The sequence below is a fragment of the Spea bombifrons genome, chromosome 1, assembly GCF_027358695.1.
Source record: "Spea bombifrons isolate aSpeBom1 chromosome 1, aSpeBom1.2.pri, whole genome shotgun sequence".
Lineage (NCBI taxonomy): Eukaryota > Metazoa > Chordata > Amphibia > Anura > Pelobatidae > Spea > Spea bombifrons.
The window spans coordinates 126,417,332-126,561,510 of record NC_071087.1 but is presented as its reverse complement, the minus strand read 5'-3'; the positions used below and the strand labels follow the sequence as shown (position 1 = coordinate 126,561,510).

General features: G+C 40.3%; 4 protein-coding genes across 12 annotated transcripts in view; 2 read left to right on the top strand and 2 right to left on the bottom strand.

Annotated features, from left to right (window-relative positions):
• The window catches only part of CUX2 (cut like homeobox 2), a 158,157-nt gene extending 154,063 nt beyond the window's left edge, over positions 1–4,094 (top strand). For both annotated transcript variants that reach the window (XM_053473143.1, XM_053473151.1), the window contains 4 exons: positions 195–467; positions 882–1,070; positions 1,533–1,806; positions 2,264–4,094. In XM_053473143.1, the coding sequence (XP_053329118.1) occupies positions 195–467; positions 882–1,070; positions 1,533–1,806; positions 2,264–3,098 (1,571 nt within the window). In that variant the 3' untranslated portion in view covers positions 3,099–4,094. The remainder of the gene's footprint in view (positions 1–194; positions 468–881; positions 1,071–1,532; positions 1,807–2,263) is intronic.
• A 6,318-nt stretch (positions 4,095–10,412) lies between these two features.
• On the bottom strand, positions 10,413–15,416 carry PHETA1 (PH domain containing endocytic trafficking adaptor 1). Of its 2 annotated transcripts, XM_053457515.1 has the most exons (3): positions 15,267–15,416; positions 14,837–14,981; positions 10,413–11,684 (listed from the first exon to the last, which is right to left on the bottom strand). In XM_053457515.1, the coding sequence occupies exon 3, from the start codon at positions 11,622–11,624 to the stop codon at positions 10,800–10,802; it is 825 nt and encodes a 274-aa protein (XP_053313490.1). In that variant the 5' UTR covers positions 11,625–11,684; positions 14,837–14,981; positions 15,267–15,416; the 3' UTR covers positions 10,413–10,799. The 2 variants fall into 2 exon arrangements, with proteins under 2 accessions (XP_053313490.1, XP_053313498.1); XM_053457523.1 differs by lacking the exon at positions 15,267–15,416 and having other exon boundaries at positions 14,837–15,254.
• A 13,763-nt stretch (positions 15,417–29,179) lies between these two features.
• On the top strand, positions 29,180–89,195 carry SH2B3 (SH2B adaptor protein 3). The gene is made up of 8 exons (XM_053473132.1): positions 29,180–29,841; positions 45,504–46,319; positions 77,311–77,412; positions 81,071–81,159; positions 85,583–85,677; positions 87,294–87,508; positions 87,990–88,161; positions 88,529–89,195. Exons 1-8 carry the CDS (start codon positions 29,782–29,784, stop codon positions 88,834–88,836), a joined length of 1,857 nt encoding a protein of 618 aa, XP_053329107.1. The 5' UTR covers positions 29,180–29,781; the 3' UTR covers positions 88,837–89,195.
• An 8,888-nt stretch (positions 89,196–98,083) lies between these two features.
• On the bottom strand, positions 98,084–135,888 carry ATXN2 (ataxin 2). Of its 7 annotated transcripts, none has more exons than XM_053473072.1 (25): positions 135,359–135,870; positions 125,847–125,880; positions 124,423–124,482; positions 120,753–120,824; positions 119,014–119,161; positions 118,500–118,645; positions 118,014–118,105; positions 116,037–116,231; positions 115,769–115,953; positions 115,215–115,424; positions 111,761–111,940; positions 110,836–111,033; positions 110,290–110,394; positions 109,680–109,747; positions 108,848–109,158; positions 108,252–108,315; positions 107,681–107,833; positions 106,940–107,006; positions 106,089–106,273; positions 105,714–105,846; positions 103,538–103,591; positions 100,579–100,724; positions 99,816–100,040; positions 98,925–99,078; positions 98,084–98,703 (listed from the first exon to the last, which is right to left on the bottom strand). In XM_053473072.1, exons 1-25 carry the CDS (start codon positions 135,439–135,441, stop codon positions 98,675–98,677), a joined length of 3,297 nt encoding a protein of 1,098 aa, XP_053329047.1. In that variant the 5' UTR covers positions 135,442–135,870; the 3' UTR covers positions 98,084–98,674. The 7 variants fall into 7 exon arrangements, with proteins under 7 accessions (XP_053329047.1, XP_053329039.1, XP_053329054.1 ...); XM_053473064.1 differs by having other exon boundaries at positions 109,680–109,750; positions 135,359–135,869; XM_053473079.1 differs by having other exon boundaries at positions 106,946–107,006; positions 109,680–109,750; positions 135,359–135,869.
• Positions 135,889–144,179: the final 8,291 nt, after the last annotated feature.

The window sequence follows — 144,179 nt, the reverse complement described above, 5'->3', positions numbered from 1 at the left end:
TGTACCTGAGCTATGTGTTAAAGTGTTAGCTGACTTAAAAACTCATTGATAATAGCACAGACTAATTAAAACTTTGTATTGTATTTAATCCTGGAGAAGTTTACTATATTTGATAGGCATGGAGTATGCAGCAATTTAACTGATTGAACCGTATGTTGGATTGAGCTGTTATTCCTCATCATTTTGTTTTTTAGGTACTGCAAGTCCATCCGAGACTCATTCATCTCCATCTCCACCTCCGAGCCCGTCTGAACAGGATAAAAGCCTACCAGAGCCACACATGCTAAACTCAGAGAGTAGCAAAGAAAATCAGCAGCCAGAGAGTAGACCAGCCTCCTCCCTCAGCGGAAGAAGCTTTTCGAATCAGCAAGCAGCGGGAATCCAAGAAATAGTGGCTATGTCTCCAGAATTAGATACCTACTCCATCACCAAGAGGGTCAAAGAAGTTCTGACGGACAATAACTTAGGTAATGGGCAAAATCTTGTTTTTCGATTACAATTTAGTAAAATGAACAGATTTAGAGTTTTAATGAAGGATTAAGCAATATAGAGCATCAGTAATTTCTCCATGTATAAAATGTTACATCACAAGCAGTGCAGCTAGATATTCAAATTATGGGACTAGCTTTTCAAATCAGCAAGAATTCCTTGATTGTAGACAAATCCAGCAATGAGAGTTGCAAAGCAACAGATAAGGGGGTTTTTAACGTTTCAATGCAGCATTTTCCTCTTCCTTATTTAACAGAAGCGAGAGCAAGAATCCACAGTGGGTGATGGAGCTTCTTCCAGACCTGTTTCTGAGATGGCATAGAAAAGAAATGTCTAGAAACATACTTAATCTTACCGATTATTGTTATAAATTAAAATTCTTTGTTTTAAAGGTCAGCGGTTGTTTGGAGAAAGTATCTTGGGACTTACTCAAGGTTCTGTGTCAGACCTCCTATCCAGGCCAAAACCATGGCACAAGCTCAGCTTAAAGGGCAGAGAGCCTTTTGTGCGAATGCAGCTCTGGCTTAGTGATCCACATAACATCGAGAAACTCAGAGATATGAAGAAGATGGAAAAGAAAGGTACAATTCCACACTATATTGTGCGATATTTGTAGTGTGTTTTCTATGTGCCATAATATTAACATAAATTACAAATCAAATGCTGGAGCTAATGAAGGAGAACTACCGGTTAATGTGCCTGTCCCTATGTTTAAACTGTATATTATTAATCGTTATGTCAGTAAAATGATTCATCGTTAGATATTTGTTTTGACTAAATATCTCCATGACCAAAGTTAAGACAAAATCACAGCTTCTATCTAGTTTAAATAGGTTTACCTCTTTAGCGACCTTGCCCTTCTAAACATAAGTTTTTATACCCCTTTCCATTATCAGTAACATGCTAGCATTCCAAAGAAGACCCTGGACGGTTACATCACGTAATCATAAACACATGTTCCTAGCGTTCAGGGCTAATGTCAATATATGTGTAGGGAACAATAGAAATGTGGATTTCTTAGATTCATATTCTTTATTTTGCAGCTTATCTTAAACGCCGTTACGGACTTATAAGTGGTGGCTCAGACAGCGAGTCTTCCAACGCAAGAACAGAGTGCCCAAGTCCCAGCCTCCATTCACAGGAATACAACCTTCTGCAGATGAAAAAGCCCAGGGTGGTCCTTGCATTGGAAGAGAAAGAAGCACTGAAAAAAGCTTATCAGTTGGAACCTTACCCATCACAGCAAACTATTGAGCTACTGTCATTCCAACTGAACCTGAAAACAAACACAGTCATAAACTGGTTCCATAATTACAGGTGAGACCAACAAATTGAGCCTCTTCTTATGAAAATGTAAAGTTTGAAAACTGCATTGTGCATGTTATTGTTTGAACCCACATACTGTCCCAAAATCTTGATATACCTATGCAAGCAGGACATTTATGTAATTGGGGCATGCTGCGGAATAGAAATTGGGATATATTGTGAAAAATGTAAAAAAAATATATATATATTACCACAGAGTGTGGCGGAAAAATCTCTGCATAAAAAGTTTCCAAAAAGCCATACCATAGGCTCAGGACACAACATATAACATTTTTAGAAAAATCAGGACAAAAACTTGTAGTTTTTTTGTCAATTTGCCCTACCTGTGTAAAATTTATAATGGGTAAAACTGTAAAAAAAAAAAAAAAAGTTTCCCATTTTTTAGCTTTTTTTCCTACTAAAATGAGTTGATATATGGGATGTTTCATATGTTTTTGTTTGATCACAGATCTCGCATGAGAAGGGATCTTCTAATGGAAGGTCAGCAGGACAATGACACAGACCATGAGCCAAACAGCTGTGATAGCTTCACATCAGCATCTGCCTCACACAGAGATCCTGCTTCACACAGCCCGAACCTTGAAGGAGAAGCCCGGAAGCCAGTAGTCAATCACATGAAACACATGTTACAGAATAACTACTACACTGGAGAAAGAAAAACAGCAATGATAATTAAAAAAGAGAAGACAGAGGATGATGATGATGATGATTATTCCAACCGATGTGAGTCTTGTCATTCTGAAGCAGCATCAGAAACATGTTGTGAGCCTGATCCACCCAAAGCTCTTAGAGAAGGCCAGATTATTCCCACACACTGTGATGGATCTCCAAGACCATGTTACCTACAAAAAAGCAACTCTTTGTATGATAACCCTCGCCAAGCTGGAGCACATGACTGCACCTCACTGCTTTCTCGTAAAGAGAACTCTGGCACAGAGAGACAACGAGCTGACCCTATCAGCTTTAAATCTACTGTGGAGTCTTCGCGATGCAGCCTTGAAGTGTCTCTTAATTCACCATCAGCCGCCTCATCACCTGGGCTTATGATGTCTGTCTCTCCTATACCATCTTGTTCCGCTCCCATTTCTCCATCTTTGCCTAGCACTGCGTCAGTCAAGCTTCATACTTCCAGTCCCACCAGTGACACTGGCCCTCTTCATCCTTCAACAAAGCATAGTCCGAACAACCAGAGGCGTAATGAAAAGATGGCCAACCTAAATAACATTATTCACAGGCTTGAAAGAGCAGCCAATAAGGAAGAGACTCTGGAATGGGAATTTTGAGAAACAAAAACATTACCGTTTGTACCAAACTCTATGAAACCTCATAAAGTAGCAAAGAGGTTATAGAGAACTCCTATGTGCTGTTTTCTATTTTTGTTTTTCTGGGAATCAGAACTTTATAAAAACAGGAGTAAAAATGAAATGTTTCAAAAAATCTCTTGGATCGAAACAATAGGGTTTTTCATTTTAAAACACTTTTAGAAAAAAAAATATTTATAAACATTTTAGATATTTTATTAAATAATATTTGAAATTTATTATCAGCCTGTGCTGCTTTGTTGACAAAGATTCATATAAAAAAACACAGAGCAGATCATGTATAATGAAGTCCCGTAGCTTGCCACTGGATGAGATTAAAAAACGAATGTTAAAAGCCATCAAGAAGCTACTAGGAAGCAGCCACAGCTAATTGTAATTCCGAGAGCTGCTCAGTTTCCATAGCTGTCTATGAGATAGCACAGTTATTAACTACCCTCCAAGAGATAAATGAATAGTCTCAAAGACTCTAAATTTAAAGTGTAATCATATGAAATGGGTTTTGATCCTATGGTCCATTCTGCTCCATTTTAAAACACAGTTCTGGGTAGTAGGAAAAAAAGTTACAAAATTGAAGAAATAGATTCGCAAAGAAACTGTTCCTCCAAGATCAAGATTATCTCAGGCATGAGCTGGCTGTAACTTTCAATCATCCTAGGTAGAAAAAATACATCATGTGGGCTGCTTATTGTATGCAATCCTGTGTAAGATGTAAACAATGGCATTTTTTTCAAACTACAATTCAGACATAAGAACCTACAATCATGAAGTGTTAAAGGTGCTGTTCCACTTATAAAAAAAAAACTAATTGCACTTGCCAGTATGCTGAGAAAATAAACATGAAGTTTTAATCACATTAAAACATAGAAACAGTCTTATCTGGAAACAACGTTTCAGTGCCTGCTTTTGCGTCATGTGACAATAACACGATCCTAGCCAGAAAATATGAATGAGGCAAAATCTTACATAATTAAAGAATTATGGTAACGGTTTGGCCAATCAACCTGGGGACATGTGCGCTGATGCATACATATTCATACACACAAAACAAATCATGTTATGATATGGTTCTTAGACAGTGGTACGTACCTGAAGCCACAGAGTGCTTCCCTCTCAGCCCCAGTACCCAGCCCAGCTACTGCTTTGCAGCCAATGGTGCTGCGGATTACCCATTAAAGCACCAAGGGTGCCAAAGAGCTTGGAGATCCCTAGGTATATGTCTAATATATAATTCAGCACTGCATCAAACAGTACAAAGAATTATGTTTCTAAGTTGCAAAAGAATTCAATCCAGCAGAATACATGGAACAGCAGCTTTAAAATCGAAGCATGAAACCTTAGTATGCCTGAGCTCTGGGTAGCTCGTTGCAAGGCTTTGCAAATGGTTCAGTTACACATTGCAATGGGATTGTTTGCAAGCTTGGGGCAGAGTTAAGGCTGTTTCAGCTGAGTTTTTCTGTGAGTGTATCTTTTCTATCTACCTCCAACAGGGATTATTATTTATGTATTCAGTAGGGTTTGATTAAAAAAAATATATATATATGAGTTATGACATCACGTCCAGCTGCCGACGTGCAATTGTTATCTATAGCCCATCAACCTTAAGTAACAGAGCCATATTCTGCATTAAATGCATGTATGGCTTTTTTGCTATGGTATGAGTCAAATAAACACAGAGGCGCACATAAGTGTTCCACTGAGATGCCTGAAATAAGCCTGAAAAGTTACTTAGTAAAATTAAACACTAGGGAGGAATAAATACTGTAATGGGGCAACCTCACCACTGCCAGCAAATAGAACTGTAGTCATTGCCGGGCGCATCAGATTTTCTTCAGCGTGAGATTCCATGTCCCGTCTTGTTATCCATGCTTTTGATTGACATTAGAACTCTTTCCATATAATATATATAAGCTAACAGATGGCATGTAATGCTAAAACTGTGCGCACAGGCATGGTTCTGCCCCTATGATGCTCAGAGTTTAATAATATGAAGTCACTTGAAATTCCGCAAAAAGCCACAGGGGGCAACCGTGTATTTAGGAAGAATGTCTAACCAGGACTAAAATTATTTGAGGGTTAGGTGATCCATGCTGCTTTTAAGATGGTTTGATTTTGTTTTCTTTATAAATAAACTATTTCTTTGTACTTTTATGAAATATTCCTGTTTTAAATTAACTTATTACATAAGTGAGAGTAAAGACCCTCATTATCTTCTGCTGTTTAGTGTATAAGGTGGGATATCCATGTATGATTGAATTAAGCACTTAGGATAGTCTGATTACAGGGATCCTGTTGTACTGAAACTACTAGACATGTAATTATTGTAGGCTCATGTACTGTATTCAGTTTGTATAATAAACATGAAAAAATCTTTCTTTAAAAGAAAAAAATGTAAAAAAAGACGCTAAATATAGAAATTGATACATTTTGTGTGGTCTAGTGTATTCATTTCTCAATAGTTTAAAAACTTTTTATACCATTAAGGTTGTGTAGTTTGTATAAAGCAAAACATGGAAAGGCATCTTCTGATAAACACCTGATCAGTCTGCTACACACCAAAGTTAGTTGCCCACAATAAGCCTTCTGTTGCAAAAGCTGTGAGCCACCACCTTCACGCACATCAAAATCTTCAACAAGACACTAGAAAGTAGGCCCCTTCATACCTAACTTGGTCAGCCAACGCAAGGGCACCCCTTGCGTCTAATGTCTATGTACATTCATAATGTCCAACTCAAGCAATTTAAACTTTCAGCGATTAAACATAAATGTTTTCACAGTTGAGTGATCACTAAAAATAAAATGTTAATTTTCTTTGTTTTTTTTTATACCATTACAATCCAACCTCTTTTGACATTATTCATTCCCTTGAAAAAAATATAATCATTCTGTCTTTTCCAAGCCTTCCTGTTCCTATGGAAATGATTTATTTATGGTGAACATCGGGAATTTTCTCGCAGAGGAAATTCCATTCACTCATCTCTTAACTCTTCTGCTGTAAACCATTAATATCTTTACTTCCACATTTGTTTCCACTTTAACATAAACATAATTTGACAGTATATATGGTGGATTTAAAGATATACCAGCCTTTATGAAAAAAAAACAGATAACCAATCTCTTGTACATCCTTGTAATATTCATTTAAAATGAGGTGTGTGTCTCTACTACATACTAATGATAAGGAAAATATATTCCAATGTTGCCCGTTGCCCAACAACATGTATTTGTCATTAATGCCCTAGGGTAATCCTCACCAATTATGGTTCTCCAGCAGATGTGAAAGGTAACAAGAATGATATAGGTCAATATAAATGTAGCAAACAAATTAATTGCACACGTGTAGTACCTACATTAAAAGCATGCAGCTTCCAGCATCCATGTAGTAAAATCCAGACAAAGAATAGGCATGCCAGGAGGAAGCCCCATAAGGCGAAACGCGTTGCCGACATTTACTGAGCTGTTTATATATTTGGGATTTTGTTTCTTAAAATTTATTTTGATTATATTGACTGCCTTATTTATTCTTTGTTTCAGGCACAAATGCAAGGAAGAACAGGCTATGATTGTTAAAAATAATTATAAAATAATTTTCCTTCTGTTTATTCAGGAATAATAAGGGTAAAAATCAATGTTTTAACTTATCAGAAACAAAAAAAAATGCACTTGCAGGGCAATGATCATCTTTTCATTCTATGACGTCTGTTTATGAAACCTGTGTGAATGTTTCAGCCTGTCGCCATGAGACAGCTTCCGGAACATAAACAGGAAAAATATGTTTATAGAGAACTTTTACTGCTCTTTTGCCATACTGACGGTTTTTAAAAAGTATGAAAAGAGAGAAAAAACCCTAGACTTGGTATAAAACAAACATTGCAATATTTTCCGAAGTGGTTACATGGAGTTTGAACTTTTCATCAATTCAAATTGTTTGCAGCGCCATTTCCTATTTTAAAATGAGTTGAGTCATTAAGATTGTTCAACTATTTTCTTAAGAAGGACCCTAGATAGTATAGAATATAGATGTCGTTTTTTTATCCCACCCATGCAGTTGTTTTGAAGTAATGGAGCATTTTATCTCACCAAAGACCTGTGATAAAAGGGTTTGATTGAAATTAATTCAAATACTGAACATACATTACAGCTTAACCATGTATACAAAATGATGGCATTAGTGTATTCTCTATAGCAAAAACACTACACCTGAACAAAAAGTTAAGTAAAGTGCAAAAAACCAACAGAAATCACATCATACAGTAGAAAAACATTTCCAACAGTTCCAGAGGTGTAGATATAATGGTCTTACTGCTGGATTTACACTTGAAGAAGGAGGGTGTGAGTGAGGACTGGGGATCGAGCCGACATGAGACTCGATGAGAAAGGTCCTCGGACACCCCATTTTCCTGTTAAATGAGGAGTGTCCCACAATGTCATCAGGGCCGCCCACCAACACCAGCGGAAGTGCCCACCGTCAGCAGGAGCCCCCACTGACATCAGGGAGTAGTTCTGGCCAAGGGTATGCTCCAGGTAGCCGGAGCCCAAAAGTTCCCAGGTATTTATATATAAGCACATTAGTCATACAGATGTTACGATTGCACAAACTGAGTAAGAGGTTCCTGCTCCACATGGCTTACACTCTAAAAAGTGGTAAGGAGTGAGCTGATACAACTAAGAAGAGGTAAATGTGGTTAACAAGAGATTATGCTGGGTCAAGGTTTGTAAGTTATTGTTAGGCTACACTAAATCGTTATGAAGAGATGAATCTTGGCAAATGTCCAATGATACGGAGCAATAGAAAGAATGCCTATAGATGCGATGGACCAGTGGTGGAACAGAAAGAAGCCAGCTGTGGATGGCTCATAGAGGGTGTATAGGTATATGGCGCAATATCAGAGACTAAACATCTATAAGCACTGAAGAGCCTTGGTCATAAGGAGGAGGATTTTGAAGATGTGCTATTTCGTAGGAAGCCAAGGCATCAGTTTTATTGGGGGGGGGGTAGTGTTCTGGAGAAGTAAAGAATATTCTGGGGGGCTGACTTGAGAGCAGATTATAGCGGAGAAATACACAAAGCAGGGGGATGAATACGCAAGGAATTACAGTAGTCTGGATGAGAAATGCAAGTATTTGACAGGATATCAGACACAAAATATAGAATTACAAATAAGTGACTTTAGGTGAAGCGCTAAACAATCACTGGGGGAAAACTCCACAGTTACCCCAAAAATAATGTGAAATAACAAAGGTAATTAAAAAGACACAAAAAAACAAAGCAAGTCTAATCAAAGATATACTTCCCAAAACTTTTGTTTCACAGATGGTGTAAGTTCTCAAGAACCCTAGATACTTAAATGGTATGGTGTAGTATGCACAATAACAAGTGGTATGTGAGAGTATAGGAGAAACTCTTTGCAAGTCAATGCCTGGCCTCTTTGTATTTCATTTCTTTATAATGGAACTTTCAGGTGTTCCTGACGGCAAGCCCGAAACCAGTTTTCTCCAAAAAAAATAATAATAATAAAAAAAAAAAAAAAAAAAAATAAATAAATAAATAAAAATAAAAAAAAAATCGGAAGGCGGATACCAGGAGGTTAAAAACTATAAATATATCTTTTCGCTGGAATAAAATCTGGTAGCATTAAAAAGTGGTATAAAACGTCCCGTAACTTCCACTTGGTGTTGTGGTAGCTTTGCTACACTCCTATTGCGTATAGTTCGTATGGACTTCTGAGTGTGCAGCTCTTCCCCTTCTTTTTTCTTCAATACGCACAACACGTTTCGCTCCAATAGCTTCTTCTGGTACGTGACTCTTGTATCCGCCTTACATTATTTAGATCCTTTCACTCAACTGGTGGAGAGACAATTGGACTCACTTGATTTTCTTTTTGTACCCTGCGGGACCGAGGCTGTTTTAACACTTTTGCGGTGCTTGTGTTCAGCTGTAATTTTCTCCTCACCCATTAAGTGTCTTATATCGTCTTATTTACCTGTATGCCGATCTCGGCGTTACCTAATGCCTCGACATCGAGGCATTACAGCAATGCCGTTTAAGCGAAGAAAGCGATCGCTGATCACTTTCTAAGCTTATTTAATTTAATGACAGTTCAGGACCGTCAAAGATGACAGCCCTGAACCGTCAAAGGTTGCTAAGGGGTTAAGAGTAAAACTATTTATAAAATGAAGTATAACAAAACGACAAGAAACAATAGTTTGAAAAACTTTATTTGCCCAAGAACAGATTAAAAAAATGGAATGTACAGTAAACAGTGTCACACAAGTATTTCTGTAACACAGACACGAAAGATATACATGTAACAGAAGATAATTCCATAAACAGCATTAAAAGAGTAAAAGTATTCAGGACTGTGGATAGAAAGTATATAATGTCAAATACTTCAGGATGTGCAGACATAACAATGTTTGCATTTGTTAAAAATGTATATAAAATGATTTAAAAAAAAAAAATAGAAACAGTGACTAAAGCCTTATTACCCCAAGTGCAACTTAATTCATAGACCCTTTGATTTGTGCAAGTATACAATTGTATATAAAAAAACATTATATGTGTGCATTTTAGACCATTAAAATGCAGTGGGGTAAAAACAACGGTTACGCCATTTTGTTAGTCTGGCTTCTGTTGGTGCTGTATTCATTTATACCAAGGGTACTCTAAAAGGTAGTATTCTAAATGGTGTTAAACTGAGTAGACGAGTTTTAGTTCTGTTATGGCATAACTATTACTTCTAGGGCAACAGTCTACAGCCTTAACGCTTAGCCAAACAAGAACCTTCTGGTCAAGTCGAAACTGCTAATTATAGCAATAAACTTAAGACGCTGCCAACTAAAGTTTGCACATGTGGTTTATATAGTAAGAAATGTACCGTTCACTGACAAGTCTACCCATCTTGCTTATGGTACACTTACATTAAAATATATATATAAAAAAAAGTTGCACCTGGAAGCATGACACGTTTTACGTAGATGGTATCCTTGAGGTTTTATGAGAACACAGCTAGAAAGCTGAGCTCTTCCTTAGTGTTTCTTGGTCCAGGAATTTCAGAAATACAATATATGGGATGTTGCACCAACAAAAATAAAATTGTATTACTAGACTAAATAGGGATCAAAAGGGTCAGTAATTTCTTTACATGGATTCAAGAAGTAAACAGTAGTGATATAACACTAAAGTCCTGCTTAGAGATGCATTTTGAATGCATAATTACCCCACCCCAAAGCTTGCGCAAACATACAAAACCCCTTAGAACGAGGGTAAAACTTCCCTTTTTCCATTAACCCATTCATCATAAAACATCTGTACAGAACTTTAACACTGTGTACTGCAGAGTGTCAGACCATAGACTACTGAAACCAGTAAGTATTAGCACGTAAACTTCTTGCTGCCAATCACATGTATGCTAACAAGACATCAGTGTTCATATAGCATACATGTGATGGGCTGCTGCTACTCCAATTGGTTTCAATGAAAAAATATAGAAAACGAACCGCTCCCAGCAATATTTTCAGACTGCTCCTAGGAACAAGGACTGGCACGCTGATGGATTTTAGAGGTCATTCTGCTCCTGTGGCAGGGAAACTCATCGCTGCTACATGCCAAGAGGCAAGGAAAATTGGAATAAGTACCCTGCCTGAAGCAGTTTCTCTGGTTTATCATGTCAGCACAGTGTCTCCATGGACCAAAGTAGTTTTTTGAAGGTTTTCTTCCCACTTGGCTCTTAGTTCCACAATTTCTTTGCCAAACAAGGCATGGAGCTTTGAGAAACTAATAGTCTTTTTAAAGTCCCTTAGCTCAGAAGAAGCGCATTCCTCATCTGTGTTATCTTCAGCCTCCATAGAATGGACCATTGGTTGGTGAAGAACATTGTCTCCCAAAACATCATCTGGAGTTTCTGTTGTGCTGGGACCTTTTGGTCCATTAACCTGTGGAAACCCATTGCATAAGTCACTTTTAACTATGTTCCATGTAGCACAGCCATTGTCCTTCATTGCTGGCCGATCCAGAAGGCAATTATCTGCAGACCTGGGATTTAACAGTTTTCTGTCTGTGCCATCCATAGCTTTACGGGGCGGCTTAGGGCTTTTCTGGGCCTCTTCTAGCTGTTTCTGGAGCTCTTTTACAACAAGCCGTAAATATTCAAAGTTTGCCCTAGTGAGCGCTTTCACCCAGGATTCCATAGTACCCTGGTTTTCAGCAGCAAGGATGTAGGCCCGGGATTTAGCATGCTCAAATTTTATTGCAAAAGCATATTCCACGGATGAATCACACAACTCCACTCGACATCCTTCTAGTATTATTACTCCAACAGGTTCTTTGCTTTCATCACTTTCATAGTAGAAAAGCATGTTACCCTTTAGCACAAACCAGCGTTTATGATAGGCTGTATTGCGCTCACCCTTTTTCAATAGGTGGCCACTTTTGTCCACTGGAGAGCTGCAGGTTGCATAATATAACAGGTTCCGCTCATTTAGTTTCATGTCTTGGTTATTTATGGCCTTTAAGCACACAGGAATCAGATGTCAATCTTCGCCGATGCACTAAATAAAAAAAAAATAAAAAAACTAAGCAACCGACATTAAAAAATGCATCATAAAATCCCAAAACCCAGCTTCCTAATCATAAATAGTAGCAAGCCTCCTGGACAATAGCTTACATTAATTTAGCTGTTATTGTCTAAGTAAAGACTCGGGACACACAGGTCGGCCTCTGAATATACTTTTAGACATGTTTTGACTGGTCAAAAATCTCTGCAATTCAAAGTTATCTAGAAACGCATAATAATCACCAAAGAAAGACAAGGTTTTAGGGTTAGTGTCTCAACACATAGTTTAATGTGGAGTTTGACAGCCCTGTACAAGTCTAAAAACAATTCTAAGAAGCCTATATAATGCAAGTCGGAGAAGCTAGACTATTCATCTGTAAACCTGTAGGCATTAACAAAAGTTTTAAAACAAAGAGGCATTTGCTTCACAAAATAAGATTCTAGCTGGCATTTTACATACAATGTGTTTGATATGTAGGCTTGGAGCTGTTAGCTACCAATTGTACTGAGTAATCATTTAATTATACAGGGAGAGCAGCTCGAGCTGTTCGAGATAAAACACAGCTATGGTCCACACCAGCAGGAAGCTGCCTCATCGGCAAATAGAATGTTAATGCAAGACGACATCATTACTTTTTAAATAGTCTACAAGGCAAGGAAAACTGGAATGGAGTTAAGAAATAAATAAAAAAAAAATGGTAATTTAGTTTTCATTTATATAAATGTGAGCAAAAGCACATAAAATATTTCTACTTGAAGAACATCCAGTAAGTCAGCCCAGAATAGATGCCCTTCCTCATTATCTGTTCTATTTGTGGTATTTCTTGCCACAGCGGCCAATCCTGACATGAAATGTGTTGTTATAACGCTGTATCTAAGAGCCTCAACCTAAACACCCAAATATATATAACGTTTGTTCGCTACAAGTCTACAATGTCGTACAAGCAATAACGTTACTCATCATAGTTCCAAATAAAACAGTTAGTTGGCATCACTCAACCAGCACACAGGGAACAACTCACCTGTGTTCAAGTAGATAAAGGTTAAAGTTCATGTGTCTCTTTTTGACACCTTCCCCTAATGAATATGGCACATGTCACTAAAGCTGTCTTTTTACATTGATGCCTTTAACACAGCTCACTCCGACTAGCCTAGGCTGGGGGCACTCGAGGGAAACTCATGAAAAGTTTTTCCTGGCCTCAAGCCAGCATAACTGGAAAATACTTAGTTTGGGGATATCGTCCAGCTGGAAAAAGGTCAGACAGGAAAAGGTTCCTGCTAACTGTTTGATAGGAAGATCCCTCTGCTCAAATAAAATACAGACAAAAAGAAATTAACAAGGCAGCGAACAATACCAGAACAATACCAGAATCAGAGTTTTTCTGCAGTTTAGCCCAGTTGTGGCTGCTCCAGTGCGGCAGAAGTCCGGGAGGTATAGACCTCTACACCGGTACAGCTCAATGAAGGTCTATGCATCCAATGGTGCAGACATCTTCACTAATTCTCTTTCATGGCCTGCGCACACTGTGTGCCCCAGGATATGATGTCACCAGTTAGAAGATCTGTGCTGGCAGCAGCACCTAGCTCTATCGCACCCTGCAGACATCCACCTCAAGACCCTGGTGGCTGTTGAGACTTAAAGATGGCCCCAACGAGAGGTCAGGAATAAGTGAAGCAAGGAAACCTGTACTACTGGCATACCTTTTTTCTGTATCCTATAAGTAAGCATGAACCTTGTGCTTGGTTACAAAAAGGACCTCTGTAGCGTCCCCACCTGCAGACAGCCCTTGGATTTAAATATGGGTAGGGAATGAAGAGCTCCCTTTTGGATCCAGTTAAAAACAACCTGATTGATGCATTATCAACCCTGACTTCCATGGGTTTCCATTTAAACTTGTGAGATGTTAGTTCATAACTCTTCAGAGTGGTTTATCCAGATGACATGCTTACGTACTCCATATTAAGCACACATGTTCAAGCTGGTCCATATAGCTCAACTGGAGGAGCGATAAGAGATCTCTTTTCATTACAAACGTGTGCACTTATAGACAGTATATTTTTACCTGGCACATTACATTTTTAAAAAATAGATTAAATGCAAATACTTCATTTTGGTAAATAACACATGGTATATAACCACCAGGGTAACTTTACCTTTACAGCATCAGTCCCCAGTCTGTCATATTATATATATATATAATGGCTATACTTTATTATTGGATGCATTCCACCTGTGTGGGATCCTGTAATAGGTGAAGAGAACTATTTGGGATTTATTACTGAAGACCGTTATTAGCTTTATGTGTTAACCTGTTTTGGACCCTTACACTTTCATCATTTTAGTAAACTGCTTGTTGCAGTGTAGACTCACACACGGTATATGGCTTGCAGACCAAGCACTGGGTGTTATATATTTATATATAAAAAATACCGCTCACAAGCCATTCAGCGACCCATCTGGGTATTTGTATACAGTTACATCACTCGTACTTTGCATACTCTGGGGCAGGGTTTATAAATCTAAGTTGATATACATGTTTTAAGACAGCAGAATTTTCTCACTGTATCCGACATGCCCCAGCCTTTAGAAAATAACGTCAACTCTGACAGCTTTCTAGTCTATAAGCCTTAACTCCTATGATTCAAAGTCCTCCTTTAGCATCATTGGACTGGTTGTTCAGAAACACCTGGGGAGCTTGGACTGCTAGCGTAACCTACAAATTGTGTATAACAAAAATTACAACCCACCCCAGCAAATCCTGTGACATTTCCGATATAATACACTCTAACGTACGATGTGCACCTTCATTAGGATTTATTTTGTACCCGTTTACACAAGGCTGCTCTAAGAACCTTAAAGTTACGCAAACAAAATGTAATGTATGGAAAAACTGTATTATGTGCAAGATTATGCTGTAATTACCAGGGTTTGGTTTCATGCGTGGCCTCCCTGTGATAGCAAAAGAAGATAAACCGTGGAATAATGATGCTAAGAATAGACCTCCTGAACACAAAGTCCAAGGGCTGTAAATACAGTTACGTACGTCTAGAAACGGCTGGCCTACTCTCACTTTTTTCTCCTTTTAACCGTCTCGCTCCTAAACCACCGTATCCTCCCATTGGCAAAACTCCCATAACACTTCTTACCTGTGATGCAATGTCTCTTTTCACCAAAGTGATTGTAAGCTCTTCAGGACAGCTTGTGCATCTCTCAGCGGTTTTATTCAGGTTCAGTATTCCCATTTTGTATTCTTCAGCGTTCCTTAAGGGTCTTTCGCTCTCTGTAAATAGACTGATAACCAAAGTTTAAAGGTCAGACTAAAAGAAATCTCACGCTTTAAGTGACCATCCAGACACACTGTACATGAACCCACAGATCACATGACCTGATCCTTTCTGATAAGGAGTACGTTGTTATTCCCTCTACTAAGATAAAGCTTAGGAGTCACACTGAGCAGACATCCAGCCGCACGATGTCTGCTCCCCCCCTACACTGATACCGACTGCTCCGGCCCTTCTATCAGCAGCAGCTGCCTGTCCTTCCCTGCGCAGACCTCTCTATTGTCCGGACACTCACTTGTCTTTCTTTCCACATTTCCATTATCCTCTCCGCCACCCTGCACAGGAAATGGCTCGTCCTCCTCACCCCGCCCCTCACAGCTGGTGACCCTCCCCCGGGCTGGTGTGTTACGGCGTGTCTGATTTCATTTAGTCCACGGAAACGTCACCCGGGCAGTGGGATTGTGGGAAGCGACCCCCCCCCCGAAGACGCTCTACCCTGACACCCCGGAAATTGATGTCCCCCCTGAGGTTGTTGTGGCCGCGGCTGCTTGGAATCGCCCCGGAGGTTGGAATCCTGGAGGATCCGCGGTCTAATTCTAAATATTTCCTTGGGCTATCCTTACTACACATTAACCGTTTGATTGCTGCAGGGGATGAGCTGCACATTGGCACCAAAAGGGGTTATTAGCATTATACTTTTTTTTTAGGGTATTACGTAGTAGGCTACACATACATGTTTAACATATTGCCCATTAGCCCATGTAATGTATATCCCTGCACTATGTGTAATGTATAACTTAGTCATTCCCTTCTCACGTACCGCAGGGCAGCACCTTAAATGTCCCCAATGTGTGTCATTATTATCTTTTATTTATATGGCGCCAACAATTTCCGCAGTGCGTCTTACTGTCCATACATTGAGAGGCTACGACAAAACTGGAACTGACAGACTAAGACAAACTGATACATTAGGTAAAAAGGGCCGCACGTCCTCCTGATGTCACCCTGTTACGCAGTTTACTGTATACATGTCGCATTCAGCATACATTAAAGAGGAACTTCACAGCTTTTTGCATAACTTACTGCGTTTAATAAATTATGACATCGGGGAAGCTGTGATGTATGGAAAATCTGGCATATCGGTGTCCTGTTCTGAAACATTCACCACTACATACCTCCCAACAGTACCGGTTTCCAGGGGACAGTCCTCATTTTCAGGTGCTGTCCCACTGTCTTGCTTTTCTGTGCAATGGGTTGGGGTGAGATCACTGACCAGCCCATGGAAGTGAATACGTACTGCATTACGGGGATGTAGCTTGCACAAAGCTTGCTTCAAGCAGCTAGTCACTGGCAAGAATTAAAGGACCACTGATTATGAGGGCATCTTATACCTTAGGTAAGTACTTTTTTGGAGAAGCATGTTAAAGTGTTCACCAGAGGAGGGCCGGCAGCCTAAGGCCTGGCGGGCAAGTCTTGTCAAATGGCCCGTTACACCACCGCATGAGCCCACCATCCATGTCCATCTTTTCCTGATTTTCTAACATATGTTGATGTAATATGATGGGATTGGGAGTTCATAAGTACACTAAAAAAAAAGTAATCATACACAGGACGAAATAAGCCACAATTTAGTGCCACTAATTCTTTTTAATAAAATATGCAGATTGAAACAGAGTAAATAATAGAAAACCTTTACTTTTCCTCTCACTGATTTGTGGGACTAGAAAGTTTTGTCCTCTGAAGAGAGTGCAGTTCAATGTATCCCTTCAGAAAGTAAACTACCAGGAAACAGATGGCCAAACATACACACCAGGACAGGCTCTGCCACACCGACACCCAAACACACACACCAGGACAGGCTCTGACACCCAAACACACCAGAACGGGCTGTGCCACACCAACATCCAAACACATGCCAGGACAGGCTCTGCCACGCCAACACCCAAACACACACACCAAGACAAGTTCTGCCACACCGACACCCAAACACACACACCGACACACAAAGCCACACACACCAGAACAGGCTCTGCCATACCGACACCCTAACGCACACCAGGACAGGCTCTGCCACACCAAAATACACACATACCAGGACAGGCTTTTCCACACCGACACCCAAACACACACACCAGGACAGGCACTGCCACACAAACCCACACACACCAGGACAGGCTCTGCCACACCGACACCCAAACACACACCAGGACGGGCTCTGCCACACAAACCCACACACACCAGGACAGGCTCTGCCACACCGACACGCAAACACACACACCAGGACAGGCTCTGACACCCTAACACACACACACCAGAACAGGCTCTGCCATACCGACACCCTAACATGCACACCAGGACAGGCTCTGCCACACCAAACACACATACCAGGACAGGCTCTGCCACACCAACACCCAAACACACACACCAGGACAGGCTCTGCCACACCGACACACAAACACACACACCAGGACAGGCTCTGCCACACCGACACCCGCATCAGTACGGGGTTAATCTACACAAAGCATGAAAAATGCTTTCCACACTGCTTTGTGTGTTTCCCCCCTTGTATATTGATGCCCCAGCCAGGCCCCCACTTTAGTTTTAATGTATTCCCCCACATCCCTGTGTATTGGCCCATGTGTATTTGTGCCCCCAGTCGGCCCCCTTTGACTGCTCTCCTCAGACGTGTTCTTCCAGCTGTGACGTGGAGCTGTTCTGTGTGATTCCACCCCCTTGAGCGGCACGTCGCGTCTTCAAAGGGGTGGGATGAAGAGCCTCACTGAGGCACAGGGTGGCATGGTGCAACCACGCCGGCCGCTTCACTCTTACGGCGACTTTAAAACTCACCGGCCGAGGTACTCTTACGGCGACTTTAAAACTCGCAGCCGCATTGGCTGCAATGGGACCTCAGTGTGCCGGCCCATGGACTGGCCGGTCCACCGCTGGTGCTGCAGGCTTTTGCCCCGCATTAAAGACGGCCCCGGTGGTCATGTGGCCGTTTAGTTTAGATTCAGGGCGGCAATTGCCCCCCCCGGCTCAGCCCACCCCTGGTATTCACAGAGTACTTTGATGCGCTTTCTTTCTTTTGCTGTCTTGGACATTAAACTGTCCGTTTCAAAGCACATGGAGAGTAAATCTGACTGATCACTACCAGAAGCCATATGCTGTCCGTCATAAAAAAAAAATTTCGTATAAGAAAGTTGCCCAAATGGTCATTTTCAGAGCAGACAGACGCGGGTCCCCAAAAATGTTCTTGCGGTACCTATAATAATATCTGATATTTGATCAGCAGTCTAGGGCTGCAACTAACGATTATTTTAATAATCGATTAATTGGCCGATTATTTTTTCGATTAATCAATTAATCGGATAAAAAAATACATTATTTTAAATTGAAGAAAAATTGCAATAAAAAACGTACAATTTACACTTTCATCTCTTTATTGCAATGGCCTCTCTCTATTCACCTTCTTATTTTACTGACATAATAATAAAAGCTACAAGAACCCAAACACAGTGTTTCTCAAACTAGGTTTTAATACAAAGTTATTAGTAAATATTAATTCATATGTTAACTATTTTTCATATTTAATAAAAACTGAGAAAAAAGCCTTGTTTAAATTTTTTTATTTACCAAACTGCCCCCAGTTATGCACATCTGACCCCCAGCTTGCCACTCTGCCCCCATATATGCCTTATACCTCTTATATGCCAGATTCCACTGTGCCCCCTGATATGCCACTGTGCCCCTGATATGCCTTATACTCCTTATATGCCAGTGATATGCAACTGAGCCCCCTGATATACCTTTTACCCCCTGATATGACTAATATCGATATGCCTTATACCCCCTATATGCCCTGAAATTCATAATACCCCCATACACCACTATAACTCACCCATACACCACTCTGGTTCCTCCCCCTCCCATACACCACTCTGGCTCCTCCCCCTCCCATACACCACTCTGCCTCCTCCCATACACCACTCTGGCTCCTCCTCCTCCCATACACCACTCTGGCTCCTCCCCCCTCTCATACTCCACTCTGCCTCCTCCCCCCTCCCATACACCACTCTGCCTCCTCCTCCTCCCATACATCACTTTGGCTCCTCCCCTCCCATACATCACTTTGGCTCCTCCCCTCCCATACATCACTTTGCCTCCTCCCCCTCCCATATACCACTCTGCCTCCCCCCCCCATACTCCACTCTGCCTCCTCCCCCCTCCCATACTCCACTCTGCCTCCTCCCCCCTCCCATACTCCACTCTGCCTCCTGTGAACCTCCGTTGCTGACAAGACACCAGGGAGCTGGGTAGAGAGGCAGAGTGGCGTATGGGAGGGGGAGGAGCCAGAGTGGTGTATGGGGAGGGTTGGCTCCCATACACCCCTCTGACTCCTCCCCCCCTCCCATACATAACTCTGCCTCTCTACCCGGCTCCGTTACTGACAGGCACTTTCACTGCAGCTTCATAGAAGCCTCAGTGTAAGTGAAGGGCAGTAACGGAGTCTGTCTGTGCGATGCAGACCCCCACCGGCTGACAGAGAGGATGATTCTCTGTCAGCCGGTGGGGGTCTGCATCACACAGACAGACTCCGTTACTCACCTTCACTTACACTGAGGCTTCTATGAAGCTGCAGTGAAAGTGCCGGTCAGTAATGGAGCCGGGTAGAGAGGCAGAGCGGTGTATGGGAGGAGGGAGGAGGCAGATGGGAGGGGGGAGAGAGACGGAAGTGAGAGACCGGCCGACAGTGAGGGGAATCCAGATAAAAATCTATTCGATTAATCGATAATGAAAATCGTTGACAACGATTTTCATTATCGATTATTATCGATTTTATCGATTAGTTGTTTCAGCCCTACAGCAGTCCCTAACTCTCTGAATCGGCTGGTACAAACACCACTAACCCATTAAGAATTCCTCCTACAGCCTAAATGTAAAACTAATGCGCTTGAGTGATGACGTTGAGCTTGAATTGCCTTTTTTCAGACAGTTATCCATATTCTGGGCAAGAAATCCACATTACAATATCTGAATGAAAGGCACACAGTTTTGGAAGAGGTTGGTGGTAAAATGGCTACCAGGGTCACGCTGGTGCAAAGGGGCCGGGTAATAGATTGTAAGCTCACTTTGAGCAGGGCCCTCCTCACCTGTTTCTGTAAGTCAAATTGTTATGTTATACACTACTTGTTATGTCCTGTTTACCCATTGTCATGCCCTCCAACTGTCCCGATTTAGATGGGACAGACCTGCCTATCCCTATCTCTGTCCCGCTTTGTGGAGGAAGGGTAAGGCAAGAGCGGTACTCACCTCGGCACAGCTGCGAGGGGGCGCACAGCCGCCTGATATGCAGCCTACAGGACTAGTTGGGAGATCACAATCTCCCTCTAGTCGGCTCAATTTTAGGGAAAAAATGGTAGGCATGTTGGGGGTGATTTAAGGGAATGGCTAGGACTGATGGAGGCAATACAGAGCCATGGGGACATTACTTATGATGGGAGGTTGTTCCATGTATCTAACACCCTAAAGTACCCTGACCCTCTAGTTTTAGATTATGGCTTCTTGTTCTAATTTTATTTTCCTCTTTTGGAAACTCCCCTCTTATATAGACTTTTATGTAATTTGATTGTGTGGGCTGCTGAACTGCCCAGTAAAGCCATTTCTTAAAAGGAAAGTACCTTGTAAGTATTTTCATATGCATTTATTTAACAAAAAATAACTTTTAAGGCATGTTGCATTTTTGGTCCTTCCAAAAACATAAGAAAGCCATGTGTGTGGGGCATCATGGTTCTCAAGATGTTGTGAAACGCAAACTTTGTTTTGTACATATCGTGTGTGAGAAATCCAGTGGCACAAGTGTGTGAGAAAAAAAAAGGGTAAAGTAATATCCTCAAAAAAGCTGGAATCTGTATCTCATAGCAGCTGGGTCAGTGTTATCTGATCAATTTCCCCAATACAATTTAATCTGTGAATTACATGGGCTCTTACAGTTTATAGAACTACGAAATGGAAGATTTAGGAAAAGTGCAAAGAAAGAACTTTTCATTATTTTATCATCCCCTACCACTAATCTAATTCAAAACATAAACTGAATGAAATATATATACACTCACTGGCCACTTTATTAGGTACACCTGTTCAATTGCTTGTTAACACAAATAGCTAATCAGACAATCACATGGCAACAACTCAATGCATTTAGGCATGTAGACGTGGTCAAGACAACTTGCTGAAGTTCAAAATGATTATCAGAATGGGAAAGAAAGGGGATTCAGGTGCCTTTGATGGTTGTTGGTGCCCAGTGGCATCGCTACAGGGGGGCAAGGGGGGGTGCAATTGCCCCCCCCCTAGGTTAATCCTTGCCCCCCTGCCGAATTTGGAATAAAGTCGCAATTCGACTTTAAATCCCGTCTTTTAGGAGAGAGAGGGTGCGGCCCGCGTAAGATCGGCAGCCAGGGCAGAGTGGGTGTGGGTGTGGCAGAGCCTGTCCTGATGTGTGTGGGTGTCTGTGTGGCAGAGCCTGTCCTGGTCTGTCTCGTAAAGGCCGCATAGGCCCAGTCAGTCCGGTCCTGACTGGGCCTATTTTAAGGTAGGGGCCTGGAGCTGCAGTTCCATCAGCCCCTAAGTCAATCCGGCCCTGCCGCGGGCCCGGTCGCAGTTGCTGCTTGCTCCGGCAACAAGGTAAGTAGAGTGAGGGAGGGGGGTGCAGTGAGAAGGGGCAGAGGGGGGTTAGATAGTGAGAAATGGGGAGAGGGGATAGATAGTGAGAGGGGGTACATAGTGAGAAGGGGCAGATAAGATGGGGAGAGGTGGTAGTGTGAATGCGTATGAGAATTAGTAAATGTGTGGATGAATTGTGTGAATGCGTATGACAATTAATGAATTCATGTGTGGATGAATTGCTTGAATGATTTGTGAGACTGCATTAATTAATGTGTTAATGATTTGTGTGAATGAGTGAGTAAATGCAAAGATGGTACATGAAGGGTGGGCTTTAACAATAAATAAATAAATAAAAATGGGCTACTCAGGCTTAAATGCCCGGGCCTATTTTTTGTCCCAGTCCGGGCATGTACAGTAGGAATTATTTAATTTATATTTATCCAGAGATAAAATGCCCTCCTGAAGTTGTAGTGACTTCAGGAGACAAAACGTTCAAGGCCCTGAAATCATTTAGTGGAAAAGTTATTTATTGTGTTATAATACCGTATTTATCGGCGTATAACACGCACTGGTGTATAACACGCACCCCCATTTTAACAAGGAAATTTGAGTAAGAAAAAATAATTTTAACTTGGAAGCTATGAACTTAATGTTGGAATAATATTTATTACATTATAACATTTATTATAACATTTATACCACTTATAAGGCAAATATGAAAGAAAAAGCACCTCTTTGAACAAAAAAACTGAACAAAAAAAACTTCATCAGAATCACTGCTATCTGGGAAACCACACACACACACACACACACACACACACACACACACACACACACACACACACACACACACACACTAAGACACACACACACACACTAAGACACACACACACTCAGACACACACACAGTAAGACACACTCACACTCAGACACACACACTCAGACACACACAGTAAGACACACACAGTAAGACACACACACAATAAGACACACTCAGACACACACACAGTAAGACACACACACACAGTAAGACACTCTCAGACACACACGCTAAGACACACACAGTAAGACACACACACAGTAAGACACACACACACACTCAGACACACACACACTCAGACACACACAGTAAGACACACACACACTCAGACACACACAGTAAGACACACACACAAACTCAGACACACACACAGTAAGACACACTCACTCAGACACACACACTAAGACATACACAGTAAGACACACACACAGTAAGACACACACACTCAGACACTAAGACACACACACTCAGACACACACACACTAAGACATACACACACACTAAGACACACACTTAGACACAGACACAAACAGACTCAGAGACACACACAAACACACTCAGACACACTCAGACACACACTCCCTAACCCCCCTTCTCAGGATATCCCCTCTCCCTCCCTAACCTCCCTTCTCAGGATCTCCTCTCATTCCCTAACCCCCCTTCTCAGGATCTCCCCTCTCCCTCCCTAACCCCCCTTCTCAGGATCTCCCCTCTCCCTCCCTAACCCCCCCCCGGTCACTTACCTTCAACTCCTGTGTTGGAAGCGTGAGGCGTTTGTCTCGGGTGCCGGCGCTTCACTGCTGAGCGCCGGCGTCTGACGTCATATGTGCGGCTTATATCCAGCCTTTGGCCACACGTCATTAGGTAGAGGCTGGCCTTCAAGTGCCAGGGCTGCCTATTATGCCTAGCTTGGCCCTGCCATTGTGCTTTGGATAAAGCTTATTTGTAAATAAATATTACTATTAAAAACACTTCCATTCGTCGCCCTCTCCCATGTTGCCCCTCGGTGGGAACCCGGACTTCGCACCAGGGCATGCCCGGGGGAGATTGGCTTTCTTGGGGGTCCCTCCGCCTGTCCGCTTGCACACGCTTCTGGGTGATCGGGGTGTGCTGCCCTTTGCAGCTTTCCACGCACACGGACCACCGTCCTTGCTGGATCGCTTCACTTACCTCCAAATAACGCACTACGTCTCCTCCCTTCCTAATCAGCAGAGCCTCACGGTATTCGAGACCTTATGCACTCAGAAGCGCCCGCCGGCGGGGGCCATCTCCATGCTCTACTCATTGCTGCTGTCTGGGTTGACGGACTCGCCCCCTTCATTTTGCCTGACTTGGGAATCTGTATGTGACGTACGACTCTCCGATGCTGACTGGACCAAGATATTCTCCCTCACCCATCAGAGTTCTAGAGCCACCAAGATACAGGAGACTAATTATAAAATCCTGTCTCTCTGGTACCGCACACCCGAAAAGTTACATGCCATGTTCCCGACTGCCTCCGTATGCTGTTGGCGGTGCGGTCGCGATGTAGGTACCATGCTTCACATCTGGTGGGCCTGTCCCGTGCTACAGGTATTTTGGAAGGAGGTATACCGGGTTATTGCAGAGCTTACTGACTCACCCCCGCCTTACCAGACGCTGTCCATGCTTTTACACCACACGTCGCTCCCTGTTTCGCGATATAAGAAATCAGTCATTCGTCACTTGACGCAGCGAGATGCCTTATCCCACTCAACTGGAAGTCGGTTCATCCTCCGACGCTCCATGCCTGGATGTCCAAAGTAGAGGACATTAGGGTGATTGAGGACCTCTCCGCCACTTCTCTTAAACAGAGGGAGGCTTACACCGCTACCTGGTTCCACTGGCTCTCCTTCTTGGGTAGATGCACTCCATGATTTCCTCACTCGTTAGGGGTGTATGTTTCTCTTTGCCTATTTGCCTTGTCTGCGCTCAGATGGGCGCCTTGTCATGTTTTTTTCGGGCTGTTTTAGCCTGTAACCTTTGTGTTTTACTCTATCAGGAATGCTCATTTTATACACTGTGTCTTGTTGACATGTTTTATTGACAATGCTGTACTACTTCCTCTCCTTTTGTTCCTTGCCCCCTTTCCCCCTTCCCTTTTTTTGCCTTCTGTACCCTTCCCTCATCCTGAATTTTTTTTTTAAAAAAACCCAATAAACTTTGGATTTTGAAAAAAACCAAAAAACACTTCCATTGGTTTCCCATGTCTAGTGTTATCTGTGTCTGAGAGTACTTGTCCATCATGTATTGGTCAAAAGAAGACATTGAGGAAAAGAGGGCAGTGTATCTTTAAGAATCTGAAGGGTATGCAGGTAGTAATATGATAAACATTTAAGTAATATGATAAAATATCACTGATATATTAACTCATGTTAAATATTAGAAATGTATTTTATGCTGTGTGTGCATCATTAATGTGTAGGTCACCTTTATGACCACTAGGTGGTACTCACAGTACACATATTGTGTTTCATGCTTTGAATTATAATATATTACATTTTTTATATATTACATTTATAGAATACCAGCACAATCTGTAGCACTATTACAATAGGGAGTATGAAGATTAACAATAACATTAAATACACACATTGACAGTAACTAACATGTTACGATATATAGTGGTACAGAAGGAGAGGACAGCCCTTTACATGCAAAGGAATGAGACAGAACTTGAGTAATTGCTTAGGGGAGATTTTTGATTGTATGCTTTGTGCATTTACTAGTGATGTGCCTATGTGCAATTATGGCAGGATAGCGAGATGAAATTGAGAGGTATGCTAGAATGATATTTGTACAGACCCAGAGCCTTTGCTCTCATGCAAAGAAGCTTGGGTGTATTTAGGCCTGAGGTGGGAACCCATCTACACTCTGTCACCAGGAGATTTGTGTCTCTTCCATTCGGATTTCTGTGGACTGCTCGCTCACAAGGTATAGTATAACGGAGAGCAAGTCAAAAAAAGTACTGTATAGGCGCAGATCTCCCACCACAATTGCAGTAGAGATACCTGTGGACACACCAAGTCCCTCGTCATTATGTTTACATATAACCGCATGGATCCCTTGACTTTTCAGTTACCAAGAAGTCACAACTAGAAGGTCTGATCATTTGCTGAATCCATAATGACACAATCACCAGCTGAGTAACCATGCAGTGTTTGGCACTAAAACATGATGACGAAGTGTAAGGTCAGTAAAGCTAACATTATTTACACATTGGCATAAAAGAGGGCACTCCAGCCTCTGCATTGTGGAGGGGCCATGTTCATTGGAGACCCCTAACACCACCTATTCCAACCTGTCTCTAGGCTGGGCATACCAGGCGTAGTCCTGCAAAAATTTTGAATCTGAGTCGCTCAGACATAACCAGCATGTGAGGACTGCAAGGGAGCTGGAGCGCTAGCACAGGCCTACCCCCTCCTGAGCCAACAAAGGTATTTGTTGAGTAAGTAGGATGGTAATTTGTGTATGCGTGTTACTGTATGTATGTGTGTGTTAGTACTGTGACAAGAAAGTTAGTGAACCTTTTGGAATTACCTGCTTTTCTGCATTAAATGTGATCTGATCTACATCTGAGTCAGAAGTAGAGACAAACACAATGTGCTTAAGCTAATAACACACAAACAGTGATAATCGTTCATGTCTTTGTTGAAGACGCCATTTAGTAACTGGTGGAACCTTCTTTTGGCAGCAATAACCTCAAACAAGCGCTTCCGGTAGCTGCGGATCAGACCTGCACAACATTCAAGAGGAATTTTAGGCCATTCTTCCTTACAGAACTGCTTAAGCTCAGCTATATTCTTACAATGTCTGGCGTGAACAGCTCGTTTGTGGGGGCCAAACTTGTTCAGCTTGCTTCACTACACAGAAGCGTGACAACTTCCATAACCTTAAAAAACTATTATGCTATTGAGATGGATTTTCTTTTTACATTTTATCCATGTTTAGGAAACACATAGCAAAATATGTAACTATTAAGGGTTAACATGTTACTGTGTACAGAAATATGGAATTGTTTAGACAAGAAAATCCCAGAGGATTCATAACATGCAGAACTGAAGCTGGAAGACTTTCTGTGGGCGCATTAATGCAGGATGAGATATGATATGCTCCATCATACATCCAGGCTTATCTTCTTCTGTCAGGACTCATTGTTATGTGTGGTTGGTGTTTTAAGCAGGATGTTAGTACGCCGTGGGCTATTGAGACACTCCAAAGCAACTCTCTCGCTTTGATGGGGATTCTACATTTGGACGCTCAGCGGAGTTAATAAAGGAAATCCATAACCAAAAATATATTGTCTTCATAAAGCAAACAAGTGTAGCATGATGCTGCGTCTGTTATTATTGTTTTTTTAAAGGTCCATTTAGAGAGGAATATGAGGGAGTAGAAATATTATTTTACCACATTACTCACAACCACTGCCACTGATAGAGGATCACCATGCTCTCCAACCCATTCACCAAGGAAGACTTACAAAATGTTTTCGCGTCCCACTTACCCTTACTGCCGCTCCAGTGGCTGATCAGGTTCTTGGGTAGCCACTGGCTGGATATGGCTGCATGCTACCAGTATATGGACCGCATGTCACTGAGCGGCCAATGGCCTTAAAGCGCAGGGGCTGGTCCAGTCCAGTCCTAATGTTGACCTTCAAGATGTAAAGGCTGGGAGAATCTGCAGAAAGTGTTTCAAAAAGTTTCGAGACTGAGAAAATGGAAGCCGTTTATACCATCCATCTGACACGTTATCGAAACGATGTGTAAAGCTGTGGGTTCGATTACGGGGCATCGAGAGTACCTGCCAATCAATGTTGAAGGCATTTACAAAACTCAGACTCACAGGCAAACAATTCAATGGAAACCCTTGCAGTTCTTGAATCTGGTCACAATCTGGTCAATATTCGGTGGTTTATCCTATATTACATGCCACACCTGAAGAGCCTTAATGTCATTCTCGACTACTAAAAAGCATGCTATTTCAGAATCAGCCTCCCAGGACACCTTGTATGGCACATAATCTCTATTATAGCAAACATGCTTTCTCTGATTTACCTCTTAACTGTTCGAATTATGTTTTAACGAAAAAGAAAAGTGTCCCGCGCTATATAAGTGAAATAATGATTGAATAAATAATTTATAGATTAATGACTCTGATATGCATTCAAATGAATATAAGTAACATATAAGTGATACAAATATCTAAATCAATACATATATAGATAAGTGAATAAATATGTAAATAGACGAATAATAAATCAATACTTTTTATTGCTTTATTTATTTACATAGTTATTAACTTATCTATATATATAGTTGTTGATTTAGTTATTTTTATCACTTATATGTTGCTTATTATTAATTTTAATCATTATTTATTCAATCTTTATTTCCCTTATGTTTAGCGCAGGACACATCTTTTATTCTTGGCACAGACAGTGTGGCTTACAGCATGTTTATAGGATGCATTGTATGTTTTGTGTGTGTTAGAGGGTTATATAGTTTGTTTTCTATAAAGTTGTATTCCTCATTGAACATGCTGGTGTTACACTGAGCCCTGAGTCAGTGCTTGCACAAACATTTACACCTTTTTTGTAACAAAAAGGGCAGGTTAAAGAGAAAGGGGCAGCGCACAGGAATGCTGGATAAACAATAGCACTCTGAGAGAATGACGGGAACAAAGGCAAGAGGGAAAACATGTGAGACGGGTTGTATTTGATGTGGTTTAGGGAAAGAGGTACCATAAAAATGGAAAAAAGGGAAATATTATAATACCACATTTTAGTGCTGCTTATACCAACCCGGTCTTAGTGCCAGGTGGATCAGGCAGCTGTCTGGGGTGCCTAGATCAGGGCCCGATCTGCCACTCTGTGAGCATAAAAACATAACGCGCGGCCTGCCATATCCAGGCATGCTTGTATCACAAGGCAGCCACCGGCCTTAAAGTGCCAGGGGCTGCCTTGTTATCCCCAATAAGCCGTTGACTGGTACTATACAAAATGCCCCCAATGTGTACAAGTTGGTTTGGTATCTGATGCAACAGAAGCCTCACAGTCTGTGTGTGTGTCGGGGGGGGGGGGCTGCATCGCCATTCCAAATGAATAAAGTGGGGTGTTTATGTGGGGCAATAAATGTGCTTCTTGCCTGGGGCGCTATTCAGTTGAGGATCAGCCCTGTGCTGTTGGACGGATACAGAGACACGCAGACAGATGACAGATCCATCTTCAATGTACTAAGGTTTGCAGCTGCATTACCCCAAACTATAAACCCCACCCCTAAAACTACACATTCGATGAATCAAACTGCAGACACATTGAGAGGTTAATGGAATTGAAATAACACAAGCCTAAACTTTATTAACCCCTTTTTAAGTAGCGCCTCGCCGGCCCCCGTAGCAGGAATTAAAGGGAGCGAGTCGGGGGGCTCGCGGGGACAGGATGTGCGAATCCTAGAGAGAGCCGCCAACCCAAGGGGTGTGCGGGGGGAGGATATTAATGGCTGCGCTCCTCCCTTCGCTGGGCAGAGGGGCATGAAGCTCACTTTCGGTTTGGGAGCCTCTATGCAACTTGGTGTGAATTCTTCCATTAAAATCTTTAATAGTCCCACGCGCGAGTGCTGGGATTTAAGCCACGCATCAGCCGTGTCACCCGCTTCTCGGTACAGATCTTTTCGGTAACCTATAACTGTGCGTTTGTGGGGGGTGCAATCGCTTGGATTATGTCCTGCAACGGGAGATCTACCGGATCTGATACTTGTGGAATGCGATCCATCTCAGCGTACGGCGATCTGTGAGGATACACTGAGCTGGAAGTCCCACTGCCTTTCTGAATGAATGCAGACCCGCCTTTGTGACTATGTACCGGAGATCCAAGATCCGTTGCTGGGTAGATCCGGTGGGTTTCTAAATTCAACAACTGTCCCCACATTCGGAGCAGCTTTCCCCCCTGGCAGGCAGCGCTGTCACTCGTGGCCGTGCACATCTAGCTGTCACGCTGCCTTCTCGGATCCACGCACAGAGGACACTGCAGGACAGATAGTGGATCCCACCTCCTCCTCCTCGCTTTACATAACATCTGACCATGGGAAGCGCATGCCGTGGACCCACCAGCGAGGATCTAACACGGAGAACCCGTTGATCCCCCCCCGGGATCTCCCCACTGGCACCCGATTACCGAGCCCGGGCTTCCATTCAACTGTCAGATTCGTTTATATTCACAGAAGCTGTTCTATTTTTTTGTTCTCTCCTGGCGGAAATGATGAGAGTTTAAGAGTATTTATTCAGGGGGATCGGCTTCCTCCCTTGAAGACCTATGCAAAGTTATGGCTTGAGACACCATGGGGACACGGAAGACAAGAGACATCTCCTGCAGGTAAATGCCGCTTACTTAACCCTTTCCGTGCCTTGCAAACTTACTATTTTTTTCTTTTTTTTAAACCAAACTCGCATGATCCGTCCCTGTTACCCTTTCCAGTAATTTAAGGTCCAGTCTGCATTGCTACCCCCATAATCACCCCAGCATTTAGATCGTGGGGCCCTAGCTGTTTGTTAACTCCATGTGTCACCTCAACAACCCCTATGCAGCGTGCAGTGACCCCCTCCCCCTCCCTGCAGCCCTCGCCTGCCCCACTATCTGATACTAGCAGGTGATAATGGAGCTGTCAGGCTGGCCCGCGACACGAGGGACCGGGAAAGCTCTCTAGTAACACAGCCCGCGGCTTCACCACGTTCCCTCTGTTTACTCTCTCACCGGAGATCTAGACCCGGAGCGGCCCAAATATAACACACAGGCAGCAGTGAGAATTCTTTAGTAGATCCCACTGGAATTGACACGTGACGCGTGCGAAGACACGCAGAGATCGTGTTTTTCACCTGTCAGAAGGGGTTACATACCCGCAATGCACGGAGTCACTTGTTGATCCTGCGATCCGTTTTTAAGGATCGTATAGGTTTCTAGCTGCAAACACGCGGATCGTGTCCAGGTCTCCCCACCGAGAAATAATGTATTATTGCACAAACACGTGTCACTATTATTAGTGGGTGCACTAGTTGAGGTGCCATGTTGTTTTATTGCTGCAAGCAAATGGAATCTATGTTCCTGTCTTTTATTATTAAGCCTGTTCCAAGACCTATATAATAAGTACATATTTCAGTGGGGTTTATTCACTAAAGAGAGAGTTGTGGTTTCTCACTCCACTAATCATGAAGAGCCAGCATTCGAAAGTTTCTCCAGAGCTGGCCAGGTATCGAGTATAATTCAATGTGTAAGGAGAACCTTCACTGGTTTAACTATACATTTTACAGGGCCAGCCAAGCTTTTTCTGCAGCAGAAGCTCACTGGGGTTTGGACCTTCATAATGTATAATGAAGTCAAGGAGCGGAAACGCAGCTCTCCTGCCTACTCTCCCTTCAGTGAATAGACCTCCTTTTCTCCTATTTGTTCCTCAATGGGAGTGAATGGGTTAACGCTGGTTGCAAAGTATTTTAATTCAGGACCCGAACAATCTGTATTATTTGTAGTAAATACATATTAATATATCCAGGTTACAGCATCCTATAATAATTTTGTTCCTAGTGCCAAAAAAAGGCCTTATAACAAAAGCATATTAAAAATGTACGAAATAAAGTGAATTATTATAATTATTCTCCACCCTAAGTGATAAGTTACCAAATCTCAATTTTATACACGTGGACCACGTTCAAATAAGTATAGTTACTTATTTATTAAGAATCACAAAAATGTCCATAAATGCCAAATTAAGCAGAGTGTGATAATTGAATGCCTATTAGAGCTTATATGCAGAAAATAAACATATGGGTCAGTCTCGAAGTCTATGAAGTCTGGCTTCGGCCTCTCGGTCTGCCCCGCCATTGTTAACAAAAATCCCCATATATTATATAAAGTATTTTAACTGGGCCTGTGTATCGCTACCTCAGAAATGCTTGTTAACTGTAAGAAAAAAGTGAGGAAAAGGCTAAACCGCTAAAATTGTTTCTGCAGAAAAGTTAATTCTTATCTTATGATATAAACTAAATATTTGTTTGGTATAGTTGACTAAGCATACATTACCTGTGTCTGTTACAATGTATGTATTAAATAGGCCAGTAATTAATAAGTGAGACCCTGAAGCAACATCGCCAGAACTCCATGAAACGCTATGCAGACAAGTATAAGAAGCCGATTGTGTCTTTCTGAGGAAGTCCGTTGCACCAGTATATTGCTTAAAACCAACGGAACCGAGCATGAGGCGTTCTTTCTATTATCGAAGCCCCCAGGGCAGTCACCTAGGCCGTGGAAAAACACTGTACTGCTCCACAGAGTATGTTGGTGGTATTTAAAAATAAATAAATACATATGCTGTTCTTATTTGGAGTATGTTTCCCTGGAGTGGGAAATGTAATAATGATGAGAGGACTTCCTGTGTGCCCACCGAGTGTTGGTGTGTGGCCAGGTTCCGGTGTTTTCCTGTGATATGAGGCGGGTGAAGTGCTTGGGTCGCTGTTTCGGTGGGTAAATGACCACTGAGAGGAGGTGAGGGCTGGGCTGTGACACCGCTCTGTTTGTCATGATATGCCGAGCCTAGGACATTGTGTCCTTTTAACCTTGTTGCTTCTAGAATGTTTGGCACAGTTGGCTCTGAAAGTTTACCTTAGGTTATACGAAAACCAGTGCTGGGCAGGTTAACAAGGCCGGTGTTAGTGTGGTAATGTATGTGTGTGTGTTTGTTGTTGGAAACACAGTGTCTTATAAGTTAAAGCGCAGGCTGTCAGGGGATGGAACCAGTAAACCTACTGTAGGAGGTTATTATGTTTGGAACTGGTTAATGCTGGTCCTGGCTGCAGGTACCCTGTAATTAATGGCTATAGGCACCTCTCCTTTTCTCATTTTGGAGGAGTATGGATTTCAGGAGTATGGAGTATGCTGGCCTTTGCTATGCCTGGAATGTAAATAGCTTGTTAGAGAGTAAAGGCAGCATTATAATTACCCCGCATATCACCCGAGCAGCTCTGTTAGGCCACGGCAGGGCATGACAACCAAACAAATATCGAATTTCATTGTTCTGCTGTCCATACGTGAAGATGCTCCTTCTGCAAGATGCTCCTTCTGCGCTGTATCACATTTAAGTGTTAAAAATTTTAGCTCTCTTAACCCCTTCATGTGCCCAACAGGGTGAGCAAAGCAATGCATTGCATTTAAACAGAAACCATTAACCCCCTTCACTGTAATAAAGCCCATAAACATTTTCCATTATTCCGTTCACTTAGAAACAAAAAGCAACAATAATAAAACAAAAGTTTATTAAATAATGTCAGGCGACCAAATACATTGTCATGACGCTCGGTAGCTTAACCCCCCTCGTGCTCAAGAGGTGAGCAAAGGAACGCATTGAAACAGAAACCATTAACCCCTTAATGTGAGAAAGCAGTTAAACGCACTGCAAAGCAATACATAGTTTGTCCTTTAAGAACAGGAAGAGTTAACCCTTTCAGTGACAGAAGGGAGCGGCACGTTTTAATGCAAAACTGTATACACACGGTGCTGAAAGGGTTACATTTTAAGTAGATACATTTCTATTTCACTCTTGCTCCTAGTGTGTTAAATAAAGTGTTTTTGAAATGGAGATGGTTTTTATTAAGTACTGGAAATCGTCATCGATAACAGTTTCAGGTCCTTGGCGGTGAGTAAAAACAGTAACTACTGCGTCGATATATTTATATTAAGTTTCTCAATTTCCTGGATGTAATTATACTTTTGTTGTTAGATGCAGATTCAGTCGATGAAAGTACAGGATGTCTGGGGGGTAATCCCATCTTTTCCCCGCTGCACTATAAATGCACAGTTCTAAGCGCTCTACAGTATGGTAGTTCCTTCCGAGAATGTTAATGTATTTTAATAGTGACAGTGATGTATAGGTGACATACGCCTGTCTGTGTTTAACTACTGTTGTTAAACAGTGTTATTGTGCATTGTATTCAAATAATAGTTTCTAAGCTGTAACTTTATGTATGTAATATATTTACATATAAAAATAGTATTCTGTTTGGTCAGTTTTTAGCAAAAATATGCAAAATAAAATCTCTCCATAATTTCAATGGTTAATAAATACCCTTCTTTATATGAGAGATATGGAGGTAAGTGGATCAAACTCCCAGCAGAAGTGGTAGGGGTTAATACAAGTGAGAGAATGTAAACATGCATGGGATTAGCATGTATCTATACTGAAAGTAAGACAAGAGCAATGAACGATTTAAAGCAGGAATGACGACTGAATGTTTTTTATCCTTTGTTCAATTGTGCTACATTGCAGAAAATAATAGCATATCTCTAGCGCCAGCAGATACCGTAGCGCTTTACGGTCAGAGTCGGTAGGATAAATTTAAGAACTGGTAGAAAAGGAGAATAGTGGAGTAGGAAACTTCTAGTCCTCAGGTGAATATAATCTACGTCTAGTGTCCCATACAGTGATTAAAGCATATTAAAAGGTTTTGTAAGTACTTTCATATCCTTTATGTATCTGTGGGGGGGGGTCAGTTATCTTCATCAGTGGCTGCGTCAGTCGGTGGCAGGAAAGCACCCCGTTTAAATAAATGGGAAATCTTTCTGGTCATGCGCTCAAGGGGTCATGTTAGGCCTCCTGGAACTCTTGTGTGAGCCCATGCTTGAGCTGGCTGGTAGTAAGTATAGCGCGCATGTTCCTTGACAAGCAGAGGATGCGTTTGATTGAACACATCTCCTGCAAGCGTAGGAGCCAAGGGAAAGAGGCAAAAGGCATAGAAGAAGTGGCCTTCCGTGAATTTACAATGGAGCGTTTTAAATCTGTGCTTCAGTTCCAGTTCTAGAAGGCAATATGTCAGATATCCAGGGCCCGTGGCCGGCGCATGCATTCATCACCCGTGCAAGTAGAGTCATTTAGAAGAGAAGGTTTGGTGGAGGTTTCCACCTCCACCAAACCTTCTCTTCTAAATGACTCTACTTGCACTCTCCACAGATCCAGACGAGCCACTTTGCTGAACCACAGACTCGGTCTGTTTCTTCCTCAGCACCTCCAGTAACTGAAGCCTGTTCTTGGTGCGGATCATTTTAGGAGAGTCCCAGTGGTGTCACGGCAGGAGAAAAATTTTATGCTTATTAAAGATTAAATGATCTTACTATGTATGGCTTGGAGGAAAGAAGAGAGAGGGATGATTCAATAGAAACATTTAAATACTATAAGGGATTGAACAAAGTACAGGAGGCAAGAACTAGAGGTCATGGTCTAAAACTGGAGGGTCAGAGGCTTAGCTGTAATTTAAGGAAGTTCAACTTTACTGAGAGGGTAGTAGGTGAATGGACTAGGCACCCAGCAGAAGTGGTAGATGCTAATACAGTGAGCAAATTTAAACAGGCATGGGATAGACATAAAGCTATCCTTGCTATAGGACCTGACCACGGACTGATAGGGGTTTAAACGGATTATCAAACCATACATTGCTTGCTAAATTGGATCTTTTAATCCCTTTCATGGTGAGCTACCCTATAGCACTGAGTGGTTTGCTGGTTTCTAATGGGCAGCATGGTGTACTCGCTATGGCCAGATCGTGTGTTCAGCATGTTTCTCACAAGGTTTCCAAGCCAATAGTGTTCTTGGTTCTGATTCAGACTCTCTGTGTTTTAGTATTGAAAAAAAAAGCATTTTTGTGTATTATTTTGGCAAGTTAACATTCAGGTAATTTGTAAAAATAAAAGAGTGATTTTTTTTTAAATTTATTTTGGGCAATAGATCTGTCCCTGTAAAATGCCCCTAAATTTAGCAATTTCACTTTCACTGAAACCACAGTGATTGATTTCGGGTTTCGAGTGTTGCAGATAGCAAAATGTTTTGAATCAGTGTAGTCTGCAGAGTATTTCATTTAGTAACTGGATCCCAGCCGTATCTATGTGCTCCCGGGGGTCACTTTGCCAGAGTTCGGGATGCACTGTTTACTTGGCAGGACCCTAGGAAACAATAGCTGATCAGTCATTGGGGTAAGGGTTGCTTATCTAAAAGTTTTAATTGCTTTTCACAGCTTCTTAAATGTTTTGTTTAACTTCTAATATTCTGGTGTCTTTGATACATTGATGCACCCGTTTTTATTCTCCCAGTAAAATAATTTGGCCTTTATGTTTCCTCATAGTATGCGTACGCTAGGCTAGCCTTCAGAAGCTAAATGTTTATTCACATTGAGGTTGTTCTATCTGTCATTAAGTTGTTTCTATTCACATTGTGGTGCTCAAAGGATGTATTGATATACTAGAGAGAAGCAATCATTGTGTCTGAGCGAAGTAGGTTGTTGTTTCCTGAAGAACAAAATTTTGAACACCTGCCATAGTTTTTAGTGTCTATCTTGCCTCTAGAATCAAGTTTAAATATATCTTTTTGAGGTTGCTCCTTTGATGCAAATTTTGGTGAATTGCATGACAAAAGAGCCTGACTATGGTCAGTAGAGATGTATTCTTTAGAACTGGTCAGAAACTAAGAGGTTTAACTGATTTCAAGTCAGAGTTTTTGTCCTTTTCACCTCTACTTGGTAGCCCTCGGACCCCAGAATATCTTCACCTAGTTATGTTTTCACATTGGTCAATCCCCTGGTCCATTAATCCAATTCTTGGCTCATACACAGTTAAACATAAATATAATTTTCTTAATTATAAGATTTCCTAACTAATGACCACAGCCTCAGCCACGTTAATGGTAAGTATGTGGTAGGTGGGAGTAGCGTTGTGGAAAAAGGCAAACAGTGATAAATAGTGCCTACAGATTAGTGCAATAACTACATTGTGCCTTCTTCATCAGAGCCCTTCAGTGTGGAAATGGTATAAAGGGTTCTACTTCACATCATTGTGTTAACTTTATGGTCTTTATGGGCTAGATCGTACATTGACTGAAATGGGACATGTGTCAGGAGGTTGGGAGGAGATGGTTTTGAGGCTTTTGAGCCCTGATATAAGCCCTTATATAATTATTAGTGAATTGAAGGGTAAGATTGGCCTGGTAGTTGTAAATAGTATAATCATATGGAGGATAATGAAACATAAAAGCATTAAATAAGGAATAACTCGGATGAACTGTGGTGCAACTTTAGAAATTAGAGCTTCGTTTAGTATATGGTTTTCATCACAGTTCACAAGTGGTTTTTTTCCCATGCTGTATCTGTTTTCTGGCGTTCCCTATCATGTTCTGTCTGACTCTTTCCTACCTGCTCTAACTTTAAACACTCACTAGAAGCCCACCTAGTCAGAGAAGCATTCAGCCCCTCCAATATCCCAATCCTACATCTTGAACAAGCCACCCATTCTCCCCACAAGGACACCAGTCTCCATGGCAAGGTTTGTGAAGGTCCATTGAACATCATTAAATTGTCCACCACAGACCCAGTAAATGTCCAAATCCTACTCACCCAAGCAGTCCCTCTCCCACTTTCTCATTCAACCTCCAAATACATTGTACGCTTCTCCCATACCAGTATGTCTAAATGTATGTTACTATCAAATTGTATATGGTCACTTTTAATATTATTGCTGATTGTCCCATTATTGTGATAGCAGTACAGAATCCGCTGGTATTCTAAAGAGAAGTATAATATGCCCGTTACCTGACTATTGATTCGGTGTTGTTTTTTTGTTGAATAATGCTAAATGCATTCATCAATGTGTACTGGGTACGATGTCCTCCTCCAAGTCAAAATATGTTGCCGGTTCATAAATAAATGATGATAGTGACACGTCACATTCCAGAGAAACTATTTTCTTCACAGTTCCATTCAGGAATGAATTGTTTATCAAATCTTAGTGATTTGCTGCAAGCAGTAGAATGTCAGAGCCTTTTCTGAAATATCTCTTTACTGCATATTGACCCCTATGAGAAAGCTATACCAGATTCTGATATCACGCTGCTAAACTCATAGTTGCTTCACGTAGACCCTTCCGTGTCCAGATAAGCTCCCAAAACTGATAAAATGTCTCCCGGTGACGTCAGAACTACTCAAGCATATCAGATCCCATGTAATGTCAGTGTCCCCTTGGCAAGCATCCCATAACAAGATGGCTGTGAAATGTTTGGCCGTTTAGAGGTCGGGTGGACCTAAGAAGCTTCATTTTGCCCACTTCTGTATGTAGTGTGTGTTCCATAACTGAATGGATGCATGGAAGCGTGAGTAGACCCCAGATTCTGTAGCACTGAGTACGTGTCCTGCACGTTCGGCTTGGTGTGTTGTGTGACGTCGGTGAGAGTGTTAAACAGGCGCATGAAGTTCTCGTTCAGCTTGCGTCTGTGTCGTGTGCAGGAAGAAGCTTGACAAGTGGCTAGAAGGATGCTGAGTCATTTACTGCCTGGCAGTGACAGAGCTGATAGACCAGACAGGGGGGCCCGTGAAGGGACATTCATGGAGATCATCTCCACAGCAGGTCCTCCATTTGTGCTGTCCCTAATGCATTATAAGAGTATTTTATTTAGCAAAATATCGCTTTGATGTGAACGCAAACATTCACAGCTTCAGCTACAATGTAAACGTGATAGATTTTGTGCTTTGAAGATAGCACAATAGGTTCCTAGAAGAGCCCAAGAGCACGTGTGGTGGAAGATAATAGAATGAGGGAGTGCTAAGCATTCTGAGTGAAACCCTCAGTATAGTTGCTTGGCTCTGCCCTTTTTCGAGCTAAGGGCATGTTAGTGTGTCTAGCAGGCCAGCACGTCAGTGACGCAGACGTTTAGCGGCATGGTACAGTCATGAATATTGCATTCTGTATTGGTAGTTGCTTATACATGTGCATTACAATTGGGGTGCTGTATGCCTACTTCACTGAACCCTATAAAAAATAGGCATGAGCGCTGCCTTAAACTTCTGCTTTTATGTTTTTCTACGTTTCATCTGTGATATCTGAATGTGGATGTTCTTTATTAGTATATGTTCGTTCTTTACTTTTGTTTATCCCCTGCCTACAAGACATACTAACAAGATCTCGAAATGATTCAGTGCCAGATCCCATAAAGTTCAGTATCCTGGTGACTGCCAGCTACAAAATTAGATTTCTTATAATGCTGTCAACCATTTCATGCATGTGCGCTCTCAGGGAAATCAAGCAGATCACGAGGGAAAACAGATCAGTGTCAGCCGAACTGCCCAGCTCACTTCCTCTGACCTGTAATGATGTCTAATTAAAAAACCCACGGCCACCAAATACTTTTTTATTTATCTTGTGGTACTTGTCTGTCCTGGCCACTGTGATCACACAAATTTACAAACATCCAGCAGGGGAAACCTCTTTCCATGCAATTAGGAACATAGAATTTGACGGCAGACCATTAGTCTGACTATTCTTCCTGATGTTAAGACTCTAACCTTGACCTGACCTTGGACTTGTCTTAGATTCAGTATTCCTCACGTGTCCCATGTATGCTTAATTTGCCTCACAGTTTAGTAAATTTGTGCAATGCTGTGGAAGCTCTTAGGCCCAGTGTCACTGTACTTTTGTTAGTAACAATGATGATGATGAGCCTATTTTCTTCTAGTTATTTATTTATTACTGAATTGCTGTTTTGATGGTTTTCCAGCAGATTAGATTGAAGGTGAACTTTCTTAAGGATAACATACTGTCTTTGCATGGCAGATAATGGTGTAAAATATCAGAACGCTCACACCCTTTTTGACACGCTTAGGCTGGTTGATGCAACATTGATGCAATTTGATGAGGTGCCAGTATTTGCATAAACTGGATAAGTACATATATAATATATTAATGGCAGTTTTATTTTATGATTGTTTTATCTTTCATTTAATTACCATTAAATGTGATTATTATTGATTTTTGAACATATTTATTGTGCATAGTTCTGTATACAGTAAATTTAAATTGCATACAAGGGCATGCACCACACCTGGGCGCTCTGAATAGCAGGGACACATCGGGCTGGGAGCTCAGAGCAAGGGTAGAAGTCTGTGCAAGCTGAGTTTCCCTACGTTCTCCGCCTTCCAATTCCGCGTTTCTGTTTGCTTTCTAGCAGCACTTGCCTCTTCTTGTTTTTCTGCCTTCGTCCGCTTCTCCCAGTGTCTTCTTTCTTCATCTGCTTCTTTGTGAATCAGGCCTCCTGCAGCAGTTCCGCAAAAGGAGGAACGAGGAGAGGCTGTCCCCGTGGCTCTGCCCTTTTGCAGAAGTACTCAGAGAGGCCAGAATAAGAAACTTTTTCTGCAAGAGTGAGTGAGAAAGATAGTGTGAGTAAGAGCATTCAACTGAAAGTGATGATAGGAGATGGGAGTTATGCTGTGCCACCAGCGGTATCAGACTCAGCATATAGTGATGCGAGTTATGCTGTACCAGTATCTGTGTCTGGCTTACTATATAATGATAGGAAACAATATGTACCATGGTTTGTGTCTGGCTCACTATATAATGATGGGAGTCATGCCGCACCACTGTCTGTGTCTGGATCACTATATACTGATAGGAATCATGCTGTACCACCTTCTGCGTCTGGCTTGCTATATAATAATAGAGTCATGCTGTACCACTGTCTGTGTTAGGTTTGCTATATAATTATAGGAGTCATGCTGTACCACCTTCTGTGTCTGGCTTGCTATATAATGATAGGAGCCATGCTGTACCACTGTGGTATTTTCTCTAAATAAAAAACGATTATGGCCTATGCATGCATGCATTTCTTATGAAGTGGCCCACTCCTGAAAGAAAAGCCTGACATATGCAGTAGACACCAATATGCATGATACGGCTATCAACAGTCCTAAATTTTCCCGTTTTTTTGCTTCCTGTCCTGTCTCATGTGCTGAGGTTTGTTTTGAGTCTGTTGACATCTATGTTAAGTACTCTTTTGTTTGTTTTTTTTTTTTTTTTGTTTTGCAGCTAATAATAAGCTCCAACCAGCATAACTTATGTTTTCAAAAATTAACTTAATTACATTTGTGGGTCAAATATTGGGATCTGAAGGGGGAATACTTCTAAAAATTTATCCTGGGGACTGTATTACTTCTTTCCCTGCTGCGGGATTCATTTTTTTTTCGTCTCAGGCTATATGGTATATATAATAATTGGTATGTAGCAGAAAGTAATTTTAAAATGACTTGGATTTAATATTCATGCTTGAATTGTATTAAGTTTTTAAGTGCATTATTAATGAGTATTGAATGCTGGTGGTCTTATTACATTACACTATTGCTCGTTATTTCAACATAAAGATTCTTTACACACAGGGCTCGATAAATTTGGTTTATATCTAGGAGCCAGCTAGAAAAGTTAGGAGCCAGCTTTATTTTTGTTCCCCAGTCATGTTTTTACTCGGATATTACCCAACCTGGCGCCCTCGTCGAGTCTCGCCATACATTTAATATATATTTACACACTCTAGCACCATACAGTGACACATGTTAACATCTTATGCTCACAAACACTAACACGCTACAGTAAAAACGCATCCTAACTTTCTACCATACACTAACACACACACTCTAACACTGCGTAAATGCACATGCTAATACTGTAACAAACAACACCATACACTCTAGCACCACACTCTTATACAATGTACACACACTTACACTGGCTAACTCTATACATATATAAAAATACATATGGACACATACACACTGAATCTGGCACTACAATACAGTAGACATACTGACTCTGGCACTATTTACAAGAATGACTCTAACACTATACATATAGACACATACACACTGATACTACAGCATGCACACACTCACAGGCTGAGTCCAGCATTATACGTATACACACATATACACTGACTTTGACAATATAGTATACACACACTCACTCACACACTACTCTCCCTCTCACCTGCCACGCCGATGCCTATCTTCTGTCATTGTGAATCTGGCACACTATGCTTTCCAGCGAGTGACGTGAGGCACCCAGCAAGGTCACGTAGCATACATGCGCCTCACGGCACCCGCTACAGCGGATTCATGATGGCAGCCCTACAGAACCTTGGCCCCCAGGAAGTGATTTTAGTCGCCATGGCAACCTGACACTCGGGGTTTGTCTAGCCCTGTATTAAAGTGACTGTGAATGTGCTGTGGTAATAAACTGCAAATTCAGCGGCATTGAATTTAGTGTAGGAGTACCATTGTGGCTTCCTTTTTACGGCACGGTCCAGGTGTTTACATTGACATTTACATTTATCTTCCTTACCAAGCATTGCATTTCTTCTGTTGTGTCTTGTGTATTCTAGACAAAGTTGTTGATAGTCTGGAATGCACTGAAGTCTAGTTTCCATAATCACTATTTCTTGATTTGTCATGGAGTTGAATCGCGAACCTACTGAGGATTTGGACAGTCCCCGAATGGAGCGAAATATCACGACAAAGTCTTTGTGTGTTTTAAACTCCTGATTCAGGAATATTTTTAAGTTAGATTTTCTAAATCATCTTAATGATGCAGCAGGGCTCGTGATAATTGGTTATTAGTCATCAGTGGTTTGCGATGTATAAACACTGACTGGTTTTTTTTTCTATTACATTTTCAGGGATTTGGTTTGATATTCAGTAATTTCTGTAAGTTATGAGTTATGTAAAATGATATCCTTGTTTATGACTGGGGAGAGAATACGAGAAACGGGTGAATGGGCCATAATGTTGAGAATTGCATTTGCAATGTTTATACTTCAATAGCTAAGTAGGCAGAGGCAATGGGCAACACATAATGACTGCAAATGGATTAGAAGAAAGGATGACCAACAGCAGATAATGCCGTATTGGTTTTCATATTGACATAAAATTAAAGAATGTGTTATTAAATGAGCATTGGTGGTCCTCAAAGATTCTGCTGGGAAAATAAATTTCTGAGCCTAAACAGTATTAGGATTTTGTTATGTAATATGTAGTTATATGTATAATGTATAACCTTGAAGACTTTGCCAAAGCAGTTGATTACTGAGCCTCTGGGGAACTGTTTAGTATTACAAATAACAGTATATTGGGATGTTTGAAAATTAACCGAGATGGCAGCGAACAACCCAATTACATATGATTATTACAATCAGAAAAAAGAATGATTAACACAGTTTGTGCAATAGATGTGGCCAGTATATCACCTGGGATAAAGGGGATACACTGTTTAAAGGGACAGTTTAATGTCCCAGACAGCCTTGCTTACAACAATTTACAGTTAAGTACTATCTGAGTGCTTTAATAGGCATTCTTTAACTGCTAAAAAAAAACACATACCTTAGCGAGAAGCTGCAGCTCCCCACATCCTCTGTGGAGGAGGCCACTGAAATAATGCAAAAGTACCTTTCCATACTAAGCTCTTCTGTGCTATACATTTACATGTCCATTTATTTCTATATGCAGGGCTGGCCCGACAATGGAGCCGAGTGGGGCAACTGCACTTTGCCGCCCCAAGCCCTTTTTTTTTTTTAAAGCGGAAGAGAGAGAGAGGGGCGCCGAGTGGTTTTCGCTTACCAAGTTGTCAGTACCCGCTCGGCGCCCCTCTCTCCTCTGCGGCGAGTCTCCCTGTTCGGTCTTGGTGCCGGTTTGTAATGCTGAGCGCCGGAAGATTACGTCATTTCCGGCGCTCAGCATTGCAAGCCGGCACCGAGACCGAACTGGGAGACTCGCCGCAGGAGTGGTGAAAGGTAAGTACGGGGGTGGGGGGGGTTATATAATAGGGACGGAGGGAGAGAAAGGGTAGATAATGGGGGGGGGCGCATTTTAAACTTCGCCCCAGGCGGCATTTTGTCTTGGGCCGGCCCTGTCTATATGTTCAGACAAAACATTTCTCACACCCACTTGTGTGGTAGCATTAAACTATCTAAATCTTGTTTTTTTTTTAAGCTGTCGAAGCTTGAATCTATAGAAAGTGTTAAATCAACATATTATAATCCATTCATTGGATTGTACCTAGTTTTGATTGTTACAGAGGGGGCTGTGGTTATGAGTTAGGCAGAAAATGTTTCTCATTTGGCAAGGTTGCCAAATGGCCTTATAGTGTTTGTTCCTCTCATAAGTAGTCAGGTTATAAATTAATATTTTAAGAAATTCTCAACTCCTTTTTTCATCATTGGGAGGGTTATATCGTGCTTTGTTCTGCTTTATAAAACCACTAGTAGGAAGAGAAAATGTTTTCTGAGATCACTTCCAGTTTGTTATAAGGTTTTATTCAATATACTCTACAAAATGTAGAAGCAAGGAAATTCCTCTGTCTCCATTAACCAACAAAAAAGTTTGCAGTATTTTAATGCTAGATTATGTTTTTACCAACATACCCTACAAAGTGTCTTGACTTATTATAAACAGAAACCGATTGTTTAATATTTTAGGTATACATTAGCAGACCTAGGTGCCTTTTATCCGAACAATTACCTCAGATCAGCCCCTTATGTTTGCAAGTAAAGTCATGTAATCTATAGCATCTTTTTCATAAATTTTTGTTGTTTCCTTAAATGCCGTATTGTACCGATTATAGGGCGCACCTCTATCATTTGGTGCTATTTTTTTAAAAAATTAAATGTAAAAGAATATACACATTAGTAGAAGAGTAAAACAATATTTCCTCGCTCTTGCACTCACACTCTTACTCATGCTCTCACACTTTTGCGCTCCCTACGTTCTCAACCGATCTCTTCAGTTTCTCTTTCTTCTCTCCCACAGGTCCACTGCTTCTCTTGCATCTTCTTGTTCTTCTGACTTTGTCTGCTTCTTCCCATGTCTTCTGTCTTCTTCTCCATGAAACAGGCCTCCTGTGCACTTTTGCAAAAATAGCGGTGCCTCTGGATACCCCCTCTCCCCTAATGGAGAAACGGAGGAGAAGCTGTCCCAGTGACTACGCACTCTTGCGGAAGTAATCCAATTGGCCAGAGTAATACAGACAGGTTCGTGGAGAAAGAGAAGCATTTCTGCACCTCTCTTTCTCCACCCTTTTGCATAAGTGCATGGGAGGCCTGGTTCACGGAGAAGAACAGAAGACATGGGAAGAACTGGACAAAGACAGAGGAATGTAGAACAAGAAGATGCAAGAGAATCAGCGGACCTGTGGGAAACGAGACAGGGACACGGAAGTGGTCAGCAAAGGAGGTAGGGAGACCTTGAGAACATCTAAACTCCGATTATAGGGCTTACTTCTAATCGGGACAATGCCATAATTATAACTTTGATAAATATACATCTTATCCTGAAGTGGTGTAACAGAAAAAATAACATTGTCAGAAAATAAACATGTTTTACGCTTTTTTTTATGTACAGTGACAAATGCTCAGCGGAGAAGATAAAAGGCCCCCACTCAGTTCTTTGTCTTATACACTCCCCCAGTCACGATTCTTAGGTGCTTAAATGTGCTGTTCCACTTGATGCAGCATTGGAAACATAATTATCGGTACTAGATGAGTACTCACAGTGTTTACATTTATGTATGGTATATACGGTACAAACCTTTTGTACGTTAAGAGTGCTATTGGTGAGGAGAGTCTTCATCCACAAAATAGATTGGTATCTAGTCAAATCACATACGTATTTGTATACTTATAGTTGTGATGTGTATTCTGTACTAGATAAATGTAGTATAATGTAAAGGCAAATACCTCTTCCAAATGTAATAATTATAATGCAATGTTGTGATCACCAATACATAGTTTCCATGGGTAGACTATACATAAATATCCTTTTAAAATGTTAAATACTTCACATGTATTATTTAATTACTAGGTGATCACTGATTTCGTCTGTAAGGTTAATCATCATTAATCAGTTTTCAGCAAATGATGGTGACTTGATGGTGACCTGTACACATTTTTTTGTTAAAGTGTTTTACTAATCACTTGTGTAGCCTGGATTCAGTGCTCTGACATACGTTTATCTGTTACATATAAATACACATATTCCCATAGACTTCAGCTCAATAATTTTTGATAGAAGGTGAGATATTTATCTCCGGCAATTTAATTCAGCTCTAAGTATCCCTGTTTAATTTGCTGCAGAATAGCTTCCTCATGACATTGCTTATTCAGTGGAAAGCACCTCATTCATTGTTTCCTTTTTCTGCTTTCGTAGCACACCACAGCTGCTTCAGTCACTGAGATGAATGGGGACACTATTCAACCTGAAAGTTCCTCCGTCCCACAGGGCTGGAATGAGTTCTGTGAGCTTCACGCCATCTCCACTGCGAGGGAGCTGGCAAAGCAGTATTGGTTATTCGCTAACCAGAACCCGCATCATGACATCCTGGCTGCGGAGAACTTCTCTTTACAGTTCACCGATCTCTTCCAGCAGTATTTCAGGAACGAGGTGAGGGAAGGTCGGGGCATGGACCAATTTAGATTTTTCCCATTTAGCAGAGTAAAAGATTATAGAGAAACAGGCAGGAGGCCCTCAGAGGAGTCTCCAAGTACGGTTGCAGCAAAGGTGGAGGTGGACGTGGCAGCTCGCCATGAAAACTCTGAGCAGACTGTTTGTGATACTGGTGTCCAACATGTGCCAAAATCATGGAGCTTAGAGGAACTCCGGCCCAGCCTCAACCATCCACCTGCGAGACCATTCATTCGATTTTCATTCAATAGCCTCAGGAGAAGCCTTCGAAATATATTCCGTAGGAGGCCTTCCGGCCCCGCAGCCGGCGACACCAGAGAAACAGAGGCGGATACAGCAGAGTCACCCACTTGGCATGGCCTTCAAAAACGGATTTTACCATGGACTACTACAAGAGAGCAAGTGGTGGAAGTAAAAAAAGAAGGCCAGTTAAATTATAGCATGGTGGATGAGGCATGTATGGACAGTGGGAATGTTTGGCACAGGTGTCGGTTGGTTCTGCGGAAAGCAAGCTGTCTGGAGACTGAAGATTACCTTCTAGAGCTGTTTGATCCTCCCAAAGTAAGTTACCTGATTATTTATTTTTTTGGAATGTCTCGTATTAAAGCCATGGAAAGCTCAGTGTGTTTCTGTGTGGTTTGATTATGTGTTTGTTCATTTGTGTATCTTTGGTTGATGATGGTGGCTTAAAAATAAGTGTCATCAGACAAGATTCACTCCAGTAAATCTGACACTAAAATAAGAGATGAAAATGGCCTGCTGATACAAACCTTACACCACAACCCCTTTGTGCTACCTTTTCATAGCATCATGGTTAGTATGCATTACCAAGGGTCTCGGCACATGCCCAGCTTTACAGGCACGGGTTTAGTTCAGCTCATGCCAACCGGCTACCTACCTCAATACATTTTAAGATAGACATTGAGCTGGGGGAACCTGTTTATTTAGTTCACTTTATAAATAGTTTGGGCAGGGCCCTCCTCACCTGTTGTTTCTGTTATATACTTGTTATGTGATATACTACTTGTCATCTCCTGTTTACCCATTGTACAGCGCTGTGGAATATGACGGCGCTATATAAAACAATAAAACAATGTATAGGTATGCAGTAATGTGGAAGCTCACTAAACGTTTCATGTCATGCAGCTTATCTAGCTAAGTTTTGAAGGGAGCGTCCATGGTATTTACAAAGAAAAAAATACCGCTTTTTAGATTAATAGGAAGATAGGGAATTTAAAAAAATTAAGTTTGTTTCTCTACGCTGCAGTGAATTCAAGCATGGGTAAAGTGCACGCCAGTCACTTCAACTCAACATAAAACCTTGTGGACAGTCCTTGTCATTTCTCATCATCCATAGCAGAGAACTGTAGTCATTTTCATTGCAGTGACATTAATACACTCTTGTCATTGTGGGATAATTTGTGATATTAGCGTTCAACTTGCAAGTTCTTTCCGGCCTAATGTTATTTTTCATTTTCCATATTTTCATATATTTCCATGGTAAAAGATTATGACTTTTTAAAACATATTTATTTTATTTGCCAGGTATGTGAGCTTTTCAGTCCTCCAATTGTTATATAATGATTTGCCTTTTAATTTGTAGCGTCATCTGTGGATAAAAACCTTTGCAGAAGATGATCACACAATAAATAGCAATCTTGATTAAACAGAGCAGAGACACCCCTTGGCATCGTATATAGTGGTTCCATGGCTGCATATGAGGGTGATGTTTGCATTTAAATGCAAGTTAGATACAAAAAACAATAAGTATAAAGAAGAGTAATTCATACAAGCATGTGTGAGAGGTGGGAAATCCAGATTTGGTACACAATACTTGAATGGCTAGTCAAAAGCATTAGAGTGAAGTCCTTCAAGTAGGTTACATCTTCAGGCCTTTTATATCTACTTTCCATGGTTCCTCTTAAAAAGCGCGACTATTGACACCTACCTATTGAGAATCCGTTGGTGAGATAAGTCATGTATAATTTCTTGTTTCACCTTCTGCCATACCTACTGTGAACTAGTTTGATACTCCTTGGAGATCTCTTTTGAATTTTTATTATAGTGAATAGATTATATTAAACCGCAAAAGGAATATTGTACCCTATGGGACAATACATTTAGATTATTTAGTGTGATGTGAAGTATACAGGCCATTTTTAGAGGACAGTATTCAATAAAATATGCAATAAATGCTGGAAACTGCTTCTGCTATAGAATAGACTCACACCCTCTCTTGTCTTTTCCTATCTCTCTATTTTAAAACGAGACAGGTACATGACTTTGGTAGGGTACATGGCATACTGCCCAGACAAATGTTAAATATCTTAAAGTACAGGAAAAGAAAAAAAAAACTTCCTTTGATAAGAGTCTGACAAAAAAAGTATAGAAATATCTGATCTGGCAGATTTCCCAGAGAGATAGTATTGAAACCTCCATGCGTCACATAGTTCTCTATAACTTTTAATTCACTATAATTCAGGCCTTGACAAAAAAGCCGTTGCTTTAAAGATGCGAATTGCGGCACCTAACTCTTAAAGTTTTTTGGTTACATGTTTAGCTATTAAGTAAATCAGAACGCCTCCTAATTTCTCCACTCATTATATCAAGTCTTGCTCTAAGTATCCTCCCTTTTAGGTTAGACGCCATCCTTCTCTGATAATTTGGGAATCGCATTCAAGTGAATTTGATTTATTAAACACAGACTAATTAAAATACATTTATACAGCTTTTCTTAGAAGCAAGGGATGAGGCCCATACATACAAGACCATCTTTAACTGTTTTCTAAATATCACCTAAAAAAATAGCAAGCTCAATAATTGGGGTATCCATGTAGGGTTTTAGGACATTAGAGCCAAACAATGGCAGGAATATGATTGAAGTGCAGCAAAATGTTTAACACGTGTGCTAGCAGGTGTCAAGAAGTTATTTTATATTGAATGAACACATTATCATAATATATATTAGTTCTACCCATAAAATAAATATCATAATATATATCAGTTCTACCCATAAAAGAAATGTTAAGCTACGCATTTTGCAGTGTCTGATATGTTGTGTGCAAAGGGTTAACATTAATATGCTGGCCCGGAATTTAACTCACAGTGCATTACAGGCTTTTGGTACTGAACGGGTTAAAAAGCATAGCGGAAATAGAGGCGTGACTATAAAATGTCATATCAACTATAGAAATTTTTGAAATTTCACTTTGACCACTGATTTTTTTCGTGGTGGTAACTGAACCTGTGCGTGCCTAGTTTCCTTAAACATCACAGGTTATAGAGGAAGTCACCACATCCTCTCCCACTTTCTAAAGAAAGTCACAAGATATTACGAGGCCTAAAAATTCCCGAGTCAGTTACACTTCTGCATCGCAAACTTTTACTTCCCCCTGCAGAGGATAAAGGGACACGCCAGCCATCAAATGTACTTTAATGTATATGGTAGCGGTGTGGTCCCTTTAAATTGATGTGTTGTCCCTTTTTTGTAAATGGGGGGTATTTTGCAGAATCCCCCAATATGAATTTGCCCCTTCCCCAGCTATTTTCCGTGCAGGAGATGGGTTCAGCTGAATATACTCGCCTCCAGTCGGCTCCAGTTTATTCAGTCCCTGTGATAATGAGTGGGAAGTATTCCCATTGATTTTAATGGGAAGGTTTTCCTGTCACTGATTGGCTGCAAGTCAACGGTCCCTTTAACATCTTAAAGCCTTCAAGGTGATCCATGTGCATTTCTCAGCACAAAGAAGCACAAAAAGAAATGTCCAATAATTGACAAACTGTTTAGGCCGGTGTGTAGCAAAGTCCTCCAGGTAGCCCCAATTATAATATATTATATAGAGCCTATATGTGGCTAGTGTGATCTTTGCAGTGTATCAGGTTCTGCTTGCAGCAGCCAATCACTGGCAGGAAAGCGCTCACATCGAATTCATTGGGAGCACTTTCTGTGCATTGACATGGGGTTATGTACGTCTGCAGCGTTCACCATGCCAACACTGGAGCGGAGATAAGTATAGCATGTGCATGGAGGCCACACAGGTCATATAGCTGGGGGGGCAGATGCTAATGGGGGGATTCTGCAGAAGCCCTCCATGCAGCATTTGCGTTGGGGCACCAGATATGGATCACACAGATATCATATTCCTTTAACAATTTTCATCAGTCATAATAAAACCCTTCAGATTATTCACTTTCAGGTCATCTGTGATGACTCAAAGCTTTCCAGAAAACCCTTGGAAAGCATTTTGTTTTGTAGTACATTCCATTATGATTTACATGCCAGGATGCTTCTATTTCGGGGCCTGGATTGTCAAATGAGCTGCTGGGAATCTCCATGTGCAAATGGGACAAAGATTTTTCTTATCAGCTGTTGGACGTGGACTGATCCTCTACCAAACCTGGATTCAGAAGAATGCTGTATAAAACTGTAAGAAGGGTTTTAGAGGATAAAAAGAGCTGCATTCACAAGTTAGGTAGATTTACATGTTCCTAAAGTGTTCTTATTTTGGTCTACAGCACCTGTGCCTTTTTTATACCCATTGTACAGCATTGCGGAATATGATGGCGCTATATAAAACAATAAATAATAGTATGTATTCTACAACCCATGCGACTAAAAATGAAATGCATTATGTTTTGGTTCAACAGGTTGAAAACTTTTTTTGTCTGTCAATGATCATTTTATTTAATGTCCAGTTTATGAAACTTCTAAGAGTTTATTTAAGGTCACAATGCCAGCTGAAGAATGGCATACTTTGCAAATATAGAACAGGATGTATTTCACAGCTCGGTGTGTTACATCATAAGCACTCTCTTGAAATGATGTAACCATATGTTCATTCAATTCTTTGAAATGAAAGGGAACACAGAAAGGTACAGGCTGTAATACCTATTTAGGTTACATTCATTTAGGCAATGATCCTAGCAAAATGACCCACTGAAGAAATGTGTATTAAAGTAGTTTTAATAAGCGGTTTCTAAAAATGAAGAAAGTAAAAGAAAAAAAAAAACACATTAAGTGGAAGATGCAGCTTCAGTGCTACAGCTACCCACCTCCTCCATGGCCCAATGATTCTATCCACTGATTGGCTGCCTAAAGCATCTAATTAGTGGCATTAAAGTGTTCTCATTAAAATCAAACTTTGCACCACAATCACTTTTTGTACATCACCCCATATCAGTCTTGACCTTGTGACCTTAGTCATTCGCACCTTCTGGCAATTACACAAATTGCTGGCAGAGGGGAATTAAGAATGGGAATGGCTACCCGTTGCCTCTCCATGCTGACTTTTTCTCAGTGCCCATAGGCAGCTGATGGTCTCCAGGCCAAGGTATTTCTACCCCTTTAAGACCTGCAGATCATAATAAAACTATTTAAAATAAACCTCAACATGTCTTAACCTTACAGGCCTCCTAAACATTCTCTGCTCCATGTTTGTGTCTTTTCCTTGGGAATAGTAATTTGTATTGGATGGCCTGCAATATGTTCAACGGTGCTAATTTCTTCTTGGACAAAAAATATCTAGGAAATCAGCACAGGTGTCGATGCTGTTCTATATATATACTATAATTATAGAGGGTCTTTTCCTTTAAATACTATAAATGTGCTGAAAACATGTTTTCAGTGCCTGAAAACCATTGCTAGTCGGTGGCAATAAATAATTATCAGAGCTTAACATGCCGCTAAGGGTTTTGTGTCTTTATGTATTATATATGATCAGAGTTCCGTTGGAATATATTTAATTGGTCTAGATTTCTGAACAGGGCGCAGGAATCTACCTCGCTGTTACATATGCTGTTGGAAATGAATGTTGAGCTAAAAATGGCAGCGCGTTATGCGGTTAGGAACTCCTCATGTGAGGTCTTTCATTTGTAAATCTGACAACTCGCAAGGCGTACCGTCACAACCACCTTCACAGATAAGAAGAGCAAATGTGCAAAAACATCAATCTGATTTTTTTTTTTTTTAACGTCACATCCCGAGGTTTGCTACAAGGTGCTGCTGCTCGAACAGCCAACGTATTTTTATATGAACAAAGGCGGAGAAAGCACGTTGTTCTTAGAATTAAGATGTTGGTACAGGAAACCGACTCCGATAACACGAGAGCCACATGCATATATAATCTGTGAGTGCAGCTGTCAGTGAATGGGACTCCGCCATTCTGCGATCTCCAGCTAGACTGCACTTGTCTGCAGTGAATATAATGTGTCTCTGTATAATGCCCCTCGCCCCGCAAGCGCGATGAGAAGGGAATGGTTGTTTTCAGTTGGCCTGACCTTGTACTATTAGCGGATTCATTAGTTTGCCGTAATGTCAACTTTGCACCTAAAACAAAACCACCTCTCCGGGAGAGAACAGAAATCGCTTGGGGCACATGCGACCTGCTTCATAATGTCATATTTAATCACTTTATTGGGTGTGTTATTAACCCCATGCGTAGCCTGCAGTGCCCTTCAGCCGCAGTAGGTCTAGGGATAGCTATACCACAAGTGATGGGGAAATAATAGTAATTTTTAATAAGCAGAATTAGTTTTACTTGTAAGTTCCTTTTTATCAGGTGCAAACAAGCTGAACAGCTTTTATATTTTGGCAGTGCTTTTGTATCAAATCTTTCCAACATTTTGTTCTATAAATTTGACATTTTTAAAACTTGTTGCAAATGTCCAATGTGACGCCAATATAAATCACCCATATCGATTCAAAAAACAAAGCACACTCGCATCATGCCCTGTTTTACACCTGATCTCATGGAAACATAACTTTGTCTTTTTCTGGAGCCCAACTTGATGACCGCTTTTATTTTATTAACAACCTATAAGCAGAGTTAGATTAATTGTGAATGTTTCTCACACATAAGAGGAGAGAGGGAAAATGCAATAGAAACATTTAAATACTTAAAGGTGCTTAACAAAGCTAATTTGAAAGGAGGAGCAATGTTAGAACAAGAGGTCATGTTCTAAAACTTGAAGGCCAGAGGATTAGATGTGACGTAAGGAAGTTCTACTTTACTCAGAGGCTGGTAGATAAGTGGAACAGTCTCCCAGCATGGGATAGACATAAAGCTTCCCTCACTATAGGTCCTGACCAAAGACCCCTTAATCAGGAAAAATGGGCAGACTAGATGGTCGAATGGATCTTATCTGCCGTCAAATTCTATGTTTCTAAAACACCAATATCTACCTGGTTTTGTTGCCAAGTCCATAAAAATGCACAGGGCAAATGTCCTCCCAAAAGCAGCAAAAGGCATATAACAATTGATTCTCTTATTAAATGCCAAGTACAAATTGCAATACATTGGCCCTCGTCCCTCAGCCACTAAAGGGCAAGACAGAAATTTGAATTGAGTCAACACCAATGTATGTAATATTTGCTCAAAGTTCCTTATAAAAAGGCTGGTTATGAGGCTTCTCCCACTTCCCTTTTCAAACAATTTTTCTTTAAAATATAAAGAAATATGAAAGGGGAAAAGGTTTTGCACGCCTGTACCCGTACAGTAATGTGAACAATTTTCAGCTAAACTAGTTCTCACCATTGCCCATTTCCTACTGGCCTTTTTTGCAATTGTAGCTGTTCCAGGACAGGACAAACTTAGACACAATCAAACTGTTTATCTTTTTTGGAAAAGTCAACTTCCTTCCTGCAAAACAGACTGTGTGCGTGTAACTCCCTAAACAAAGCCATCACGTTAAACGCCGCTTCATTCAATGTACTGCGTCATTAAGCTTCTTTTCTCTTTTTAAACTTAGAATGTAACATCAGATAAGAGATGGTTGGCCCACCCAGTCTGCCCCGCTTTTTACCCCCCCCAATGTTTCCTTAAAAATAAATGCTTCCATTTGCTCTACCGTTAATTTTGAATTACGTATAGCTTTCAGGATGCTATAAGAGACCTTCCATGATTTCACCACCTTTATAATAATACAGTTATTAAAATATATAGCACAGATATCACCTCTGAAGAGTTCAGTAGGATTTATGTCTTTAAACACTGTTCTTGGATGGAATTCCAGTAAGATGGTGTAACAGGGGAACCCACCAATGGTTTATGTGGTCTCCAGTAAGAAGTGGTTCAAAATGTATACCTTGTACTTGTATACCCAGTGGGGTATCCTGCCACTCACTCACTGATTGCACCATGTGTCCATGCGTGTGTGGCTATGCTGCAGCCCTAGGACATAGCTGCCGTAGGGGTACACACAACGATGAGAGGGCTCCCCATAGGACTGCTGTAGAGGAGAACACCAAAGAAGAACCCTCTACTGCACAGGGGAACCTTATAGGGGAACCCCCTGATTGCTGTACTGGGGAACCCTGACAGGTGATGTCACCAGAGATATCACAGGGCTTTCCCTTGGGGTCAATACATTGTTGTGCATTGCTCTTGGATAGATAGCATTGTAAAATATGTTTGTATGTGTGGATGTGTGTGTAAAAATCATGTCATATCTATCCCCATAATACATTTTAAATAAACCTCCACCCCCTACAGTGCTCCCCAGTTACCCTAAAAAAATATATATATAAACACTACTGGCGAAAAGAGCCAACTTTTTAAAATTATCATAAACATTTTTTAAAAACCGCCTTACTCAAATTTCCACCACATCACATGTTGATATTGCACATGATAATGCACACAGGGATGCAACGAATGTTCATGTTCCTCAGATACCCGGATGAATCCTGCTAGACCTCCTTAGACAGCGCCTTTCTTCTGCTTCCCTGCTTTGTGAAGGCCTCCACTGGCTCCCTATTACCTCAAGAATGAAATGTAAAATCCTTATACTATGAAACAATCCCCTCCATGATGCTGCTCCCCATACATTTCTTCCCACGTAACAAAATATTCCCCTACTAGATCTGAACAGCCTTCCTGTGGACTAAGGCTCTCCTCGTCCGTTATCACGTCTTCCTTCGCATGCTTACCCAACATACCGTGTGCTGCTCATAACTCTGTTTCACCAAACCTCCGGCTCTCACCTTGTCTCTCAACTGTCAAGAAAAACCTCAAAACCCTCAAAAAATCAATTGCACTATTTAACTATTTTAGCCCTCGTTCTCCATGCCTTATGTTTTCCGTCCCCTCTAGACGGTAAGATTGCGGGTAGGGTCCTCTTTACCTAATGTATCGGTTTGTCTTTGTCAGTTCTAGTTTTGTCATTCCCTTTCAATATATGTACGTTGTTGATGCCATATCAACAAAAGATACTACTAATAATAATAATGAATCCTTATCTTCCATCGGTCTGCCTCTTTTATACCAAGTCTCTTTATGTGTGATGTGGTGTCTTTGCACTCTTCCTTTTAGCTATGGATTTGAATCATCGTTCTTCGAAGGTTTCCTTTTACATAGCTTTGTTCATCTCATGCTTGTATTCATAGCAAATGTCCCTTTTGACTGTATTTAAACCGCATTATTTTCCATTCTGGGTCTAAAATGAGAAAAGAAAAAAAAAAAAAAAACTGCCGTGCAGAGACCTCAGACCTAGTGTGTTAATGAAGAACACATTACTTATTTTGGAAACTCTGCAAGGAAACCCATTCTTCAGCGTGGTGTCAGAACCACTAGAGCAGAACATCCAGGGTGTGAACATTTGAGTTTTAACCACTTCGCTGCAGGGGTGCTGCCCATGAAGTTACACAAGCCTGGTGGTGCTTATGTAGCCAAACGGAGCAAAGAGACACTTATGATTTATCATAAAGGTATTCGAATTAAAAGAAGGTATTCGAATTAAAAGAGTGCAGCTGAGGACGTGTGGTTGCTGAATGTAGACATCCAAGACTTGAAGGACCAAAATAGCTGTATAGACGATAGAGTTGGAGAACGTGCCGTGTGAGCTTTCTTGCCTGTAGCCCAGATTTTTGCAGAACTATAGAAGAAGCACCTTACCTCTATTCTGTGTGGAGAAACCCAACTGTTAAAACACACACATATATATATATATATATATATATATATACACACACCCACTTTGATTCCGATCACTTATATGGAAGTGCAATTCTGATGCAAAGTGGTTAAAAAGATGACGCTAACCTAGAATCCGTGGGATGCCGCTTGTGATTGCAGCAAATTTACAACATTACTCAAGCTTAGAAACATAGAATTTGATGGCAGATTAAAACCATTCGGCCCTCTAGTCTGCCCGTTTTTTTTCCTAATGTAAAGATCAGGGCTTAGTCTCATCTTACATTGCTGTTTATAACCCCCAACCTTAATCTTTTGGACCAAAACTTTCCATGATTATAAACTGGCGTCTCAATTCTTTAGAAATCTTTATAGAGGAATTCTAAATATATAAAAGCTTGTGCATGGAATAAAACAATAAGAGAAAAGTAGAAGAAATAAAAGTTATTAAAAGAAGACACTATGTCACCAGATACAGTCCACGGGAAGTATAAAATGGTCTGTATATGTTATGTGTTGAAATCATTATGTCTCGGTGGATGTATTTAACAGAAATACCTGCCACATTGTATATTGAATAAATAAAAATGTATATGGAGAGAGAGAGCACATGTGGCTGTACATTAGGTACTTCCTATATTTCTTTATTGCTGTCACGCTGTGTTGTATATTTTTTGTTCCTCTTTTTATTTTTTTTAAACATCATAAAGCCCAAAATAAAGATTTTTCTTTTTTCAAAAGTTGACCCTTTGCATACTGACTATTCTGTTATTTATGTGTAGCATTCTGATCATCTCAGTCTATTTGAGATCATTGTTCATACAGAAATATTTGCAGAATGACCCTAATCCAGATTTGCCTCTGTGGATACATCCATGCTGGGCTAAAACTGTTTTATGCTGTTCCTCCCATGGGTGCTGTGCGGTAGGTTCTCCTGGTAGAAATGGATAAAATAAAACACTTTGCTAAACCTGTAAAAAGAGTATCCGAAGGCAGTCTTTTTTACTGCCATGGAGACATCAAAATGTGATTTATGATTTGTCTTTGTATGCTGTCCTCAATCCAAAGGCATCACTGGGTGTCTTTGTTGGCCTAGTTATGTACCAAAATGTCACACATGCTTTAATGATCAAGGAGGCACAGAATAAGAGACAGCTTTACGTTCTGTCACATTTAGTTTAAAAGTGAACCAAGGGCACACTGTTCAGAAACATGGCCTACGCTAAAAGATGACAGAGCTAACAGAGAAGACTCTTACTGCTGAAGGGGGAAATATGGCTGGTTTTCATCAATAACCAACATAAGTGTTAGGCTCACTTCTGTACCAAGCCGCTGATGTCTCCTCCCTGCTCCCTCGACTGCAGCTCCATTGTGTGTAGGCCGCAGCGCCAGTCTATGGTAGGCGCATCATGATCTTGATCCTACATGCACAAAGTACAGGCTTTGGTCCTGTGAAATCAGGCTCCAGGAGGTGACCATACTCATGGAGCCTCGATTAGCTGCAAAGAGGTTGCACAGGTGAATGGACAGGTAAACCTTCTGCCATTGGTTAGCCAGCTTTTGATGAGTGTCTCACAGGTGCTACAGGTGATTGATAATTGCCTGCAGCCCAACATTGCCCCATCACATACTTCAGTCACTGCTAAGTTGCTTGATGCAGTCCATTTCTGATGTCTTTTGCTCTGATGAGGACTTTGCTGTGTGATTACGGGACTAACTCTGGCTAACCTGTTGAACCTTCACCACCGCTACTGACCTATGGACAGTTTGTTGACTATGCTTTTGTCTGTTTCCTTTATTCCAACAAATTGGGAATTTGTTCCAGTAGCTTTTGTCTTGAGTGGCTCTGTATTTCCTGGTGACCGACCTTTTTATCATAACATTATTGTATTTATATTTATTTTCCCGATAAAATATTGCCCATGTTTTCCCAATAGTTACACAGTAGCAATGACTTTTTTGGATTATTTTATAAATTAGTGGTAAGGGATAAAATATGTTTAACCCATACCTATCTCTTGTGCTAGAAGGGTGTACAGGTATAAAAAATACATTTTTCACCTACTGAGTAGTGAGTATGCTAACTCTCTGCATTACCACATCGTGATATTATGTCCATTTAAGAAATATCTTTTTTGGAATTAAACTTGTTGCAGCTAATTAACCTTCCATCTAGTGAAACCATTCACCTGCAGAAAGCAGAGAAAAATCTGTAGTTGGCTATGAAAAAAAAGTAGATGACGAACGACAGCATTTAATCACAAGCAGTTATTTATAAGGATGGGTTCACTTTCTTTCTGGGTGGGCAAATTGTAAAGGGTTGCTAATGTTCACTAATCCAGTTTACTTTTAACCCTTTAAGGGTTTACACTACAGTACCAGAGCAATCTTTGTTTTTGCTACTTCTCATTTCTTTCTCATTTAGTATCCCCACACAAATCACACACATACACACACATAATTTTAGGACTAAGAATTGTGAATAAAAATTGTATGTTGCTTAAGAGGGCCAAAAGACTACCGTACACGGTACACTGTGTTTACTATGTTTTTAATACTTACAGATTGATGACAGCAAAAGTTAGAATTTTTTTACGTTCAGTTTCTGTTGGGAAAACAGAGTGTTTGGAAGATTTATACTTTTTTCTTAAAAATATATATATTTTGTCCACTTTTTAAACATTTGTTTTGCTTCTTGGAGAGCAGTGCAACATGACTAGCAGGTATCTCTCTTGAAACTAGCAGGTACTCTTGATGAAGTCATAGTGACATCACTAAAGTCTGCATAATTATTTAGTTTTATTGTTTTTTTTATATCACTATTAAAATTATTTTGTAATTATTTTCAATGGTTTTGAACAGGGTGAAACTTTGTTCCCCCTTTTCTCACTCTTATCACCCTGACTGCTGATCAGATCAGTCATCAGGAAACAGTACAGCCCTGCTTTCCTGATCACAGTGATCAACAGAAGCCCCAGCAGGGTCACAAGATTGTTAAGTTAGCACTGATTATATGTTGACATTATAGATTGCATTTGCAGAATTCTACAAATATCTGTTTTTTTATAGGACCTGGATTTTTTTTTAAATTTAATTGCTGATAGATAGCTCTAATTAGTTATCTGGTTAGAGTTTTACTGGTTTATAGTTTTCATCGGAAGCCTAGGATTTGGGTATTTTAATAAGCCACTCATGTTTTGACTCTCAAAAGTAAATTTAATAGTCCCTACTAGTTTTTAAATTCTGTAAACATATGTCATAAACCAGATGAAAAATCTGAGAAAATGAATAAGTAACGAAAAGAATAAAACATGTCTCCCTCTATTTAACACATAACCAAAATGCTTTTTACAAACCATGGACTAAGCCTAAACAGAATAAAAGGGCAGATAAAATTAGTTCCTGTCACAACTGATGTAACACTTGTTAGTGATTGAGATGTGCTGTACACGCGTTTCACAGAATTATCCCCTCCTTTTCAATGAAATTAATTTCTGTGAAATCCTCTGCTATTTACCACCACTTGTTTATATAGGGGTATCGGATAAGAGGGACTACTCAATTTTGTATTGTTTTAAGATTACTCCAGTGATGGCATTTTTCTCAGCTTTTACTTTTTTAAAAAATACAAATGTTTAAATTTTCTAGGACACAATTATATATACACTATGTGGACAAAAGTGTGTGGGACACCTGACCAGTACACCAATGCATATACATTGGTGTAATGGTGTAATGCATAACAGCTTCCACTCTTCTGGGAAGGCTTTCCACAAGATTTTGGAGAGTTTCTGTGGGGATTTTTGCCCATTCATCCAGTAGAGCAGTTATTCGTTTATAAGGGAACAATTACCTGCATCAAAATGTGTTGAAAAATATATTTTCCTCTTCTTAAAAATTTAATGAGAAATATAATCCATAATCTGCGTGACACAAATATGTCAACCTTTAAAGTACGATTACGCTTTTTAACCTGCCAATTTGTACATAGAAACAGAGTTGTTTTTTTCAGGGAAGGAAGTATGAGCGGCAAATGTAGGAGATACGTTTTGGACTGTCATGTTGTGTGAATAAAATACCGTATTTGCTCGATTATAAGACGACCCTGATTATAAGACGACCCCCCAAATCTGAATATTAATTTAGGAAAAAAAGAAAAAGCCTTAATATAAGACGACCCTATAGGAAAAAAGTTTTACCAGTAAATGTTAATTCATGTAAACTATTTTTTTTAATAAAAGCTATGATTGAGAAAAATATTTAGGTTTTATTTCCTTCTATTTTCCAACCTGCCCCCCAGTTATGCACATCTGCCCCAGAAATGCCTTATACCCCCCTATATGCCACTGTGCCCCATGATATGCCTTTTAGCCCTATATGCCACTGTGCCCCATGATATGCCTTTTGACCCCCTATGTGCCACTCTGCCTCCAGAAATGCCTTATACCCCTATGTGCCACTCTGGCATTAAGGGGGTTAAAAGGCATATTATGGGGCAGAGTGGCATATAGGGAGGTTTAAGGCATTTCAGGAGGCAGAGTGGCGTATAGAGCGTTAAAAAGGCACTTCTGGAGGCAAAGTGGCATTAAGGGGGTTAAAAGGCATTTCATATAACACTCTGCCTCCAGAAATGCCTTATGCCCCCCATTTAACACATCCCCCGCCCCACTTACCGGTGCTTCTGACTCCCCTGTCATGTAGCCGGGGCAGCGTGTAGATGTCTACGCAATTCGCGTAGACAACTTACGATGCAGCCGGAAGGAGGTGTGGCTAGCAGCGTGGGTTGTCTGCGTCCATCGCGCAGACCTTCCCCGACCGTCAGAGCATTTGCTCTGGAAAAAACCTTGTCTTATAATCAAGCAAAAACGGTAATATGTACATAAAGATACTAACACTAAAGGGATGCTGTCATCGGGGAATGGTGTCTGGAATCTTTACATTTACCTTATAAACGTATATATTGATGGTGTGTGTGTGTGTGTGTGTGTATGTGTGTATAAGAGTACACCCTTATTCTACTCAGTAATCTATTTTTAATTCTAATATAATTACCATATTTAATTACTAAGTGCAAATCAAGATTTCTGTTTGTTACTAAACAGAAATGGCTGCTTTGGTACTAATAAGAAAGGACAGAGCACTGTTAAAAGAATCACTGAGCTTTAGAAATTATTTTATATCTTTAATAGACACAAAAGTTACTTAGACAGAATAAAAATTCTGGTTATGTTTTTTAATGAAGTACTCCCAGCCGCACCAGGCTAAACAGTAACTAAGACTTAGCTGTTACTATAAAGACAATTGACAAAGAAGAAGACTAGAAAAAATAAGGACTTCATTCAAGACCAGAGACCATGACAGAACAGTCAGTCGGAAGAGAGACAAGAGTGACCTCTGTGTACACGCATTCCTTGTGTATGTATATGAATGTGACATCTTGGTGTCCATATACTAGATAAAGCTGTGTGACACACAGTGACTATTCTGCTTCGCTTGCCTATGTGGATGCCCCATGGCAGTTGGTATAGAGCGGTTTCTGCATAAAACCAAGTTGCAGACCTTAAAGTGCAAGCACGTTGCGGTTCAGCGTTGTTTTCACCTTCCAGAAAAACACCACATAACACACGTAAGCACATACTTACCCTCACTTACATGCACGCACACATACATACAAATTCCTACCTTTCTAGGCGCGCATGGCTTCAGTGCTGAGCTCCGGCATATGGCATCATATCCTGGCACTCAGCATCAATAGCCGCCATGCTTCGAGAGACCACATGCCACAACAGAGGTCCTGTGCAGGTTCGTCATCACTGGTATAGTGGTTTATCACTTGACATATTATGATAATATTATTTCTATAAAAATATAGAAAATAATGATAGCTTCATTATCAGGGAATAATGCCCAGGCCTGATCGAACCATAGGACATGCAGGGTAAATATTGGGCAGGCAGCTAGGTTGAGGCATACGTCACAATTATATTGGCCTTTAATGTCTGAACCAGTGTGCAGGGGACTTATAGTGAAAGGGAAAATTTGGTGTGTTTAAAAATACAGTGTTTTTTTCATAGACATTTGTCAGCTCAAACCCTACTAACGCTATAGAAATAAATGATTCGGTGAGCTGGAGAGTATTATTTTAATGCCAAGTGCATTTTGACTCTGGGAAAGTGTTTCTTACTCTGTTATATCGCCCAAGCTATTGTGTTCTGAGAAAAAAAAAACTCAGAAAAAAAAGATATTCGGAGTTCAAGAAATCAACAAAATAATGATCATCTAATCATTAACCAGCAAAAACCACAATTTCCTGAGAGGAAACTGCAGCCATACTCACCTTCTCAGAAACCTAAAAAGTATAAAAAATTTCCGGAGATTACTACAAGAAATGTTAAAGAAAAAAATAAGAAAGACGTAAGGATTACTGCAGACAGCAAAGAAAAAAAGAAAAATACATTTGATGGCGATTGCGGCTGGAAACGGTCACATTCTTGCTTTTCATGCTTTTTTATAAAACACAATCTCAACAGCTTCTTAAGTAAAACAGAAATCAATGAACTGATGTAAATATTATTTCTTCTAGCTTGTCTCCGAGCCATCAGTGATACATAAATTTAGGGGAGAATAAACAATGAGACAGAGGAAGCAGAGGTGCTCCAGGGCACCTGGTGGCAAGGGGCCCTCACTTTCTGCAGTGAAATGTATGCGTATGCTTGTGCTGGGTGGTTTATTCACTAAAAGAAGAGTTTGCAGGATATATGTGGTTTCAGTACCTTGACTTCAATATGCATTATGAGGATCCAACTCCAGAAGAGCCTCTCCTGCAGGAAAGTCTTGACTTCCCTATACAATGCATATTTAAATCAACAATATTATATTACGGCTTACACAGGGCAAGCTCAGCCCTAATGGCTGCATAAAACTTCCAATGTTGGTCCTTCGTAATGAATAATAAGGTTGACAGACTCTCCTGCCAACTCTCCCTTTAGTAAATAGAGTTATGTGGGATATCTCTGTATGAATACTTGTTCCTTTTATGCATGTGTATGTATGCGCATTATGCCTTTTTCTATCAGTATCTCTGCTTACATTGTATATACAAAGATTTATTTTATGCTTTCTTGTCTGATGGATATCTATAAGATTTGCGCATTCAGATTCATACAAATTGCAAATTTACTGAATTTTGGCAAATTCGGTGATTCATATAAAGCCCCAAAAACAAGGCAAAACCCCCCACGACGGACAAAAAGTGAAGCAAAAAGATCAGTATTTTTGTCCGAATTTGTGGGCCCACATTCACTTACACCAGCTATCTCATTCACTCTCTCTCACGCTCTCCAAATGTTTTCCTTCCTTCTCTGCCGACCACTTCCTCATCTTTTCCCTTCTCTTCTATCTTCAATCTTCTATCTTAATTAGCATCTCTGCAATGGTGGCGCTTGTGGTGACATCCTCTCCCCAATCCGCTAATCCAATTCACATTTTTTGTGTGAACCAAGAATTGTGTTATAGATAATGCATGGTTTTGTAACTGCAAAGCCTGTTCACTTGCGGTGTTAAATGTTTTCCCATCTGCTGTTCCAGATAGCAGATACATTACATTGTACTTCACAATTTAATGAAACTGGTATTCAGTTTGTGTAGCATGTTTATTGCTTGTTTATTGTATGCGCCTGCTGGGCAGAATGTATTACAGGTATTTACATGTGGCCCTAATGTGACATAAACATGGTAAAAAGACAAATACATTTAAACTTGGGGAAAGGCAGTTTCCTTCATTCTGATTATAGAAACAGTTCATAATCAACACTATTATACATTCCTGGCATGAAGGAAATCCAGATTCATGGTAAACATCCCATTTATCACATAACCAGTTCATCAAAACCTTCTATCCGGTATTCAAAATAATGGCATACATTCATTTTAATAAAAACAAGCATTCGTACCCATTTTCTTTCACACAGCAGGACCTCTAAGCTGATCAGTGCAGTAGTATGGACACTGCATGATATATGTTAAAGGTGATTGAATTGTGCCCCCTATTTTTGGGACTTTTTTTTTACCAATGTTCTGGAAACCCAATTTTTTGGGATCTCTACTAAGCATCTGGAGACTAGCTAACAATGATTGTGTCCTATTAATGTCTTTTAAAAAGTGACCTGTGCTTACCTTAGGTGAGTATAGAACATGAGTATAGAACAGAGTTACTCTCTAATTATTGTGTACAGATTTATTTTAATTAATTGTCACCATTTCTATTAGGAATAGATGCCACATACTAAGTGGGACATATAGTGCAACATGTGAAAAAATCCTGATCTTTAAAACAGGAATCCTCTGGAATACATCAGTTTATCACTAACCTAGGAAAGGTAGCAGCATGCCCTGGTCCATAGGTTGGTGCCTCTCTGTCTGTCCCCATTCCCCTATGACTTGATTTCTAGAGAAAGATGTCCCCTTTAGAAGAGACATTTCCCCTTTGATACCTAAATCCTTGCGTGTCTCCCCTCTTTTGATGCCTATGGGGGGTTTACCTCTCTTGTGTGCCACAGCTCTAAACGGGGCAGACTGGGAGATCTGTGCAGCTCTCCATCAGCGGGGAGCCGGCACATAACACTGTATCCCAACGCTCTGCATCACAGAAGGCTGAAAGGACCTCTGCACGTGGTAGGTCTGAGGGTCAGGCCTAGGGCAGCTGTCCTAGAAATATATGTAATGTCACCATTTACTAGTATTATCTGGCCGTTATATGCGGTAACTCACATGCTTGCTGGAGTAAGGTGGGTGAAACACATATTGTAAAGAAAAGATTGGGCAATCCTAACTGCAAATATCGTTGACCCCTCATAAGTAAATTGTAAAACAAATTATTTTAACGTATCATGGGAAAGCTGTACAAGAGAATGATTTCCTTACGATTAACAAAGGCATTCTGGGAAATCAGTGAGGGGACTTTGTCTCTGATTGGCCGGCTGCCATGTAAGCAATCATTGCTTTTCATGAATGCTTAATCTTCCACAAGCAGGAACAGGCTATCCTTGCTACATCCTTGATACAACAGATCATTATACAGTCTACTGCATAATAAATATAATCATGTTTGAGTATTCACATTTGCTCACTGTAGAGTATTTTTCACTCCCTATGTGTATTGTATTTACCAATCCTGTCCTTAAGTGTGCCATAATATAGATGGATGCTATAGCATATGGTGAAAGGTAACATACTGAATTTACTACCCCAAGGGTGCCCATCCTGTAGCTCTCTACCTGCTGCGGAGTTAAAGCCTGCGACATCCATGTTAGGGCATATAATAGCTGCGTGGTCCCTTTAAATGTTCATGGTGTTCTTTTTGCAAATGCATAGGAGGATTCCACAGAATGCCCCATATGCATTTTCTCTGTGTGTTTAACCCCCCCCCCCGCTATCTTGCATGCAGGAGACATGTTTACTCGAACATCTCTCTGCATGCAGTATACTTATGCCAGTAAGCCCCAGGCAAATGCTGCAGATGGAAGTCTATTCAGATCTGCATGTGCGGCAAGCAGTCCCATTGATTTCTTTGGTGGGGATGCCAGTGACATTAAACTGTCCATTTTAAAGCGATGCCAGTGCTTAGTGGTAGGTGAGCCAGCCAGTGGAGCAGAGCCATATATAACCTCACCCTTCACTTGCATATTTGCAGTTGCAACACTAAATGATTAAGTTTTATTACATTTCTTACAATTTATTAACTCGTTAACTGTGACTTTTTTACTCAACCATATGTTTTATGGTAATAGTGAAAGTTTAACTATATACATGCCAGAGAGATGTACTCAGGAACAGTACAGATGACCTGGCGGTGGCTCCGAGAGATTTTCAGGCATTGAGTACCTACGTTTAGTCGTGATTAAATTCAATGTTGACTGAACTAACAGAAGCGTTTATTGTGTTTATAACTTGCATAAAAACACACATTTTACCCTTCTGGATCGTTGTGGAGTCAGCGAATTGTTATAGGAGCCAGGAAGTAATGTGTCACTACAGATCAATGTAATATAGCACAAAACTTAGGTATGAACGGTTGCCAAGTCCATTTGGCTCCTGTGCCGTTAAGCCCTGGTCCTAAGTAACCATTACAATAAAGGTAAAAGGAAATCACTGTGTGGGAACCGTTTAGCTAAATGGAAAGCCCTTAAAATATATACGTTTGCAGGTAAGTTTGACTTTATTTTACTTTATTTTTCAACCCTTTCAGCATCTAACGGGTGAAATTCTTGGAACAAATCATAGAAAATACATCTGATCTTAAGTAAAAGTATTCTTCTTTGATCATTGAAGCCAAGACTCCTGGGAGGTTTAGTTTGCATGGGAACACACAGTTAAGAATCTGCGGTTCTAAGCACAGTACTTCCTTGAGCAAAAAATTGTGACAGTCATGTGAATTCCCTAAACGGATGCTGTTAATTGCATTATACGCTGGTTTGACATTGGCCGAAGCAGTGTGGCTGGCACTGAAAAGTAACCGTTGGTAGGGCGATATCAATCTAACTTATTGTGTTCCATTGTCGGCATCATTCAAAGTCTGAGATCATACAGACTAACACAATATAGGCGATAATGACATTCCGCTTAGAGATACGTGTGATATGTGTGATAGTTTTATCAGAGCTGCTCACATGCTTTTTTTTTTTTTTTTTTTTTTTTCCAAGGCACAATTTCAAAGGATTTTGTTTTCCTATATGAACCAGGAGTTACATGTAGCAGTATATTTACCTATGGCCCTGCCCTAGCCTTGACCCAGGGCAGCACCTCTAGCTGCCTTTTCATGCCCGCCATCTTCACTGCAAGGGGCTGGTATATTACTTCATTGAGTGCCTTTTAATACTGCCTAGTGTAAATTGGCCGGTTGGGGAGATCCGTCCTGTAACTGTCCTATTAGGCAAAAGCACAGCGGAAGGGGCTGATCACCCAAGGGGTCATCTATCACACCCACCCCATCCCTGGTATTGCAACAGAGGGACTGCAGCCTACGTCTAGGATATGTCATTGGGCACATGGAGGTTTTATGCTAAAGTGCTAAATATGGAACTGTCAAGAACATTAGAATGGTCGTTATGGTAATTGCACCACTTTTAATGCCTCGTGCCGCAGTGGCTCTTGGTTGAGATTTAAGCTACCAAGGCTTGTAAGAATTTCCTTGAGCATAAAAGTAAGTACTTTGGGGGGGACTTTCTCTCACTCTCCTCCACATGAATCACATATATGCACTGGTCCTATTCAGTTTTAGAGGATTAGAGATGATTTTTTTACTGTCTCTGCTAGCAATAATAGATAAATCAGAGAGTTTGTGTTGGTGTGATAAGTGTGGGTTATGTGTAGAGTAGCCAGGGTACATTTGGTTTTTTAATGGCCAATCAGAAGAAATTCTGGTGCGTGTGGACAAAAGTAGAGCAATCAAAGGCATTTATGAGGTAAATTAACAGGTATTCTGGTGCAAATTGGCAAATTTCAGCAGCAATTATATTGAGAACTGGAAGAATTGAGCAATCAGAAGGAATTCCATTGTGAAATGATAAAATAGAACAATCAGCACTGATTTCCATGGTGATTGCTTAACTTTCACCACCAGAGCACCTCTTCATACATGATGAAAGATGAATAATACAGGATCTAATTAATTATCCCAAACGTGTATGACTCGCTGTTACTACAGAATACTACTACAGCCCCCACAGTACCCAAAGTTGAGCCAGATGTGAGTTACAAAGATTTTCTCATATCCGGTCCCATCCTCCCTCAGTTTGACCTTCATCGTCTTAGTCTGCCGCTGCCTTATCTGCAGATTTTATTCATAGGGAATGAATGAGAGCAACATAAAACATAAAAATACATTCCCACGTTGTCTGACAATCTGTCTAATGGCTGGAAATTAAAACAAAAAAAAAACCTCAGTGCTCCTTTGGAGTCATGAAAAGGCCTGCTGAGTGATATTGCAGAAAATACCTAGGATTCCAAGATTCCCTCAGGAATTCAAAACAGAACTTCGATTCATGTTCTTATTTATTGTGTCTCATAGCAGTGGTAACATATCAGTCTTGTATTCCAGTTTGGGCAATGAAAATGATCGCCACCTTAGCCATGTTTTAGTAGCCTCCCATTTTTCTTTTATAGAATAATGCATGTTAAAGTTAGTGAGTAACCATAACCCTTTGTAAGCACTTGAAACCTTTAACAACGATTGGCGTGCCAGGTATGTCACTGTATGTAACAATTTACGTGCCTGGCATGCCATGGGGTTAAGTGAGCTAATAAATCAACTTTTTTTTTAGTTGCTCAAACAGTGTTGCTGCAATGCCTCAATGTCGAGGTATTCAGCTACACAAAAAATGTAGAGACCTAATGTGATAGCTCTCATGTCAAGACATTTCAGCAACATCGGCTGAACAAAAGAAGTGATCAATGATGATGGTATCACCGTACTCAGGAGTTATTGCTGAGCACATATTGGGGGGTATTTGGCTGTGACATATATCAGGAGCTGTAAATTCATACCTGATGAAAAAAAATATGGTTAGATGGGGTAAATTGAATTGGTCAGCTTCAAAGATGTTCCAAATAGGACATGGATGCAGGATGACCAGAAGTCAAAAATCCAAGTTGAACAACTGAAATGTCCCAAATAACCCAACAAACCTATGCATGGGTGGTAATCACTGTACTCAAGAGTTGTTGCTGAAATTCTCATTAAATGTATGCCTGAATGGCAATTTGTGTGAAAAGAATGTTACCTCTTTTGGCAAAGTTTGGTGGTAGAATGACTGTATGAAAAGTGTCAAAATATCTCAAATTGAATACCCTGGGTTGCCTACTTTTCATAAGCATGTACATGGGCGTCGATTCAGGCATTTAGGACAGAGATCAGTGTTATAGTGTAACCATTGCTAATTTTGAAATAGTAAGAAACTACTTGTTCTTATTGTAACAAAAGTAAATGTTTTTTTCAATTTTTTTGTAAATTAGATGACATGATCAAGATAATGGTCCCGCAAGACCCACAGGACCCGCATCCCAGTGCAGTCCTCTACACTGCAGAAATGTCATTGGGTACAAAAGTTAAAAAACAAAGGGGTTAATATGCAATTCTTGCAGAACAAAAACAGAACAATAAAACTCTTACCTGACATAATTTGCAGCCATGGTGAAAAATCTTAGTAAATAGTGAAATCTATTGACAGCCTAAGCAACCAATCAGTGTCAGTAAAGTGCTCCCATTGACATGAATGGAAATACCTTATTCATGTGGACAGAGGGCTAAACAGACCCCTCCACGCAGTGTTCAGAAGACCCAGAGCTAGATCTGGCTGGAGGTGAGTACATCAATGCATTCGACCAAATATCTCTACTTTAGGACATTTCGCTGGGGTTGTAGGGAAAGGGACAAATGCATTTAGGGGAATTCCCAATACAGAATCCTCCTTTTTGCAAAGTGGACCACATGAAAATTTAAAGGGACCACACACCTATCATTTGCATTAACATGTGTATGATGGCTGGAGTGTCCCTTTAAAATGGCATTCGAGTAGTCTGTAATGATGTCCTTTCCATGACCCCGCATTTGGCTTTTAGATCATAGCAGGGATTATCATGTACACACTTGGCGGCTTCCCACTCACAAATCTTCCTGGGATTTTTATCGGAACAAATTAAATCCTGTGAAACTGAAGACGGCATTGTGGGAGCGCGCAGCCCGCATGGCAGCCATGTTTATAGTTTTACTTCTCTAAACTGTTGGGCAACATAGAGATTTGAATATGTATATGATGACATCTGATCTATACAACTGTTAAAAATTGGAATAGATTGCATTTTGCTGTATAAAAAGTGCTGTCATGAAGTTTTAGTGACAATTTAAGCCCTGGTGACACAGTGTGAGCATCTCAACTCTAAGGGGTTAAACAGCTTTAATGTGTCAGTATATTAGCGTGCGCAGGTTGCAAGACTTCTATCCCAAGACACATTAGTAAAGAAACTGACTGCGGAATAATCGGTTATCCCAGTTCATCCCTTTCCTGCATTCAGACGACCATCTGATTGCTTTGTAAACATGTCCTAATGGTACTGAAATAGTTAAATAGCCAAATTGTTTTATAGTATGGCTAACCTAACGTGAATTGGGAATGTTGCCGTTTATCTGATGCCTTATTACCACGCTGGTCCAAGCATCACCCCGATTGTGTATAATGATGCTGTATCCCATTACCCGCGCTCCTTTGATCCTCGGAGCCTGGCCTCTTGTTCTAAGCATTACTTACAGCTTCTTGCACATTAATTACCGCTGCCTGCTTCACATAGCTTTGCACTGGGACTGCAAGATGGTTTCAGCAGATTTCCACTGGAATTATCCAACATATATAAATCTCACGTAAACCCTGGGGATAGTCCAGGAATAAGGAAACCGAACACATTGTCTGGATTGTACATTCTTCATATTTCTCAGGAAGGCCGGATTAGTCATTAACTTGACCTCTGCCACATTTACTCGGATTTTGAGCATGTTTTAGTAATTAAATGACTTTCTCTGTATGGAGCTTATGTGGACTGTCTATGACTTGTTTGGAACAGTGTATATATATCCCCTGCACCCCTGCATAATAATACAGAGGTAATTTACCATTCCTACAGAACCAAAAACAGGGGCAAGAAAATGTGTGTGTACGTGAAAATGTGTCGCCTTCACAATAACAGCGCTTACGTTGGACCCGTCAGATGTAGCAAGGCAGAAATTTCAAAAACGAACTTCTGACAAAGATGGCATTCTATGACAGCGCCACATTTAAAGTCATTGCGCTCTTCAGTACAATCCACTCTATGGCCAATTTTTGTCTACTGAGATGGTATGTGCTTGATTTTATAGACCTGTTACCAATGGACTGAAACACCTAAACTCAATAATTAGTTTCCATGTGCTTTTTTTCATATAGTGTGTAAGTGTATATATTATATAGTCATAGGTAAAACTGGCAGAGCTAAGCCGTGGACTACCAGCCATTGGTAAACTTTGTGTCTAGCTGTTATTTAAACCAAAGACATTCCAGAGTTGTGAATATAATAACACTAAATAGCTGGAGCTAGTTCTACCAATAGCGATTATGGCGGAGGGGGCTTTGTTTTTTTAAAGGAACAGTGTGAGGTCCATGATGCCCCTATACTATTGAAGAATGCATATTAAAGTACGCTGAGAAATAAAGCACCTACCCGAGAATTTACAGCTATGGTTCAAGATCAAATTCTTTGTCTGTGATTTTATATTTCTTGCAACTGATTGGCTGGTTGAAGCTGTCAATGAGTGGTAGGAAAGTACTTCCATAGAAATCACTGGCAGCACATTTCTGTCACTGACAGCTTAAGCAGCCACTCAGTGCCAGGAAAGTGCTCCCTCTGAAGTCAATGAGAAGACTTTACTCATCCTGACAAGGGTCAAGACAGACCTTTCCATGCAGCGTTCATGCATTTGTAAAACGGACCACACACCATGTATTGATGTGCATATGACGACTGGAGTGTTTCTTTAACAAGTAACGGTACTTTTTAGAGCAGCTTAGAAAAGGAAATAAGCTTTGGGCTTGTAGTGGTATTATGTGTTTTTCTGCGTGTTTTTGGGGAAGAGGTTAAATGGACGCTCCGTAATCCATGCTATAGCCACAACACTTGTTTTGGGCTTTTCATAAATTCCTGTGAATTTTGATACATGAAGGGCAGTCAGCGGAAGGTTAAACTAGACATGTTGTGTCTGGTGCTTTCCTAGCATTGCATTTACATATTTTAATCTGTGAAATACCAGCGTAGAGCCTAGTGTCCATTCAACTTCCATTACCTGCATGTAGTAAGTGTATTATCCTAGAAGGGATTAAGATTAAAATTAAACATTGAAGGAAAGTAGCCTCTAATTTAAATGGCAACATGTATCCTTTTTAAAAATGTAGAAAGGTCTCGTTTTAATACATGGATGGTGAGGAGGACTGAAACCCTTTTGTTTGCCATCCAGTGCATACTAACAGTACAATGAATGGAAAAGGTTGGTCTCCTGAGTGCCCCGTATGCCTGAGATGGGCACCTTTGCAAATAATTCTGAAGAGCTGTATCACCCTATTATTATTGTTATGTTTTATTTATGTAGCCCCAACAATTTAGGCAGCGCTCCTTACCGTACATACGTAGAACTGAAAGACTAAAATAAACCGATACATTAGGTAGAGAGCGCTCTGCTCACAAGGTTACCATCTTGGGGGATAGGGTGTAGAAAGTGAAAAACTTTAGAGAAAGAGGGATGGTTCTGTTGATGACTGTCTTGTGCCATTTGTTTAGTTTATAGGCCTCTAAGTTAGAGCATGTGACTCCAACATGCAACATGATGGGGGGACTTATGTTCCTTATATTTTGAGGCACTCTGCCGCTATTTATGTGCCCCATCTCCTAACCAACTTGCCCATGAAGTAGAGGGAAGATAACCCTATAGCTCTATCACCCCCTGCTGGTCCACACTTAGAAACATAGAATTTAATGACAGATAAGAAGCTTTTGGCCCATGTAGTAACAGCCTAGGACTCAGCCATCGGGCACTCAGCGTGCTTACTGGCAGGAAACTGGAGAAGAATGATCTGTGCTGATAAGATTTGCACTGGCTTATTGGCGTACATCAGACCTGCACGTGGAGACTTGTGGGACTTCAAATTTTTTAGATAAACAACTGCCATGTAAAAAGTCTGATATGATGTGACATGGTATGTATTTTTTTTTTAGTAAATCACCACTGCTTAAAGGTGAGCAGGTTATTTTAGCAAACAAAAGGTGTATCTAGCAGAACAGAGGAATAGCAATATACAGAGACATTAATACCTTACTAGGGAAAAGGACATAATACACCAAATTCTCCATTCTTTCAGCTTCAGCACCAAAAGTTTAGTCCTCATTCAGTTGGGCCTGTGACTTGATCATGTAGAATTATTACATTACTGTGGGCCTTGTCCATAAATACCAAAGTGTAACACCACATACACAAACCAGCAATACACCATATGACTTTGGCACTAACCTCCACAGATCATACAAATGATCATCCCTTCACATGGAAACCACATCGATTCATGCATTTACTTCACACTTACAAGAACACTGCTAACTGTTGTCAGTCTAGTTGAAAGACCGCGCTCATTCCCATACTTGTGCAAATGGACCAGAAACGATAATAATTTTTCCACTCGTCTTCGGACAACCAGTTCGGACAAAATTCAGAGGGCTTTTTACATTTAGAAAAGAACTTCGCTCTCTCACTAACACTCTCTCTACAGCTCAACCTCTTCTCTGGACCTTTCTTGTTCTTCTATCTTCTTTCTTCATCCACATCTCCCTGTTATCAGCTATGGTATCCAGACTTAATGGAGAACTTCCGCAGAAAGGTGGAGCCTCCATGCACAACCTTTTCCTCGATTGGATGAACGGGAGATAGAGGCTGTTGCCGTGGCTCAGCCCTTTTCCGGAAGTTCTCCAGAAGGGCAGGTGATGGTGCGGATACCTGGGACGAAGACGGAAGAACAAGAAGAGGCAAGAGAAAAATCGTACCTGTAGTAAAAGAGGCAAGGACATTGGATTGGTCGGCAGATATGATAGAAAGACATTAATAGAAAGTGTGAGATAGTGTGAGTGGGTGTGAGAGAGAGTCAGTAAGTGAAAAGCAACCAAATTCCCAAAAAAAATTCTGAGGCCTCTGCTTTGTTTCGTTGCGGGACCCTTCTCGTTCTTGGACATTCATATAAATTAACAAAAGTGGAGGATTTTGATGAAATGAAAATGTAAAACGAATCTACTTTACAGCTTAATAAACCTAGGTGCAATGTTTTCACACACCGCAGTAAACAAATGGTCTCGATGTGACAGTCCATGTAACATGATTCTGCTTCAGCAATTCTAGACTACTGACAGCTGGAAGATACATCCGTCAGTGACCCTATCCTGAGGTAGCCTTTTCTGAGGGGATGTTGGATGTGTTGGGCCCGGGCCTCTTGTGACATTAGCGTTTTTGTTTTTCAGAAGAAGCAGGGTCACTATGGGGGCTTGTGTGGACTGCCAGCCAGTTTGAGAGCATGCAAACTGTATGCAGAACGTACTAAATGTTCTCCGGCTCGTTGGCCGAAAGAAAAAGTGATGCTTAATTATCATTGACAGGAAGGAGTTAAAGCAGACAAACTCAGTGTCACAGCAATCGACGTGTTTTCCTGTAAGGAATCTAGCAATTCCCACAGTGGGAGTATTAGCGGAACATATCCGTTTTGTTCCGTTAATTGGAAACATTAGCTCGGGGCCGTTGGGGAGATTTTTTAATCGAAGCAGTCATGTGCGCTTAACACTTTAAATGCCAAAAGTGTAAAACAAATGTGCATCGAGCCTTTCATACTGTTCTTTTTTTTTTACGTTTTATTTATTTATTTACTTATTGCTGACGTTCGGGTACAGAGTGGAGGGTTTCGGGGGCCTAAGTACCTGAGATGGACTGTGTGTCGATAGAGAGCACAATAACATATGTGGTAAAGTTAAAGACACTCCACTGAGGGACTGCCCTTGGGAGGGTGAATTAAAAGGCCTGTTCCACTTTTGTAGAAAAAAACCCTTAAGTTACCGCTCTAGCATGTTAAACAAATAAACCGTAGCAGGTCTGTTATATCATTCCTTCCTCTGAAGGTTTAATCACATAAAAATAACAGTTCAGTTTCAGTAGCCTTTTCCGTTTTAATTACAGCAACCTGTCAGTGCCTGCTTTGGTCACAGGCCAAACTTTCCATGATTGAGTAATTATTTCTGGGATGTGGGCATTCAAGGGTTTTAAGAATGTGCTTCGTTTAGTTTTAAAAATGTTCAATTCTGTAAAAGCAATAACTTGTTAAAAGGACACACTTAATTTTCTTTAAAATGTGGTCACATGATCAGAAGACTGCATTGTCGTGCTGGGCTTTCCAAAGGTATGGGAAGATTCCAAATAGAAGGAGTAAAAGGGCAAATTCTCTGGCTTTCAGTATGATTCAGATTCTGAGAATGAAGGGAGAAGTCTTGTGTTAGTGTGAAGTGATGGTTTCTCAGTCTTAGGGGTGCTCAGGCTGATACTCAAAGAACTTCACCTTGAGTAAGTCAGCGTATTCTTTGGGTAAACTTTGATTTATTTTGTATCGGGGTGAAAGGAAAAAATCTTTGTCCATGTTGTTTTAGCCTAAATGGGAAAATGTCACACGAGACAGAGGACCATGGTTATAAAAAGCAGTTCTGTGGCTGAAAGTGGACTCGGCAGGAGCACTCCATTGGGTTGTAGTGCAATTTAGCATTTTTAGGCAGATTATTCTAAACCCTTTTTATGCAAATTTAGTCCAGTTTTCCATGTCAACCAACAATTCTGGATAGAGACCTAAGCCCTACTTTGCTCAGAATTTCAGAAACAGGAGTAAATAAAACGGTCTATAGAAATCGGCCAGCACATGTGCGGCTTACGTTGCACGTGCAGTGATTGCACATGGGAAAAGCAGCTGGGGTGCCCATCCCCTGTAAGAGCCACACGCAGAGTCTGGGGACTGGGGAGTTAAAACTCAACAGAAACAAGGGTGATGACCCTTTCTGTAGAAGGAAGGTCCACTGTTTGGGGGTTTGTAAGTGAAGTTTGGAATGTGGACAATATATAAACTAACGTCTCCATCCCAAGGATTCTGCATATACATGGGCCCTTTGGAAAAGTCTCTATATTGTCTGTTTAACACAGACAGTGCCAGAGGTTGGATTGAGTTTCTCTCATCCAGACCCTGTCCTATTAATCAAAGGCCTTATATTTCCTAATAAGGACAAACATGCGCTTTGTTAACGACGCTTCTGCCTTTTCTTCCCCTGCAGCGTAGAAGGAATTGCACAAACTCGGTGTAGGCTCTCAGGGCTCACATGCTCTGTTTTTGATGGTTAACCCTTTTATGTTGACATTTTTCTCTCGTTATTTGATTATTCACAAAGACTAGCACTGTGTTTCGCCTCATGTACCAGTATTTTTTTTTTAAAATGTTATTCAAAGGTTTAAAGAGCCAATTCTGTAAGTGCTCACACATGGTTGGTTTATGTGTCATTGCAGTGTTTGCATGTGCTGCACCCATTGTAACGTCGGTAGTATATACCCTGCTTTATACATCAGAAGAGATGGCAAGAGCTGCATTTTTTCATGGTATATTTGATGTTAAGATGATTAGTTGTAGTAGCAGCATTAATTATTTTATGGTAGGTTTGCACAGGTTACTGAGTTTTCAGTATCCTTTGACAAATCGTTACAACATTTTTGTCTTACTGGACAGCATCTACTTTGTCACAATATAATCCTCTCCATAACCATCTTCCTGGGTTTTTGTTTGCATTTTAAGGAACACAAATTTTTATTTTTATTAAAGTACTTGGGAAGCGCTTGTTCCCAAGTGTTAGCATAACACGACGGTCTTGTAGCATAGTTGTAACCAATAGGGTACTGTGATTTTTAACTTCATGGGAAACAATAATAATAATTTCCTGGATACAAGAACTGAAACAATTCCATTTATTATAAAATTGTCTCTGAATACTAACATCCATATATGAGAGAAAAATACTTGTTAAGCTGCATAGCTGGTATAACATCATCAGAAGTCCCAGTTCGCTAGATCATGATATTGTACCCTGGTGATTGGATAAGTATTTATACCCTATACCATGTATAACTATACCATACTTATGGTATTGGGATACAGGTATCACCACTACCTACTCTCCTTATTTTTGATTGATGTAGAATGTGCGAGGATAGGGTAGAACGCGCCACGTAGACATTTGATCTCTGAATATGGCCATAATGTGGATATAAAAAAAAAAAAACAGCCCTTCCTTAACGCAAAGGAAATGAATGAAAATAACACGGGAATTTATTTGATGACTGAGTGATAATTGAAAAACTAACCAGAAGTCTGCAGTTTCGTCAAAAATAATCATAGGATGTGTGTTTATAGATGACATTCTATATTCTTCATGTCTGCGTGTCTAGCTGCAGGTCTATAATTCTTGCCTCCATCCCTTTTCCTGTTCAATGTATAAAGTTTTTACAATATGTTAATAACTCATGTGCTTGGAAGAGATTTCTGTTTAAAGTAATGCACACTCTGAACAGTCTTACAGGTTCCATTCCTTGTCGCAGAAATCCAGACAGTATATAACCCTGTAATGTCTGCTAAAACAAAGCCATCTTTAGACATTGTACAGTGTAAGCCTGACTTCCTGGTACCTTGGATCGTCTCTCTTTTTTTTTTTTTTTTTACCAAAAAAAGAAGTCCTTGTTCTGTTGCCACTGAGTCAATATTAGACGACCGGTGTGTGCCCAGGAACACAGAGCTACAGTCAAGAGCTATTCCCGTCCGTGTGTGCCTGACGTGTATGCACATGGAGCCGTGGCACTGATGTTTGTGGTTCCATTGAGAAATTAGACAGAATTTGTACACAGTGTACTAATGTAACCCATTTGCTACTGGAATATGGCAAGATGTGCATCCTGTCTGTTTTTATAGATGACATGGCTCTCTCTAATTCAGTGCGTCTCTCTCTTTCCTCTGCAGTGCTCCAAGCCAAAGCTACGAGTCCTGTGCGGTGCTGTCCAGGAGATCCGGAAATGTACCAGACTAGAGATGCCAGACAATATTAACACGTTTATGTTGAAGGTAGTAATAACGTATAATAACCGTGATTATATAATTATTATTGGTCTTGACACTTTAATCAGCCATGCTAGAATGGAGCCGCACTTCTTTCTCTGTCAGGCAAGCAGAACCTGATGTCAACCATACTTTTCCATTGGGGTATTCACTAAACTATGAGTTGCCATAAGAAAACAAATGATCTCACAAAATTAAAAAATCACCAACCCAGGTATTTTCCTACAAGAGGGGGAATAACATTTTTCACTTACCCTAACTCATTTTTTAGTGAATCATACCCAAATGAAAAAGTGCATATACTGTAGTTACTTTATTAAGCTGTAACAGACAACATTTTGGCACTTCACACCTTTCATCACCAGGAAACAAACAGCAGGCGGCATGTTACTGTTTCTGCTACTTCAGTAACAATTGGAAGCAGCGTTCCCCCATGCAATGATTCCGTTTAAATTCATGCTGGGCGATAAGTAGGTGATTACATCCAATCATGATTCCATGTCAAGGATTTATAAGTGGATTTATAGGGCTGTGTGAATGGAGATCTTTATGGCCTCCAATCACAAAGGTGGAGGTTCTGTATTGGGTTACAACTGATAGGTGGTGTGTAGATGAGGTTGATGAAATGGAGGGCTTTTTGGCATTGACGTTGGGGAGGGGCACGAGACAATGTGTGGATGATGTCTGTCAGACAGAGGATTTCGCATGGGTGTGATTAAGATGCAGAGAGGTTTCTTGACGAGGTTGAGAATGCAAAGTTTGGTGAGAAGTGGATGAAGATAGAGAGTGGGGTGTGGATTTGATGAAGGAGGTAGAGTCATATGTACCTGAGTTTGAGGAGATGGTGTGTGGTATAAAGCTGGGAGGGAGGTATGATGAGTAGGATGGGTTTGTGAAAGAGGTGTGTAGGTTGGGAGATGCTACCCTTCAGGATCCACTCTCCAGTATGGATTCCCCCCCCCTTATGTTTTAAATGCCCTAGTAGTCTAATAATCAACTATAAGTACACAGATTTAGAGGTGTTATAATAGTCACCTGCAGGCAATAGCTTCACTTTATTGGGTCCACACATTTTACCCAAGTTAACCCAGATGTGTAGTGTTATCATGGCTATAAATAGGCCTTATTGGCAATATCTGTTTCCCAAATGCAGTGGAAAGTATCTGTTTGTGTAGGAGTGCAGGCAGAAGGATTTCTTTACAAACTGCTGTTGTTGCCCATTTTCATGAATGTTCACTCCTGTGCCGGAAATGTGGTTTTAGATGTAAGGACGAACTGAAGTGCTGGATTGTTCTTCAAGGAAACATTAAAAGGCTATCCTTAAACTGCAAACCCCAACACGGAATAGCAATAGTCCAGATATGATTAGATCGCTTCCCACTGGAATCCTCTGGTGAATTATTCGGAATGAAAATATTTATTAGCTATCCAGCTGCATACAACCAGTTAAAACAGATTAAGGAATGTTTTTTTGGTGCATAAACAGTTTGGTTTAATGTCCCAAATCATCACCCCTTTAATTTTGTTGGCTCATTACAATAAATAAAAAGTTTTACATACATAATACACTGTATGTAAATAGAGTTTGTTGAAGTTAATTGAAAGCATTGATACTGAAATGAAACAACACTAATATGTCTTATAAAAACTAAATATTTTGAGTTCTTGGGTTTTGGGACGGAAGTAATCTCTTAGAATCTTTTCATGATTACACCTTTAACTGCATGCTTTTGGGAATCATTCATATGGGATTTGGCATTTGGAAACCAGCACTGTATTGAATAAAAAATTAATTGGGTTTATGCCGTTTGATTTTGCTCTCAGTTTTGGTTTTCCCTAAAGCTATTTCTCAGGGTCTTTGATCTGATCAATAGTTGACACACACTGTTTGAACTAAATTCCACTGGAATTCCATTAATTATTATTATTTATTGATTTATATACTGCCACCATATTCTATGGTGTTGCACAGTTGGATTGAATTGTGAAGGTAAAATGCTTTTATATGTTTGAAGCCTGTCCTGCTGAGTGTGGAGAGACTTGTAATGTCAGGTATATACGCTAGTAGGTAAACATTAATAATTCCACTTTGAATTTGCTCTCTTAAAACAGCCAAGTAGACAAAGGAAATTTATCAAACCAGCCAAACTGATATGCCCTGTTTGCACGACCAGATTAAGGCGCTTGGGGCTCTAGAGCACATATATAAAAAGGACCCTACTTTTGTTGCCTCCAACAATTTTTCCACGTCAACACAAATAAAACATAATTAATATAAAATAAAAAACAAAATGTTTATTGCAGAGACCTCTACATCCCTTCATGATATCGCACTCTGTTCATATTAAACGTTGGCATAACATGTCCGACCCGAGGTGGCCCACTGCACATGTCCAAACCATGTTTCACGGTGAAATAAGCGCTGCACAAATGAAGTGCCGATCTGTTGTGACTTTAGACAGGAATGTTGGCACGCAGCACAAAACTTCTGGTCAAGATTGTCCCAGGGTAATTGGAGAAAATTCAAAGCCAGGGTACAGTGTTATACTAACTATACCACACAACACAGGAGCAAACACTGGAGAAAATAAGAAACCTAAGCATCTCTAAACTGCCCTAGTGTTGATATCAGCCCTTGCAGCTCACACTTGTTGTCTGGGGGCTGCTGTCCTCTTACAAGCAAAAATAGATGACAGGGACAAGCTCCTAAAGTGTTTACATAAATGCCTGAATCTATTAATTACTAAAAAATCCTCAAATGGATACTCAAACAGAAGCAATACATTGGGTTCCATAAAAAATATCTTGCCAGTATTCTTGGTGCGGTTCTGAACCTTAATCAGATTCTGGAGAATATATTAATACAAAAGGCAAGCACTGTGAGGTCTTAACTCTTAACCACAAACAAACATGGTACTAGAGTAGAAAGTATTTCTTTCAATAGAAATACTCGGTAGAGGTTATTTAGACTCATATCAACTGTAAATTGCCAGGTTCTACTAAGTGAAAATGTCTTAGAAGCTGAGCTTCAGTTGTATGGAAATATCTGCTTTTCATAGATTTTGAACCCAACTTGGCAAGGCCCAGTTTGTTGAAAGAGCTTGTCCAGTTCACTGGATGTCAGATCTGGAATGGTTTCCAGTTGAAATTTGGTGTACAATCAAAACCCAGTTTTCAGAGATCGATATCAATTCAAGGTTAAATTAATTGTCCTCTCTGAATTATGTTTTCAACTTGGTCTCATTTCTAAGAATGACATACTTGAGCTTTTAAGTAAACCAGAAAGTTCATAAGAACCCGAAACCTGATGACTTCAAAATGTTTGAAAATATATGTATATTAAATTAATTCTTTCTCAGCCCTTAATAGGCAAAGTTTTTAAAGCAAATATGTAGCATTCGCTTATTTTGGGCAATTACAATAAGAATTCTGTATTTATTTATAAGGTTTAAAAATACATTATTCCATTTTTTTATATAAGTGATCAAAAGTGATCTGCATTCTGTGACTATTTTCTTACAAACAAATAAGAGTGACTTAATTAAAAGATTAACACACGGATTGTGAGAAGTGAGATTCATATATATATATATATATATATATATATATAAATAGTGGCAGGATTTTATTATTGTATTATTAATGTTTTGGGGTTTTTTTGTAGGTCAATGCAGCGGAGGTTATCTTTGAAGTCAGCGACGACCAACAGCTAACTTTGTGGATATCTGAAATCAAAGCATGCGTGAGCCGCTGGTAGGCAAGCCTCTTTTTTTAAATGTTCATTGTAAATTATGGTTGTGAACACTCTAACCAAACCTAAATAAGTAGTATATTTAGGTTACTAAAATCAACCTTTGTTCATTGAAAGAGGTAGAGAATGTCTAAAGTACTTTATTACATTGCCAAGTCTCCTTCTACTAAAACCAAGCCCAAAAAGAACATGAGATGTTAGTGTTTGTCTGTTACTGAAGTGCTGTACAATTTGGTGCAGCAATGAAGAAAGGTGTGTTTTGTGTTGTGTTGCCCCGATAAACATCCTTTAACTGCAGACCAGGGGGTAAAAAATAAAAATTATTAGGGAAGGGAAAAAAAAGCTGGCTCCTAATTCTTTTTGGCTGGCTCGTAGGTTTACCCCTGAAGTAAACTTACTTTCTGTTGTTCATGAACATATTGTAAATTTTAGGCGGTAGAACTCTATTATAGACTCATGTTCAACAAACATTCTGAACTCCTAAAAAAAGTCAGACATCGGGGGAGCAATGGGAGATTTGGGTCCAAAAGAGGCACTGACCCAACTAAAGAGGGACATTTGGTGAAATTATTTTTGGAAGAGAAGATCGCTGGAGTTGGCCTTTCATACTGTAAAGTTAAGTAAGTTAGCTGAAACTGCAACTCTCCTGCCAAGTACCGCTTTAGTGATAAAGCCCTTAAAGTGTACATATCCCATATATGTTAATGCGAGGTGTGTTTAATAACAATGAAATTATACACAGGCTTCGCACCCCGTTAAGTAATGCCAAAGTGCTTTAATGTGCAATAAAGTGGCGATATCTTGGTCTTCGGCACTCGTTCCCCCGTACGGCTTTTTGCGAGGAGGATTGGAGGATCACCAGCGTGCAGCCAGCGTGTAATACCACTCTTTAAAATCCTGCTGTCTCTTTCCCATCAAGTAAAAAAGTAATAAGACATCAAAGACAATATTTTATAAAAATAAATGGTTTCATTGCGATGCTGAAAAATGCAGAACTCATAAATGGAGTTTATAAAATTGGTACTAATATTTAAAAATGTAGTGGAACTTCCTGAATGTGTGCTTATACAGCATTGAAATAGTGTCTAAATATAGAATGTTGTGTATGGAAAGGGGATTTGGAATGTGATCCGCACTTACAGCTGGGATCTGTGGGGAATACAAATTGCTTGCAGCGCCCAGGCGGTGTCAGGGTTAATCCAGCCGACGGCGCTGACAGACGAGTGCTGCGTATAAGTCAGAGAGCTCACCTGCTGTCCCGGAGGGTTGCATGTGGTCCTGTCTCCATGGTTTGGTGATAATCACGGTTTCTTAGGCAGGAAGCGGAGGAAGTGCATGTTGACCTGTACGGTTTGCATATGGTACAGCCTCCATCGCTTTGCTGAAAGGCTTTTCCTGTTATTGAAATAACAAGAACTCTGTTTGCAATTAATCATGGTGTGATTTCCAGAGCTTGGCCTCCTCCATCACTCTCATGTTTTCCCATGATTTAGAAGTATGTTTCCGGGCCCTGCTCTATGGAAGCCTACGATGGAGTCCTTGCTCCACAATGCTAATCTTGTCTGAAATGGATCTATGTTTCTACTGGTACCCCCTGTGTAGTCGGACACACGGTAGATGCTGTGTTCTATGCAATAAGACCTCTTTATAGCATGCAGGGCCAGTTTAAATACAGGAGAAGCTCTTAATAGTGGAATTTTATACAAGTCCAGCATTAAGAACAAGGATTTCAACCTGGTGACTCACAACGGGTTTGGGGAAAGAATGGAACATCTTGGGGAACTACAGAGGTCCTATGAAATTTTATTTTTATTTTGTAGCCTGTATAAAATTTTCCAGTGGGTGAGACATGAACAAGTAGCCGAATTCTAACCATTGCAGAAGCCAGTACAGATTCTCCTGCGTTATAACACTTGTATTGCCAGAATCTAGCTCTATAACATGCAGGGTACAGTGTCTTTAGTAGTTGTGTTTCCAGAACACCAGATTCTAGTCCCTAAAATTCTAGATATTTAGCAATCACGGTTATATTCTCAAATGTTAAACACATACAGCATTGGAAAATAAGACATCTGTCCTCCAGCTGCCTCTCCTGAAAGCAGGGAGCGCCGTGTAATATGCTGGCCCATTCTCATTAGAAGTCCCATCCTAGTCAGTGGAGATTTCAAAGGGAAGAAGAGACCTCTGAGGTCCTGAAAACTTTTACAACTTCTTATGTAATTTTCTCTATGTTGGCCCATTAAAACATATCAACTCCATTTCTCTGGGGTTAATATGGCTATATCCATTTTCTTCTTGAGCTCCATTGGAAATCAGTGGTAGTAACATTGGCCAACCACATGTATGTGATTGACCGCTGCTTTAGTTCTTTTGGGGGGGGCACTGAGCATGTGCAAGAATCAGAGGCATTAAGGACAGGTATTAATCGTCTTAAAAGAAAAGACAAAGAGACACCTATCAAGTGTAATCACACCAATCCAATTGTTAATTTTCACTTCCTTTGCTCATAATACCACAATGTTTATCTCCCCGAACATTAGATTACATTTCCTGGCACTGTTTTTATTGCATCCTACAAAAATACGATCTGTGGTACTAGCTTCCTCGCTTTCATATATACAATTATGTTTTCCCACCGGACACATGTATAACGTTCTGTGTGGACAGATTCCAAAATGTATTGCAGAACTCGGAGGAGATGCCCACTCGTTTGTATTGAAATGAACACCAGTATACACGACCACTTCCTATTTCACATGGACACCAAATAAATGATGAATCTTAGCAGATGACCTTCTTGTAACCTGAAGGTTACAGTTATGTGGCATTATATCTCATCTCAGGTGTGCCTGGTAGGCATCTGAAGCTCAGTCACTAATTCATCTAGCAGAGCTTATCCAGATCAGTTCTAGACTTTTTCCAAAACTATTTGTGGCACAGGAGAGCAGGGATCTGCGCCAGTCCTCCAAGTATTGTGTCAGCCCCTGTGTCCACTAAAAGCACAGACAGGTTAGTTCATGAAAATCCCCCCTTGTTGCTCATAATCCCTCACTGGAGACAACTTGGAAATCTTAGGAACCTCAAAAGGGTCTATATAGATACCTCAATGCTTCTTGTGATGTCAGCTCTGACAATCTTCATCCAGGCATTAAGACCCTTTCAGTAGAACATGCGCAGAATCGTACTTGGTTCAACATAAGGGAAACCAAACAACCCTCTCCCCACAATTCTTAATGTGATCAGCATTGCAGTGCTGATTTTAACCCATAACCAGGTATGTCTATGCTCTAATAGAACCTTTTCTGATGTAGCTGGTCCATTGTTGATTGGGGAGGTGTTAAACTTGCATGGGATAAGGATACGGCTATCCTGAATATGAGACCAAGTACCAAATAAGGTTTCTGCAGCAGGAAGAAGCATGGGCAGACTAGATGGACATCAAACTTTGTTTCCAAAATGGTCTTCTGAACCACCGAGACCCTGCCCTATGTTTTTGGAAAGGAATAGGTTTCCTTCTGTGAAGGGAAATTTGTATCAAACAGTTGAAGTACTTTGTGCCAGTGTTGCTGGGTTTTCTGGAGCTCATTGTGCAAAAATTGCTTGAGGCTTAAAGTAAGTAGGGCAACAATGACCTTCTGTTTTGTGAAGCCCAACTCCAAAACATGGGAATATAACTGATTTATTAGAGTGGTTTTATTTTTGGATTGTGAATTCCCTTACAGTATCAATGCCCTATTTACAGGGGCATCTTCTCTAAAGATCAAAGTAATATTTAGATGGGAAAGAGATTAACAAACAGGGTGCCTTTTTTTTTTTAATAATTAATGAGTATTTAAGCCGGAAATTCACAAATGTGAATAGAAAATAGATGGTACATAAACTTCATGAAATAAAATGGAATATAATAAAGGCTGTGGAGCTGTATCTTCTCCAAAAGATAGTCTACAAATGTGTATTTTCTTTTTTTCTTTTAATGCATATTAACATAGTTACAGTGTACTTCAGTGTACATTATTCATTGGCTTGGCTGTATGGGACCCTTGCCTGGCCCTTTGAACATTTCGATGTCCACAAGGCTTGTTAAGGTCTGGAGTAGGTCAAACCATTACCTTCCTGTCTTATGGAGGCCCAGTAATCGGCCATGTAACTATTTAGATGTTGCTTCTCTCTTTGGTTATGGATGATTTGAATAGGTGGGGTGGAACTATGGGGATATCCGCATCCTCCTCGGTGATTAGATTGTCTATCTGTGAAGGCTCTGCTCCTATAAGTACTATGAAGAAAATAATATTTGGTTATCACTGCTGTATTTGTAGGTGCCTACTATGTTCTGGTCAGTCATATGTTCCCACATTGTTTAGATTGCACAAGCTTTACCGGAATTGTTCATCTTTTGACACTAGCTAATGAAACATATTGTTTTAGGTCTGAAGAGTCTGATAGTGACACACATGAGATTTCCCAGTCAGACATAGGTTCCCAGAATCCTGCCAGCGGAAGCACAGACTCCATCACTCAAGGTATGTCCTGTCTTCACCGCGAAACTAGGACACAATCAGTGTCTGCACATCATTCCGAAACAATAAGTTTGCATGGGCTGGCCCAAAACCGAATGGCAAGCTGATTCTCGGTTGAGAATGCTGTTGGAGGCGATGTACTTAGCTTAATAAATGCAACATTTTTTCAATTACTTTTTTGCAAAAGGATATGTTTCATCGTACAGCACTACATACCGTATTTGCTCGATTATAAGACGAGGTTTTTTCCAGAGCAAATGCTCTGAAAAATACCCCTCGTCTTATAATCGGGGTCGTCTTCTAATCAGACCCCAAAAAAATGGCTGGGGCCATGCTGCTTACCGGTCGCGAGCAGCGTCTCTTCCGTTAGAAGCAGGAGGACAGGAAGCTTGTAGCTTCCTCACAGAGCTCTATCTCCCCCTCCCTCCTCTGGGGGCGGGGCCAGAGAAGTTGCTGGTACAGCCGGTCCCCTGCAGAAGTCTTCGAGTGAGAGATCTGCAGTTCAGGTAAGGGGGTGGGGGAGGGTTTTTGGGTAAGTATGTGTGATTAATGTGTGAAGTATGTGTGATTAATGGAATGAATGAGTATTTAAATGTTTGTGAATGTGTGTTTGTGTGTGATAGCATGGATGTGTAAGGGGGGTGGGGGTTGTAGCATGGCATAGGGAGGCTGTAATCCCACTACTATCATCCCCAGGTTCCAGCATGTACTGGCTGCCTTGGCTTGATAGGAGTGTGATTGCTGTTAGCAGCAATCACACTCCTATCAAGCCAAGGCAGCCAGTACATGCTGGGTTAAAAGGCATATCATGGGGCTGAGTGGCATATAGGGGGTTAAAATGCATTTCTGGACCTCCAGAAATGCATTTTAACCCCCTATATGCCACTCAGCCCCATGATATGCATATATACCTCCAGAAATGCATTTTAACCCCCTATATGCCACTCAGCCCCATGATATGCCTTTTAACCCCCTATATGCCACTCAGCCCCATGATATGCCTTTTAACCCCCTATATGCCAGAGTGGCATATAGGGGTATAAGGCATATCATGGGGCAGAGTGGCAAATAGGGGGGGTATAAAGCATTTCTGGGGGCAGAGTGGCATAACTGGGGGGGGCAGGTTGGCAAATAAAAGGAAATTTAAAAAATATATTTACATGAATTAATATTTACTGGTAAAACTTTTTTTCCTATAGGGTCGTCTTATATTCAGGCTTTTTGTTTTTTTCCTAAATTAATATTTTGATTTTGGGGGGTCGTCTTATAATCGGGGTCGTCTTATAATCGAGCAAATACGGTAATATGATGGCGCGATCTAAATCAATAAATAATATGTTGACATTATGTTCATGGCTGTGTTTGTACACAGAGAATTGGATTAAAAGGGAGAAGAACTTAATATGCAAAAAAGAAATTAAACATTTTGTTAAAAACATAACATATATTTCCTGCACTGTGCAGAGCCGGTAGGATGTTGTCCATTCGTTTCCTCTCGCCAATAACCTCTTTTTGTGCAATAGTTATAACAGTACGATTTATTTTTTATAATTTTGAAACTTGCTTATTAGATTTTATGTCTGTTCTTTTATTGAATTGCTTGATGCTTTTCTCCTTAGGCGCCGCGGTCCTTCTTCCTCCAGAGCAGTGTAGTCACAGAACCGACCATTTCCTTGCACCCTATCCGTGGTTCCATGGGTCCATTACCAGAATCAAAGCAGCCCAGCTCGTCCAATCCCAGGGATTTGAAGGACACGGTGTATTCCTTGTAAGGCAGAGTGAAACGCGTCGGGGGGAGTATGTCCTCACATTTAATTTCCAAGGCAGAGCAAAGGTAATGCCGCAAAAAAGCATGCATACGTAATATATGTTTTATTCCCAAACACTTTGACTGAGTCAGTTATCAAGGACTCTGTTAACTCTTAAAATTCAAATGGATCTGATACATGAACAGTGTAGAATAGGAGCAGCCAAAGAAAAAGGCCTTCAGAATTTAGCATAGAAGCCTGCAAATAATTTATTACTTACAACTTTACATGCCAGCCATACCAAGGTTTTTGGGACAGATTTTAATAGATTATTTAAAATCCATTTTTTATGTTTAGTTACTATCTCTGGTAAAGCAAAAATATAAGCATTCACATGCATAAAAAATAGAATGGAAAAAAGAGCTTTCACAATGAAATGGTTTGAGTTTGTTGTATGTGTAAGAGGAACGTGTTTTAGTTATATTGATGTAATATTTACCCAGGATCAGTCATGTTTGGCTCACTTGGCACAGAAAGTCACAGATTTGTTATATGTTCTCTTGGCAGCACTTACGCCTAACGTTGACACGCAGTGGGCAGTGCCACGTCCAGCATCTGCGCTTCCTGTCCGTGGTAGAAATGCTTCACTACTTCAGATTAAATCCGATTCCATTGGAAAGCGGAGCCGCCTGCGATGTGAAGTTATCTAGTTACGTGGTAGCAGCTGCCCATTCACAAGGTACATGTTAATGCCTGTAACTTTTCCTGTGCACTCAATGTCCAAAATCTAACTCCTTTGTTTGTTGGCAATAAAGGGAGCGTGAAGGTCACTTGAGTGGGGATATTCATGTGGGCTTTAAGTCATCAATATCCACATATATCCATGGGGTTTGGGGCCATATGGTATTGGGACAAAGTGATAATTAAACTCGTATTGATTTGTTTGCCGGTAATCATTTATTGACTGAGCAGACGGTATGGAACACACAGTGGAATTTATCAACTGCTTGATGTGTTACTAGTACCTTACAATAAAACACCACATGTTGATACAATGCACCCTGTCAATAATTATCTCCATCATCTCTGTTATTTTTTTCTTCCAGAGCATAGCACCTCAGTCAGTACATTACTGTTCCCACTGCCGATCCAGCCCTGGAACTCAGACCGCAGTGTCCCCCACCTCCCCTGCCTAAACCTACGGCCAGAGCCTTATGCAGAAGACAGCCGGAGGAGCTCCTATTCAGAGCAGATTTTTCACCTCGTCCCCTCTCCGGAGGAGCTGGCTCGTAGTTTTCAGCGGAGCGAGGCCGGTGTGGCCCAGTCAAGCAGTCACAGGGATTCGGACTATGAAATGGATTCTTCATCAAGGGGCCACATGCGAGCAATAGACAATCCTTACACTCCTCTTTGACAGTGTGGCTGCTGTACATAATGAACATACTTTTTTACTTTCATACAGAAAATGATCACCAGAGCCTTAATATGAGCTGATCAAATCAAGAATGTAACTATTTTGTATTCCTATTTTTTCCTATGTTACATGGCAGGGATGGATATACTTTACACCTGCATTAGGTGTTATTCTATTAGGCCTGTTAAAGGGCCCTGCTTTTTTACTGCATTCTAGGTCTGCACGGGCCTGAAAGTGGTGAAAGGTTTTATTTGTAAGCAGTCTAAAAGCTTCCATGTTTGTGTTAGTTTACGTAGTACATCTGAGGGTAATATACTTCTAGCTATATTTCTTATAAATTCATATGTATTCGGTAACTACAAATTAGAGATTTCTTATAACACATTGTTATCCAGCTGTTTAATGGCACACCAGTGTAGGCTGAAGACTCTGTCACATCTTAGACATAATAGTATAGAACCTGAAGGATTTACTAGTAGGCTAAGCGCCATACAGTTATCCTCATCAGACTCCTGGCCCTCCTTTGAGACAACAGTACCTGCTGTAACCCATCCACAGCGAGTTACAGGGAAGAGTGCATTGTTTGATAAAAATAGGGTGTGTATGTGTATATATATATATATATATATATATATATACACACACACACACACACACGTATCAATCTATGAACATAAAACTTCATCCCATGTCTTCTTCTTAGGCTTGTACAGTCTAAAGTGTATTTATTAGCTTCAGCGTCCCAAAGGAATATGCAACTCTAATTAGTATTGATCTTTGACACCGTAAATGTATGTTCACAGCTACTCAATGGGTTTCCTGAAGTCTGATTAAAAGAACATAATTTGTTAAATAACAATATTTCTTTTTAACGCTTATTTAAAATGCGGAAACTATGTCCAAAAATAGTAGATCTGTACTTCATACCATTTTTGTTTCCAATATTCTTATTAGGATGTTCAGACTATGGCTACAGCGGGAAGCCATCTTGCATTTCTTTAGACTGTGATTGTAGGCTGATAAACAAGAACCTAACATGTGATGTGATTCGTGCAACGCCACAAAAGATATCACAAAAAGATATTGGACCCTTTAAAATAAGCTATTTTTTATTACTAACATAAGTATTAAGTTACCCCTATATTATCCTACAAGGATTCCTTGCTATGGAAAAGGGAACACTAAGATTTTTAGACACACGGTGGTACCTGCAAAAGTTCCTTCTTCTGTAATAAATTAGTTATTTGATAATATTTCCTTCTAGCCAATAAAGAAATGGTATGCTGAAGGGCAGCGATAACCCAGTCAAAGCTTCTACAGCAATTAGATAATGAGTTTTGTCTTACAAGCTGGGAAAATTTTGCATCTATTGCAACACATTGTTTAGTTATTGGAGATGGAAAATTAGATGCCCTCTTAATTTTAACTCCTCCCTCAGCAGCCTGTACTGAAAGCAGGAAGCATTCCTATGTACACTTCATGCAAGCGCTCACTAGTCCTCAATTTACAGTCAATGGGAGCATCCGCCATGACATGTATGCTATCGGAACGCGAACGTTTTGTTGGCAAACCACATGATTAGCTGCCAGCCCTCCCTCTGATTTCACTGCGGTGCTGCTGAGCGTGTGCATTGCCTGGTTTAAGTAGGAGGATTTATTTGAGGCATACATCTAATTTTGTAATTTCAATTACTAAAGGAATGCATTCAAAATGGGCTTTAAGCATGCATAAAAAAAATTAAAAAAAATGTGGGTGTCCTGAGTGTTCCATTACATACAGGAATTCTGTATTTTACATACATAAAGATGTTTATAGCAGTAATTTATTGAATTAATTACAGTAATACAGCAAACCTAATGTAAATCTAATTTAGTCTCTTTTTATTTGTGGGGGTGTAACTTCAACATAACGTTGATATTTCAGCTACCATGTTGAATTTCACTCTTTTTATATGAAATGCAGAATTCCGAGCATTAACCCCAGTACTGTAGAATGCCCAAACCAGTCCCAGAAATAATTATTTTACCGTGCCAAATTTCATGTCATTCATATTTTTTGCTGGTCACAAAAGACAGCGCCTATAGGTTTTTACCATAGAAAGAAAAAGTAAGCTTCTGTGTTGCTTTTATGTGATTTAAAATATAAAATGACAGCTCAAAGATATATTTGCTTAACACATTAGAAAGCGCAGTTAATGTTTTGAATAAGTTATTGGAAGAGCACCTTTTATATGTCCTTACAAAGTCAACCTGGGTCTCCTAAGCTGCAAGTGCCTTTGCATAAAGTCTGTCTATTCAATGTACAGATTGTGTGCCTTTTTATTTATTATTTTCTATATTATGTCTTTTTACAAGAGTGTGACAAGGTTTCAGAGACTTTCAGCCAAAATCCGTGGCTTATGCCAGGACTGCAGGGGTTAAAGCTTTAATAATAATATATATATTTTTTTTTTAAAGTATGTTATTGGTGATCACGCAGAAACCCTCTAATGCAAATTCTAAGGTTATAGGTAATAAACAGCAAATCCTAGACTATGATTTTTCTATCAATTTCTCCTGGCTGCAGGCAGCAGTTCTTTTCATTCTTGTTGGTTTTGGCTTGAAAATTGCAATCGGAAGAGGAAGTAACCGCACACATTTCTGAGTGATTTTCTTGGCAGGCTATAGCTTAACATCCAGCTGTGCTAATGAAAATAGATCATTTGAAACACTAATAGCCAGTCATCTCACATACATGTTCAAGGAAAATGCAGTATTAAGAGTTCAGAATGTTACGACTGGTTTCAGATATGTTAACCTTTTTTAGTGCATAGTTCAAATTGGCTTAACTTGCAGACAAGAAATAGGGTTTTTGTTTGGTTATTTTTCTAAAGGGCCTCGTAGTTTAAAATATCAGCATTTGTGTATTTTTTTTTTTGGTAGATCGGATTGCATTTTAGAATTCCATCATTTTTTGTTTATGTGTATATATATATATATATATATATATATAAAATATACACACACACATACATGTATACGCAATGCACCAAGAAACAAGATATAAATGCTATTAAAAAAAAAAAAAAAAAAAAGTAATTCCACTAATTTGCATTTACTCATTCACATTTTTAGCGGTATTTAGCCAGGCTAAACTTACTGTGACACCCATGGAATGGAGTCTAGGCTACTTTGTCAAGGCTGCCATCTCAGCCATTTAAATGATCATACCTACAAATTATTTGTGTTGCAGGACAGGCTTGTTGCGAGTGCAGCCCAGGACAATGTAGAAATTATTGGCTTAAATATGCCACTCCACGAGTTCTGCTGGCAGTTGGCCTAAAATACAGAATTTGTAGGTCTACTTTTGAATGACTGGTATTACAAAGCTAACTTGCACATTGCGTGAAATGTCCCTCTGCCATATGCAACGTCCTGCCATCAGAGATGATATACAATTGTCCATTTGCCTATTAGTGGGGAAGTTTTGTTTGCTGCACTGAGCCCTTAAAGCTTGCATCAGTGTGATGGCCTGCAAAGTGTGATGGCCTGCCTGAGCACTTTGACCCATGTGGGTGAGAAGCATTTGCTTCTTTGCCGACTAACTCTCCAACAGGTTTTAAGGATCCCCCCCAAACTGGGATGGACCATTTAACTGATGATGTGTACTACAGGGCTGCATCAAAATTGCTGTCTTGCATGATACATCAGGGAGCATCTTATAACCCTAACCTACAAGTTGCCACTGGGGTTTGGGGCTGAAGTTCCAAGAAGGTAATGCTCATATTGTGCCATACGCTGGTGTTTGACCTGAAGTGTGTGGGAGAAGACCAATTATTTGAACACAAAGCATATATATTGGTGTGATGTAATTTACTATAATTAAAGGGTTGCTTGAAGTCATTTTGCAGCATACAGCTCGTTCAGTCTTCAGTATCAGAAGCACAGCAGCTTCTCAAGAAAACACTTACCACATTTCTCATTAGTGCATGTTAATAATAAGACCAGTTTATGGCACTAGGTATTAAGTCTGACACATTAGCCCTATATCAGAGCAAAACATCTGAGGGAAGGTATAAGAATAGACACTTTATAATATATATATATATAATAGATTTTCTGATCGGTTGTTTTAAAGGGTGTTTAAACCAGTGACACAGCATGCATTCACCAGATTATATAGAAGTGGCCATCATAGGATAAATTATTGCACAAATGAAGCTGATCTAATACCCAAACACTGCAGGTCTCCACGCAGAACATTCTCCCTGAGCCCTGTATAGGGTTGTTTTTTTATTTTATTAATGTATACCCTTTTAGAGGTTTGCATAATACGAAAGTAGCACAAGAGAAGACAAAATACTTTCTCTCTCAATATCATTGCTCTGATCAATCTACAAATCTGGATTAGGTAGTGAAAAAAAGGTCTGGTGCTTAATAAGCCTGATATGTCTTTTTACATAGGGGGTCACACTAAGAATTTTGTTATACACTTGCAACACATTAAAATACCTATGTAAGCATTGGTACAATCACACTTATTTTTCCATGTGATAACATTCTAAATCAAAATGAAGCTGAAATATTTGTTTGCCCTACATGAAAATACATTAGTTTATTTATTGTCATGAATTGGTTAATTTTGGAGTGATTGATGGCAGTTGGTGACAAAATGACCTTACAGCTAAAAGTAATTTCCGTACAATTGTTATATGCAGCGTAAAAGCTATATATTAAAGCTTCCGTTCCAGCCTTTTTCCAGCTTATCTCTGCAGGTGGCACGAGGCTTCCCTGTATCTGCGCATAATCACAGATCCGTGGCACGTGTAAGCATGTATCCCCAACCTAACCCTCAGGTGTGCTTTCAGAAGACATTTCCCCACACACTAAAAATGGTGGTCTAATTAAAATAAGATTAAGATAATCAGCAATTTAGTCCTCATTGTACCACATACGAGATGCTGCTATGAATTGTCAAATTACAGTTAAAGATCCAGAACATCAAGTTATTCCTAACATTCCTAGGAACTCATTTCATGCCTAAAATTATAGTAACATACAAAATGAAACTGATTTGCTGGACAAACATTGGTAGCAGGCGCAACTAGTTCTTATACTTATTTTCTTACATGGCTGTGTACATTAAACAAAGCATTATTGTGTTGAGTAATTGCGTAGTGTAGGGGGTCCCCGGCATCTTTAATGGAACGAACGCAGGAGATCGGCTTCACCTTAACCTATATAATTGCCACTGCATTAGCTTCTTACACGCTATTTTAAATATGCCATAATTACAAACCAGAGATCATGCAGATATTTTATATGTATTTTATGTACTGTACCAATAACTTAAATTTTATTTTGCTAGAATGTACAGATCTGCTGTTGAAATACTTTAATTTCTATCTTTACAAAATGTTTTTTTAAACCGACACAGAAAAAAAAAATATATATTATATATATATATATATATATATATTATATATATATATATATATAGCACCGTTTCATTTTCTTTGTTTTATTTTACACCCTTTTGGACCTTGAGTACTGTGAATTTAGATGTCTCAACCCCTACCAGAATGGTGGAAAATTACACATTTTGCCCTACGCCAACTTTCATGGTAAAATTTTTATTTTTTTGCCTGGAGCTTCTCTTTTGCCTTATTGAAATAAAATACAATACTGTAAAAGTATAAAGCTGCAGTTTTCTCCATAAACTAATGGTTGCTTTAGAGGTGCTGCTGTTTAGAAGAGGCATGAAAAGTCTTCTGCTTGCTAGGCAATGCTTTTCATCGTTAGAACCGGATATACTACAGAATAAAGAAAAACACGATAAATAGTCTAATATCTCCCACTAGAGGTTTGTTTAAAACAATGGTGGTTCATATATACATGTCATGATAATGTGGCTACATACATCAGAGATAATCACGATATAAACAGAATCTGTGATATAAAAGCGTTAGCTTATGTTTACAGTGATAGGCTGGTGTCAGACCCTGTAGCCACCGGTCTCACCAATAAAGCACAGTAACATCAAGACAATGTGGGTCAATAATTATTGCCTTGCTCGCAACGCATAAGCACAGTTGCCATTTGTTCATTAAAGACTAATCCACACATTGACCATTCCCTTAAATGATCTCTGGTGCTGTAGCATAGAAAAGGAAGAGGCATGGTCATTACCAAGGTCCCCGCTAAGTTTTAGTAGTTGGTGTGCGCAGAAATCTTATGTTGAGCAAATTGTTTTTCCCTGTTACAAAAATGCAAATGCAAACCTGAAATTGTTTCAACATAAGTTTGGCACAAACTATCTTGTGTGCTACAACTCTTTTCCTCCTCCATGTTATGTCAAGTATAGATCAAATAAACATGTGGAGACATAGCATTGCAGGTACAGATCAAGTGATAAGACATACAAACCCTGTATTATAGGGGTATAGATTAAATAACACATGGAAACTCAGTATTGAAGGTACAAAGCCACTGAACACACAAACCCAGCCATGAAGGCATAGATAACGCATGTAAGCCCTAAATTGAAGGCATAGATCACACACTCCAAAGGCCAGCCCTGGCACCTCGATGCTGGGTAAATCCTGTGTCTGTCTGCAGATTGTACCCACAGTGGTCTTCTCTAAGAGTCTGAGGTCTCACTCTATTCATTCTATACCCTTTAGGCTCAAAACAATAACAATAATGAATTCTGTCTAAATATACACACCACCCTTACAAAAGCCTGCCCATACATACACATCCTGGCTTATACTTGCCCTAACATGAAAACACTTCCTCACACTCACTATCCACTCTCATAATTTCAATAATAGAATAATCCTTTTTGTCTCATACCCTATGCTTTTCTTTGATAAACCTTCTCATATCCCCCTTTGCATGTCTTTATACTCTTATCTCTCCACCTCTTTCCCAATACCTACCCTACAAATCTCCCCTACTCATTCCCTTTCTCCCCCTTATCTGACTTTTCTGTTACGCCCACTATTTCAATGCCTTATTCATTATCGCTCCCCATCTCTACACCCCCCCTGCTCCTAGTACTCATTATTTTCCCCTTCTCGCTCCTCTATCTTTCTCTCAGTTTTCTTATCTCTGCCCTTTCTCCCCATCTCTTACTTGTCTGTAACCATGTAGCTTGAGGTCCGTTCTTTCAGTTTCACTGCTCCCTCGCCATGACATATCCAGGTGCTGAGCATCAATTGCCAGAAGCATTGCACGAGAGTGTGAAACTTTGCACTCCCTGTATTTTGGGACCGTTAGAGGGAGAGATCCATGATCTTCCCAATTGCTCCCTGCTCCTCCAGCATCAGGCAGTGACAGGCAGCCCAGTCCGCCGCAGATGAGGCGCCGGTCCCGTGTGCACATCCCTTTTGTATGTGCGCCTCTTTCGAAACACCTCTGCCCGCACACATGCACAGCTTAGAAGGAACATTGGTCATCACACAATATTGTACATACAGGAGAGGGAAAAAATAAATGTCTAGGAATGAGCCAACTGTATGTTAAACACATCAGTTGTAATTGCATTCAATACATCAATATAAATCTTGAGAACCCTTAATATGTGACCTGAACAGTATATCATCAGACTGATATATATAGGTTTGTAAACTTCTTTCTAGAAGAACTTGAAACCATGTCTTAACGTGTATATATATATATATATATATATATATATATACACACACACACATATACACGTTATATATTTATATATATATATATATATATATATATATATATATATATATATATATATATATATATATATATATATATATAGTTAAAACATAATTTAGAACATGGAAGAAACGTGGAAATGTCTCCCCCGACGCCAAGTGTAAAATAATTAACCAAGCAGGGTTACAAAAAAATTGCATGTCTACAGATTGCTGATGATTCTATAGACAAATTTATATTAAAATAACGTTGTCGCTTTTCACTGCCTCTCCTCCTCACAACCCCAGTGAAGCAGAGGTATCGATCACTTGTAAAGGCAATGTTGAAAGACACTGCGGTTGCCAGCGTGCATGAGCCCCAGTAATCACATTTACAGAACTATCATCTATAGGCTGCTGCAGTCTGGCTAGGTCTCCATGCAGCCAGTAGTAGCATTCCTGATGCAGTCTTGGTGAGCATGTAATATTACACCCTACGTCCTGAATGGGTTAATATACCTCCACTACATTTCTACAGGAAACATGTTAAAATAGTGGACATAGGATTAAAAGTTACAGGCTGACCCATGTGGATCCTCCAATATATCAGCACAACGCCTTTTGTCAAATATTTTACACGAGTCCTTGTACACAAAATAGCTCTTAATTACCTGGCCATAATCAGTGCACACACCTGACATCACATGGCGCAATGATGTCAAGGCGCTCAAAATTAAGACAAAGCAAAATTTTGAACTTGTGACCAAACAGGTACAAGCTTAGGACATGTCCACCAGACATGTATATAGGAGTCATGATTCACACATTGTTTCCAACACAAAACATTCGGGAGTTTGACCCCAGTAAATTTATTTAAAACGCACATATACCAGCACAACATTGTTTTAAATGCTGTGTGATTAACACAAAGACGGTTGGCAAGGCTTCCCAGATTTTATTCCACTTGGAGCTGGGTTTGGTTCTAGAGGAGTCCATCTTCCCATTTCACCACCTAAGAAAACGGATCCGTGAGGACTGAGATATGTGGGCTTTATCATTGGGATTATGTAGTATTTGCAAGATTAGTAATCTGTGAATATGTTACAAAACTACTTAGCTGCATGTTTCGGGCAAAATCAAAACGGCTCAACTTTGAGCGATCGGGAAGGTCCCAAAATGTAACCAATCCAATTTACCGTTATGAAAGTGTAGTCATCTGAATACCAATATACATTAATTATCTCTATATCTAAACGTGAGCATGTACCTAGCCTCCAAGGGTCCTGATGAAGTATGTGCCCTAAAAAGAGTATTATTAATTAAAATGATGTTTATAGAAATCCAAGTCCTGGTTCCCCTCCTCCTCAGTAGAACAACTTTCATAAAACCTGCAAACTTTAGCAAAGTCTGTGTACTGGATTGGCCAGTTTCAATCGTTTAAGTCTCCCATTGTATTGATTATTGAACCTAAGGTTACATAGTAATTGCCGATTTATAGCCAACCTGTAAAATAATCCTATTTCCCTTAGTTGGATGCCTTCCAAAAATCCATATAGAGAACGTGGTAAGAATGAGTCACACAAACGGATGTCAGTTTTTAAAACTTTTTTATTTTTTTATTTTTTTTTAGGTTTTATTTTATATTATCTACAAAGTAAAAGTTGTTTTTTTTTTACTTAACTTAAAAGTTACACCACTGTCTTGAGGCAGCGGCTGCATCATCAAACCTGACTCATAAATAATAATCCATCAGTTTGATGATCAGAATCTTTACTGAATCGGTTTCAAGTTTAGTTAGAAGATAAGGGATTTTAGAGTCTTGATTTTTTGTCTTTAATGTGGAGATAGCAGCAAGAATCAATTGTGTTACTTCCTTCGCTAGCTGATGAGTTCATAACTTAGAAGGGCCTTTCAAAATAAATAACTTCCAGTTATCAGCAAGCAAAGGCAGGGCTTTTGGAGGACTGGTGCAGTTTGTCAGACATCCTGCATGTTCCTACATGCCTCTACTCAGTCCAAATCTTTCCCACTGCAAGATGATCAGTTAGCATTCCTATTGGATGTTATCAGAAATAAAGTTTTTTTTTTTTTAAACAAAAAAGGAGATTCTAGATTTCGGGCTTCCAGTGGAGGGATTTTGGCCTGTAAAATGGTGCCAGCCTTTCCGGTACTACTCCAAATTCACAGCTGCTGTTGGTGATGTGCTTGCACTAAACAGGGAAATTAAAACACACATTAAAAGTGGAAATATACATACAAGTTCTGAAAATGTCAGCAGGTTACACAACACAATTGTGCAATATTTGTTGGTAACATGCCTAGCAGCCATATGTTAACAGTAACCAGAACAAAGCAGCATTTGTAGGGGCCGTATAAATAATGCCATTAAAAGAAAAACAGCAATAATAATGGTAAAGTGAGTGACACTTACCTGGAGGATGTGTCATGTAGGGAAAATGTGCAGTTGTAGAGACAGGAATGGGTTGTAAACCACTTTGAGCAAGAGCAGCTTGGGGGCCCCCTGGTGGCTGAGCGGTCATCAGCATCATAGGGTGAGAAGGAACCATCCCAGACTGTACATGAGCCTGTAAACAAAGGGATGCATTGAAATAAACCTCCAGTAAGAAGAAGAGCAATGCATGCATAAAATGGCCAAATCTAAACAGCCATTTTTATATGGCGTTGTAAAAATGAGGACTCCCTGAAGCATTTATATATGAATAATCCCTTTCATGTTGACCGCATATAACGATATTTAGCGTGCCAACTGTGGGAACTGATAACAGGGATCCATGCTAAACCCGATCACTGACAGGGAACAAGCCCTGTGGAACGCCCACAGGATTGAAGAATGACAGAACTCTGGCAGCCCTACATAAACTGCTCATTTTTATTCCAATAACTTGCTTTACTGATTATGGGGAGAATTATTAACATGCCTGCCCCTCCTTGAACAATGATGGTAGTTGTGAAAAAAGACCCTTAATATGGAAGAGAAGTAGCTTGCAGTTTGAATTGATTTTATTCTGCTCCATGTTAAAGACTAGAAAAACACTTTTGAAAAACAAAGACAAACATAGAAATTAAACTTAACTAATGTGTTACAGGATAACATCTACATTTTAAAGGTCACCCAAGATTAAAAAAAAATAACTTATTAAGCACTTAAAATATTCTGTAATTAAAATACCAATTGTCACACTTCAAGAACGTGACTTGCGAGATAAGTCAGAAAGAGATTTGAAAAATATATTGTTTCGTATATTGTATATGGACGCTAGCTAGGAAGCGTGAAAGCAGAGAGGGATGGAGATTGTGTTACCTGTTGCACGTGAGCCATGTGCGGTGGGTTGGTGTAGGCAGGCTGGACGTGCGAGGGGTGGATCGTGAATACCGTCTGTTGAGTGGGAAAGCTACTTTGTGGAGACTGTGCATTGGAGCCAGGGGTCATTGATGGTGGAGTAGGAGCCAGGCCAGCATGGTATATGGCAGACTGCTGCTGCTGGTTAGCTAGGTGGAGAGCCTGGGCTGCCTGATGTTGATGGTGCTGTAACAAAATATGGTCTTACATTTATTAAAAAAAAAAAAAAACACACACAAACATAGACCCATGTAATTGTCACTGAGATGAGAAGTTGCAATATTAGTATATTTAAATAATTACACCATTACAAAATACAGTACCCAATGTATGGCTACAAAAAAACAAACCCCGTACGGTGCTAAGCGACCATGATGACAATCGTATGGTCCTCTTTTTTTGGTTGTAAATGGCAGATTATGCCATCCATAAGGCAGGTGGCCAAACACATCAATACCATCCCCACTACATATATTCATTTTACATGCATGGCTTTCTACACAGATGTTATTTTTGTATTAACAATATTATTCATACAAAAAGACCGACTATACATATACAAATAGTAAGAAATACATATATATCTCTTCCACACAAGATTTTATATATGATATATACATATCATATATAAAATCTAATATAAAATCTATTGTGTAGATACACTAAACATAAAAAAGGGAACCTTGACTGAACAAGTCACAGGTCATGAATGGGTTAACCTTACCTGTACTGGGCTTGGGGCTGCGTGACTACCTCCATGTTGGTTCTGTTGCTGGCCAGTAGGTGTGGCAGAAGGCTGTGGATGCTGAGGATGGGGGTGAAGAGCCGCGTTTGGGTGGGCATACTGCTGTGCTAGCGAGTTGGTTGAAACTGAAATAAGGGAGAACATTTAAGAACAGACAAACAAAACATGCTTTATTCTTTTGAGAGCAGCAGCAAAAGACGCCTGAACAAACAGAGCAGATCCTGTTATTCCGTAATGACCTAGCTATAAGCTATAAGACGGATATCCGTAATATTTCCCAATCACAACTTCATAGCTGAAGCCACACATTCTATAAGAACCCCCATACAATGTGGGCCGATGTTTTTCTTGATGCGGGAATTGATTTCATTCAGCCACAAAGGCATTAGTGATGTTGAGTCCTGATGCTGGTTACTAGGCTTATAAATTCTACCTGAAAGCCGTTTTGCGTTTGGAGGTAAAGATTTCACAGGCCGGTCAAGCTCTTCCCCCTTTGTTTGCGCGCAGCAGCACTGCTATGCTGGATCGGGGGACAACCAGAGGTGGGAACACAGAATCGTGCAGAATGTCACTGTATGCCGTCGCTTCAAACTCTAAGGGGGCTAGTAACAAACATTAAAGTACTTCAGAGCACTTTTCCTCCTCTACCTATACATCACAACTCATCGCCCCTATGCCATTGATCTGGTGTGTTTCTATCAAAATAACTAAAAGATCATAGAGAGGGAAACGATGCTAGTGATAAAGACTAAAGCATAAAGGAGTGCGATGCCGTTACCACTAGGTATCAGGTAAATGTCAATGTCTTAGGGTGTTTAAAAACATTTAAGCATGTAGCAAAACCATTAAAGCGCCACCGGGGATGCCCACTCACTTGGATTAGTGAAGCTAGTTGGTGAACACTCAGGATTAATGGATAGAAATGTTGGTAGGGCTACTACAGGAGTGAGTAACTGTCAAAACATGGCCTGGGTAGACCTCACAAGACGGGCAAAAGAATTTAAATGCCCGCTAATGGATGCATCAACATTATTATGCGCATTTATGGGAGTATTTTATGTTACTCCTTGTAATAAAATTATGCTCAGCATAATGAAATTACATCAGTTTGTGGGAGTGAGTGAATGATCGGATGGTGGTTTCGTGGGAGTGAGTGAATGATCGGATGGTTGTTTTGTGGGAGTGAGTGAATGATCGGATGGTGGTTTTGGATGTTTGAAGGACACCTAAGGCCAAACTCCAGACCAAGCCCTACTCAACAAGAAGCCACTCTGTCCAACTCCCAACAGCTAGAGAAACAGACTGCAGGTCACATTGTTGTTGAGGCAAATATCCCCACTTGGCATAGCATGCTTATTAGGCTAGTTACGGGTACTTGCAACAATCTGGCATACAATGCAATAGGCATTGCCACATCGTCCTCTCATCCACACAGAGTGACGGCTCATTTCCATGCAAAATATATATATATATATATATATATATATATATATATATATATATATATATATATATATATATATATATATATATATATATATATATATATAGTAACATTTCCACCTGGAAGATACAGAGAAAATCCAAAGGCTGCAGTTTGCAGGTGGTAATAGTGGTAATGTGGAACAGAGAATAAAAGACCTAGTTTATGGAAGACTGAAACTTGTGAATGGCCAAGAGTGTGTGGTACTAAACAAGAAGAAAGCAGATCAATTTAAGACAAGACTTAACTAGTAAACTTGAAAGAAGAAAATAAATTGTAGTGGCGCTACTGAATTTCCAGTAACATCTGCATTCCTTATTAACGGGTTCAGTTGGGCAGACTTCAGACTTTCAATGTTTCCAGCATCAGTGGCCTATGAAGTCGTATTTGGAGGGGGAGGCTGTTAAATTTAGTACAGAGAACAAGGCATTTGTTAAAATATGTTTTTGTGGCCTCGGAGCCCACTCAGATATAAGCAGCAATCAAATTTGTTGGGGAAGGCCATCCATCTCCTGCTGTAGTACAGGGCAATCGAGACGATTAGTAAGACGGGTGAATCATCTTAACACTGATGGATCCACACTACGCTTATGAGATTTCCAGAGCCGAATAAGTAGTATTGTGATTTGCCCAGGGTGAGTAAAACAGGGTCACAAATGTACTCCTCTAATGCTTGTTCTGATATCCCACAAACCAGTGTGTGGGTTTCTATGACCAGCACTTCTAAATGCAATACAAATTGTAAGCAGGGGGATTCTCAACACTAACTCTGCTGCAAGCCATGGGGACAGCAGTGAGAAACCTGCAAACACCGACGCTACAGTTCTACCATTTACTGCACTACTTTGTATGTTTTTGCCATGGAAATTTTTCCAAAATGCTACAATTAAAACCAACAGCAGTCTTAAACTAACTTTCGCCAGAACAAATGAAACGGTGTGAATTTTGCGCCGAAATCAGCTATTAGAAACCCTACGCAAGTTTATCCTTACATTAAGAGTTTGTATGCTGTCCTTTTTGGTGACTATGTTGGAAAGGACGGGATGTGTTTTGAGCAAATATAAGTCACTTGGCCGGGTATGGCTGTAGTAAATCTCTAATGCCTACAAACAATCTACAATGTGCCATGGGGGGGAAATCACTCTGGCATCGGGTAAAGCCAGAGCTAGAAGAAACCTGGAGAAGGTGAAACCAAGACCGTGCCCAATTACAAACCTTTGGCCAAGTGCATTGTTACAGACAAATGGTTGTGGAATGGAAAAGGCATGGATGTGGCGATATAACACAATGGGACGGAATAACCAAAGACTATACAGGGCAGCACCGCAGGGTGTATTTCAGACGCACTTGTGTTCAGGTTTAGGAAAGTTTGGCAATGCAATCACCAAATGTGTTTTTTGTTTTGTTACTTTTAAGCACAGTCATTTAGAAGTAAATCAAAATGAAGCCACTCACTGGTAAAGTAGAAAGAAGGGGTTGTCTCCTTGTTGTTTGGCATTTTGGGACATGCTGAATTTGGGGAAAATAGAAAGGGAAGTTAGCCTTTTTACAAACGCAAAACATTACCGGCATTTATACGATGGATAAAAAGGTGTTTAATCCTAATCATACGGCATTCAAACATATCAGAGGTTTATCAATAAACTGGTTTGAATGTCCTACACATTGAGCAAATGTAAAGCATACAGGTCATCTTGTTATAGAACGGAACGTTTTAAGACTAACTGGAAAGAAAGCCTATTTACCAATATGCAAACATTAAAAAAAGCAAAATCTCAGGCCTGAGAAAGACTGAACAAGACCTCAGAAACATACTACAAACGGGCTAGCACCAGAGAAGTGGAATGACCCACCAGACGAGTAACTACATGTCCGACAAGACTACGGTGGGGTCTTGTGGGCTCCAGACGACTAATCTGGCAACAAACAAAGCTGGAGAAATCAGACAGCCCTGTACAGAGCTTTACACATACATGTGCATTCAAATCATAGTAAAAATCCCTTCTTCTGCAAACATAAGGACAGCTCTACAAATCCTACAGACGAGATCTTCCCTCAAATCAAATGCAGTTATGGAGCTACCGTTAAAGCACAGAGGGAAAAAGTTACTTAGATTAACAGGAAAATGAGAATCCAGCCTATGCATATTAACTATGAGGCCATCCGTTTACACAAGAACACGTGACATACAGACAATACAACATATGCGTTTCTAGCCAAAGCACATGTGACAGTTCCTCCAAAACAGGATTGCATTTCTTCATTTGTTATAGATCTTCAATACTTCCTTAAAATACAGTTTCATAACCGGCGTGTACAACGTAATAAACATCGACACAAAGAAGCATAAAATATACACCAGCTCTGCAAGCTGTACTTATGAATGGAGTAAGTAGACAATCGCCGACGGTTCACACAAAGATTCTCTGTCGCACCACCAGCTGGTAGGACAATGAGAGGGGATTCCCATTAACAGCTAAATACCATTCCAACAAGAAGCTGGAAAAAGTCAGATAGTAACATGCCACAGCGAGGCTGAATATTACGCATAGGGTCTCTATAAAAGATATGATTAAAAGGACTTTAAAGTAAAGCCATACAAACTAAAGAGCGAATATCTTGTGTAAATAAACCGGCCACTAAAGAGGCTCCCTACTTCACAGACTTGTGTGTAGCGTAACAAAAATGGCCACAAATCTCTAACAGGAATTTGAATCTCAGTTTCACCCTCATATCTTAAAAGTGCTCCTAGAAAACCGATGACATAGGATGGTAAATACTTTGGCTATACATTATGCGAACAATGGATAGCCAACGTACCTTTACCCTAAAGTTTCTAAACTACTTCTAAACCAGCATAGAGATAAGTACAAATATGATCTCTGGGTACACCTCGGTCGACATGTCAAAAATCCTCTCCATATCACAGAGTGCGGTAATACATAATTGTAGGCGCGCGCACAACTAAAAATAAACCTGTACCAGCGGGGTGTGTACATATATCTGTATAATTATGCATAACTGGAGCGTTACGTTACTATGTGGAATGACCATTCATCGAGTATTTAAAGCCATAACTGTTGATCAAGGAGAATAGGCAAAATGAGCAGAGGGTCCAATTTTTTTCTTCAATCTTTATTCCCAAAGTAAGCCAGTACAATATGAACAAAAAATAAAAATTCTAACATCAACTACAATGCAATAAGTAAAATAAGTCATGTGACAAGTACGACGAACAAATGATGGCCTCTTACAATCATCTTCCATCACCAAGGAGACAGAATTACTTGTAGACCATAAGATAACAATAACCCCAAAGAGCAGTAAGGTACCAACGCAGCCTTAAGGTCTGGTTACAATTACAGCCATATCAATATTAGAGAGATAAACAAAGCCACAGAAAGTATTAACCAAAAGGCAAACACACTGCACTTTTCTGTCTACCGACACAGGATAACATTATGTTCCAATAACTCGAAAACTTCTCAAACACAGACCTGCGCCATGTATAAAGTTTAAATACAAGTTTTATAACTGCAGTGAGTGTAGTATTGCACAGAAGACATTCAGGGACTATAAAAACACTACTAAGGATAAAGTAAGTACCCCTGCATGTGGCGGTTTATCTTACCGTACATGGTGTGTGTTTGCTCGGGAGCACCATATTGGGTTCCAGACGATGATACTAAGCCAGCCTGTGCATGTGCTGGTGGTGCCATCACCCTAGTACTCCCTGGTATAACCTGGCCATACATATGTGGATGCTGAAACAAGAACAAAAAGAATATTTAGAAAAAAGGCATTTATGTGCAGCTTACAATATTATCACATGGGAGAAAATTGAACGCAGAACATTCAATTCATGCTACAAGTGTGGAAGGCGGCAAAGCAGAAATCAGTACTTTGTTTAAACATCAAGTTCCTTCCACCTAAAAAAATCAACTAAGAAGTGAAATAAGTGAATGTGATTAGCAGCTAAGGCTGGCAGAACTATAAGAGGGATTACCTGAGACTGATAATGCTGCACATGTTGCATGAGAGGCTGATTAGGGAACTGCTGCGGGCTGTAAGTTACGTATTGTGCAGAGTACGCAGGTGAAGTCGCAACAATCGGGGGACCTGCAGCAGACACGGGATGCATCATTGTGTTTTGGTGATGCTGATCTTGTCGTTGTTGTGGCATATTAGATACTGAAATGCAACGTAAACATGATTAGCAAACATTCAATCATTTTACAATATAAAAAATCAAAGCTAAGGCCCGGTCGCTAGGTGCAGCCTGCCTCCGCACAACAGCTTAGACATCTCAAGCCTGCAGGCGCATGGGACAGAAAACAATATTCTATTTTAAAATCCTCACATTGATCTTAGCAACCAAGCTAATTTTAATTGCTTCCATCATCTGCAAGCCATCTTGTTTCTCTTCCCTTGGAGAGATCACACAATGTTTTCAAACGTGTCCAAATGAATTCTTTGCCCCTAAACCTGGGGCTGACTACCCTTGTAGGTAGATGTTTCCTTCAAGGCTTTGAAGTCATTGGTGCCTCGACAAGGACATTATACCTACTTGTGCTCCTCACAGAGTTAAAGAAATCTTTAAAATGCCAAAAAAAATTAGAGCCCTACTTGCCATTTTCCAAAAAAACACATTATATAAATGCTATTAGAAAAAAAAAAGATACTAAAATATTTTAAGCTTGGGATTAAAAATAAAAATGAATGAAAACAATACATGGCTCAAAAAGTGTAATGCCATTTTCTAATAGATAAAACATGAAACTCAGAATATGGGAAAAAAATATGCTGAACCACGTAGCATGCAGACTGAGAAACTGAGCACAAGTGCGCACATCTCACCTTTACCTGCTCTGTAAGTTTTAGCCTGATTCACCGGCATCGTAGTCATTGGAATAGAATACAGGGGCTGTTGGGGGGAGAGAGAGAGAGAGAGAGAGAACACAGTGTTTGACATTACTAAACAGAAACTATTAAAACTTGATAGATATTGACAATCTTTTTTGACTGTAAGGAAATCAAGTTCTTTCTGTTTTATACATCCCTGTGCCCCATGCAGTCCCACCACAGGATAAAAGCAAAGTATTGTGGAAATATTTGAATTTGATTCTTCAGGTAAAATTTAAAAAAAAAACAAAAAAAAAAAAAAAAACTTAACTTTTAGGAGAAGCTCCAGCTCCAGAGCACCACACTCTACTGTGCCCGTTTTGAATGCCTGACGGAGCCAGCCACTGGAAGAAGAGTGCCACTACTGAAACCAATGGGAATGCTTTTTGAGCTTGAAGGGTCATTGATAGACCCCCCTGGAACTCTGGAGCAAACCTGGGCTAGCTGAGGACAAATATATTACGTGTGCACTTTGGCAAGGAGGAGATGTGTTCAGCTGAATGCATCTCCTGCAAGACAAGGAGCTGGAGGTATGGGGAAAGAGGGCCAATGGAGTGGGAATGCATGGAGGGATTTGTAACACTCTATTATACACATTTACATTGCTACAATGTCTGGAGTGTCCCCTGAGGATCATTTGGTATGATTCAACAATCAATATACATTCATATATTTAGGGTATATGTTTCAAAATACCTGAACTCCAGGGCTCACAGGAACTGGATACATCATGTTTGGTGCAAAACAAACCGGTTGTGTGTATACAGGAGTCGGCTGCTGATGACCAACCATAGATGGACTAGGCTGTGCCTGTGGTCGAGGAGATGTTGGGGTTGTGGAAGGCTTAGGCTGTTAGACAGATACCATAGGTTAACATTGCCAAGGTAAGAATAAATTGTTAAGAAAAGGGGGTAACAGTTGTCCTTTTATATTAAATTCATACTGGGGAGCATTTTGCATGGTCTCCGATGTATTTTACGATGTGTTACTCGGTGCATGCATTCTTTGGTTACTGGCGTTAGGAAAGGATGTTTAGCAAAAGCATGTAGACAGGATGAATAGTTATGTACACCTCCTGCACACGATCAGCTCATTCCTTTTTAAATGTATGAGTAAGTACAGCCAACCAGCTTGTCAAGGGTAGTTTAAAAAAAAAACTGCTCTCTATTACATCCACTTTGGTCATTGCACTACAGTCTCTTAAAATAATCTATGTTCCAACATCCAGAAGCTTTATACTTGGCTATAACAGACTGCAGGCACCTACCTGCGCATATGATCGTGGATTGAACTCCTTTGCGTTGGGGTTTAGTGTTGATTTTTTCACTTGTCTTTCAAAAGGGGGGAAAAAAAGCAAGCATTACAAAATTGCATTTTCATTCATATTTTTGAACAAAGCATGTTCTCACATATTTAAAAGAAGAAAACTCCATCATAAAGGGGCTATAAATTAAACTAGTTGTTGATATTTGACACTGAACATGATTCTGACAGTTCACAGGCTATGGTGTCCACCATAGACTGAATGATTATTGCTTTTAGAGTCATCCAACTGGCCGTTGATGACCAGTGATGGAAACCTCTATGCCATGAAGAAAGGCCATTGCATATTTTATAGTCCTAAACTGATTTTGGGTAGAGACCCACGGAGCCTGCAGGATCACTCCATGTGTCATGGGTCCAAAGAGGAAACATTAGCCTGTCATCCCCACTGGTGGAGACACCAAAAGTAACTTTATAACCAAATATTAGGCCTGTGATGCAACAGTGCATTTTTGTACATACGTTGTTAGGTAAGTAACCCCAGGTGGTTAAATTCTGTTTAGAAAGAGTGTGGGGTGGAATTATTACAGCAATACTCACTCTGTAGCGTTTTCCTTTTTGTCTTCCTTGTCATCACGGTCTTGTTTGCCCGGGCCAGAGGTTTGCACACCTTGTGAAGTTACTTCTGGACCTCTTTTGTATTCTGAGCTGCTGCTGCTAATGGAGGGTGAGATGCTAGGACTACTAGGTTTGCTGCTGCTATTGCTTGTCGGTGCATTGCTGCCACTTTCACTGGCAGATTCCTTTGCAGATGAATCTTTCTCCTTCATAAGTTCTCTAGGCTTCTCTCCCCCGTCTCGGCTTTTGCAGAGAAGCTGATCCATAGAATCAGGGCTTGAGCTAGGTTGTAACTGGAAACAAAAGAATGTTTAAATAAAGTGAATATGATAGTTTGCGGTCCCTTTTGTGTAGTCTATTTTGCAAAAGCATGGGTGGATTCTTAAAATGCATTCACCCCCCCCCCACACACACACAATTCTGTGCAGGAGAGGCACCTCCAGCGCTGTGTGTACATGTGTAAATGTAAAGTACTTCCCTGTTGCTGTTTAGCAGATTCAGCTGTTAATCAGAGACAGGGAGGTATGCCGCTGATTTCAATTGAAGTACTTCCCTGCCGCTGATTTACAGCTCCAAGCAGTGGCAAGAAATGTCGGATCATGGAGGAAGAATGAAGCTTCTGCAGCACGGGAACAGATCCAGGTAAGTGTAAGGTAAGTGCGTAATTTTTTTTTCAGAAGAATGCATATTCTATTATGTCCTTATTCTTGTTATTTAGTAGGAGTGTCGGGGACATTAGACAGTCCATTTAGGGGGCATTGCCCCCCCACAAGGATGCACAATGTTTGTTCTATAATTGGCAAGTCTTACTTACCCTAAAGTCATTTTTAAACTTCTTTAAGTCATCTAGTTGTTTCCTTTGTTCTGACGCCATGGGAGACACTACTTTAAGAAAAAATAGAGCTAATTATCAGAATGCATGAGATGGACAAATGTATCATATGCCATAAAATGACCAATACTAACAAGCAATATTCATGGAAAAACTAGCAAAAATAAAAAAGGTACCACTTTAAAAGAGATAAATACAAGTTAATAGAGTAAGATGTACACTTTATTAAATATATGGTGTCATTTCTTTTTAAATGAAAGTACATACGTGTTAAATGCCTTTTAAATTCTGTTCATGAGATTATGGTTGGCTTGACAGGTTTACCCAAATAGAATACAAATCAGGTTTATATAATGAGAACAGAGGGACGAATGCAATAGTTCACTCTGACCTTTCCTTCAGTGATTTGCATCTGTTACATACTTTTCATTAACATGGCAGGACATATGGTAACCACAAGACCAAAAACGAACATTTCTGTTATCTTTTCACTTTATCAGATGAAGCGACACGAGGGTTGAATTCCTCCAGTGTTTAAGTTCCAAGTAGTAAGAAATGCATTGGTGTTTCCATTTTAGCACAGAGTACCCACCTTTGTTTTCAGGTTTGTTAAAGCTAGAAGATTCACTTTGTTTCATGCTTTCTCTACCACCAGCAGGTGAATTTTGTCTCTGGTCTTGCAACCTTGAATCCTTTGCTGAAAGATATTTTTTTCGTTATATTCTGTCTCACAACGAATCACACCCCATATCCAACTTTTAGAACAAAAAATTATTTACCAAAAATGAATGTGCTTGTACCTAATTATTAGGTGCTAATAAAATCTTATATTGCTTGATAGGTCTATGGATCAGAAACAATGCTATAGCGGTAGCCATGACATGTTGCCCCTGAATGGATACATTAATCGGAGTTGAATTATGCAGAGCTACACCTGCAATGGTGCACGATGGACCTACAACTGTTATTGTAATGCGTGTATTGTTTAATCAAATCCAGTACGAGGAAGGGAAAACAAAAATTCACTTTAGTGCTGAAGTGTTTTTACAACAGCGTTGCTCTCTTGCATACACTATACCATTCTCTGTTGATGTGCCAACAGCAGCTTAACGGACTGAAAAGTTATTATAAGACATACCTTCACAAGATGGAGTAACTGCTCTGTTCGAAGCAGGGCTGGCAGGTGTAGGCGAAGCAGCAGGAGGTGGCATGGTAACAGATTCTGGGGGAAGAGTACCAGACTGGGGAGAGCTCAGGGTAGGGCCTGAGACACCACCTCCCATGGCACCCTGTCTGGGGGATCTAGGCCTGTGGGTCTTGGGAGAGAGTCGTTGAACTAGGAAAAAGGATGGGAGAATGGCAATTTAATGTGTAGGTGTGGAATGCAATTTTTTTTTATTGTTACTTACAGTTGGAACGCAATACAGAATTGTGAAACTGAATTTCACTGTGATAGTGCCATAACAAATGCAGTCATATGCAGGGGTGAGCTTAGACTTAGTGGCAGTATTTCTCCTACTATACAAACCTCCCCCCTTAACCAACACAAAATTGTTGTGTATTCTAACTCCCACTAACCCTAACAAACACATTATCCCTGTATCCCATGACCTCTCTCTCTCTCTCCTGCCCTCTCCTCATCTCAAATAGTCCTGTCTTCATTGCAGCTGCTTGCACTCTCCATGCAAGGGGCAGCTACTACGGTGGGGTCACGCAGAATATGTGAGTTTACGAGACACTCTGCCTACCTTAGCACTTTCCTGGTCATATGCAGAAGAGAGTGTGTAAGTCCTTAACCATAGCTACACTCCTCAGCTTCACATCTCTAAAGTGCACTTACAGCTTAAACATGTTTTCACATTCTATACTTATAAATAGGTGGAAAGAGTAATACTCCAGTTTCTAATATACTAAAACTATATAGTTATCAAGATACCACTGTGAAAGCTACCACTATAAATTTATTTTAATAAATGGATCCTGAACAAACACTAAAATTTGAAAAAGAAAGAGAAAAAAAGAAAAGAAAAAAGAAAACAAAAAAAAAAAAAAAAAACACTTACCCCCAATAACTACCGATGACCAAGTTCCACCAGAACTGTTTCGGGCAACAGGTGGGACAGAAACTTCTCCTGATTCATTGCGGGAGACAAACTCTAGACCTCCACACATGGTACTTCTACCATTTGCAACCCTGTGGGTGCGAGGATGTCGCTGAGCCTTCGGAGACATCCTTGGAGGTCCTGGAAGGGCAAAACATATTCCATGAAAAATTCTATTCTAAAACAAAATACTTACATGCAATCAAGCAGCTATGCCGAAAGTGTTAAAAGCAGTCACTTTACAGTAATGTTAGACAATCATTACTTGTTGGTGGTGATTTAACATTTTTACTGACAAACAAATGCAAAATAAATTGGGAGTTGTCAAGTTGTGTTTGAAGGACAATTACCAGCAACTCCAGATAAAATAGTGCTCTTCACACTTGGAAAACAAAGCCAAGGTAGACAAAGTTAGGAAACAAACGCACTTTAAGAACACAGTAGAAATCAGTTCTTCCTTCTGATGTGAAAATACACAAGCTTAATATACATTGAGGTTCCCCTTCAAGGTGCAATCTTTACTCTCAAAATAGGTGCTTTTGTTCTTTGCAGTAAAATGTAACCTTTTCCCCAGAAATATTTGTTATTCTTAAATATCATGTTCTACACACACATGCTGACCATATTTATCAACGTGTACTTAATTAGGTCATAGAAGGTGAGGCCATCTCAAGATTCCCTATCCCATAAGGTCCCCTCCCACCATATTCCTATCTTTAACATGGAATGGGGTGTTGTATGCTTCTCCCAATGCACCTTCTAGTGCTTGCCACCAATCCCCATAACTTTTGAAGTTCACTCTGCCCATCTCTCATCCCCACTCACCACCATGTGTGAGACTCCCCTACTCTTACATCCCAATGTATCGGTCTCTTTGCTGCCATGCCCAAATTTATCTAAGGAGATTCCAACACACCTGTTGACAATCCATCTTTCCCTGCTGCCACCTCCCCTGTGCACTGTAATCGCTACCAAATAGACTTGGTCTTCTCCCACTCCTGTACGGTCTGACAATTTTCAATGACCTCCTTTTTGTCGCACCTTACAACTATTCCTCCCTCTACCTATAACACTCTGCAAACCTACAAAAACCTGTAAACTAGACCTCCCCAGGGCCGGACTGGGAATGAAAAGCCGCCCTGGAAACATTTGGAGACCAGCCCCATATAGTTTATCTCGTGGCCGAGCTCTTATACCCACACGCACCCCTTATACACACCCGAGTCACACTATTTGCTGTACAAATAACTATAAAACATTATTTTTATCACATTTGTATTAAAATGCCAGAAAGCAAAAGTGTTAAAAGGCCCTAATAAATTAAATACATTAGACATAATGGAATCAAAGCATTTGCTACTGCAAACATTTTTAGATTAAAAAGTTCCATTTTATTCAGTGGAACAAAACACTGATCACATTATTCTTCACGATATTCTTGTAAGAAACTTTTATTTCTTTAATTCAGGTTAAAAAAAAATTCGTAAAAAATTTAATAAAAGCTGTGATTGAGAAAAAAATGTTTTGTTTTTATTTTCTTTTATTTGCCAACCAGCCCCCCCCCCAGTTATGCACATCTGCCCCCAGAAATGTCTTATACCCTCCTATATGCCACTCTGGCTCCAGAAATGCCTTTTGACCCCCTATATGCCACTCTGGCATACAGGAGTTAAAAGGCATATCATGGGACTTCTCTTTCGGGTGTCAGTTTATTTTAAACTTTTTCTCTCTTTTATTGTTTTTGAAATTACAAGCATCAAAAAAGTTCTCAAAAACATTGTAGAATGCTCTTAAAGTTTGTTTAGATAATATTTTCAGACAGCTGCATGTTAGCCACTTGTGTGTTTTCCATTTTCTTAGTCCAGCCTACTAGACAAAACCCTCCTTGTCGTTTACTGTGATAAACTATATAATCCCACATTCCCAGATGTTTAACCCCTTAATGACAAAGCCCGTACATGTACGGGCTCAAAATGCATTGTTTTCAATGGGTTTAGGGACCGCCCATTGTCCTTAAGGGGTTAATCTACAACCAATCTTCCATCATCCAGCTCTGATTGACCCTCTATAATGCAGTTTCAGTTGAGAGATCTGCACGGAAAGAGAGACTGCCCTGAGCAACATTACTAATAATGTCCTCACCTATTAAAACAAAAGGTCTCCTGATTCAAGTCCTCCTTTATCTCAAGATTGTAAACTTGCGAGCGGGGCTCTCTCCACCTAATGTATCGGTTTGTCTTAGTCTGTCAATTCTAGTCTTGTCATCCCCCTTGAATATTGTATTAAGCGCTGCGTAAACTGTTGGGGCTATATAAATAAAAGATAATAATAATCTAGCAATGAATCCCCACCATACCGCCCTCTGTTGGTGTGCTGCAGGTTCAGCTCAGCTTCCACACCCCAAACCTCCTCTCTATCTATAGCTCTTTTCTCAGACAACTAAACCTTTTTGGTCCACCAGCAGCACCTATATGTTGAGGACATGCTATTTTAGCTTTGCTCTCCCGACCAACCATCCCTCTCTTCTAACTTAGCTCATGATCTGTCTTTTTGACATGGCACCCCACTACTTGAACTTCAACATCTTAAAGACTGAGCTTCTACTTATTACCCCATCTCCTCTAATACACAAAGTACAGGCTACCCGTTTTACTGGCCCATTATTATTCCTTACATGCAGCAGCTGGCTGTGACTTACTCACAGATCCAAAAATCATAGCAACAAAGTTCTATTATCTAATAGTACGCTAACCCCATAAAACAGTAATGGAGTTACTCATGCTTTGCCTCCGTCAGAATTTAGTTAAAGTTTCGCTGTTCTATATTACAATGCATTTACCTCATGGCCAAGATATTCTTGCAAAATGATACAACACATACCTGTATATGCAAGTGATTGTAACCAGATACACGTCACCCACTCAACCTACCTTAAACATATTGCACACTGATCAGAGAACATAACCAGCATATTGAGATTGTCTCAAGAGGTATATGACCAGAGTTGCAAAATAACCTTTAGCAAATCCAAAAAAGAATTTAGAAGGCATCACAATAAAGCATCTTAAAACAGTACATGGGAAGTTCCCTGACGCCCAAGTAACTAAAATCAAAGCGAAACTTTCAAACACACTACATACCAGTACAATAAAATTAAAACACACCAACTAGTTAACTCTAAGTTGCAGAAATCATAATGCAGACACACAAATAGAAGTCTTATGGCTACAATCCAATCTTAACAAGCTTTAAGCCAATTACAAAGATTACAATGAGAAGGTCTGACAAGCATGCAACACATTGAGGCCACATATGTAAGTGATTATTGTTAAAACCCTAAGAATGCCGTGAGCATAGATGCAGGGTAAGAAGGGATTTTTACAAGAACAAAAAAAAAAAAACAGAGGTGTTGTACCTTCTGAAGACATGCGTTTAGGCATAGTAGAGACAGGAGCTGGAGAACCATGAGCAGAGGGGTGAGACGGGGGTCTGGATGGCCTCGAAGGGGGCCTGGAGGGCGGCCTTGTAGGGGTGGCTGCCCGAGGTGGAAGAGAGTTGGGACCTGACTGGTAGCGAGAAGGTGGGCGGGAGGAAGGAGATGGACAAGGCGATGGCCAGGAAACACCTGACAGAACAAATGAGATGAAGGAAAGTATAATAAAAAGAAAGGAAAAAAAAAATGGGATGAAGGGAGGGAAAAAATAGGTCAACAGAAAAAAATAAACTATAACAAGGTAGGGTATATGGTTCCTCACACTCAATTCTGGGTTTGTACGTGTAACTTCATTATTCTCACATTAACAAACTTTAAAAACCCTTCAAACAACCAAGAATCATAACTTATTTTTGATAAATGTAATGATCATAAGTGCATTTGAACATTAGAACTGGTTTGGGATAGTATTTAATAATCAAAAGATATACTTCAAAAGCAGTTCTTTAGAGGCAACGGTGTGCTTCATTACATACCTCCATTGACAACTCTTTGGTCAGTTCCAGAACTAGGACTGAAGTCCGAAGAATGGGAACTAGTTCTTGATGGCAGTGGTCCAGATCCAGACTGACCCATTCTTGGGGAATTCTGTCTCCCACCATGGCTACTCCATGACATTGTATCTTTATTTCTCTGTCCAGGGGGAATGTATTTGTTCTCTCTTAAAAAACACAAAGAAGCCTTTTCAAAATGACATCTGTAAGTATGAAATGAATGTAGAAAGAACCCTACTAATTAGCTTACCGGTTAGTTACAGGGTGCCCTTCTCTATCACTGTTGCGTTGAACAGCGGTGTACTTTTCCTCTTCTGATCGTTCATCATTTTCCAAGGCAACACGGGCTTTGTACTGGGAGCTTGACTCAATCTCCTCAGCTATCTGTGCTGCTCTTGCTTCCCTCTTTAAATATTCCTCAGAATTATCTTTCTCCAATGGTACTCTGAAGGAAACAAAAGAGAAATAAATGATGCAGATTTGGCAATGTTTTTAAGTTACACATACATACAAAAAAGGGACTAAAAATGGACAATACAAACATTTATTTTTTTCTCTCTAATTTCAAGGTTTCATGTATATTATACATATTGAACTTGGTATTTCGTGTAACATTATACATATTACACATATACGGTATATTTCACAAAATACCAAGTTCAATAGGAGTGCTTCCCAGGCAGCAGCCTAAACTAAGTGGGTATTTATGCTGCAGCACCTTCAGCAGTAAGTTACTTGATTTATTAAAGTCTTCTAAGTACTTTCATATACAATCATCTTTGCTGACGCAGTATAAATATAAGGCCGCCTTTTTGCTATAAATAGATCAAGATAAATTGAGGTGGAAAAAGAATTTTAAGCTCACATCGTTAACCATGCATTATGAAGGGCTGTATTGGCTTTTCACAATACATTGTCATGGAAGTGATGACATCGCCGGCAAGGACTCTCAGGGGTGCCTAACTCACTGGCTGATCGTGCCATGTGCAATTAGTGAGTGTGCGTGCGGGTATGCTGCAGCCCTTTGACAGAGATTTCATGGGGCTGCACACAGTACAGAGGGCTCCCTGTTGGATTCCCATGCTTGCTGTACTGGGGAATCCCAACAGGAGATACCACCGACACCACAGGGGCTCCACTGTGCCGATATACATTCATAGGATCATAAAACGACTCCAAAGCGCAAAGTGGATATCTATAAAATGTGACTGACTCATTTTAAAAATCTCTTTCCCACCACCTAAAAGCTGACCGATTCCCTAAATATTATATATTAAATGTAACACCCTCCCACTAATTTTAAGGGGAAAAAGGTAAATTTTAATTGAGGTCCAGCTAAACTAACTTGAGGGATACCACATAACAAAATATTGTTTTTTTCTTCTGCAGCAGCTTACTTCGGCAAGAAATGAAAAACAACATGCAATGTGAGAAATACAAATCTAAAATATGGAAAATTTCAGAAGTTTTATGTATCTTATATTACATTTTAGTCATACAAACTAATGCCATGGACATTAAGGGTCAGAGACATAGTAAAAACATGTTAATTGCTGCTACCCTTCCCCTCCATAGTCCAATGATTGTCACAACTGGCTGCCAGACACCGGCAGGAATATTACTGCCTTGCAGTAAACAAAAACAAACCTCAATCTTAACCTATCAGTGGAGACCTTAAAACTAAGCAAGGTATGGGGAAAAGATTTAGCAAGAACTAAGTTGTGCTGGGTGGTTTGTGAACAGAAAGAGAAAATACGGGTGTCATGCAAAATTCCTATGTTAAATGGTTAAAATTTAATCAGTTTAAACAAAATCAGTGGGGCAGGAAGAGCATCCAAGCAGGACATCTTCTAAGGATACCAGATGTCCTGTGCTGGGTGCCATAAACTTACAGAGGACCAGACACTGGGGTCACACAGTGGGCTAAACAGCAACACTGAAAAATGTTAAAAGAGCCATTGTCCCACAATATACTACGAGTAAGAACCCCTTATTGTCCTTAAGGGGTTAAGGTACATTGTACCAGAACAGCAAAATATGAGATATTAAAATATGAGGCAGGCGTTTGCTGCCAGGTTTTATGACCATTACCTTTAAACTCAAAGCTTCCTGGGATAGCCGGTAGTGTTTGCTGCTCCTGTATGCATTTAAGGGGCTTCTGTGACACTTGGAAATCTTGGTAATCTTTTTATTTTTTTTAAAAATATGTAACTGTGATATGACTTACGTATAGGAAGAGAGGCTACTGTCATAGGTGGACACCACACCATAATTTTCTTCATTGTAACGGAACATTTCGTTGGGGTCCCAACCATTAGACTACAGAATTTGAATTGAAAAAAAGATAGTTAACAGTTTATCTAAACTTTCTAGATACAGTTAGACATTTCAAAACCATTATTTCAGTCTTTTCAGAAAAAATCATGGCATGCTATTTATAGAAGAAAAAAAACCATTCACGAAATGCAACTAACAGGAGCACTATACATATGCAAAGTTTTACTTCTATAAAAATTTCCTGCCTGCTTATCTCTGCAATAGATTATAAAATGTGGTTTTATGGTCTACAAAAGGAATCGTGGATTAACCAGTAGTCTTGGGCCCAGCAGCTTGCTTGCCATATAGTATAATAAACAGTCTCTACTATAGTGAATTAGTACAGATGCCTGCTGAAAACCCAAAAACGGATGATTAATGGCAAACATTTACTTACTACATCATTGTCTAGACACTCCAGTTCGTCACTAGCAGCAGGCACGCTGCTACTCACAAGGCTTTCGCCTCCATCCCAAGGCTCTAGATCTTTTTCCTTGTGTTCACCATTCAGCTTAGATGTTATGCCAGAATCAGTGAAGCCATCTGAAAGACAGTAGTCCTTCTTTGACAAACTAAACAGATTTTACACTGATGTAGACACAGAAGCAAAATAAAGACTTTGTAGCTGACCACAATTTAAACTCCAAGGTAGCTAGGGAAAAAAGCTCAGTAAAATGCAGACATTTACAAAAGTATCCTTTTTTTTTTTTTACAGCAGTACATTATTATTGCTATTAATTAGGATTTAATTACTCTCTCTCAACTTTGTGTTGGGCAGTTTATTCATTCGGTTTATAACAAAAGTATTTTTTAGGTAAGGGATCAAAAGTTGCACAATAAGGAAAAAACGGCCTCAACAAAATCTCTCTACAATTGCAATTCACACGCTTAACATAAATAAATAGTAATACCTCTTCTTGCATAATTTACATCCATATCTTTAAACTGCACCATAACAAAATCGGAAGACTTGAACAATATACTATCCACAATGTCTTCACGTTTTGGCCCCACAGAATCGGTTATTTTCTTATGAGCTGCATCAAGCACTAAATCGCACTGCAGGAACAAAAATGTAAATTAGTCAAGTATACCTTTTTTGTTAGAAGTAATTATTAAGTTAGTCTATTTTCAGTATTGCATTAATGTCACATGCACACATTAGGCAAAGTCACGTGGGGTTAATTGTCCAAGCCAGTTAAAAAAAAAAAAAAGTTTTTCACAGTAGAAAATTTAAGCTTCATTTTTCTTCATGCATCAAATAGTAGGGAGTAATACTAACAGGCGCACAAGGAGTTATGGTGGCTTAGATATGCCAACTGCCTCACACATTTTGCACTGAAAGCCAATATTACTCCTACTTCATGCTTAAAGAAGGCACGGCTACTGTCTGCCTAGAAGTCTGGGCAGAGAAGCAATAGAGAAAGAACCCCCCTCCCCCTACAATACTACATCCCAGCTGATGTGGGTAGCTCCAGTGCCAAAGACCCTCCCCCTGCAGCACCACTACTCCATGAGAGCGATCATGCAGCGTTAGACCCTTCAATGCCACAATCTTGTGATGCATTTTATGGGTAAATGCCTTCAGTCCACATAGGCACAACACCACAAAAATGTAAAAGAAGAACAGTGACCCGTTTACATCACCGATTAATGATCAATCTCACTGATCAATCTTAATCAGGCCTAAACTTGTCAATTACAAAGGATATAATAGCGATTATTTTTTTTTCTTTTAACCTAATAGCCAGTGACCTAATTTGATCACCATCCCTATCACTAACACTATACAGTAACCCAACTCCAACATCTAACTGAACCTAACACAGTCACTACCCACTAACAGGACCCTGGTACTATATTTTACCCCCAGAATAACTGCTAGGCAAATTCACTAAGCTGTTAGGTTAGTTATTTGCATGTTTGAGACATCCAAATCACATTTCAAAGATTAGCCCCAGACCCAAGGAAGGAATGACACCACAGATATTTTAAAAACTGCCCCAGAACGCAAGGGAGGAACTTCAGCAAAAAAAAAAAAAAAATTCCACGTGTAAAAAATGATGAAATAAATGAAAAATGCTTTTATTTTTTCTATTGGAAATGTGCTGGTATGGAATCTGCTGCATGGAACATGCCATTATGCCTCTAATCAGAGTCCCCGAGTTGTCTAGTTTTTTTGAAAACAGTTTCGTGGGGTTCAATTGAAACATAGGACCTTTGCTGCCTGAAATGAGACGTGGGCCTAGCAAAGAGATCAGTCAAAATTCCAAGCTTGAAAACTAATGTGCATGTTCCAGTTTTGATCCGGCACGACTATGCAATCTACTCTAAAAAAAAACCCCCAAAAAAAACCTTGCATGTGATGTGTTAATAAGAAACCACAAAAAAACCCTCACATTTTACTGCAATGTTTGGTATAGGTTGGCACTAAAATGGTTGAATAAAAAGCCCGTAGTACTTTGAGCTGCTAAATTAAAAAAATATATATACATTTTGTTTTGTTTTTTTCTAGCTGCTATTAGGGCCCAACTCACAGCTTACTACATTTAAAAAAAAAATCTTGCTTGGAAACACTGATGAAAATCTTTTACATTTAGTGAAATTACCTTGGCCTCTAAGGGGCTAAAAAGAAAGAGGAGACTCTTACCTTAGGACTATAGGTTTTAAAAACTCCTTCGTATACATTGCCATTTTTCACATGAACTTCGCACTTTGAGCCCTAGAAAGATAGTCAATGATTTTATGACATTACTTTTGATTTGTGTGGGACTTCAGTAAGAAACGTGTATTTATTGGAATAAAGCATTCTGATCTTGGTCTAACCCTCCACGTGTTAGGACCAAGGAGAACGGCACATGACTTCTAACAGGATCACAGGGACAATTTGGATGCAGTTCACAGTTTTTCATCTTAAAATTAGTACACAAATATCTATCTTGTATATACACAGAGATGAACTAAATAAGCTTACAATTCAATGTATATAATATTTAAATCATCAAAATAATCAGAAATTACACATGTACGCTTACAAAAACGATTTCATCAACCAGATAACATTGTACATTTTGTAATTTTTTTCCCATATCATTCAACCAGCATTTAAGGGGACTTAAGGTCACTCAACAGCATAGGTGTGAAGTAAACATACACCGAAATGAAAATTGGGGGCCGAAATCGAAATTTCAGGATTCACTTGGCCGAAATTTAAAATGACCCCAACCTTAAAAAAAAAAAAAAAAAAAAAAAAGCCACACTTTTATTAAAAGTAAGTAACACCAGAATTAGACCAAAAAAAAAAACAACATTAATATATATATATATATATGATTAAAAGCAATCACACTCCTATCATACCCAGATTCCAGCATGTACTGGCTGACTTGGCATGACATGGTGTGATTGCTGTTATATATATATATAGAGAGAGAGAGAGAGAGAGAGAGAGATATATATATATATATATAGAGATATAGAGATATATATATAGAGATATAGATATATAGAAAGACTTCTGCAGGGTTCCAGCTGTGCGAGCAGCTTCCCTAGCCCCCCCCCCAGGGGAAGAAGGAAGGTGGCAGAGTCATGTGATGTGCATTCACATGACTTTGAGTTCCTGCTTTTCCTGGTCAGTACAAGAGACGCTGCTCACACACCGTGCGACCAACGCACAAGTAAGCAGCCCAGCCCCTGCAGACAATTATTTTTGGCCATTTTTTTTTTTTATTATTGTTTCAGCATTTTGACGATAATGCCCGTTCCGGACGATATATTTCGGCCACCGATATATCGGTGCATCACTAGTGTGAAGGCCTGCATAAGATGGTCTCACGCAGGAGTTCAGACATCAAATTACGTAACTATGCTCAGCTATGAACACATCTAAATTGTAGAAACTGCGTAAAATGTACCAGTAGTCATTTGTGGACCTGTGTTAAAAACAGATCCAAATAGGTGTGACTACAGTACTGGTCCCACAGCACAGACTATACAATGTTGAGATTTAACCATCAGTTACTGGATGACACCATTTTTATTTTTTTTCCTTTAGTGGAGACATTGGTTGACTATACATGAAAGGGGAGAACAAAAGGAAACCTGCATATTACAGTTATATTAAACACGTATTAATGGGGACAGTAAACATTGGATACTATCAATACATCTGACCAACAGCAGCAAACTATCCTATGCCATTTTGTCCAAGGGCTCTTAAAACATCAGACCTTACTTAGTCCTCATGCCTATGCCATATAAGCTTACATGTATCTCTTCAGCCGGAAGGCTATTTCATTTATCTACCACCATCTATGAGAAACAATGCTCTTTATGTAAAATAAAATAAAACCTGCCATATCTATTTTAGTCTGTGGCTTCTTGTGCTTGAATTTTCCTTTGCTTGGAAGAGAAAATTCATAGCTGAAAATGTCTTTTCCTTCTCATTCCTGGTAGCATGTAGTAGGAGAGATAGCCCCGCCTATCCAGGTAGGGTAGGAAATAATAAAACTCCCGGAACCTCCCCCTTACCCTCAGTGAATAACAAAGGTGGACTGAGAACTCAAGCAATACAAAATGTTATTAGGGTGGGCATTGTGCTAACAGGAAATGACAGACATCCCCAGTGTCATCCCCAGTAGCCATTCCTGGGATCTTTCTGGCTCTCACTACCCAGAGCCTCCCCTTGATGTTGTGAGACACACGCTTTTGATGGAGAAGTGGGATTTTCCCCAGCAGTGACCCGGAGAAGCGGCTGTTCACCTGGGGGGTTCCCATGCATGCTGGTAGCATGTAGTAGGAGATCCAACAAAGCAGCAGGGAGGGAACGGGAAATCTTCACCTGGAGAATCCTCAGACCGATAGAGTAACCAGATTTTCCAAAACTGGATCATAGACAAGCCAGCGGCCTCTGTCCAAGATGCTGAGACAGCCGTGGTGGAATGAGCTCATTAAGGAGGCTCATTTCCAGCCTTCGCGTCAGCTTTCTAATGAACACAATCCAACAGGCAGTAGTGGGTTTAAACACTTCCTTTAACTTGAGCCTGCAAAGCCAATCTAGATGACTTCTCCAGGAAGTTGTCTTATTCAGATAAATTAGCTAGCATCTGCATACGTCTAATGCTTAGAGGTGGAACTCCTTCTCATACTTTGGATTGGGATATACTAGTAAAATAATGATCCAAGAGGGAAGTGGAGTAGACACCAAAAACTGGAGGTAGGGAAAGACCAACACAATCTTTTCCTTCTCCCCTAGCTAAAGTAAGAGCTATGGATGATGTCTTATGAGGAATTGTACAGATATTTTGTGCAAAGATTGTAAAGGTGTTGCAGTTAGCTGGAAGATTATGATACTTAGATCCCAGAATTCTATAGAAAACCACTTGCTTAAATATGTAATATTAGTAGATTAGCAAAAAGACACTAGTGCGGTCATCTGTATCTTCAGAAACATCTAAGATGTTGATCAATAAAGCAGGGCCTTTAGATCTAGAAGAGCAGGCATACAACTGAATATCATAGAGCTTGTCATCTCTGTAGACCAGGGTCAATCAGCATGTTCACCAGGGCTTCAATCGTCAATAAACTGGCTCTGGATGCAGAATAGGTCCAGCCTGATCGCTAGACTTATAGGTCCTACCACAGATAGACAGACCAGATCAGGAAACCACATCTATAGGCCAAACGAAGGTAATCAGGATACCAAATTCCCCTCAGTCTTCATCCCAAGCTAAGATGAGCACACGACCCATCAGATCAGCACCTGGTCAGACCTCGAATATACACAGAGAAGCAGCCATATTCAGAATCCAAAGAACCAATTCTCTGCTGAGAAAACTTGTCTTGAAATTGCCTGAGCTCTTGACTCATCCTCAGGCATGATTTTCATCCTTTCTGGGCTACTGGAGAAAAATAACACACCTACCCTTAAGTGATGGGGGAAAACCCAGAGGTAGGGGGGAGGTTCCAGGATTTTTATAATTTCCTGCCCTATATAGAGCAAAGCTCCCTCTCCAACTACATGCTACTGGGAACGACACTGAACATACTCCTGCCCTGTACTTCTTGCTTGTGTCCAGAATGTTCCAACTCTCCCATCGTTCTATCAAGATATATAGAAACCATACTATTTTTTGGAATATACGCTACAGAGGCGGAACCCTTTCAGATGCTCTGCGGTGTTTTTTCTCCTAATAATGAATGGTGTATTGACCAGTAAAACTCAAACAATCTGAAATATATTTCTCAGCTGTTTAAGGCAAATCTATAAAGATTGAATATCACATTTAAATAATACACGTATAAAATAAATGAATACTTACAACAACTGAGGTGAGAATATGGACCATTCTCATGTTTGCATAGATACCATCAAACGAAATCTAAAAGAAGCAACATTATATATAAACCATATATTTAAATATATATATTGATATTGATACACAATTAAGTCCCAAAAGGGAACGCATTCCTAAAATATCTTATAACTTAAATGGGTGCATGTTTTCTCATGTTCCAACTAAGACAGATTGATTTCAGTAGGAAGAACCGTGGTCTCAGCTAGAAGCAAGATTGATCTGCATCAATTTAACTTTCAAATCGCACCTTTTATGCATTACATAAAGCACGCATTTATTGAAAATGAAAATTTCCGTCTGCCCAGAATCAAGATAAAATGAATCTTCTGATAAAGAGTTGTTAACCTTTGAGTGCCAGCCAGGTAACTGGTGATTATTGCTTATAAATAGTTAACCTCAACTTTCAAGCACTTCAATCGTTCTGAAAGAAGAGGGGGGGGGGAGCAAGTTTTCTCAGTCGGTAAAAGCCAATCTGGGAATTTGGATTCCACCCGTATTTTCATGTTAAGCGCGTATTGGAGTCCATTTCGAAAGATTTTAACAAAGTCAGCTTGGTGATGCATTGCGAGGAGCACAAATTCCTTACTTTAAGAGCCTACAAAACACTCTGTGTCTCGAAAGCTGAATCCTTAATGCAGCAAGCTCTAGAGCCAAAGAAATCCCTTGATCTGAAAGCATATTTTTATTTATTTTAATATTCCCCAACACCATCCTACAGTGAGCTCATATAGAGGCTTAGCATATCGAGCTTTAGTCACCACAAACATTCAGAAGTCAGAAGCACTGGTAAGTCGGGGGGGTGTTGTATGGGGGCATAAGGCTTTTCTGGAGGCAGAGTGTCTTCTTATAATCGAGTTGTCTTATAATCGAGCAAATACGGTAGCAACAGGAGACCTAAGTGCACATGTTTTACATTTCTTATCTGCTATATTAGTAGGTTCCAAAAAAAAATAATTCAAGTACCGGTAGGTAAGGAAGAGGTTTGCACGAGTTTCTCTTAGTTTATCCTTTCAAAAGTCTAACGCAAATGTCTTAAACACTACCAAATTGTTTGCAAAAAAAGGGGGGTTATTAAAAGGTGTTGCTTCACAGACGCTATTAATCAATTAATCACGTATGTAACTAAATGCAGAATCATTCCTCGAGGTAGAATGTGCAAACTATTTCCAGAAATGATTCCTTAGTCGTGTGACAAAACCAGGCACTAGCATATTGTGATCATAGAAAAAGAAAAAATGTAAAAGTTTGTGTTTAAGTGATTCAGCTTTCAGAAGAATAAAATGGACAGATTAACCAAGGCATATTTAGAATATAAATAATAAATTAGTGGTCCAAAATATCTAGTTTTTGTGAAGACTTCAAAATGTAAAGGTCAATATTTTACTTACAGATTGTGGGGGGCCTTTTCCACTGCTGCGTCCTCTAAAAACAGAAGAGAAAAAGGAAATTAACCACTTTTTGCTTATACAATGACCTCTTCGCTTATTATTATTAGTTATTTTTTTTTTATAGTGCCATCAAATTCCGTAGCGCTGTACAATGGGTAGACAGGACATAACAAGTAGTATATAACATAACAAATTAACTGAAACAACAGGTGCCCTGCTCAGACAAGCTTACAATCTAGAGGCATTTAGGGTGAATTACACAATAGGTAAAGGGTAAAAGTGCCAGTGTAAGGGATGGAGCAGCCACACTAATGTATTGCATTAGAGGGACTTGGAGAGGTGAGCTTAAGGAATATGGGACGGCGTTAATGTGCTGCGTTGTAAGCGTCCTTAAAGAAGTGGGTCTTAATGCCTACAATAACCAAGCGAGAGATTATACCAATGGATCTGAGGGGCGATTCAATGCCAGCATCGCATCAGTATTGTTTTCCTTGGCAAACAATTTAGAGATTCGTAGTAAATAAAGCCACGGTACGAGTTTCCGATAAAAGACATGATATCCCGGCTCGCTGTACCTTAAAGGCGCACTGTATGGTGGCCGTGCCGAGAGATCACAGCCTCCTTGGAACAAATCGGCAGGTCGGGACACCAAGGATAACCTTGTAACTGGCCCATTGTGGGGAGAGGGGGTTTGATGTAAAATGTATTCATGTAAAATTCCCAAGTGAAGAAATACATTTATATAGACTATTTTACGTTGATAATGTAATGTACAAGTTCTAGGTTTTTTCGCAGTCAGAATGCTTGGTTTGTAACTGTAAAAGCAAACAGAACACATTGCCAAACCCACAGAAGTACGTATTTTTTTTTTTTTAAAGAGCAGACAATGTCGGGTATTTCCCTGGGATCATTCGGGCACTCGCCATGTAGCTATTTGGCTGCATCCCTTTTCTGCACCCCCTCGCCACAAATTATTCATGTGAAGCTGCTGAGAAATACACCAAAAGTTTGTTCAGCTGGATCAACGACTGAAGAACACAAATCGGCACATGCCAATTACAGATTTCACCCTGATACCTGTACATTCATAACACAGGGAACGGGATCACCCCAGAGTTATTAAACAGCACACGGGAGCGCTCCCAGGGGAAGAAAATTCCAATAAGAATGCGGAGTGAAAACTGAATTTCCTTGTACTTTTGAACATTGGAGTGTTACATCAGAGGATCCCCTGGGATTATTTTACTTTATGTATTTTGTGTTTTATACCATTTCGTATGTATTTTTGTATATCCTCTGTAACCATTATTTTTGTATTAAAGCACTATGACCATTCTTGCTCAGATCAAATCTAAATTAACCAGCTATGTCCAGCTGGGATAGCCAGAGTTTTCAAGTTTTTCTTGGGGGGGGGGTCAGGGAGTTATATTGTTAAACCTTAAGTAGAACTTAGTGGCTGCAACTCATGGTTGTGGGCTGAGCAGCTTTGGCATTAAGGGGTAGCTGCTCTGGGCCCTGCAGGGAAAGTGGTGAGCGAGTCTGCTGGTTGGTTTTCCCATTAACCCTTTTATGCCCACATTCCCCCTATTTAATGTTGTGGTGAGTGCCAGCAGATAAGCGGTGGCTCCTGCTGCTGTCTGGGGCCTCAGTTACAATATTACTTTCCCAACAAGCACATGAGGTTTTTTTTTTTTTTAATTTACAGGGCACAAATAATAAAATGCCCATAGGATATTTGCAAATACCGTATTTATCGGCGTATAACACGCACTTTTTTAACTAAAATATTAAGCTGAAACCCTACCTGCGTGTTATACGCCGATAAATCCTAGAGCCAGTGGCGGAACTAAAGGGGTCGCAACTGCTACCGGGCCCTGGAGTTCTGCCAGTCAGGGGGGCCCAAGGGGTGCCGAGCGGTTGCTGAAGACGACCGCTCGGCACCTCTCGGGCCCCCCTGACTGACAGAAATCCAGGACTCCTCTGCTGGCGGCCGACGCCGCCTGCCTCAGCCTCAGCCTGCCTCAGCGCTTCAACTCCTGTGTTGGAAGCGTGAGGCGTTTGTCTCGGGTGCCGGCGCTCAGCAGTGAAGCGCCGGCACCCGAGACAAACGCCTCACGCTTCCAACACAGGAGTTGAAGGTAAGTGACCGGGATGGGGTTAGGGAGAGAGAGGGGAGATCCTGAGAAGGGGGGTTAGTGTGAGTGTGTCTTACTGTGTGTGTGTGTGTGTGTGTGGTTTCCCAGATAGCAGTGATTCTGATGAAGTTTTTTTTGTTCAGTTTTTTTGTTCAAAAATGGGGGTGCGTGTTATACGCCAGTGCGTGTTATACGCCGATAAATACGGTATTCAAATTCAGGAAGAATCTATGCATATACACACAGCACTGTGCAAAAGTTTTAGGCAGACGTGTAAAGAAAAAAAAAAAAGTAGAAGTAATTTGCTCAACAGAGATGAGCGGGGTGGGGGGTATAGAGTCAGTGTGTCTACCATATTGTAGTGACAGATGCAATATGTATTTGTGTTTAACGTTCGATTAACTTTGTATAGTTTATATATGTGTAGTGTTAGTGTGTATGTGAGTTGTTCAAAAGTGTGCACTCGTGGTGTTAGCATGAACGGGCACATGGTTGGTTGGTGTGTGCGTGTGCGTGTGCGTGTGCGTGTGCGTGTCCGAATGACATTAGCATGAGTGTATATGTCAGCATATAGTATTAGAATGTGTGTACTACTGTATGGTAGCAGGTCTGTTACTGTATGGTATTACCATGAGTGTGTGTGTCAAGGGTGAACCTAGGGTGAGTGGCACCCGGGAGATGGAGAGGAGCAGGGGACTGCTTGATGGATCCATGCTATGGGGGTCACACTTGTTCCAGCATGAAGGACAGGCACAGTGAGCTTCATTTCAGGTAGCTTCATTTATGAGTAAATAATTTACTAATGCATTTATCAACTTTATTTAATGAACATTGAATTGATTTTTCTCCATTCAATCTATTTAGCGAAGTAATATTTATCAATTAACGTGATCAATAAATGTATCATTTACCAGCTTATTAAATGGATTCATATTTTCACTAAATCATTATTACTTTATTAAACAGATCATACATTTTCCAAGTATTTAATGTACTGAAATACTTTATTGACATATTTTTCGAGATATCCATCTTAAGAGTAGGATATTTTTCTGGAGCATCACCTTAAAATGAGAGGGGGGTGACAAACTTTATATATTAGCTTCTGGAAATGTAAGATATCTATATATATCTACATCTTTTTTCTACAGTGTTAATAAGGCAAACTAGAAAGCAACTATTTTGTAATATGTAGCAGGTTGTATTGACTGATGGCGTACTGACGGCATCAGCTGCTTCCCAGCAGACACTGGCGGCTCCTTTATGGTGGACAATTGACAAGACATACATAAATTGAGAAAGAAAAAGCAAGCATATCCTTCCTGTACAAAGCTTTTGTTTGGGTAACAATATTAGTGTGCAATTGGCACAATTAAGAAGTTATTTTAAGTTTAAACACTACGTATTGACAGCAAAATATAAAATGAGGCAGAGGCAGCCACAAAGCCAATTGTTACAAACACCGTCTATCACGCGGTACATGTGATTTGTTGGGGGTCAGGCTGGCTCCTTGGGGACTACCTCATCGACTTCACCACAAACGGATAGTGTGTAACATGCACCGGAACGTGCCACTTAATTTTTTCACAGGACATACTATTACATCCAAGAGCTCTATGAACTAGTTTCTATGGCAAGGGTGTCCAACCTGCTGCAGGACTACATCTCCCATAATGCTCTTTCAGCTAAGGGGCTGGCTGAGGAGTATGGGAGATGTAGTCCTGCAGCAGCTGGAGGGCCGCAGGTTGGATGCCCCTGTTCTACGGGAAACACTAATGTGTTGAAGCGACAGCATGCGCAAACGAAATCAACATCTCCCATACAGGACAGCGGTGCATGGAGTTCTTAATAGAAAACTGGCACCTTTGATGTCTATGGGACAAAGCCAATGAGTTTTGAACCTTTTCCTGGTAGCGTCCAACTGGTGTGATGGAGCTTGCACTTCACAAACACTAATCTTAAGGCACTGGGACATTTTGCGTTCTTCAGAATGCAGGTATTACCTCAAAGACAGGAGACAAAATATTACATCCTTCTTAAGAGATCTCCCTGTCATCGACATCCAGCATAGCTGCTCTGAGCATTGTTCCAATGTAACAATAATGCTATTTTTACACAATCTTACTTAATTGTGCTAAGAAACATCAACAAAGTGCAGGATGAAATTCAAATAATCATTGCTTAGAACCCCAACACGCCTTACTAACATCTTCAATTTGTGTAGAGTCTTTCCTGTAGCTAAATACAATTGAAAGAACTTACAGTGCGTAAAAAGCTGCCGGTCCAATCATACAGAGAAGCGTATTCAAACAGGCCCAATCACCCACAGAGGACTAACAGAGAGAGCCTAGAATAGCACAGTACACAGATCAAAACCCACTCCATCAACCTTAGTGGAACACATGCATCTAACCGAGCGGTAACTCAAAGATAAATTAAAGTAACCGTAGTAACGGCAAGTTACAGCCGCAAAGAAAATTACTAACACATTAGAAAATAAATGACATTGTTTAATTGCACGTAAAAGGTTGTGTGTACACCTGCATCAAGGAAAGCTTTGCCACGACGAACCTCAGGTAACAGCAGCTCTGATTAATGTGTGTTAAGAGTAAAACTTACACACAACACACCATCGAGGAGAGGATTCTGCACAAGCACATTGTCCACATTTAGAAACAAGTATACAGTATAAAAGCCTTGGTCATCACAGCAAAAAGCAAAACTACAAGAGGTATGCAACAAAATGCATGTACATAAAGACATCTTTAAACGGGAAGTGCCGTGGAAGGAAACTCAGAGAAATAAAATATAGTATATGGTAATGCAGCTTAGCGGACAAAAACTTGCCTTTCATTTTGCTCTAATGGACGTCTGACTGCAGACATGGAGGCTGACGCGGTTGTCAGCTGTGATATTGTGAATGGCTTTCCCTGAGCCGATTCTTTATGGCAATTTGAATGAAGTCTGGATTATACAATGCAAGGTCTTCCCCTATAGATTGCCAATAGTCAAGGTGTCATGTTGGGGGATTAAGACTGAGACATTCTACAGTTTACTACAATGGAGTATAATGAGGAGTCAAGGCCTAGCAGACTGGGCTACAATAATACAGCTAGAATAATATGTAAACATACAAAAAACCAAGAACCATAAAAAAACTAAAAACATTTGTAAACATATTTTAATCTCATGAGCATTGCCCCTCCAGAGCCCCCCCCCACAGGAAAATGATTAGGATCCCTTTATATAATGTTTCCATTAACTGAGTATTCTTTTGTTTATTGGAATGCAGTATGAGAATTGACGTGCAAAGCAAAAGACAGTTTGCCCAGTAAATCGCTTAAACCAACTTGTGAAATGATTATGAACTGATCCATATGCAAAACAGGAACATTTATGAATAACCAGCCAGCCATCTTGTTCCCCCAAGATATTCTACAAACCCAACAGATTGCCAGTGATCTGAATAGTTATAAAACTGGCAACAATAACTTGACCAAGAAATATAGAACCATTCATGGCCCAAGTGAAGATTCCCCCTTTAAAAAGTAAAGCTTTCTGTGGGTGCAAAGCAGCTTGTCAAATGTTTTTACGAAAGGATGCAGAACCCAAGTCAAATAGTTGCGTTTATTTTTACTCAAAGAATTAAACTTCTTTCAAACTATACACGGTCTTAAAACATTTTGCCCAAAAACATTAATTATCTGAAGAGCAAAAAGTGGTGCTTATAAACTGAGTCACTTTAAGACGTTATGATTATCGAGCTCAGAAAAATCTGGCCAGTAAAACAAGTTTTGATATCTGGCTCTGTACTCAAAAACATTTGATTTAAAATTGAAACAGTGTGTACACCGTTAGCTTTTATTTGGGGGCATCTACATTGAAAAACGAAAACCATTAAAGATTTGCACATTGCCTCCATTTTAGGATATCAGTGTTATGTTATTGTTCAAGCACCCGACTCAACACATTATTTTTAGTATTTTGTTGCAAATGCTTTGATGATTGCCTCAAATCTTTTTTCTTATAGACATTAACAGATGCTGGGTGTTTTCTATGGTGTTACTCTCTGCCTGTCCTGTTGGTTTCCGAGTGTTTTACTTCAATGTTGTCTTCAAGGGGGGGGTAACGCTTTAGCAATGTGTTTGGGATCACTGCCCCACAGCACGGTGAAGAACCTTCAGCTGTAGATGCCCAGGTCACGACACCAGCGCCACAAGGTCACTCAGCTGAAGTAACATGCAGTTCATTTCCTTCTCCACACTTTCCACCCCTCGGATACAGGTTCATCTTCGGTTTACCAGTTCCACAGCCAGACATATTTCTGTAGTTTTTAGCACACTGTTGCCTGGCCTTTCTGTTCTTGAAGCTAATCATTGGTTCCTCAGCCATTCACTACAGCGGCCTTCCAGCTTGTTTAGTACGGCAGGGTTCAGCTGTGTAGTCGTGAAAACTAACTGTATACCACATAGTTGATTGACATACCAAAACAAACTAAAAATGTATTAGCATGAACCAATGCAATAAAACACAAGTTATACTCTGCACTTTACCTTCAGTCATTGTTTCATTTCAGACCCAACGTGCCCTCAATCTCAAGAGAAAACCATTATTTTGCTATTCATATTCTACCGGGAGAACGTAGGAATCTTTATGGAGCTGCTAGAGACTTATCAAAAGCCTACAAAAGTTCTATTTAAAGCAGGGGTGCTCAAACTGCGGCCCTCCAGCTGCTGCAGGACTACATCTCCCATACTCCTCAGCCAGCCCCTTACCTGAAGAAGCATTATGGGAGATGTAGTCCTGCAGCAGCTGGAGGGCCGCAGTTTGAGCACCCCTGATTTAAAGTATCAAAAGAAACTGGAAAAAATAAACATGGGCATCTTTTTAAAGTCTGAACGGTTTATTCCTGAAGTTTAAAGCTTTCAGTTGTTCATGCATACTAAAAAGGTAGAATAGATCACACATATGCAGCGGATAACCACATCAGCATCATTGCATTACAGTGTAACGAGAACAATATGATCTATGTTCATTAGCCCGAGTTTTAATTTTAAACAATATAACATTAATTTAGAACATTTCCTTTAGAACCATTATATGCTGATATAATGATGTATTCGGGGCTAGCAAGCCTTCCACACTGAGCAATGGCAAGTCCAAAAACTGACATGACATAAGAAAAATATGCTAGAACGGTACTATGAACCATGTCCGCCTACTATACAACATTTTGTAGCATGGGTAAGGAATTGCAACTCCTATAACTAACGTCTGCACAGTAGCTTTAGCCCAACTATAGTTTTTGAGCAAAAATATCCCACTGAATACCCAGATTGGTAAAATATTTCATTTCCAGACAAAAACACTAAAAAGGAAAAAAATAAAGATAAAACACTGCTATAAAATGAACGCATGGATAGAAGTCGATGATGTGGAAAGACTTTGCATTTAATCTGTGCTGGAGGTAGGAAACTATTTTCATTGCACTCCTCGTTTCCTGTTGTATGATTCAGAGCAAACTAAAAGTCATTAGCTTGGGAAGAGAGGTGTGCAAAGAAAATTCATTCCCCCAGATCACGAAAAACGCACACGCAATTTTACATTCATTTAATTCACGTCCTATAGAACCGAAACAATAACAAAGTTATTATATGCCCTGATAAAAAAATGTATCCCCTTAGAGGCAATAAAAAGTCATTGAAGTGTCAATTATTGCTACCTTTTTCCTACTAGATCTTGGCTTAGCACAATAGCAGCCATAGAGCCTTCCGACCAAGTAATCACTGGTGTGTTTGTAGCCAGGAACCTAAGGCAGTAACACGTTAAATGCAGCGAAGCCCCCACTCCTCCCGTCTACGTTCAGCCATATTGCAGTGTGCATTAGAAACGTCACCGCTGAAGCCATGCCCGAGCACACGGGGACACGGGGGGGGCCACGGGGGGGACCCGGGCACCAACAGGCAGTGCAGCCGCTGTCACACACAATCTCGGACAATGGCACACTTCATGGCCGCGGTGCGTTTCCATTCACATAAGTGATCGGGCTGACCTTGCGCCCGCACTTCTATAAATGTCAGCATTCCTATGTTAAAATAAATAAATCGGTGGTTGTACAATTAACCGGCAAAAGGTCAAACAGCGCGGATGGTGCTGCGGAAGGGAGACATTTAAATGCCATTACTGTTCGCCAGACAGGGGGCCTGATTCACATGCTTATGAGTAAGGGACCTGAAGGTGTCATTGTTTCACTCCGGGAACATGTATGACAAGGTGACGATATCAACGCGCGGATTTCTGAGCGATCGGAAAAGGTTTATTTGATCGTTTCTGTTAAAGAGGAAGGGGGATATACGATCCACGGCAAAGGGTGGGGGGTTTGGAGGGGATATTACGGTGGAAACCAGGATTGGATGATTTTTAGGAAGCAGCATAGAAAACATAAAAATGCGCAGCCGGCATAAACGCCCTGTCTGCTATTGGCGAGCAATGCGGATTAACCTGTACAATGCCAGAGGGGACAGCACTGCCAAGAGCCCATTGCAGAGAACATGGGAAATAATCAGCCATCGCATGCAGAGGGTAGAAAGCATGTGACCTCTGGGAAGCAATGGGTTAACAGGCTTTAAAAAAATGGGATCTTGTCCTCTACTGTTTTTAACCAAACTGGCCCACGCCTGGTAAAACACAACGATCCGGGCGATATGCTCCGTAACAAGACATGCCACTCCATGTTTAAAGGGCACAGATCCCGTGGGTGTCACACAGCTTGCGGATTACGCACGTCCCTCTCTACCGGCTTCCCCTACCTCCTAAAGCCAACAAGCTTCTTTATACAACATGTCCACGGTCGGTATACGTATACATGTATAAAGCACACATGCGGCATTTAACGTCATGCCGGCTTCAACACGAACTCACATGGAAAAAAGCTACAGCATTCTTGGAAGGCCCCACAGGCCCGTCGCTGGCCATATAGACCATGCGCCGTGCACTATGTACTGTCATCGGGACATGCTACCTTGCAGCGCGATCTGAAATAATGGGGACGTGCTACTCATCCGGCACAGCAGCGCCCAATGTTAGGGGGCTGGATGTGCATTTAATAATGGAGGTATGCGGGCTGTGCTGGGACACACAGCAGCGGAGGAAGTGCTGGGAAGGTAAGGAGAGGTCACTTGGGATGCGCCGGCCGGATGCGGCATTTAATCAAGGGCCGTTGCTCCGCAGGCCTCATTTTCAGGACGGGTAAGGCCTGAAACTGCCACGGCCGTGGCCAGCTGTGAAGGTAATGCCCATAGAGAACCAACGGTCCGAGCCTCCACCGCCCTAACCCGCAACGCCCTTTCTAATAACATGGCTCCCCTCATCACCCACCTGCCCATGTTCTGTCTTCCTCCAGCCGCCGGGACGCTGCCCCCGCCGGGCTTTCGGTTATTGCCGGCCTGCTTCATTGACATGACGGTCCCATAAACAACTGGAAATCTCCACCGCTGACGAACCAAATAAAACAGGAACGCGCTTTTCTTTCTCAATTAAAAAAATAACCAAGTAAAAAAGTTCTAGTTTAAAACAAAACGCCGAGAAATCACCACCGGGCCTACCACAGAAGTAAAGCCGGACGCTTGGCGCAGAGCCGGTGCCGGGATAAGTAAATGCTATTCCAGAGGAGCTAAAGTCTCCGCAGTTGCCACAGGCGAGCAAGACCAAAACAGTCTGAGGAGAACGGGACCGCGGAAGAATACAGCCAACCAACCACCGTTACTATATCCGCCAACCGAGTGTCTGCTATAGTCCAAAACACAAAGCTTTGGAGCCCGAACCGGTGAAGTAAACAAAGAAAAATGTATTTGTATACGCTTTAATCAAAACTACGAATCCAAAACGCCGCAGTAACAGGTATAGGTAAAAGGGGAGGCGTCTGGCAGGGAACTATTTACGGGAAGTCGGAAGGATACGCGGAGAGAGTAGAGCAGTGAGAAAGGTAGCACGTGAACCGGTTTGTGCTGCTGAAGTGGAAGTAGAGCTGGGAGGATGCCGAGGAGGCTTGTTTGTGATAGAAATAAAAGCACCAAAAAATCAATTTCCTTTAATTTAGGTGTATGCGTATATATACACCACTGTTAAAAGGTTTGGGGTCGCATAGAAATTGCCTTGTTTTGTAAAAAAAAAAAAAAAAAATACATTTTATCCATTAAAATAACATCAAATGGATCAAAAATGTAAATGATTATTGTTGCTGGAAATTGCTGATTTTGATGGAATATTTTTATAGGTGTACAGCGGCCCCTTATCACTCCCATCACTCCTGTATTCCAATGACAAGTTGTGTTTGCTAACCCAAGGTTAAAAGGCTAATTGATCGTTAGAAAACCCTTTTGCAATTCTTACAACTAGAAATGTCCTTGTTCTCCATTTAATAGTGACCTCAACCTTTTGAACAGCAGTTTATATAAGCTGTTTGGATATCCTCTTGCAAAATCATGGACATTAATATTTAGTTGGTACCTGCTTTGTGACTACAAAAACATCCACTCTTCTGGGAATGCTTTGCAAAAGATTTTGGAGCGTGTGTAGTGATTTGTTCCCGTTCTGCCATGAAAGGATTTTTGAGGTCAGGCCCTGATGATGGATAAGAAGTCCTGGCTCGCAATCTCTGTTCCAGTTCATCCCAAAGGTGTTCGATGGGGCTTTATGGACCTTGCTTTGTATGCTGGGGCACAGTCGTGCTGGAATAGAACAGGACCTTCCCAAAACTGGCGCTATGAAGTTTGAAGCAAAGCAATGACCAAAATGACAATATTTCAGATAAATGTAACCTTCTGTAGATGCATTTGTTCAGGGTCATTCTTAGCGCCAGAGAAGTCAGACAGCTGTCTGTGGTGCCTGGACCAGGTGGAGCCTACACTGGTCGTGGAGTATACTGGTTTGAGCATCAAAGAAGCTTCTTGTCTGGGGTGCCCTTTGGTCCAGAACTGGCCCTGTCCATGGAAAGCAATAGAGTCATGTTGGGATTAGCTATCTTGCATTTTAAAGCCCTCTCTGAACACCAATAATGAAGTACCTATGTGTTAGATGGGGTGCTTAGCCCCAAGGTCTAGCCAAAACCTGCAAATATGCACAAATATAGAAAAATCACTGAGATAGACAGCGTGATGTTCTCCAACGGCTGTGCTCTGCTTTTAGGGTCACCATCAGCCTTTATAATTATTATCTTTTATTTATATATCACCAACAATTTATGAAGAGCTTAACACAATACCTATATTCATAGCGTGGGGGTTATATTAGTGGCAGATAAGGTCTAGATGTAGTACTTACACAAAAAAGGACTTATTCACTAAAGATTTGGCTGCAGAGTTGCTGTCTCATCTCACAGATTCCACTTTATATTACAAAGGGCCTTCCACAGTGAGCTTCTGCAGTAAGAGTAGCTTTTATGGCTCTGTATAAAACATTTTAATCTGTGACATTTCTTAAACATCATCTCTCATTAAACTTTGCATTATATTCCGCTCAGCCCTTAAAGTGTAAAAAAAAAATGGGTTGGCCCTTGATAACTCAAAGTGAACTCAGGGAGTTGAAACAAGTATCCTGCAAATTCTGTTGGCAACTCTCTCTTTAGTGAGAAAACCTCACATAATATGTCAGGGTATCTGCTTGCTCAAGGGTCATTTCACTAAATGTTATATTAAGTTTCCAGCTGACGAGTAACTCTTAAGTGGATCTCTATTGCTCAGGTGGAAGTGGACTGTGAGCAGCTTACAGCCTCCCTTTAATTATGCCTCTGATTTAGCAATTGGCCCAGAACTGCCAGGGTTTTGCGTTGCTAAATATGTCCTTTGGTCCCTTGCAGTTGTACACACATAGTTTGATCCCCAACCACCCGTAAAGGAACACATGAGATGTATTCCAATAAATATATTACAAATGTTCTTAAATAAACCTGTTACTATTATTTATATAATAGACCTGGTATTGTGACTTAATTCCAGATATACTGTATGTTCCTGCTGCCACATATTGGGAGGGGTCACTTGACTTTTCAATTGAAAATGAAAGCAGCCTGAGATGACTTTCTTACAGTAGCTGATATTCTGCAACACACCTTGAGATTTCATCACATGTTACCTACTAACAGCGTCAGGAAGAGAAGGATATGTAAATTAAGAGCACTTGTTACATGAAAGTGCAGTGTTATTTTACTTAAAGTGAATGTGTCCCATTTTTCAAATCCTACTTTAACGTGGTAGAAACATACGTTGCCTGTTTATTATGAGGAAAGGTATTTTTTTAGGATCTACAAAAATATCCTTCACAATTAACATATCTCTGCTCCATTGTTATAGTATTGTTATATTGTTGATGATTGGTTCAGACAGTCTTTGTAAAATGAAGGATGTGTCAGGAAATGAAACCCATCAGATATTGCTGGCTCTATCACATGCTGTTGCTGATTTCAGCTATCACAAGGTAGACATTTAAGTGTAATCTCTAAAACACTTAATCAATGGAAACAGTAACTGCTAATTGCATGTAAAGCTGCTGAACACTGTGATTGACTGCTGCTTTTCGTCTCCTTGATTCAGGCCCGGTGCTACCTATAGTAGCAGAAATATTAGGGGGGCACTTAGGGGGACCACATGTAATGGATTGTACCATGTGGATAAGCTCTCCTCTGATTAGAGGAACGGGACAGTCCCAGGTCCTGTTGCTCCAATCGGGGTAGAGACTGTCCACATGGTATGCGGAAGCTTCGTCCTTATGCGGAAGGGCTCCGGAGGGCCTGATCAATGGAGAGAGTGTGAGTGAAAGAGGGTCGAAAAAAAGAAAAAAAAAGAAATGTAAACGAAACTGATGATATTGGGAGATGGCAGTTATGCTGTACCACCGTCATTGTCTAGTTCAGTATATATTGATGGGAGATATGGTGTATGGAGATATGGTGTACCACCATCAGTGCCTGGCTCCATTTATAGTGATGGGTGTTCTGGCTTAATATATGATAGGAGTCATGCTGTACCGTTGTCTTGGTCTGGCTTGCTCTATAATGATAGGGAGCCATACTGTACCACCATCTGAGTCTGGCAGTTAGAAATGTGGCCACCCTAGATGTGTTCCACGCCCTGTATTCTGCTAGAGCCACCCCTGGCAACTGCTGTATCCCAACTCCATAAACGAGTGACAGCTCATTTTACATTATATATTTGTCATTTGAAGAGACCTCTGGGGTCCAAAAATCTAATGTGCCTACATGTTAGCCCAAAAAAGCTATCACGCACCTCTAAAGACTTCTCTTGGACTAATACGGTTATATCCAGTTTCCTTATGCAGAACCAGGGAGACACCAAATTATTAATGTCCCTAAGACATAGATAATCATTTAGGTAAAGGCCTTATATATACTATTATATGGACATTTGTTTTACCAATAGTCCCCTTTAACTAGAGACCTAAATAATGCATGCTAATATTTTTTTATCTTTACACCTATTACATCATTCAAGGTTGGTAACAGGATCTACCAGAAGCTATACTTAAAGGTGACATGTATTACATATTTCATCCAAAGACAGACCTCCGTTTCCTGTACAACTGAATTAAAGGCTTCAAATAAGAATACATTTTCACTGCTTTTTATATAGACTTCATATAATAATTTGAGACGATGCTTTGACTTTAGTTAATACCCTACTTTATGTATTCCCCCAGTGCCTCAACGTTCAGTTTTGCTTGAATCAGTGAAACAAAGCTTGGCTTTTGCTTAATGAAAAAGAACAGAGGGAGGATATTTATAATGGTTTCCTGTGTATCTTTTAAAGTTGCATGATTAATAGCGTCTTTATATGCACAGACGTCTGAAGCATTTTGACTAGACCAGGTGAAAAACTTCTGAATTTTGTCAGCTGGGGGAGGTCAACAAACCATTAGCATGGGTGACAGCTAATTGTTTACATCCAATATACAATGCTAAGGAATCATGCTGTGCTTAGTCACAATCTTGTAAAGTGATGGTTCATTTCCATTTTCTTTGTATTCTCTTTGTAATCCAATCAAAAATATTCCTACATTAGAAAGGGTCACAATACGTGTCATATGTACATTTTCCAAGTATCAAGAATCGAGCACACGTTGATTAATTCTGGGTGAGGAAACAAATTCTAATTAATGTTTGAGATATTGTAACTACCAAAATCCACAACTGATTTCGAAACCTGTGCCCCCCAGACTCTCTAAAGGAAATTTCTGTTAAAACGCTCAAAAATTGACCTTTCCAAATAGGTAACCTTCTCTGCCACCATTCTAAGACACAAGACCAGCTACTACCAAGATATGAGATCAGCTGCACAGTTTTTTTTGGCCCTTTGTGATTTCATAGTAAAATATCAATTGAATTGAAACGCCATGTTTTATATAACATCCTGATTTTCCTATTGACAGGAGATCACTTATTCCCTACAGGAAGGGTAGGAGGCATAAGGATTGTCTCTCTCCATTAGATAATAGATCTTGTGATTGAAACAAATATGTCATTCTTTTTTTTCTGATAAAAAATTACATGAGTGTTTCCTACTGCCAGTTGCAAATGCAAACTGACCATGGTGCTTCAAGGCCAGCAGCCAGCAAATGACAGCATGCAGTTGTCTGAAGGATACATGTAGAGATGCATGCTGCACTTTTGTAGCATGCAGCCATGTGTATCCTGCAGGCAGTCTCACAGTAAAGAACTGGATCAATTGCATGAGTGGTATAAAAAAAAAGTAGGTGGTATCAGACACCGGCCTGCCAGGCATTTGCCAGGTATGCCCAATGGCTAGTCTGAACCTGGTCCCAGCTCCCCCTGTCTCCTGCAGCTCCATATATTTTGGTTTATATTGGCTTTGAGTTTCAATGTTGGAGGTTCTACAGAAATTGTATATTGCTCAGAGACTGTTCAAGGGGTGTTTAGGGTGCCATGAATCTCAGTCATGGTGCCACACACCAACCTATCACTTTGGCACATTGTTTACATTATGCCATAACACTCACTAGGATTTTCACTCCAGAACTGAAGATGTTAACAACGCACACAGACATTTTACACTCACATCACTCAAGAGGCTAATAACACACAGTTAATAAAAACACAGGCAGAGTAGTTTGGAATGGCAAATGTTAATGTGAAGTTAGCTGTGCTGCTAGATACTTAACAATGTACAGTATATGGACAAAATGTATGGACACCATTACACCAACAGGGACTTTTGTGACATCGCATTCGAAATACATAGACATTAATATGTAGTTGCCCCCCTTTCTGTAGGAATATTTGTTAAGATTTCCCTACACTGGAAGTAAGGGCCCAACCCCTGAAAAATAGCCCCATACCATAATCCTACCTCCACCAAACATTACGGTTGGCACAATGTAGTCAGGCAGGTAACGTTCTCCTGGCCTCCACCAAACAGAGAAGCGAGATTTGTCACTCCACAGAATACGTTTCCACTGCTGAGTCCAGTGGTGCTGTGCTTCACACCACTTGATCCGGCAGCTACTTAGGACCCTAGTAAGTTATGTATCCTAGTATAAGATGGAAGTGAGCGAATTTTACAAGTATGGTGACCGCATCACTTCAATGCATTGTATGTAGGTGTAAACCTTTTGTGTATGTGTCCTTGTTAGATAGAAATAGATTATTTGACATTTGTAATACGGCTAATTTACTCTGCCCATTTGGAAGATAGAAGCTCTAGGCCTTAAAATACTTTACATGCACAGATATTGGAGTATGCTGTAAATTCCAGTATGTTAACAACATTAATATAAGACTTGTCCAGTTTAGAAAGAAGCCCACATTTTTAGTTCCAACCTAATAATATAGCACATTGTGTAAATCATCGGTCCATACTTGCATCATGTTACTTGCAGTCAGGGCTGAATGATTCAAGCAAATACCTGGGGTGCTTGGACAATGGGGATGCTGGCAATCTCCCTAGAAAATGTCCCAATATGTAGAAGTTGGTTCGGTACCTTACAGGAGGTGTAATGGAAGGCTTCACGCTGCAAGGGGACATGTACAAGAGAACTATGCCTTCACTGTATAAAAAAGACATAGCATGTGGGGTGACAAAGGGACATCACCCGAATATAGTGGATTCCTGGATTATCCCTCCAGTTGAAGTGTAACGGGTTAATACAGGGAGTTTAGGAATGCTTTCATAAATCTAATAAGTATCAGATCTGAAAATGGGCATACAAGATGGGCCAGATGGTCAGTACCTGCCTTTATGTTATATGGTTATATGGTATGATTAGCAGTGCTGACCCTAAAGCTGGTGGCCGGCCATTACTGTATTAATGTGTAGTGATGTGCTAAAGAACCATATTGCTTGAGAAACTCTACACTGTTCCCCAAGCATAAAACAAAGCGCTTCTCAGACATTCCCTACATTAATTTTTAACATTGCTTTGGAGCCTCTACACCACATACCCGACCGTTCTGCTGTATTTATTTATATACTGTATTCCAGCCAAGGCCCAGGCTGGATCACGACATCATGACATGATGTATGCACCATTGTCATCATAATATTGCTGATGTGCACTGAAGTCATGGACAGGAAGGATAATGAGCTGTGTCAGTATGGCAAGACACCAGAATGCTAAATAAATACTGGAATAAACAAGTCTTTGCCTTTAAATGTATGTATTCTATAAAAAGAAACACAGTGCTGGCTCTTTGACGCTGCTGATTCTCTTAGCCGTGAATGGTTATAATAAAACAAAAACTGTGCAATGTTCTTCTGCCGTCTTATAGAATAAGGCCTTTTTTCGTGTCTGTAGGAAGATAAATATGCAGCGATTTGAATAGGAGCCAGGGCCTGTGTGCTGGCAGCCTGACAGTAGTAGCAAGGGTGGCGAGTGCTTGGGAAGGGTACTGCAGTATGAGTAAAATCCTCATCCTTCCCTTGTGAGCAGAGAGACTACTCAATCTGCTTTGGCAGACATATCAGGAATTACTGCACTTTCCTCTTTGTTTGTAAAATGGAGAACAGATTTCTAGCTCTCTGTTTGCAGATAACTTGGTTAATAATACTTTTCTACAATGAACACACAGAACGACACAGTGTTGTTTTTTTTCTAGGATATACAGCAAAGAATCTGTTAACCCTTGTATGGACCATAACCTCTTGTCTAGCCTTAAAAGCTCCAGATGAAACCAAGGATCCTCCATGACCCTGGTGCACCCACCTAAAATGATCTTACCCAAACAGGTGTGCTTCCCCCAAGCATACCACCTGTCTTGAGCCCAAATGGCATCACATTTGAGGAGGCAGACTGCTCCATGGGGGTCTGGTAAGGGGGGAAGTGCTCTTTTTTAGTGGGGGTTTACACACACACAATCACCAACTTTAGTGAATAAACTCATATGACTTACTCCATTGAACAGCTGAATGCCAATATATGACATCATAGACTGCTGCTGTACACCACGTGGGGATATTATATCCCAACTCACTGCATATTATAGATGACAGTTCTTAGTGGTCTGTCTTGGAGGAGCATAGGTTTCGGTTCCCAAATAGCCAAGCACCTTGTGGGCACCCTTTCTGGGCTCCATCAAGGTATAACACCCAGGTAGGGCTCCAAAAAACCATGATTTTAGCAGAACAAGAGTGGTGCCAGTTATAAGGTTCTTCTCATACCATGTCGTACAGAAGAACTGAAATTTTATTGACTTTGTGCAGTAACCTGACAGCTTATAATAAATAGGGGTGTCCTGTAACATAACATGCATTGGAACCTGATACTGTGTATTGTGAATTGCTTTGTTCAGAACCACATCATTTATAGCTGAGAGTTTATGGAATTTTATTACTGAGAAATTGTTTAAGGAAACCCTATCATATATATATTTTGTTACTTTTACGTTTAAACACAGCTTTATTGTACTAAGTATGTTGCTTGGATTAATATGAATTACCGTATTTGCTCGATTATAAGACGACCCCGATTATAAGACGACCCCCCAAAATCAAAATATTAATTTAGGAAAAAAACAAAAAGCCTGAATATAAGACTACCCTATAGGGAAAAAGTTTTACCAGTAAATATTAATTAATGTAAATTATTTTCATGTTTAATAAAAGCTATGATTGAGAAAAATATATTTTTTAAATTTCCTTTTATTTGCCAACCTGCCCCCCCCAGTTATGCC

Coding starts and splice junctions, on each gene's coding strand:
- PHETA1 (XM_053457515.1), bottom strand. CDS start 11,624: ATGAAACTAAATGAGCGGAACCTGTTATATTATGCAACCTGCAGCTCT.
- SH2B3 (XM_053473132.1), top strand. CDS start 29,782: ATGCAAAGTTATGGCTTGAGACACCATGGGGACACGGAAGACAAGAGA. Junction 29,842..45,503: donor ACAAGAGACATCTCCTGCAG/GTAAATGCCGCT, acceptor CTGCTTTCGTAG/CACACCACAGCTGCTTCAGT. Junction 88,162..88,528: donor AGCAGCTGCCCATTCACAAG/GTACATGTTAAT, acceptor TTTTTCTTCCAG/AGCATAGCACCTCAGTCAGT.
- ATXN2 (XM_053473064.1), bottom strand. CDS start 135,441: ATGTCAATGAAGCAGGCCGGCAATAACCGAAAGCCCGGCGGGGGCAGC. Junction 106,274..106,939: donor AACTTACAGAGCAGGTAAAG/GTGAGATGTGCG, acceptor GTTGCATTTCAG/TATCTAATATGCCACAACAA. Junction 103,592..105,713: donor GCAAACACACACCATGTACG/GTAAGATAAACC, acceptor CCCCAAATTCAG/CATGTCCCAAAATGCCAAAC.